This window comes from Microtus oregoni, unplaced genomic scaffold, assembly GCF_018167655.1.
Source record: "Microtus oregoni isolate MIOR12 unplaced genomic scaffold, Mior012 000060F_ref0000265, whole genome shotgun sequence".
NCBI classification, from domain to species: Eukaryota; Metazoa; Chordata; class Mammalia; order Rodentia; family Cricetidae; genus Microtus; species Microtus oregoni.
Genome location: NW_024543870.1, coordinates 9,597,374 through 9,741,552, shown reverse-complemented (window position 1 = coordinate 9,741,552; position 144,179 = coordinate 9,597,374). Strand labels below are relative to the sequence as shown.

The window sequence follows — 144,179 nt, the reverse complement described above, 5'->3', positions numbered from 1 at the left end:
AAGCCTCTTTCTTTCTGTCTCCTGCTCGTTCACAATCACAGCCCGTCTTTGCTGCAGGAGAGAACGTAAAGCAATGGAGAAATACCGCGAATATATTGATGGCTTGATTGTAAAGAAAATTTCAGTTTTTCTGAGCTGCTGGAACCTGCTGTAATTTAGCATAAAAGAAAATAGAAATATTCATTATTTGTTCTAGTACTCACCAGGTGGCTTATTCCCAGCCCATATTCAGTGAATTTTGAAAAAAAAAAAACTTGAATTCTATATAGAAAACCATCAGGTCATTTCTTTTAATTGCTGATAAGTAGGGGAGTGGATAGTAGTACGTGAAGAAAAAAAACTTTTCTTGACATTTCCTTTAATAAATGGAATATTTCAAAGGAAATAAGCAAAAATATGATTTACATTTAGCCCTTTCCATATAAATATTTTAGAATAAATTTGGTTGAAGTTGAACAAAATACTATCATATTAAAAAAAGAAAAGAAATAAATTGTAAGTATGTCTAGAAACAAGTTGTTAAACATTTACAAGTGATTTAGATGCAATCTTTTCAATGGTCTAGATAGAAATATTAATTAAAAGGGTATAAAAATATGGAGGAGACTGACCATAGAAACTCAAGAGGGGACGATCATTGCTTTAGGAGACATTGGGGGCAATGGGGTATATGAACTAATAAACTGATGGAGGAATGTCATTGGTAATAAACTGCCTTGGCCCATTTTGATAGGCCATCCCTTAGGTGGGTGGAGTAGGCAGAACAGAATGCTTGGAGGAAGAGGAAGTGAGCTCAGACTCGACAGCTCTGCCTCTGGAGCAGAGGCCATGGTCCCCTCTCCTGGGCACACACGATGAAGCTCCGACCCAGGATGGACGTAGGCTAGAATCTTCCTGGAAAGCGCACCTTGGGGTGCTACACACATTATTAGAAATGGGCTAGTCCAGGTGCGAGAGTTAGCCGAGAAGAGGCTAGATATAATGGGCCAAGCAGTGTTTAAAAGAATACAATTTGTGTGTTGTTATTTCTGGTGTAAAGCTAGCCTTGAGGGAGCCGGGCGGGATGAAAAGCAAGCCCGAAGCTCCTTCAACAATAAACGTCACCAAGCACCCTAACCATGCTGTCACAACCCAAGGCTGACTGAAGTTGTTCTACTATCTCTTGAGAAACACAGGTTAAAAAGTCAGATGTTAGTTTACCAAATAATATTTAAAAAGTCACACAATGAAGGCAGTTTCAGCCATCACAGAGAAAGAGAACCTGCCATAAAATAAACGAAAGAAATGTGATATTGAGATCAAAATATAAAACTCAAATTGAGCTTAAGCTGGTAAATTTTATGTCTGTGAATTAGAGAATATTGAATAGTAGTTATAATGACCAACTGAGAACTAGGTAATTAAATATTTAAAATTATTGTTATTTTTTATGTTACAAAAATTTGTGGTCATAAAATATCAATTCATCTGAAGTAGAATTTTTTCCTTTATTATATATTCAGTTGTCTAGAAATCACATAAAATTATAAGAATTAAATGGCTGTAACATTGACGTCATGGTTGTACATATATGATCTATTTATTTTCTATCTTTTCCATGACAATTGTTAAATACTAGCTAATACAATTAAATAAAAAGATTAGTGACTACTGGTAAAGGAAGTGACATTTTTATCCATAGATTAGTGGAAGATTAGGCTGGAAAACAGATTTCTTCACACTAAAGCATTTCAGGCATCCCAAATCCACTGTTCCTGGACAAGCAGGGATGGATTGTCTTGTCCCACTCTGTCCCCTGCATCACCCTTACTCTTCCACTCTTGTCTGCACTGTCTCCATGGTCATCTAGGGACTGCATCTAAGGCTTCTGTCTCAGTAGAGTGCTGACAGCACTGTAGTCTGACGTCTACGTTAGCTTCCATACAAAGCTGGCCGAAAGGGACTTCTTGGACAGAAAGAATAAGCAGAATTATGTGGGCAACTTTCTATCATGGATAAATCCTGAAAATGCCTCCCATCCTTCCACTAAAAGTTTTGTTAGAACTTAATTCCACATATCCTCCTAGCATGTGTGGGTGTGAATGTGCACGTGCAGTGCATGGGATGTGACCAGTAGGATTTTCTGTGTATTCAGGAGAAAAACACAAGCTGTCACCATGGTAAACTGAGTCACCTCTTATGGAAAAGGTTTCCAAGATAGACAAATTGATGATTCTATGGGTGACACCTGTTCTGTAATTAGACAATGCCATAGATCACATTTGATAAGCAATTCTACAAAATAGGCATAAAACTAAAGGTACAAGTTAAACTTACGTGTAAATACTAAAATTTGCATAGAATTTAAGGAATTTTAAGGCATCCTGTAAAATTACACTCATGTTATGATTTTGAAATGATTCAATATCACAAAGCTCTATGTATGCCAAGTTTTATTTATTAGTTTTGACAGATTTCTCATGATATGGCAATATAAATGATAACCAGAAAACAAATTCTAATTTAATGTTAGCATAGGCAAATGAAATTATATAAAATGCAATGAGGAATTACTATTTTTACTAAGCATTAAAACTCATTTAAAGTTTCTGTGGTTAAGAATAGATTTAACCGGCATTTCACTCTTAGAAATTTATCATATAGATAACTAGAGAACATAAAAACGTTTGTAGCAAGTACTGTAATGGAACTGATCTATCAAAGTGAGTGGCCAGTCTTTTAAATAGATGAGCCCTGGAGCCAGCCATGGTGGATGGGCTGTGATAAGCTCCTACCAATATCAGTTGGATAAACTACATTAATGTTTATTATACCGAAAATTAGATATAAAACCAGAATAACACAGTGCTAAGCTAAATAAATTTAGTGTAATATACAACCAAGAAACGAATTAGGTCTTCTTAGTCTCATACCAGAACAAATATCAATTAAAAATGGACTAGAGACTCAAATATAGAGCTTCAAACTAAAAAAGTGTCACAGAAAAGTAAAGGGACAAACCAACAAGGCACTGATGTAGTTAGGAAGTTTTACCGAGTCCAACTGGCTGTCTCTTGTCATCAAATAAAGCTTCCAGTACTAGGTCTGGGTTACATCAAGCTGAATTTATTGGCAAAAGGGATCCCAAAGGAATCCCCAGAAGACAATTGGGGCTGTTTTTGAGACTAGGTTGTTCCCCACAAACTGACAGCAAAGTCCCATTGCTGTAGACAATACCTATACAGCTCATTGAACATGGAGTTGTCAAGCTGGTACCTACATAGAACCTTCAGCTCTATGGTCCAGTGTCTTTGGTCGTGAAGGTACTATGCATGTTCTCAAAAGAGAAATGTAAACACCAAGCTAGTCACCCTTCAGCTACAATAGTGTACTTTCTGCAGGCATACTATGGTAATGGTGGCACGAAGCTGTGGAGGCCCCAAAATGATGGGGGAGTGTCATATATCAATCTGTTGATTTCATTGGTTAAGCAATAAAGAAACTGCTAGGTCCATTTGACAGGCCCACCCTTATGTGGGTGGAGTAAATAGAACGGAAGGCTGGGAGAAAGAAACTGAGTCAGGGAGTCGCCATGATTCTCCCAGTCCAGGCAGACGCAGGCTAAGATCATTCCTGGTAAGCCAGCTCTTGGGCTACATAGGTTATTAGAAATGGGCTAGTCCAGGTGCGAGAGCTAGCCTAGAAGAGGCTAGATAGAAATGGGCCAAGCGGTGTTTAAAAGAATACAGTTTCCGTGTAATTATTTCGGGTAAAGCTAGCCGGGTGGCGGGACACAGCCCAGCCCGCCGCTCTTATTTCAACACAAAAATGAGAAACTATTTCTACCTCTTCTGAAGGTCATTTTACCTTGCTCAAATATGTTGACAGCAAGTGTGGTTACGTGTCCTAACCTAGGGTATGGTTCCGTGGTCTTTTTGACATTAAGGTGGCCCATACAGGTAGATCCACTTCACCCTGGCCAATGGTAAGGATATCAAAGCCTACTTTTGCTTCTTCTTTTGACCTAGGGAGTGGCTGCTTTCAGGTTGCTTAGTTTAGGGTGGACTCATTGCCTAAACAACAGAATGCTTTTCTCATGGACTAATGGCTTGACGGCTCAAAGTATTGAAGCAAATAACTGTTCTAGTTGTCCTTTGTATCATGTTAAAGCAGTTTTTTGATTTCTTCCCCCTGTTGTATCACAGTATAAAAATGTATGGAAAAGTAAATGTAGGAGAATTTATGTATTCACTGAAACTCCCTCCCGGTACTATCCTATGTTTTCTGTTTTACTATTTTTACTTGTGTCTTCATGCCCTTTACTAACTCTTCTGATCCCAATGCCCCTACCCTGGTTAGTGGTATCTTTGTCGAGGCTGGTCTTGACACAAAGCAGTTGAGGTAAATAGCCATCAGCTGATTCAACTTAAGGCCCAGTTAAATAATGACACTGGATGAAGACAGAAAGAATATAAGAGCCAGAGGGGATGGAGGGGATGGTGGACCCCCCAAAAAACAAGGTGCTCTAAATCAGTATGATCAAAGCTCGTATGAACTCACAGAGCTTGAAGCAACATGCACAGGGCCTGCACATGTTCACACAAGGTCCTCTGAATTTATATTATGGTTTCCAGTTTAGTGTTTTTACGGTATTCCTGAGAGTACGAATGAGTGGGTCATGTGCCTTCTATTGACTCTTTTTATTCATTCTGTTTTAAAATGAATGAATGAATGAATGAGCTAATGAGGACCTAGACACTAAGGTGAGGGGTAAGTGTCAAGCTGTATAATTTATATTTGCTGTAAGATGGAGGATTGCTTTTTTATTCCAATAAAATGACACTAGGTATGTCAATCACCCCAGGGCTTGTCTTGTGCTGAGGAGTGGTTGACCAACATGTGATGAACTCCACAATATTTTTGTGTGCTTTTGTTTGGTTATACTTTTTTTTCCTTTTGGGGTGTGGTTGTGTTTTATTTACTGGGTTTAGAGATTTTTTTTTTTTGCAGTATTTGATTTTTGGCTTGATTTTTGAGAAAGAACTTAAAGTAGTTGAGTGGGTGGAGAGGATTTAGAGAGACTTGGGAAATGGAAAGAATATGATCATAGTATATTTAAATTTGAGTATTGTTTTAAATAATAAAAAATTTAGTAATAAAAAGGTAGAAAGATTTTTTTGTTCACACTCCCAAAGCTCATGGAGGTAAAGTCAAAATAGAAAATAAGATGCATCAACATAAACACAAAAACTGGATGTGCTCAAGTGACCAACAGAACAAGATGCAAATTGTGAACAATGAGAAGTTATTCTAATCCATATCTAAAACCAAGTCCATAAATTTGAATATTGGATCACCAAGGGCAGAACTCTGTAGTTTAACTCTATCCTTCCTGAAATATGACCCTAATGTGTTAGCATTGTAAGAAGTTTTTGAGGTGTTTATGCCATAAGGAGTCTCTATATTGAAAGGGATTGAGTCACTTCTGATAAACGTATCACAGTTCACCTGCTGTCTGGCCTTTCACCATGTTAAGGTGTAGCAGAAAGGACCTCATAAGGAAACAAGTCTAAGGAGGCCCTTATTCTAGAACCTTCCTACTTCCTAAGTTGTAAGAAATAAACTGTGTCCTTTAAAAAGTCCCTAGACTATAAATTTTTGAGGTAGCAGCACAACTCATAGAAGATCGCCATATATTATACAATCCAGCTCACGAATTTGTCTATAAATATTGACCCCCTCCTCTACAGTCATACTCAATGCCAAATTCTGTTACCCATCAGAGTTTATTCAAAAGGTGGAGACAAGCAGGCTTAAGTAACACTTCCTGAGGCTGATGTAATTTTCCTACTCTCAACTCCAAATGCTACTACTAATTTTTTCCAACTGCAGCAAGAAATTTATGCTGTTTTGCCAGGATCAGGCCATAGTAGTACCCTTGATCAAGAAGAACCAGATCATCATGATAAATGTCCAGCACCTTGAACTTTTGCTTGAAGAGAATTGGATCCACACCACCATAAGACTTCTGGTGTTCTTATGCCAAGAGCAGTCCCATATGCCTTGGGACTTGTAGGTCTTGGTTCTTAAGTGTCTGTACTGCTAAGAAACCTTACCAATATCATCATACTTGATATAATAGTTTATTTTAGCTAATCTAGAGGCACATGAATCCTTTATGTCATTAGTGGCTGGATTAGGTAAAATCAAAACATAGAATCCAGATTGAAGGAGACTGTCTCAATATGGTATTCTGAAAAATCTATAGAATCTACTGAAGATTGAACTTGTTAATGCTTGGCAATTATTATTAACTGATAAAATTAGAGGGCTTATACATGTATGCATAATGCATACACACTTACAAATGTGTGTGTGTCTCTATTTCCTCAGAAAGATAATTCACACACTTCTCACATTTTCAAAGCAGCCTTGAGCTCCAACTTGATTAAAGGCAATGATTTACAGAAACCATCTTTGGTAAGGTATGTTCACTACAGTCATACAATATAAAGTTCTGGATGCCATAACATAGATTATATCAATACTGATCTGCCTGCAAGTAGTCCAACATGTTGGAGTATCAGAAGGCAGCTGAGAAACCAGTCTGGAGTTGTGAGGGCACATTCATAAAGAACACCTGAGAGACAGGAGTAAAATTCTTTGGTCTGGTGCATTCTCCTCTGGGAATTAAGCAAAAGGTTCCCAGTTCAGATTTGAATTTATTTCCTTCTGATTCCCTGAAATGTGAATATTATCTGAAACTCAGAAAAAAATACAAAAAGAAAGATGTAGGATGCAGGGGAATGATTGATGTATGAACAAGTTTTTATCACTAAATAAAAAGATAAGACGTAGTGTAGGAGTCTTTGAGGAGTTGGATATTATCTGCCTAAAAATTTTTATGTCACCCTGAGTGGAAAGACTTTAGGAAAAAGACGATGGATTGACTTGGGCTTCAATTTAGCTGTTAGTTACAGTTATGGGCAAATTTCAGTCTCCAGGGGTAGATGGGTAGATGCAGGTCATTGAGCTGCATGATTAGATCCTGATACATATGGCAGCCACGTGTCTGTCTAAAGAAGAATCTGAACTCATCAAGAAAATGCTGTGCACTGATATTTTATTTATTTATTTATTTATTTTTTGTTTTCATTTCTATGAGAAAGCCTTTTGTGGAAACTGAGTCTGGGCCTGTTCACACAATAGCTGCAGAACTTCTGAGAGCCTGGTTGGCTTGAACATTTCTGGGAAATCAAGGAAGTTTGGGGGGAGACTTATATTAAGAAATTCGCTAGGAATTTTTTGTTTCCATGATTCTTGAGATGCCCTCTTGGTATCTCTCTTACTTCCCTGGTGAAAACACTTGGCTTTGTTTTTTAATGAGCATGAATTACCCACACCTTCCTTGGCCATATTTTTATCCATGCTCTTTGTTCTATATGTGTTTTCCATTTTTAAACTTTCCCCTGCGCTGCTCTGTAATCTCTGGCTATTTGCAATGGTTGACACATGATGTACTGGATGCTGGGCCTCCCTAAAATTTCTTCGACTAAGTAAACTGTCATCTTTCATAAAGGCTCAAGGAAGGACAGAATGCAGTTCAGCATGACACAGGTAGCCCTAGCCCTGTTTCTGGCAGATCCCTCATTTCTGTCTTAAACTTCAACATGAGGGCATTTATGCCCATAATCCTACAGCATCCTGGCCTTCTGAGTCTCCTACTGAAGTGCTGGTTAAAGCCTGGTAGAGCATGCTAGGATTATGTTACCTCCTCCAAACAGTTCTAAATTTCTCTTATAAGCCAATAAATATCAAAGACTTGTCTGCATATTCACCAATATATCAAATTTGTTTATATTAATTCACTTCTTGTGCCAGTTTTCCATTTTTATTACATAAATACTGGGTATATTCAGAAAAGAAAAGGGATGTTTTGTCTCACAGTTTTAGTATTTTAGTCCATGCTCAGTTTGTCCTGTGGCTTTGAAGGAGACCTCTCATAGAGACGTCGATGGAGAGAGCTGCTCACGTCTTCTCCAAGGTGCAGAAGAAAGGTGTGAAAGGAACCAGACTAGCAAAATCTCCTTTGAGAGCACACCTCCAGCAACACCAAACTTTCCCACTAGGGCTCAGGCCTTAAAGGCTTCTTCTTCCATGACTACAGGTTGGAATCAAGGATTTAACACACAGGCCTTTGGGGGATACCTACCCAAGCAATGGCAGTAATGTAAGCATATACACTCTCTTAAAAAAAAAATAAACCAGGAATTTTCAACTTCCTAGAGGCTGCTTGTTGTTTACAATGAGAGTGTGAACTGAGAGTGTTAACTTACATCTATTAATAGTCTAAAACTGTAAGAATGTGAACTTACATCTAGTATTAGCCTAAAAATGTAATTTTTCTGGCATTAGGCCTCTTGTCTACCAGATGCCTTGCAATAAGTTTCTAATACTTTATATTAATAATTTTATACCTGAATAGTCTTCCTTGTGTGCTTGCGCATGTGTGTGCATGCACGCAAGTGATTCCTGAGGCAATGGATAGATTAAAGGATGCAGTACCTCTTAGCTTACGTGTGGACTCTTGCTTTTAGACAAGAAACATAGCCAATATTATCTCCTAACCCCTCAATGTAATTAACACATTTATTCTCTTCAATCTCTCCTTTTCTGCAGGGATGGGAACTTAAACTATCAAAGACTTACTCCATAGTTGCTGCTTTAACACATGTTGGACCCTATTACATTTTGGAAGCATTACCAGTTGCTTGTATCTAGTAGGTAAAACGACCAGGAGAAAGTGGCATCAATACCAACAAATTCTGTCCTTAATTTTCCTTTAATGTTTTTGAATCTTAAATTATGGAAACTAAATAATTGACACACATGTGATCTCCTTATTAACTCAAGCTGCTACCCATCTCAAACAATGCAGACTCCAGATTATTTTGGATAACACAGATATAAATTTATAAGTAAAAATAATAGTTTCCCGAGACTGTTTAATACATTATAATAATGTATCTCATCAGCCTGAACTAGTCATCATGATAAATTTATTTTCTGCTTATTATATCTTTTCCCACATGACTCTATTTTCGATTGTAATAGAATCTATGATTCCCATGGTCCATTTTTCATCACTATGGCAAATACCTAAGAGAAACTGTTTAAAGGGAGCAAAGATTTCTTTGAGCTCTTGAATTCAGAGGCTTTCACCATGGTCCACAGTGAGCTAGCTCTGTTGGTTCTCAGCCATGGTGAGGGAGAGTGTTTTGATGGTCAGAACTCAGGGTGTCTTTCCAGGAAAAATTCTTAGTGGTGTATTTCCTCTAGCAAAGCCCATGTCTTATTTTCTACCATTCACCATTGAAGCCACCAAATAAACAAACAAATAAACACAATGTTAAAAACAAAAATGTTAGAAAACAGAGAAAATAAGCTCAAGATACTACATTTTCCTTTAATGTTAAAAGAAGGTAAATATCAAGCATAGTGTGTCATTTCCTTCCTTGGCTTCAAGATTTTTTTTTCCTGCCAGACTTTCATAATATTTAATTTTTCAGTCATTTCTGATATATTTACTTAATAACATCAATTCTCCTTTTTTTCCCCTCTCACCAAATCCTCCTTTTCACCCCTCCCTGCTTCCCTTAATTTATGGTCTCCTTTTTTACCAATTATTGTGCGTGTATGCATATATTTGTATATACATATATATTTCTTAATGTAACCTGTTTAGTCTGTGTAATGTTACTTGTCTGTATGCGTTCGGGGCTGACCTTTCAACACTGGACAGCCAGTTGGTATACTCTGACTCTCAGAGATCTCAGTCCTTATTTGTAATTTTCAACCTGGAGGCACGGACCACAAAGATCAATGATTGATATTCCGCCCCTACTTCGGCTTCATGATGGATACTTAGAACTTACTATAGATTTAGAAAATCTTTGTCAGCTTGATGGATTCATGACATTTTCTAGTTGTATGCTTGCTACATCTATGGTATAGTACATTTCAGGGGTTTTATTACTTAAGTCTGAAGAGTTTTTCTGTAATGACTTGATTCTTACATGTTTATAAATTAAATGTGATCTTTACTCTCCCTTAAAAATAGGGTTTGTAACTATGTTTGTTAACATTTAGTCAATACGAATAGTTAATCTAAAGAGCTTCCAGATTGCTTTCTTTGTCTTATTGCCATCCCACCAAGATCACTGGCTTTTAATCAATTATTATTATGCCTATGTATGTTTACCAGAGATTTCAATAAAAAAATCACTATTAGGCTAACACAATAATTTAAACCTGTCAACTACTGTTAGCTTTTAATTTTACACTAATGCATCCTTTTAAAAGCTCTCTTGTATCTGCGCTCTCTGACACTTTGTCTTAAACCAAAGCTGCCTGAGAGTTCCATGAAAAAGAAAATGCCAGGTACTTAGAGGTTCCAGCTTCTCTTCTGGCATCGCAGAGACAAATTTGAAACTACACCAGTTCCCCTAGTCATAAATTCCAGAATTCTAGTAAAGAAGCAGATGGGCTTGTGAGGCAGCCAGATTCAAGACAACCAAACAAGAAGTGATTACTAAGCATGCAATGAGCTCATATGGATAGATGGTTTTTATTCTGAGTATGGCTGATGCTTGAATGTTCTATGCTATTGTAGCTTCAGGAAAACTTCTATTTATCTGTAACATAAAAGTTTGATAGACTGTCCTATGCAAGAAAAATCAAATGCTTGAAATTATCTCATTTCTTTGCCTGGTCCTTTAGAGGTTGAAAATTCCTTTCTGTGATTATGATTCATGTCTTCCAAGCTATGTGTTGAAAACTCCTCTCTCTCTCTCTCTCTCTCTCTCTCTCTCTCTCTCTCTCTCTCTCTCTCCCTGCCTGTAGATCAGTAAGTACTTTATTTTTAGCTACTGCTCTAGTGCTAAGAGAGCCACCAATCTCCTTCCTGCTATGCCCTTGTCATGATTATAATAAACTAACCTTCTGAAACTATAAGTAAGCCTCAGTTAAATGCTTTTATTAAGAGAAAGAAGAAGAAATAAGAAGGAGGAAGGAGAAAGAAGAAGAAGGAGGAGGAGGAGACAGAGGGGGAGACAGAGGAGGAGGAGATGGAGGAGGAGGAGGAGCCGGATCCTGTTTGGAAGTTTTGTTCTTTTGCAGTCTGCCCCTAAGGTAGACATAAGGAAGGAATGTTCAAGACACCCCTTAGCAGAGTGATGGATCTGTGAAGGGAACACATGGGAAGAATGAGTAAAAAAAAAGCATATTCAAGGAGGAGGATGAGATCATTGGTTACTTTTATGGATATTCTTTTAATTTCTTTAACTCATGAGCATTTATTTCCTCATGTAAATTTCAGAATCCTTTATAGAATTCCATATTGTGTTTATATAGATTTAAATTGATAAATTAACTTAAAGAAAATGGCATTGCATTTGCAACACTGGTGGTTTGTAGCATTGATTACAAACAGCTGCAATAAAATAGCTATTCTATTATGCTCTTTAGGGTAATATACCTTTTGTTCTCTTTTACAGCAGGGTTTTAAAGCTATGTGTGAAATCTCACATGTTTTGTTAGATAAATATATATATGATTTTGCTATTGTGTTATGATTGGTTGTTTTTCTAATAAAATACTATTAATTTATAAACACATTAAATCCAAAACATTGCCTTGTTCTATTGAAGTTACTTAAATTTGTTTCCATTTCCACAAAGGAATGTAAGTGTTTTGATCTAACCTGTGTGTAGCTTTAAGTCAGGTTATGCATGCATAGAGACTGCAATTTCCCTGCGACTTCTAACTGATGTGTTACATACAGCATTTCCTGAGAGCAAAAGTTTAATTATGAGCTTGCTGTTAATTTCTTCTATAAGAATATTATTGTTTTCTTTAGCATAGAAACCCTTTTATAAATAAAGATGTAGAAGTGGCTTAATGTTAAATGGTAGGTTAAATAATATTGCAGTTTAGATACATTGTGTAGCAGCAAAAACAAAACAGGGTGTTTTTGTCTTGGCAGTCACACCTGTCCCCAGCTTTGGCAGTTCTCTAGAGTCACCTTACACATTGCAGCACCCCGATGACTCACCAGGTGTCAGAGACACCCTTCACCTATATCAAATCAACTCTACTTTCTCTCACGGTATTTGTCAAGAAAATTGGTCATAAAATCCCAACAGTACTAATCATATCATCATTGTATAACTTACTTTGAAAGGTTTCAGTGGGGCTTGTAGGATACACCTCTGTGAATGTGTTAAACGATGGGGCTGTGATGTTATAGTCTCTCAGTTGTGTGAGTGGTGGAAGAACATGGGTGGAGCTTAGGAACAGAGCCCCGCACGTTAAGGAGAAAGTTATGATGAGAAAAGAGAAAACCTGGGTTCACATCTCATCGTTTGATACACATTATTCTCTCTATCAGAGGAGTTTGAGATGAGTGCTCTCCTTTACCCTCAGTAGTATCCTGTAACCTATTCTGATGCTTGGAATTAAGGTCTTACCTATCTGATATGCTCAACTGTAGTAGAAATCATTAGCTACTTGGAAATTCTGTTTGGTAATAAAGCAGTTGGTTACTTAATGACCTTGGCTGCGAAGGGAAGGCATTTGACGGCTATAGTATGAGACATTTCAAGAGCTAATTGCGACAGTAATGAATACCCAAGTTGTGTTGGATTATTTTTGTGGGTTTAAATATGAATTTAAAGAAACTTAAAAAAAGGACAGACAAAACAATGCCACAATTACATATAAAGGAAACAAGTTAGTGTCTAATAGAGGACATTTTAAAAGTAGGCACAATTTTATCAAGGATGACAGATTTTGGAGGGTCTTTGTGAGCTATGGGAAGAACTTTGGCTTATTGCAAAAGAAGCCTACAATGGTTTTTAGTTGAAAATGAATCACATAAATTTAAGAAGCTGGTTATAAATCTGCTGTGATGGTCTGGGAGTTGGTAAATGTCAGTTGCAGAGAATATTGTAGGAGTTTTGAATTTCCTACAGATGGACCAATTCAGACACATCACAAGCATGTGAGGTCACCAGCCAGTTGGCGAGGCTGGCCATCTAGATCAGTGGTTTTCAATCTTCCTCATGCTGTGATCCTTTAATCCAGTTCCTCATGCTGTGGTGACCTCCAACCATAAAGTTATTTCATTGCTACTTCATTACTTGTAATGCAAATATCTGTGCCTTCTGATGATATTAGGTGTTGTGAGGCAGAGTGCTAATTGTGTTTACGATGAGAGATTATATGTAAATAAAATGTGTTGGTGTCATATTAAAGGGTATTAAGAACTTTTAGAAGAGGCTATGATATACCTATTGCAGAAAATTATGTTAATTTGCACCAAACTTTTAATTCACTTATAATCTACTAAAGAAGGTATTTTTAAGTTATCAGCTTAAATAATTATAGAAAGTGAGCTGTGATGGAGGAAGGTCATTGGTTAAATAAAAAGAAACTGCTTGGCCCTCATTGGTTAGAAGATAGGTGGGAGGAGTAAACAGAAAAGAACGGTGGGAGGAAGAGGAAGTGAGCTCAGACTCCACAGCTCTCCTCTTGGGAGCAGATGCCTCAGAGAGACGCCATGCTCTCAGCTCCCAGGCAGATGCACGCGATGAAGCTCTGACCCAGGATGGACATAGGCTAGAATCTTCCCGGTAAGCGCACCTAGCTGTGCTACATAGAATATTAGAAATGGGCTAGTCCAGGTGCGAGAGTTAGCCTAGAAGAGGCTAGATAGAAATGGGCCAAGCAGTGATTAAAAGAATACAGTGTTCGTGTAATTATTTCGGGGCACAAGCTAGCCAGGTGGCTGGGGTGTTGGGAACGCAGCCCCGCCGCCCTTATTACTACAGAGCTGAAAAAGAATTAGAAAAATATTGTTATATTTGATAACAATTATTGCTTGATTTACATTTGAATGAATAGATTACTTTTAATGATTAATTTTATTATTAGTTATGAAAGTGTATGCATGCTTGTGAATATGTGTTCCACTTGTGTGCATGTGTCTATGGAGTTCAGAGGAGGATTTCAGACCCTCTAGAGTCATAAACACAGGTAGTTGTGGGATTCCTGATATGGGTGCTGGGAACTGAACTCTGAATCACTGAGCCATCTCTTCAACCACAAGAAAATTATAAGTTGATAAAAACAACTGGCTAAGATATTTTGTTTTATTTGGATGTGGTAAATTAGCTTTCCCTGGGGTGAACGATTTGAAGGAAATTATTTTCTTCTTGTTCCAATGACATTTTAGAAACAACAATGCACAAAAATAACAAACAATAGCTTATGATCAAGACTTCAAGTGTGAGTTTTCTTAAGATGAAAAAGTTGGTTTGAACATTGGGAATAAGATACAATAGACCCAGAATTATCAAAAACCATTTAAAACTGAAGAAAGTATACCATTTGATGTCAGGATATATCATCAAAACAATGTCATGTTACTTAAATTCAGACATGCAGATCGATGACAGAAAATGAAGAGCCAGATGCTGAGTTGTCATTACAGAACTGATGATGGCATCGAGGGAATTCAGGGTAAAATGACAGCATTTTTATGAAAATATTATGGGAAATTTAAACATACTAGATAAACATTGAATACTAAAGTCTTAATTTGTACTATTTATTATACATCATTTAAGATTGAACATTAATTCTAAAAATAAAGCTTTAGAGTTTGCAGAAGAAAATAATGAAAAATCTTTTATCTTTGGGTAAAGATATTTAAGATTTTTTTTCTAAAAGTTGTAAGCCATAAAGCATGAAAATGATATATGGGACTGTCATGATTCAATAATAGTGCTTTTCAACAGACAGTACAAGGTAATATAAAGGCAAGTTTCAGAGTAGAAGGAAAATATAAAAACTTTTGTTATAAGAAAACTTTTGTACTAATATAAAAAGCACAGTGATCCCTCTATTAGAATATTATTTAATAAAAAAAGTATAAACAAGTTTTGATCTTTTCTTTAGCCAATGTTAAGAGAACTCTAAACAGGTAAACACAATGATGTTAAATGTCATTGGTACCTAGTCAGTTAAAACATTGTAAGACATCACTTGGCATCGTTGAGAGTAATTAACACTTACAAAGAGTGTCTGCGTCAATAGCAGTGAGGATTTGGAGTAAGGGGAATTCATGTGGTATTGTTCAGTATGAATCCATTATTAAAGGCTGGAGAGGCTGTGGAGAGTGGGGAACAGTTAGGGAACTAGGTCAGTGATGTGTGTGCTTGAGGGGTGTGCCTTGTCTTGGGCTTTTTGACTAAAGGTGCTCTACTTTCTCTCCATCAGGTGATGAGGAGTCTTTGTCTGCACATTTCTCTTTCCACAATGTTCTGCTTCTCCAGAGATGGTGCTAGGAACTATAGAATAAAAATTTCTGGAACCAGGAGCCAAAATGAATCCTCCTCACATGATTTTGTCCATATGTGTTTTTACAGCAGTCATAAGTCATAATTTCATAACTTGCACAGTTAGAAATGTCAAAGTATTCAGACACTTTGGAAAATATTTTAAACATTTCCTATTAAAAATAAATGTAAACTTATGCTAGATAATAATTTTATCCATAGGTAATCTCAATGAGTTATTAAAATATATAGTCTCCAAGGTCATTTATATGAGTTTTCTTTTATTTTTTTTGCAATAGTAACATCCATTTCATGAGTAGATAGAATGGAATATTTGTGAAAGAAAAGCCACAGGTATGAAAAAAGTAATTTTCCATAATACATGTTAGGTAAAAAATGCACACAAAAACACAAGGCATGTTTTACAATGTCACAGGCAGAATATGAAGAAAGTAGAAATGTTTCCATAGCCAATGTTTGTTAGGGCCAGACAATAGAGGAGTAGTCCTGATGAATGTCTCAACAGGACAACCTGAGGATGATATTTTACATCAAGATTGGATCATGGATGTAGATCATATTTCATTGATAACTTATTTAAACATATTTTTATCAAAGAATTATTGCTTGTAGACAATAAACTTCAAAAACAGATAAGGCAAAAAACTTTTTTTGCATTGTATCAGAATTGCATTAATTTTCTTAGTTTATAAGTAACATAGTTGCCATATCGCATCTGTTTGTATAGATAGTATATTGCTTCATTTCTTTGTTAGATTGATTTATTAGATAGTATTATAATGCATGGGATACTTAAATTTTACTTGCTATTGGTAGCATACCATAATGCTATTTCAATTAATGTTTAGTAAGTTCATTACAGAGAGAAAAACTTAATTTTCATGACCTTTTAACTTTGCTAAACCACCTCATTTTAGAAAATATGTTATTGGTTTATTTGGTATAATTATTGTGAGTGCTTTATTTTTTCATCTTGTGACACAGTTTCCAGATATAGAAATAATAATTGATACAATTTTACATGGAAAGTACCAATTTACATAAATAAGTGTTTAGCTTGGCATACTACTTTATCAAATGATAGTCCCATCAGACAAAATTTAGCTATGGGAAAAATAAAAATAACATTCATTATGTAACATGCAAGATTCTAAGTACTTAGTTAAGTTGAATGAACAACATAGAAATGTATAATAATATGTATTTAATAACATTTTTATTTCAAATATAAGAAAAGTACATAGATTATATAGTCTTTTAACCCATTCTCAAATCAATAACAGCCACTGGACCATAATTCAAACCCAGAAAAAGAAGCTCGAGTCTATATTGCTCAATGTTTATTTTTCTTATCATTTTAAATGACAAAAACATAAAGTTTAAGCTATAACTTATATACAACAAGTAGAGTGAGATGGATTATAATAAAACATTCCACAATCAATGATTCCATCATTTAAATATCAGTATACAACAAGAAATAAAAGCTAAACTTTGTTCTGTTACCATAAGGGCTACAAAGAGAAACTGGTAACAAAAGGAAGAAAAACATTTCATAAAAATAAAATAAAAATAAATAAATTAATTAAAAGTCTCAAGGTTTATTAGCCCAACATCTAATGGTATAGAATAAACATTCCAGTTTTTGAATGAGAAGCACAAGTGCCTAGCTAGCAAAGACTAGTCAAAACGATACAGAACTCAACAAGGCAAACACCCAATGCCTCGGTTCCATGTACAGCATCTCTATCTCACAATGGACTCAGCGACTGCAAAGATTCCGAGTCCACTCACTGTACAGTGTTGCAGTACACAACAAGAGCCTCTGTCTTGGGTCAGTTCCACTTTAAGCCTGCAGTTTTCTCTGGGTTGGAGTCCCGTGGTTCTGGCCTATCCACATTCCTGGGTCTATATTAGAACTTCGGCCTCACCTTCATAGCTTCACGAAGTTTTCTCTTACAGCCTTTCCGCAGAGAATTTTACCTGTCATACATTGTCTCTTCCCCATGGTCCCCTGGGACTGTGGCAAGATGACTCCTCCAGTCTTCCATCTTTCCTGCCATCCGTACCAGTGCTACATAGACGCTGCTGCCCAGTTGTACTGCCGCATTTTCATAGAGCCTGATGCCTTTGGCCTCAGTTGCTCAGACTTTGCCTGTCTCCCCAAGGGACCCTGCAGAAGCACTTCTCTGAGAGCTTGTTTTCAAGCAGGGGACAGCTTCAGTACCTTTCTCAGCTTAGGATCTCTTCTTTCAAATCCTTGTGCTTTTTCGTGAGTTGAATTTTTTTATTTTAAAATTAATTTTTAATTTATTTTAATTAAAATAAAAATTTTTATTTATTTGTTTGTGTTTGCACATGTGTATTTGCCTGTTCAAGGAGGTCAGAAAAACATGTAGGATCCTCTGAAGCTGAAGGTACAGGTGGTAGTTAGCTGCCCAGTGTGGGTTCTAGTGATTAGTCTTTAGTCTTCTGCAAAACCAGCAAGAGTTATTAGCTGTAAAACTATCTCTAAGCCTGTGAGTTGAGTATTTTTCTTTCCAGGTTTACAAAAAAATTGTGTTGGGATTTTGATGTTCCGGAATTGCATTGAATCCATAGATTGTTTTTGGTAAGATAGCCATTTTTACTATGTTAATTCTACTGATCCATGAACATGGGAGATCTTTACATCTTCTGATATCATTTCCAATTTCTTTCTTCAAAGTCTTGAAATTCTGGCCATATAGTGTTGTAGGAGGGTACTTGTTTGTTCCCAGCCACTTAGACCTGAAACAATCACACAGAAACTATATTATTTAAATCACTGCTTGGCCTATTCTAGCTTCTTATTGGCTCACTCTTACATTTTAATTTAACCCATTTCTATTAACCTGTGTATTGCCATGTGGCTGTGGCTTACCAGCATGGTTCTGGCATATCTGTTCCCAGTGGCAGCTACATGGCATCTCCCTGATTCTGCCTTCTTTCTCCCAGAATTCAGTTTAGTTTTCCCTGCCTACTTCTATTCTGCCCTGCCAGACCTAAGACAGATTCTTTTTTCATTAACTAATAAAAGCAACACGTGTACAAAAGAGCATCCCATATCAGTATAGGGTTTTCACCAGATGGTTAGGGTTATCCTCAGTTATTTTATATTATGTGTTGCTATTGTGTAGAGTGTGTTTCCCTGATTTCTTTTTCAGTCATTTTATCATTTTTATATGAGGGCTACTGATTTTTGGAGTTAATCTTTTATCCAGCCACTTCACTAAAGGTGTTTATTAGTTGTAGGAGTTCTCTGGTAGAATTTTTTTGGTTTCTTATGTATACCATCATGTCATCTGTAAATACTGACACTTTAGCTTCTTTTAAAATTTGTATTTCCTTGATCTGCTTTTGTTGTCTTGTTGCTCTAGCTAGAGCTTCAAGTACAATACTTAATAGATATATAGAGAGTAAGACTCCTAGCAGTAGTAAGTACTTGGCCTGAACTGGCCACTTCTTGTGACCAGTCAAGACTTCCAGTAGAGGGATTAGGACACCAACTCAGCCCCTGACCCTTTGTAGTTGTTAGTGAACTTACCATATTAAAAATAGTTCAATATGTTTTGTAGGTGTTGACTCCTGAACCAAAAAGACTTTTTTTAAAAAAAAAAACATTGTAATTGCTTCATGATTGGCTTCTTATTTATTTGCCTGTATAAAAGTTTATATAAAATTTACCCCAAACTCTCATTCTTCCACGTTTTTACATTATTTCTTCACAAGTTTAAAATTTTTACACTTAAGGTTCTTGTGTATAAGAAATTAGACCCAGTTCAAAGAGAACATCTTTTATCAGTCAGAATCTTTTACAAATAATGGAAGATTTAATACAAGAACTTGTTTTCATAATGGAAGTGAAAAAGATGAGAGGAACAGTCTTGGGTGAGAGAATCGTAAATCCATAAATCTTTTACCTTCTGTGGGGAATTCAAGGGAAGAAGGACGCAACTTCAAGCCAGAGGAGAGCATATCTGACCATCCTGTATAGCCTTGTTAAACTATTTTTCAGTTGTGCTCAGCATTCAGAGGAGAAATCCAGACAACCTAGTACTTCTGAAATTCCAAACATGTCCAGGGTTTCATATTTCAGAGAGAATAACGTACAATTTCTATTCTAGACATGTGGGAAGGAACTAGATTTCAAATGATGCTCTCCTAACCGCAGAAAGGTCACAGACCACGTGATATGGAGGCTGCTGTACTCTATAGCCTATTTATCTTCCACAGTTACTGCAACTTGGAAAAATTAGTCCGCATTGACGGTAAATTGGCAAAGAGCTGGAAGGTGACCAAGCAGAATATTTTAATGCTTGTTAGTTATTAAAATTTGACCACCCAGAAAGTTCATGGGGCTCTTTAAACGTCACACATAATTATCGTAGGTTGATACTTAGTAGACTTTGAACAGGCACAGGCACAGCAAAGCCCTTGCACACTGGTTATCTCAGCAAGGGTGCTGAGGGCTAAGGCTGCCTAACAACTGCACCAATTTTCATCTATAATGGGAAGGCAGGGGGAGAAGCATCCACTGGAATAAATGGCGCTTCTCAAACTTCAGGGTATATCAGCATCAGAACGCACAGATTTCTGAATAGCTGATCTAATCATGACAAGTTTAAGAATTTATATATTTTAAAAGGTGTTAGTGGATATTGACATTGCTGGAATTTGATTTGTGTAGAGGAAGACTCAAAAGTGTAAAACTAGATCAATAAAAGCCTGGAATGGAGATTTTGGGTAACTACAGTCTGTGAGATGGTATTCTGGTATTCTGGTGGGCTATAGGGATCTGGTCGTCACTCCATTTCCATAATCCTGAGCTTTCTCAGTTGCCTAAGATGAACTAATTTGAGGAGTAGATGATACCTAAAGTTGTGCCAGCTTCTGAGGAATTTAAGATCTACAGTGCTCTTATCCATTGGTGTTCAGCAAGACCTTTCATGATGTGGGAAATCTGACTATATATTTCCACATCCACATAAAAGGCTAAAATAAAGTTTCTTAGCAATAGAGTTCTGTGAGAACTGGGTTTTATTTTTCATTCTTAAATTTCAATTAAATTAAAGTACTATACAATAGTCAAATGAATCTTGAAATATAGAATAACAGTTCCCTATTCGATCATAAAACAAAATGGAAAGAAAATGTACGTATGAAATGAATGTGATATCTCTACGTATTCATATTGTTCTGAAATAATTGTGCAATGAATCTACAAAACAAAGCATTTTATAAAAAGCAACACAGGATGCAATTAAGGATGTTGAAACTCTTATGCAAAATAAAGATATAAAGTCCAGGTATAATGGGTAAAATTTATGATTCAATTACATGAAATACTCACTTTTCAATGTTAACAGAAACTAAAACTGTAGTTGGCCTAATTATAAATTGTAATAGAAACAAAATACAATTTCACTAATAAATTATACCATATTTCACTGTTACTATTACCTGGCACTTAAATATGATAGTCTAATATTAATTCATGGAATACAATTGAACCTTAAAGCATTAAAATTTATGTTTACATGTTTTAGAACGACGAAAAATACATCTTATTCAAAAGGTAGTTAGCTGGAGGCTTTCTTTCTGAGAGATGTTTAGTTACTGCATAAAATCTCTCTTCTGTTTTAAAATTGAATTCTATGAATAGAAAAAGTTTGATTTTTGCTTAATTTTCAAAAGTCCATTATTGTTTCTTATGAGCTCAGGCTGCTTGACAATAATTACTCCCAACTGTATTTCCAAGGCTACAAAAGCAATCCATTTATTTAAAGGTTACAATTTAAGTGCTGACGCCCTTATTAAAAAATGCAAGCTTAAGAATATTATAGCGGCATATGAAGGTTGTTCCATTCTTGTGCACAGTTTGTGGACTGCTGTTCAATTTCTTCAAGATTTGATTTCTTGAAGTATTTTTAGAAAAATAAGAGTAGATATAGCTTTATTACTATATACATCACAAGAAGTTTATTTTTTTTCTAATTTTTTGAGATAGGGTTTCTCTTAGCTTTGGACCTTGTCTGGGAACTAGCTTGTGTAGACCAGGTGATCTCAAACTCACAGAGATCTGCCTGCTTCTGCCTCCCAAGTACTGGGATTAAAGAATTCTTAATGCGAATATTTTAAATTATAGAACTGAACAAAGCAGTTTGTCTGATACTGTTTTCTATGTGGTTTTACGTGTACTTATGAAAGATTTTCAATGTGCCATTTTATTCAAAATACCAAGCAGTGCTTTCTTAAAGTACATAAATTGTGTACATGTAATTTTTGTAACTGTTGTGCTTATCTGATTAAAAAAGAAGTTAAACTTTTTTAATTTTACCTAATAGATGTAAAGAGTTTTGTAAACACTGAGAAGCTGGCTACATTGGGAAGTAAATACCTCCAGTGTTGGGAAATAGTAAAAATAAATAAATAAGAAAGAAAGAAAGAAATAATATAGCTTTATTATTATATACATCACAAGAAGTTTATTTTTTTCTAATTTTTTGTATTCATAGTAGCAAAAGACAGATGAGACAAAGACTTGTTTCATAGAGACCATTCTCAGTACACCGAGAAGAAGAGAAACTCCTACACATGGGAAAGACATGCTGTTCCTAAGGGCTCTGCCCGCACGGCACAGACTCCCCTCACTAGGTGCCACATCTCAGCACAACAGGGACCAAGGCTCAACATGAATCTGAGTGACAATAAATCATATTTAATTTATTGGGCTCTCTGCCTCTCTGTGGAGTCCTCTCCTTGCTTGTTTCAGGTCTTGACTCCAGGTTATAGGTTGAATAGCTCTTGACAGATCTTCTATTTATAACAAATCTCTCCACTATCACTCTGCATGCCTTTCTTTGTCTTAATCCTCTTTATAGTGTTTACATTGCTCTACAGTGTGACTTCCATAAAACTGGGCACTTTCCAGTTAGTTTAGTATTTCACCACGAGTGCTTTAAATACTACCGTGTTTCTTGCACAAACAGCACATTTGTAGCAAACTTTGAAGAACCACTAACAATTCTAAGTGATAGACTTTATATTCAGTGCTTTAAATGTGTGGTACATAATCCTGAGAGGAACTCCATATTAGGGAGGGAAACTGCCAGGCTAGAAGCAATAGAGGAAGTACTTGATTTTAGAGACCGAATAGCTGCACAGCATGTCAGACTACAGCATGAGAAATGACTTAATATTTAAAACAAAACTCTGCTCTGGTGAGATGGCTCAGTGGGCAAAAGCATTCCGCATCAAGTCTGACTACCTGAATTTGGTTTCCAGGAGCCACATAGAAGAAGGAGAGAACCAACTCCCACAGACTGTCCTTGATCTACACACGTGTGTGTATGATGTGCACATACTGAGCCCCTACCCTCAACACACACAACAAATAAATATAAACAAATTTTAATTTGTTTTCTCTGAGGTTTCATATTCTTTATTACTTCAGATGAAGACAGCAAGGGTAATAGACTTGTAGTTTTACTTCCTTTCATTGTTTTCTTCACACATTACTTTTTATCAGTACTTTAGAGTGGATATCTTCTCTAACATGCTATTACAGTTTTATGGTTTTTTTGGTATTGAAAAATATAATGAATTAAAACTTTATTACCTGCTGTCTTGACCTCCAATCTACTTAACCTTTTATTACAGTTATTACAACCTCACACAGCCTCTGGACTATTCCAGACATTAAGAGTTCTCCTCAAATTTTACATCACATTTATGTTCTTGAATATAATTCAATGCTTTTAAAAACACTTCTTAGCAATATGATTTTAATTTTAATAATATACAACTTGTTTCTGTTCCTTTCTGCATATAATCTGTGGGAAAATATAAGCAATGTATATTACTCAATTTTTAACAGTAATTGTTGGCATAATTTGATCATTAAATTATGAACTGATTCTTATTATTTTATTGGAGAGAGACTGAGAGTAAAATCAGATGAAAGTCAGACCATTTCCAATGCATAACTAGCTCTCCCTCCAGCAACCCCAACAGCTACTGGGCACAGATAGCTAGAGCCTTGCCAAGGACTGGAAGGATTTAGGATCAATCAGCGTGAGTCAAGTATAGTTTCATAGCTTGTCTTTCAGAAGTCCCCGCTTCAGGTTAGCACCAGTGAAGACACAGGAAGCCTTTCTATTCTATACAGAATTACCCCGCTCATCATTCCCCTTCAAAACTCTGCCAAAACAACAAGTGTGGCTTTCTCTATAGCTACATGGCAAATGGAATAAATGCTTATTGCCTTTGTGTTCTCATTTCGATGAAATACATTTAGTCTCACAAACCCTTTATTAATGGGCTGATAATTTTGATGTAGCTAATGTTACAAAATACATATTAAATATGACATAGTTGCGTGATATTTATAAACATCCAATGGTTGTTGTCATCACTACTTCTAAGTAAGCAATTCTTTGACCGTTTCATTCATGTGTGTAATAAATTCTGGACAGACGTGTCTCCCCACCCTCTGTTATCCTTCTGCACCCCTTCCCAGCTCCCTTCTCCTCTCAAGTGTCTATATAACTGCTTGTCTTTTGTTTTGCTTTTGAGTTATTGTATTTAACCAGAGCCAACCCATGGACAAGGGTGTGGCGCTGTCAACTGGAGATGAGTAAATGTGGTTTCCTAAAGAAGACAACGTCTTCTCTCCCAGCAGACAATCCATCCATGTCAAAAACTCCCCTGGATGGTACATAGAGAGAAATGTCAAGAAAAGAGAGCCCCCATCATCGAATCCCCGGGAAAGCTATGTTAATTTGCCTACCAGGTCTAGGGGTCTCTATTCTGGGTCCTCATTTTGTGTTGCAGCCTTTAAAATGCTCTGCTAAAACTTCCTTATTGAGATTTTTTTTTTGATTTTTCGAGATGGGATTTCTCCGTAGCTTTTGGTTCCTGTCCTGGAACTAACTCTTGTAGACCAGGCTGGCCTCGAACTCACAGAGATAACTTCCTTATTAAGATCTTGATGAAGATATTTTTCTTCACACAGACACAGTGGGCACCTGGTTTTATAAAATAGAAAGACTTTTTTCAAGATATGCAGTTAAGGGACCATTACATCCTCTTGACTCACATGTCATGTGTTTTTCCCCTCGCCCAGTGCCAGCCATATTCTCTCTTTTGTTCTTGCTACCTCACCCACTCTTGCTCTAAAGAACAAACCAATAATCCAGTCTTCATTTCAAGAAACTAGAAAAATCTAAGTCAAGCAGAAGGAAGGAAATATGAATAATAAAGATAAATGAAATTGAAATTAACAAATGTAGAAAATCACTGAAGTTAAAGATGAACACAAGCTTTCTGAAACCAGGACTTAAAAAGTATCCCTCAGCACAAAACCTGAAGACCTTGTTCTGACAGCTATTTTATGATTTCTCCTTTTTACTGCTGGCAAGCAGACAAAAGCAAGCAACCAGATGCATCACTTTAGGCTATCAATTATTCTTCTAAAATTATTGATATCTCAAATTGCACAGTAGTTTATCTTATCTTGTACAATCATTAAAATGTACTGTCATAAAAATAATATGCATGAAAACATAAGCAACAATTATTGAAGAGAAACATGAAAATGATACTAAGTTTTAGAGATGAGAAAATGTATGTTGCAGGCATATTTATGGATCTATAGATAAGTGACTTAATTGGTAATATCCTAATTTTAGTTCATTAACACAATTTCAGGTTGGGATTTGATGTATGCCCGTTGGGTAATTGTGTGACTTTTCTACTATAGAAATAATTCTGTTTAGCTATAGACCCTAATAATGTTAGTGATTTCTAGAAAGAACAGTCTTCTAGCCATGTTTGGAAGTTTAAATATTCCCTAGAACTGCAGCTTGTGACAGCTGACAACAGAAGTGAGCGTATGAAAGTAGTGTATCACCATCAAGCTTTGTATTGGAATATACTCTGTTTCCGTGACTCTTAGAGACAGCATCCGCTAGAGATGCAAGATTATTCGACTCTCTGAGCCACTCATGGATTCACTACACTTCTTCCTATCTATTAAAGGCTGTGTTTGAATCTCTGACTACACAGGGAAGTAGACATTAACTACTTATAGCAGAAATGGACGCACTCTGTCACTCAACTGGTATCATTGACCTAAATGAAATGAGATTTTTTTCTTCTTAACTTTTAGTAGTGAATTAAAAGGGAAGGCTTTAGAATGCTTTCGCAGCAATCTGGGTGTTCTCAGAATACCGTTAATAGAGCGGCAGCCTAATATCTTTGCCAATATTCAGTCTAACCGTAACAGCTGCCAGGCTCTACCATTAGCTACAGTTTTATCTTAAAATTGAGATAACCATTTTGAGAAGCAAATAAATTGCTTTATATGATACTTGTGTTGCTTGCCTCCTTTATTGAAGTTTTTTTTTTTTGCCACATCTGGAAAATACAGCTGTTTTCTTGTTCCTTACACTGCAAATAAGATAAATTGTAGGAAAATATATTATAAAAAATAGTTTATTCAGTATTTAGATTTGGCTTTCTGCAAGTTAGAAACATATGAGTCTCAGAAAATTAATATAAAGTTTATACTAAGATATACTCATAATAATCAATTGTTCTAATCATGTTGTAATAAAATTTGAAATTTGTTTTTTCAGTAAAAGATGAACAAAATATATTTTTAAATATATTTTTATATTTTAAAATATAGTTTTAAAGAAATATGAACTTGTGAATTTTGCAGTCCCTTATGTAGTCATTTGTAATAAACAATAATATATGAGAATGAGACTTGTTTAGAATTATATCAGATCCTTAGGGTTCTTATTAGCCATGTGAATCCGGAAATTGTGAAACATTATTTCTGATGATGTAATAAACTGGTTAGGAGTGCAAAAGTGACTTATCTAAACTATTATTGTCATCAGCTGAAAACTAAACTTACATGCTTGTACTTGAAGTTCAGATTAAATAAATTATTGACAATATCCTTTTGTTTTTATGTAAAATATTTTGTTTAAATATTAATAATCTTACTTTCAGAGAAATGTAATGAAAGTTTAATTATCTTCATATAGAGAAGCTAACTATATTGACTATTGTACCATAATAAGCATCAAGGCAGGGCACTTATCACTTAATATACTTTATTAAAAATTAAACTTGGACTCCCAGGTTATTTGAAACATAACCTAGGAGTATTATGTTTAGAGGTATACAATCCAATCTGAAATGATTTGGTGAAGGCTTTATAGACTATATCATATGTATTAGTGATAGAATTATCTCTTAGTTACACAAATACAGAATAGAGATTATGAAAGGTTAATAAACACAGAATGCTGAACAATGGGATCATAATGAGTTGAAAACAACACGGCTGTACATTCAGAGTTAATGTCCACTTATAGTGAATAAGTACCATGCTTTTCTTTCTGGGCCTGAGCTGGAGAGATGACTCAGCCACTAAAGGCTAGTCTCACAAGCAAAACTAAGACAGTTTGGAAGTATTTATATTTTTAAATTTTAGAAACATTTTTCGATAATTGCTATTAATTATTCTTTGAATATTGTTACAATGCATCTATGAAGACATGGGCTACTAGGTTTTTCTATGGGATATTTTTTAATAAAATTCATTTAGTTGTTTATCTTTTCAACTTCATCTTGATTCATATTTTGCAAGGTTGCATGTCTTGAAGAATTTAACCCTTTCCTTCAATTATGCAATCTGTTGTATAGCATTGTTCATAATATATCATTGTAATTGTTTTGTGCTTCTGAGGTCTATGTTCTAATTTTCTTACTTCATTTAGATCTTCTTTCCTTTCATAGGTTAGGTAGCATTCTTTCATACTTTTTTCAAAGAAACTTTTCATTTGCTGGCTTTTCTTCTCTATATTATGTATTTCTGTTCTGATATCTATATTTCATATCTTATTTTTGGATTCATTTGTTCTTATTTTTATGAACCACTGGGAGAGAAATTGATCATTTTTTCAGCCTTTTCTTCATTTTTTAAAACAATCTTCTTTTATTTTACACACCAATCCCAGTTCCTTCTCTCGCCCCTCCTCCTGCTCTTTCTACCTTCCCTCCATCCCACTCCCAATCCATTTCTCAGAGAGGGTGAGACCTCCTTGGGGGAGTCAACAGTCTGTCACATCTCTTGAAACAGGACCAAGGTCTTTCTCTCTGTATGTAGTAGGTTGAGCAAGGTATTCCTCCACAGGGAATGGGTCACAAAAAGCCAATTCATGCACGAGGGATAAATAGTGGTTCTAGGGCCAGTGGCCCCACAAACTGCCCAAGCCACACAGCTCTCACCTACATCATAGGACCTAGTTTGTTCCCATGCAGCTTCCCCAACTGTCAGCCCAGAGTCAGGGAGCTCCCATTAGCTGACTGGAGAGAAGTCTTGTGTTTCCTTTAACATTAGTTGGGCATTTCTCTGTTTAACATTCCTCTCCAGTGCTTTTTCTTTGAATCCTCTCAGGTCTGCTTTATTACATTTTGATTTTCATTTTTCTCAAGGCATGTTAAAAATCCATTTTTGATTTCCTGTTTGGCTCAGCCATTGTTGAAGAGAATTTTGATTGGTTTCTATGGTTTTATGGATTTACTGGAGCACTTTTTGTTATTGGTTACTTTACATTTCATTATACTGTGTTCAGCAAAGATATTTCAGAACACCAGTCCTTGAATTTGATGAATACTGGTAAAAAAAAATCCTCAAAAAATGGTTAGAAGATTCCAGCAAAGTTCCTGATTTTCAGTCCATATTAGAAGCCTGAAGCTGAGCCCTAATGTCAAAAAACAAATGTAGCAGTGGTCAGGATGGGCCAGATGAGTCTGTCACCAGAGGAATTAATGACAAGCGTCAAAAGCAAAGCTTTTATCTGGGCTGCTCAGATTTTAGAGCGGTTCTTCCTCTTCAAATAATCTCACCATGAAAATCCCTCTCAGGAGTGCCCAGCAATTTGCCTTTAAATGGTTCCAGAATTCATACAGTTCTTACATATAGCTTCCTTATACTTTCTTTACCCCATCCCTTCTTTAACTTATTATTAAAATTAGTATCAATATTTTTAAAAATCCTAGTTAATACTTTCAATATCTGTGATAGTAAATCGTTGTCTACACAAATCCAGACATATCTGGGAAGAGAGAATGTTAATTGAAAAAGATGTAGCTGCAAGATTGATCTGTAGCCAAGTCTTGATTTGATTATTGATTGATATGGATGGGCACATATCACTGTAGACAGTGCCAGTGCTGGGCAGGTGGTTGTGGGTTGTGTGAGAACGTAGGTTAAGCAACTGAGAAGCAAACCAGTAAGAAGCATTCCTCCATGGATTCTACTGCAATTCCTGTTTCTATGCTCCTGCCCTTGACTTCTCTCTATGATTGGACTGCTAGGCTGAAAGTCATTGATATATATACATACATATATATATATATGTGTGTGTGTGTGTGTGTGTGTGTGTGTGTGTGTGTGTATCGGCGTAAATAAATGCAATGCAGATACTAAAGAATATTCACACTTTAATGATAAACTTACAGAACCGAAGTTCCCGCATGGCACAGGAGGTAGGAAGGAAAAAGGGCCAAGCCGCCTCTCCGCGCGCCCATTTATTGGCAGGCATTCGCCCGAGGCAAACCCCGCCCCCTAAAGGGGCTGTCTTAACCCTACATCTCCCCCTTTTGTCTAAATAAGACAGAACTAAACCAAATATAACTATAAACAATAATAACAAATGATAAAAATAACAAACAATATTGAGAACAAAAGTTTTGCTGGAGAGTAACTACAATTAAATCATCTTCAACTCCATCAAAGTTCTGAGAAGGGAGTAAATATTACTTAACAAATGAGAGATATCCAAAATGTGCAACAAATGACAGAGACAACTGACTACCTGGGCAATCACCCAAAATCTCGTTTGCAATGTTGAGTCAACCAACTTTGGCTAAGGCCTAACATAACTGACATACCATTATCAAATGTAAGGAACTTTCTTAGAATTATCCTACCCTGTCTTGGCAAGATAAGACAATCCTGTTTCATATCTTAGTTAGTAGTTGAGGTATGGGTTTTTCTTAACCCAAAGGCCAGTTCTGCCAAGAAGACAAGCTCCCAGTGGAGTGTCTTTGGTGCTCAATGTTCTCTCGGGAGTAGAGTGGTGTTGCCAGGAGTAATTGTGTCTCGACGGCACGGAATTCTAGGTTAGATTAAAGGCCATTTTCTACAGCTCTTCAAAGAGGCTGAAGATTATACTATCTATACTAAAAATAATCTCTATGTATCTAAAAGACCTGATTAACCTAAAAATAATATGACAAACATATAATTCTCAATACCTATCTAATTTGAAAACTAAGAGAATAAACAACTGTGCAATATATGAAGACAATGATCTTTACCTGTAAACAATGTCATTACATATCAAAATGTAAACAATGTTATTACATAAATAGTACCAGAGGTAGAAATGTACATTGTGATATGATAGATGTATCCATACAATATAAGCATACTCTTATACAAAAATAGAGGTAGGAACACTCACATTCAATATTCAATATATCAATATACAAGAAACAGTACCAATATAATTTTCTAAAAACACTAAGTCACAAATACCAATCATCCCATCAAACCAGTTAATCCCCCTCTTTTTTTTGAATATACCCCTAATTCCATACAATATCTCTCCATCCCCTCAACCCTAAACCAACCACTAAAAGATGTCCCTAACCCTGTGGGCAAACTCTGTTGGGAGGGGGGACATCGTCCTCTTAGATTGCTTCTAGCTGACATGGGGGCGATGTTTTTTTTTAGGGGCCCCTGTGAAAGCAAATGATGGTAAAATTCCCAAATTAACCTTTGACTTAAGAAAATTATAACTAGTTTCTGAGTGTTTTGAGAAGGTCCGGCCAGAGTGTTGTCAAAAATGTGCATCATTCGAAATTGTCTCTTGCAGTTGGTACCAAAAAACAGGTCTAATATTAGCGCTTAAAAAAAAGACAAATTCATGACGTCATAAAAGCCAGATTGAGTTGATGTTGTGGGGCCCCATCTTCATCCTGGAAATTTCAAAGATTACTGTAGGAAAATATGTTGCTTGTTATGGGAAATTTAAACATTAACAACAAGGACATATACTGACATATAAAGAAAGACACAGATATGAGGAAAGGCAAAGAAAGTTTATCAAATATAAAATTATTCTTATTCTGTCCCATTTCATGGCTCCTGACCTGAGACAGAAACTCTGAAATATCTGTTATCAACAGGCATGGAATTGAAGAGGGACTGAGCCATAGTCCAACTCCAAAACCAGCTCTACACATTTATAAAGAAGTGTTCAATAAAACATATAAATATATATAAAAAATCAATACTTACAATATGTATAGAATTTTATTGTTGATGTTTAGTGGGTCATAACTATTTTCCATCCATCAGTAATTAAATATTCTGGGTCCCTTAAATTTTTTTGAGATGAATATTTTCCTGTGGAGATAAGAAAAGAATCCTGCCCCCATCCTATCTGTAATCCTTACCATCTGAATGCCGGTCATCCTCGTGAATGAATTGTTATTTATCTTTTCCAAGTGACTTCTCTTCCTCAAACCGAACCTTTATTAATTTTGACGGTATCCATAATTTTTCCTCACCTGTGGAGATAAGAGCAAAACCCCTTCCCCAACACAGCACATGTCCTGGCTTCCATTGTAAGGTCAGCACATCCTTGAAATAAACTGGTTGATGTAGTTCAGTAGACTTTTCCATTATCCAATGTCTTTCTGCAGCCGTCGTTCCCTTCTCATTAGCGTTGAGAAAATTCAAGGTTAACAAAGCATTATGTAACCTATTTCTGGGGGTGTTTTCCACCCCTTTTTGTTTGTTCAACATATCCTTTATAGTTTGATTTGATCTTTCTATGACTGTTTGACCTGTAGGATTGTATGGTATACCTGTAACATGCTTGATATTGTAATAATCAAAAAACCGTTTCATTTTCCTAGAGACATAAGCAGGACCATTATCTGTCTTTATTTGTGTAGGTATACCCATGATAGCCATGACTTCTAATAAATGAGTGATTACTGAATCAGCTTTTTCTGAACTTAAAGCAGTTGCCCACTGAAAGCCTGAATAAGTGTCAATGGTGTGATGAACATACTTCAATTTGACAAATTCTGCAAAGTGGAACACATCCATCTGTCAGATTTCATTTCTATGGGTGCCCTTTGGATTAGCCCCTGCTGGCAGTGGCGTTTGGTTATAGAAAGAGCAGGTAGGGCATTTCTTCACAATGTCCTTAGCTTGTTGCCATGTAATAGAAAACTCTTTTTTCAAACTTCTGCTATTAACATGATGTTTTTTATGAAATTCAGAGGCTTGTAGCACACTACCAATCAATAATTGATCAATTTCTGCATTACCTTGTGCTAGAGGACCTGGCAGACCCGTATGGGATCAGATGTGTGTTATGTACATAGGACAAAGCCTGTTCCTGATCAAATCTTGAACCTGGATAAACAATGAGGTTAGTTCTGTATCATCAGGTATAAATTTAGCAGTTTCAATATGTAAAATAACTCTTTCTGTGTATTGTGAATCAGTAACTATATTAATAGGTTCTTTAAAATCTCTTAGTACCATAAGAATGGCATATAATTCTGCCTTCTGGACAGAATCATAAGGACTTTGTTCCACCTTACCCAAGTCTTCTGATTTGTAACCTGTCTTCCCTGATTTATTGGCATCAGTATAGAATGTACGGGCTCCAGTTATTGGAGCATCACGGACAATTCAAGGAAAGATCCAAGAAGTTCTCTTTATGAAATTAAGCCGCTTGCTTTTTGGATAGTTGTTATTAATTTCTCCCAAAAAATTAGCACAAGCTCTTTGCCATGGTTCATTATCTTCTCAAATTTCTTTAGTTCATCAGTAGTGAAAGGCACTATAATTTCTGCTGGGTCTATGCCTGCTAGTTGACAAAGTCTCAGCTTGCCTTTTATAATTAACTCAGAGACTTTTTCCACATAAGTTTTCAGTTTCTTACTTGGTTTATGTGGTAAAAAGATCCATTCGAAGATAATATCATCTCTCTGCATTAAAATTCCTGTAGGAGAAATTTTTGATGGTAATATGACAAGAATACAATCGAGCTCTGGATTCACTCTGTCCACATGTGCCTGTTGTAATTTCTCCTCAATCATTGACAGTTCCTTTTCTGCTTCAGCTGTTAATTCTCTAGGACTGTTTAAATCTTTATCACCATCCAAGGTTTTGTTGAAATGAATTATTAGATCAGGTGTTATTCCGATAGCTGGTCGTAGATTGGAAATATCTTAACAGTCTTTGAAAGTCATTAAGAGTCCGTAGGTGATCTCTCCGAATTTGTGCCTTTTGTGTCTTAATTTTTTGCAAACCTATTTTATAACCTAAATAATTAACAGAATCTCCCTTCTGAATCTTTTCAGGAGCAATTTGCAATCCCCATTCAGGTAACAGTATCTGTATTTCTTCAAACATTCTGTTCAATGTATCTATGTTTGAATCAGATAACAATATGCCGTCCATGTAATGGTATACTATAGATTTGGGAAAATTCTTGCGTATTATTTGCAATGGTTGGTTCACAAAATATTGGCACAGGGAGGGGCTATTTAACATACCCTGGGGGAGGACGGCCCAATGGTACCTCCTGGAAGGTTGAGAATTGTTATAAGTAGGCACTGTGAAGGCAAATTTTTCTCTATCTTCTTTTTGCAAAGGTATAGTGAAAAAAACAATCCTTTAAATCAATAACTATGAGAGGCCATCCTTTTGGTAATAAAGAGGGCAAAGGAATTCCAGATTGCAGAGGGCCCATAGGTTGAATAACCTTGTTGATGGCCCTGAGATCTGTCACCATTCTCCATTTACCTGATTTTTTCTTAACCACAAATACAGGAGAATTCCAAGGGCTGGTAGATTCTTCTATATGTCCAGCATCTAATTGTTATTGTACCAGCTGTTCTAAAGCCTGTAACTTTTCTCAGCTAAAGGCCATTGCTTTGTCCATATTGGTTTTTAGTCAACCATTTTAGAGGCAAGGCTGTTGGTATCTCTGAAGGGACATCAATTGCTTGTTCTTGCACAGCCCTAATGGCCGGTTTTCTCCGTTTGTAATAACTTTTAATATTGTTTTCAGAAATATAGCCTCTAGAAGTAGCAGGAATGTTAATTTGGGTATTCCATTGTTGTAAGAGGTCACGACCCCATAAATTCATTGCGATATTGGCTACATATGGCCTTAATTTTCCTATTTGTCCCTCAGGCCCTATACATTGAACCCATCTCGTGCTCTGCCTTACTCGAGATAGGGTTCCAATTCCCAGGAGCCGAACATTTACATTCTGAAGAGGTCAATATGGATGCCAAGATTCTGGGGTAATGATACTTACATCAGCACCTGTGTCCAGCAGGCCAGTAATAAAAATGCCATTTACACACACTTTCAGCTTAGGTCTTTGATCATTTATAGAAGTTTGCCAAAACACACGTAACTCATCTTTCTGATTACTATTGCTTGTAACAGTAGGCATGTGGCTTTCTAATTGTCCTGACGAGGCACGTTCTCTGCAGAAACTGGAAATGACTGAACCATGTTTGCCATGGGGGCCTGTGAAACCCCCCTCTCACGTTTCCTGTCTGTATCAGATTGCCTTGTCTATCTCTTGTAGACCTGCATTCATTCGTCCAATGCCTGCCTTTTCCACATCTTCTACATAAACCTGAAGGCTGAGTCCTTCTATTTCTGCATTATTATTATTTTTGAAAATCTGTTGTTTACAATTCCTTTTCATATGACACAAGTTTGCCACAATTAAAACATTTGGTTTTCTGGTGTCTCCTTTAACCATTGGAAATTGCTTTTTCTACCCATGCTTCAGTGCCATAGTTAAATGTATCAACATTGAGTGTATGCAAGTCCCATTCTTCCAAGGACGCTGATCTGAACTTTAAAGGCCCCAAGATCTTTTTGCATTCCACATTTGCATTTTCGTAAGCCAAAGACTCAATTATTATACATCTTGCTTTTTGGTCAGATATCCCTATTTGTACAGCCTTAGTTAACCTTTGTAAAAAGTCACTAAAGGGTTCTCTCTGACCCTGTTTAACTGTGACAAATGATTCCATTCTCTGTCCTGGGTCTTGTACTCTGTCCCAAGCCCTTAAGGCTGCTGTAGTACACATGGAGAGTATGTTTTCATCCAAATTAGCTTGAGAAGATTGTTGTCATTCTCAATAGTTTTTAAACGTTCAACCTCTGCGTTAAGAGATTTGATCATTTTCCTATTATCAAACCAAATAGTGCTAAGGAAAATTAAGAATCCCCAAAATATCCATAGATGTGGGGTGATAGACACCTCTTGTAAGATCTCCCAAATGGTGCACTCAAAAAATCTGTTGAAATCTGAAATTGTCACGTTCTCAGACATTATTTATAAAAGAAAAAAAAATTCTTTTACCTGTAATGACTGGTTCCTGCCAGTGGTGGCGAAAGAGTCCAGTTGAGTCCACGTGGCCTAAATCTGAAATAAATGACTCAAAAACAAAATTGAAACAGACACCAGACTGATAAGTAGCAATTGGGCCAGAAAGGGAATAAAGAAAAGCCAGAAAAGTAAACAAATCAAAGGGATGCCGGCGTTTTTGTGCTGGGGCTCGCAGGGCCGCTGTCACGTGACCCGAGCGCTGGCAGAGGTGGGAGGGGAACAGAGAGTGATCACGCTGTTACAGAGGTGCTGCAGATTTCAAACCCGGGGAGTGGTAGCTCTCCCATCCCGCTTGATTCTCTAGCAAGCAGCAGGGAAAATGGAGTCGCTCAGAATCTCAGCTGCTTCTGCGCGTGCCCAGAGAGACCGCCGCAGTGGCCCGGGGTGGGGGGGCCTCAAGAGACTCCGATTTGGGCCGGGTCTAGGCAAAGCCCCACGGGGAGGGCGCCAAATGTATCGGAATAAATAAATGCAATGCAGATACTAAAGAATATTCACACTTTAATGATAAACTTACAGAACCGAAGTTCCCGCGTGGCACAGGAGGTAGGAAGGAAAAAGGGCTTCTCCGCCTCTCCGCACGCCCATTTATTGGCAGGCATTCGCCCGAGGCAAACCCCACCCCCTAAAGGGGCTGTCTTAACCCTACATATATATATATATATATATATATATATATATATATATATATATGGAAAATGGCTATAAGGATAACTCAATTTAATTTTGAAGTTTAAAATAAAGAAATGATAGTTTTTTAAGAGACAAATAGTTTTATCCTAAATTAGACACTGTGCTATATATATATATATATATATGAATATCTATACCTGCAGGTGAATGTATTGACAATTATGGTACTGTATTATGTATATTTTTATATAAATTAATGTTTCTATTTATTAATTAAAATCAGTACCAAATCTAACAATGACAAAACAACTACTACCCCTAGGGTTCAAGGAACACTGTTGAAGAAGGGCAGAAAGATTGTAGGATCCAGGGAACAGAAAATGTGCTGTGACGCTGTGTCTTCTGGTAATTTCAGATGTTACACCTATTAAGTTTCATCAGCATGACTGACCATAAGCTGACAGGGACGACAACAGTAGACATGCCAGCATGGGAAGGAGAAAGAATTCAAGGTTTCCACCCTTCACAAAGAGCCACAGGCAGCTAAGGAAGGCTGAGAGCAGGAGAAATAAGCTTACCCAGGAAAGAGTACACCAACTGGTTATTCAACATCAAGGAGTCAGCTCTGAAATTATGCATTCAAGTAATATTATACAGAAAGGACAGGTTATATGCATGAATATATATGTATACTCATATACATATATTCTTGTAACAGTAATTAATAAAAGACGCATGAATTTGAAAGAGAGCAAGGAGTGTACGGGAGGACTTGGAGGGAGAAAAGGAATGGGGAAATGATGTGATTATAATCTAAAAAGTAAAATAATGAAAAAATAATTTTGTTAAAATACAAGCCTTTATCTAAAGTATATATTTTAAGTTGAAGTGTTATAATAATTGGACAGCATGTTCTACTTTAAATATCATTTTATTTTATAGGGAATCACAATTTCATCAAGTGGGGAAACTTTAGTGCTTATCCTGGTGAGGTGGTGAGGAGGATTTTGGAAAACCGCCGCTAGATCTGGAGAACACCTTTGACAGAGTTGAAGATACCTTGGCCAGCACTTTAGACCCTTGCCTGGAAATAGTGTTCTTGGATGTTTCTGTATAAAAAAAAAAAGATGGTACTAGTGAACTGAGAGATAATTTGAGTAGTTACTTTACAGCAATAACTTAGAATTAAGAAGCTGGCATTTGTAAATTTATCTGTGCAAGATCAAGCACGGCTACAGTGTTTTCACTTGTCTGGTTAGGCATTCCCCTGAGGAATCGTGCACAGGAATGCACACGGGTCCTCCTGTCTGTTCTTACGCCAGTACCAGGCTGTTTTCAGTACTGTAGCTCTGTAGTAGAGTTCATTCATGCATGATGAACTTGGGTGAGGTCGAAGATCTTGCTTAAGACAGTACAGGTAAAATGGGTCTAAGCTAAGAATATGGTTCAGTAATTTTTTCTCTCATGGTGTAGTATCTACTTGACCTTGAGGCATATCCATTAAGTGTGCAAAGCCCACTTCCTGTCCCTTCTGAGCACTAATTGAAAGTGCCTAATGAGTTGAAAATGGAGATACATTTCAGTGCTCTGTATATGGGTTCTATGACAGAGTATGCAAGTATGAGAAGATATACATTGTAAGAAGAAATATCTTCAAATGCTGTAATTTCCCTATGTTGTATAAATTTCCTTTTGAAAGTCCACAGATATAATTAATTGTCATGTACGATATGACTATATAGGTAATAAAAATGTCAGTATTTGCATTCAGTTTTCTGTATCAGTTTATATTAACCTGAGTCTTTTAGCAAATATCTCAATTTATGATAACTTGTAATAGAACTTGAAAACACATAGAATATCAAAACTCAACATCTTCCTAACTGCAATATATAACTTTCAAGAGTCAGCAATCTTTATTTACATATACATATTTGGTTTTTCTCTTTTTTTTTTTAAAGAAAGCTCTTAAGAGGTTGCTAAGCATCTATCATTCTAGTGACCAATGGGTCCCGCCAGTTCCACTGAGCCACAGTCCTTATTCCACTTTTATTACATCATCCATCTTGTTCATGAAGCCGTGCTTCTTGTGAACAAGGCTGCTTCTGAATGACCATAGGCCCTAAGAATCTGGAGCTCTGTGTAGCTCAGCAGCTGTGGAACCTTGGAGAGCTCATTTTGGTTTTCCTCAGTTATTCCCATTTAATTCTTTGGTACCATATGAATGGCTGTGGCCTAACAAATGTTAGTTAGATCGTCTGTTGGTCCTTGGTATCCAAATTTAAAGATAATTTATATAATGAACTGTAGACTTTTATACAAATAATATTAATATTATAACAATACCATATTAATAATGTCCAATACAAGGGCCACTCATCCTGGAAAGATCAATGATAAAAATGTCTGCATTCACAATAAAGTTAATAAGAGTTTAATTTCATTGGCAGTTAAAAGTTACTGTATGTAGTTTGTACCTGGAATGTTTTCCTTTGAGGGACGTCCACTGGTGGCCGTATTTTTTGATCCTTCAAAGATGGTGTGAAACTGCCAAGACAAATTGGTATACTTAACCAGAAACAGTAAAGATCACATTTGCCAACCAATACCCCAAAATACATATCAACCATTGTATAAATTCATGCAGGTGAAATCTGTATTCTGCTTCAAATAAGCTCTCTTTGAGGCTCAAGCAAGTAAACTTGCAAGCCATAGTTCTGAGGATTTGTTTTTGCGATGGGTGATGACCTTGCCTATAACCTCATGACACCCGAAGGCTGGGTTCTCTTGACTCTTGTAAAATGTCACTTGCCTACCTCTTCCTTTGCATTGATTGCAATGCATTGCAAAAGCATGTTTCTGAGACAAGGAAAAATGATACAGGAGAAGCTAAAATGCTTCATGTCACAACTCTCAACTTTCTCTGTGGAAAGTTTAGCAATTTACATGTTCTGAAACAATAGAGTCACTTGTTTTGGTATTTCTAGGAACATGCCAGGTACTTGTTTTATTCTAGAGAATTGTGCCATTTCTCTGAATAAAGAGGAGTAACTGTCCCTAAAGGCTAGATACAGCTACTGCCAAGACTTGAGTTCTCAAAATCTTTGTATACCTTCAAGTGCTCAAGAGAAACTTCAGACAGACATGTAGGTATTGCCTTTGCTAAGTCTCTCTATGGTTCGAGACAGGGTTTCTCTGTAGCTTTGGAGACAGTCTTGGAACTTGCTTTGTAGACCAGTCTGGCCTCGACTTTCACAAGAGTGCTGGGATTAAAGGTGTGTGTCTCCACTGCCAGGCTAGCTTTTGACTCTTAACAGTCCCTCCCACTTTAATCATCTGGTGAAAATGCCCTGGGGCTCCAGTCTGCTTGTATGTTATGTTTCATACTCTTCAGGTTTGTATCTACTTCCATTTTCAATTCCATAAACAAAGAACAGGAACAAAACAACAGGTCCACCCCATAGTTTTCATCAGCTTGGAAGCTTTATGTACTCTGGTAAATTTAGGGGGCATCTTACCTTCATGAATGACACTTGCTATGGTAGCAGAAAAAACAATCCATTCTCTATCCCCATGGATTAAGTACCAAGGCCTTTCTAAGCAAACTAATTCTACCTTTCCTTTCTATGAAGTTTCAATGTTGTGCCGGGAAATAGTTAAAGAAAATTTAAGAAATGATATTGACTTCTCTTTGAAATTTGATTTCTCAACCAAAATTTCTACTGCTTCTTTTCAGGTCCTCAGTATTGCCCACAGATTTCAGTTGTAATCAACTGGTGACTACATGAGTGTGAAGGTTACTTATTCAACTTTCCTTAGAAATGCCATTTTCACAAAAGTTTGGGCATTGAAAAGGTAACAAACAAGGAAGTACAAAAGTGGAAGGATGTAGACTTGCTAGGAATTTAGCATCAGCCAAAGAATATCAATGATTCCCAGACTATAACTCCAGAGCCTCTCTTTCATTGACCTACAATTTCCAGTTTCATTTTCTCCATGGTATAAATCAATTGAGATTGGAGATTGTTAAATAGATGCTCACATTCATAAAAAAGATGATATTGAATGTAGAAGTAACTTATTTCTTTGGAAAATTTACAAAAATATCTTTAAGCGTGATATAGGATTTTATGGACTGGGTCTGAAATTTGTACTATACTGTAAAGCTGGTGAGTTGCTGGTGACTTTGTAATTCTGTATTCATGTATGTGGGGGAAATTATGAAACTGGATTAAAATAAACCAAGAAGACACCATGAGAAAGAACAAAACAAATAAAAGATACAGCTGGAGCTAGTAAAAGGGTTGAGATAGAGGAGCATTCCTCAGTCCACACCATGTAGTAGTTAGCTGTATGTGAAGAGCCAGTCTGTAGGAACATGGGAACATGGGTGAAACCAGATGTTCATAGACCTTTTGACTCATCTTTGAAGTTACTGTGTGTGTCCTGTCTCCAGCTACCAAATCAGCACTGGACCCTTAGCCCTGGACAGAATCAAATAACTCACTCCTTTAGGGTTCTTTTCAGAATCAGAAGAAGCCATGAATGGAAATGTAATTAATGTTGAGAATCAGTTGCTTATTATGCTCACCCAAACAGCGGTTCTGACAAAAAACAGAGGGTCAATAGCTTTCATGAAGGGATGTTTTCAGATATTAAGGACAAATTTTATTCAGATGGGGAAATTTGATTGTGAAGTGATTTGAATAGTGCTATGTTTCCTGATGTTCCTAAATAATGCTACTCAGACATTGATAGAATTTGAAAATTGAGATATTTTACAACTGAACCCAAGTATAGAGAAATCCGAGGATATTGAAAGATATTTACCTGAACACTGCTTGAGTCCCCTACTTGTGTCTCCTGAATATGTTCTGTAAAAGGCAGGAAAATAATTTTTTTACATATACACATACATACATTTATAGACATATACACATTCATAGAAACATACACATTTATATACACATACACATTCATAGGCACATACATACATTCATAGACATACATTCATAAGCACATACACACATATATTTGTTGATACCAATCCAATATTTTTATTTCAAATAATATAGGCATACTGAGCAATTATTATTTTAATGACTAAACAGTTGGAACACATTTGAAACAAGTAAGAGCACTAGAATGTTGGAAGATGTATTTGCCTTTCATTTGGAAATCATGAAAAATGAGTGTGATGTGTCAGGACAAGCAAGCTCTGTGCTTCAGTAACTACACATCCATGGAGAGCCACTTAATTCCTGTTTGTTTTTTTTAACCTATAAAAGAGATATTGCCTTAATGATAGTTCCTAAGGGCCTTTAAACTTTAATATACTTTATGTTTATTAAATTAGAAAGAGGTAAGAGAGTCAGACATGATGATACACGCTTTCAATCTCAGCAGAGGCAGTCTGATATCTGTGAGTTCAAGGCCAGCCTGATCTCTAAAACAAGGTCCTGTTTAACCAGAACTACATGGTAAGACTCTGTATCAGCAGAAACAACAAAGTTATGATGTTTTAAAGCAGGGCGTCTTTGAGCTAATACTCAGACAAAATGGAATCCCTTTAGATTAAAAAGCTGCCTGAAGTTTCAAGAGAGTTGAGCGCATCACTGAAACACAAGGAGGCGGCAGTAAGTTTACCAGCAAAGTTTCTCAGAGACCCGTGATTATTAGGGCCACTAATCTGCCAGTGGAGGATCTCTGTTGTCTCAGCTGCACTGCTTAGACCTGGGTGACAAATTAAATACAACCATTCTGACTCAGTTTCTTTATACATAAAACGGAAATGAGACTATTTACTTTGGCTGTAACATAGAAGACATGATGCAGCAACAGGAATCACTGCACATTCAAGTATGAAGTATGCCATACGTATGAAGTCATTAAAAGCCATCACAAGTGAATGTTATAAATTATCTTTTGGGATCAGTATAGATTCTAGCAAGAGAGTAAAAAAAAAACATCAAGTAATTCTTTTAAGAATTGCTAACTAATTCCTAGAGGATCTGATTTTACTTTATATTTCAGATGACTGAGCTGACTTCTGACTTTTTCTTTGAAGTGATTGAGAATGTTTGGGTGCAATAAGAGGGCACAAACTGCAAACACAATTTTTTTTTAATGTTTCTACAGTGCACAGGTATTGTACTTCCAGGACAGTTAAGAACGCTGTTTTGATTAAGAGGTGTATAGAAGTTCCAGTTATAAGCGACTCAGTTATTCACAATTACTTGAAATTTTGTTTTATATTTTATGAAACTAGGAATAAGTACGTTCATAAACTCCATTGAAATATATACTGAAAACTCCAACGACTCACATGTCATTTCAGTTTAAATATCTAATGAAAACCTTAATCTCATAACTCAAACTGTTTTCACATGCTTCCTTCCCGCTCCTGTAGCTTCTTACAAAGCTTTATCACTCAGTCTTTTCAACATCTGTATGCCAAATGCTGTTTTCGGCTCCAGTGGACATCAATGCAGCAAGCTTGCATTTGATACAGAGCAGTCAAGATCAAATAATTAAAATACACAGCCTTTTAGCCAGCTGAAGGAGAGAAAAAGAAAGCAGAGCTGTGGCCTATGTAAGGTCACAGAAGGCAATTAATTTCAATTTCAGGGACGGTGATCTAAAGAGATCGCTCTGGGAAAGTGACGTGTAAGAATTCTACAGGTGAGGGGATAATAAGGCAGACTAAGGGGAAAGAAAATTCCAAAAATGTTGGCAAGTGAAAGGCTCTGTACGATTGAAGGACAACAAAGAGGTCAGGAATCAGAGTTTGATGGAGTAGAGGAAGGCCCAAGGAAAACAGAGGAAGAGTTATGAAACGTAACTGGGGTAGCATGAACTAAGGTCTTGTAAACATCGCAATGTCTTGAAATTATGTCATTAGTAAAATTGGAAGGGACTTAACAACCTCTGGATTTATCTTACATTCTGATGATTAGATTCGTCAACTCAAGTTAACGTGTAAATTCCATAAGGACAAACTTTGTCAAGATTATTTACACGTGGAATATTATAACAACAAAAAAAGAACTTTTTGATGAACCTAAAGATTAATAAATGAATAAATGACTTGGTCAGTGACAATATCACTGAAAAATATAAGAAATATGCATAATCCAAACATCAACATAAGGCAAAACAAAATAATACACAAAATTTAACCACAGGGAATGAGGCCCAGTGTGGATTCTTAGACAAAGAGTTGGAGATGTTGGATTTCACCTCCTGCTTGACTGTCTTCAATAATGAAGTCAAGGAAGTTGCAGTAGGTAGTTCCTGGCTGGATCATAAAACCCATGAGCTGTAACTCAGGAATCTCACTGGTGATTACTGTTATGCACACATTATGATATGATGCTGCTGTTCAGACAGAATCACTGCTGACAACAGTGAAAATTATTTTGACATCTACGTTGAGAGAAGGTGGTTTCTTGAGTAGGTTGCAGAGCAATAGTTAGGATAAACTTGTGGTTTGAAATTCAAGGTCGTGCTTTAGTGAAAACGGCTCTATACCTCTTCTATATATTGTTTACTTTTTACTTCCTGAGTTCTGAACAAATATTGTAGTAAAACTTCCTAAAAATGTAGTAATAAGTTCATATAAACTGATATTTAAAAACAGTTCATGCCAGCCAGATTTCAATGAGAACAACTCTATTTTGTCTTTAAAAGACCTTTTGCATCTTAGTAGGGGTAAATTCTAATACAAGGAAAGCATAACTTTTCATTGAGCTAATTCCAGTTCTAGTCCAGATATAAATTAGCATAGCAACACATGTTTCTTTATTCACAGGAGAATGGTCAATGTAAATTTACATACCAGACTAAATTCATGTAAGACAAAGCATTTGGATGAAATGATAATGGATCACTTCCTAAAAGTAGACATGCTTAATGGAAAAGTAAATTAGTATCACTTTCAAATCCAATGTCAATCATTTTCCAAGTAGGAAATAATTCAGTTATCAAAATATACAAAAAAGTTACATTTTCATCAATTTCTATAAGTTAAGAAAAACATCCAACCTTCTAAAGTATTAGTCTTCAGATCTGGTTTAAACTCTTCTGCTTCACTAAAATAAAATAAAAAGGAACAATTTTTAATTTGTTTGTTTAACAAATGAAGAAGCTACTAGTTAATAACGAACTGCCATTCTCCATTTGGAAGCTACTAGTTAACAACGACCTGCCATTCTCCATTTGGAAGCTACTAGTTAACAACGATCTGCCCTTCTCCTTTTGGAAGCTGCTAATTAACAACGATCTGCCATTCTCCGTTTGGAAGCACAGCTGGGATAACATAATGCTAAAACTCAAAGTGGAGAATGATTTATTAACTGATTTCCCCCACTTATAAATTTATTACTAAATATACACAGAATTTACAACATTAGATCGTTGCAAGGTACAGCTTTGTGTCATTGGGCACATTTACAGGGCTGTGCAAACATCACTCCCACCCCAGACATGTTTTGTGCTTAAACACTAGCACCCATTTCCTTTCTTTTCCTCCAGAAAAATCAGTCTGTTACTTGATATCTTTAGGATTTTGAATACTCCAGACAAGTAGAGTCAAAATTATATTTGGCATTTTGTGACTTATTCTAATTATTCCATTGTTGTCCATATTTTAGTATGTGATGATTTTCTTTAAATAGTAGATAATATTTAAAAGACTAAGACACTTTTTCTCTTGAACTCATCCACTGATAACGATGATTAAGGTTGCCTTTCTCTTTGATTTATTGTGAATCACGCTGGTACTGACGCATGCTCACTAACATCTGTGGCAGTCCCTGCTTTCGGTTCTTTGTAGAATATATTCAGAATTGCTGAATCACATGGTAATTCCATGTTAAGTTATTTAGGGAAGGTCCACATTGATTTTCACAGTGATTTCACAATTTTGTAATTTTAGTATCACTGAGCAAAGGCTTCAGTTTCTCTCTATCCTTGTCTTCTGTTCTCTTTCCCCACCTCTTTCCTTTCAGTGACTGTCATGGTTTCAAACTGGCATCTTCTGTGATTTGATTTACATTTCCTTAGTGATTAATGCTGTGGAGAGCATGTGTTGTCTGTATGTCCTTTCAGAGGAATTTTCTGTTCAAATATGTATTTTTAAAAATTGGTTTTGTTGTTTTATTTTGAAGTATGGGGAGTGGTTTAGATATTGACCTCATGCATATATAAATATAAGTTATACACACCACACACACATCAAACACATCCCATACACTTAACACACATATGTGTGAGTAAATATTGCAAGTACACCATACACACAAATGTATATATACATATATATATATGTACATGTATTTTTCATTCTTTGTATTGATTTTCATTCTGAATTGACATTAATCACACTGTCATAATACAGTATACTGCTAAATCTATTTAATAACTTATACTTTACATTTTGTGCTTTTATATTAATACAGCTAGTTTGTGCTCCTAAAATTAATCTCTGAGCACTCTGACTAAACCTTTCTCCATGTCTTCTTCAGATCCTTCTCATAAAGCAGTGCTATCTACCTTTAGCTTACTTCACAAAGCCGAGCAGCAATCTTTCTATGCTGACAGCACACTACCTGGTCATCCTTCAGGTAATAATAACAATACCCACAAGCACCACCATATCACATTAGCCACTGTCTGATCCGTGACATTTACCCCAGAGAGCAGGTGTCTGGAAACTATGTGGGGGCTTGGTGACTAGAAATGTAGCATGGCATGCTAAGAGAAAACTTGAGACAGAGTCAAGAGATTAGAATCAGAAGGATCTGATTCTGGACCCCTGATTAACGACAGATTTACTAACAGACCCAGTTTTCATCTCAGATTTCTAGGCTTGTTCTGCATTAAGTTTTATTTACCCAGAAAGGAGGTCTTCTTGGTTGTAGGATGAAGTGCTCATAATTCTATGTATTAAGTAATGTGTTGGCTCAGGAACAAGAATCTCTTCTTTCTGTAAAATCATAGATCAGGTATTACACACAGAGAACCTGATACGTATTTTCTCCTCCACTGCATATTTATACTCCAATCAAGACGTTAATGAAAATATTTTACAGATTATGTAAAATATTTTCTAAATAGGTAAAAATAGAGATGGTCCCTTTAATTCTAATTAAAATTCCTCTTCTAGTGTAAGTTGTTTTGAACTGGTTCTGTAAAGATAATATGTTCTAAATTTTGATATTAGATTTTGAACCCATTTTAAACATCAACCTAGTACTGATACTAAAAAAATGTGACATTTTAAACCTTATGTAATATTTTAAACATTAAAATATTTTAATTACTGTTTATTACATTATATTAGAAGAGCAGAGATACAACTCTGAGAATTTCATAAGTTTGTCTGATCAGACATTTTATCACATATCTATTTGTTGGGAAATCCTGTGGTTTTGATTAGACTGAAATTAGATGTGTTCATTTTCTGTGGTTTACTGCAGACTTGGTATTTGTCTAAACATAAAAGTACAAAAGCTATGCTGCGATGTTTAATTAAGGCAACTGTCTCAAAGGAAATATCCTATAATGTGATTTCTAAAAATATTAGTACTGACTTTTGAACAAGATTAAACCAGAAGGGTCATTGAGAAGTTTAAAGCATTAATATATGTGTGATATTCAAAATACCACATAAAACTTGCTACATTGAGGTTAGTTGTCAAAAACTATGTAAGAAAAACATGCACCATGTAATTTATGAAGGTAACATATCTATTAAGCAAAAGTCTGTTTTCAGACATGTTGCAAGATATTGGATCACACCAGGTGAACCCTCAGATTACATTAAAATTGGAAAACCCTATTTCTAGTTGTGATGTGGCTCAGATCAAGCACACACCTTTTATCCAGGAGCTTTCTTCTTGAATACTGTAAACAGGATTAAATAAAGTCAACCATAGATTAAGAGACAGGAGGATCTCTATAAATTAGTTGTTTTCTAAATTCTGGAGTTACAATGAACAATGTTGTGGACTAAAGCACATGACTTTAGTTCTACCACCCAGGGAAATAAAATTCGATAGCTCCTAACTACTCTGTTTGCACACTATAGAAATCACACATCATGTTCATAGAATATTACAAAAACCCTCTACAAGGTTACTAGAAAGGTAACTAATTTCCAGTGGGAGCAGGAACAAACAACAGTGCTTTCAACTACCAGGAACAAACAACAGTGCTTTCAACTACCAGGAACAAACAACAGTGCTTTCAACTACCAGGAACAAACAACAGCGCTTTCGACTACCAGGAAGCTCTTCCCCATTCACGCAATACTGACCAATATTGAGTCAGTGGAGCCGAAATATGGATATCATTTTTTTTTTTTTTGGTGAATTGACAACTGGGGATGTTTCATAAGGCAAGAAGAAGTCTGCCAACTTTTGTGTCCTTTTGGCTTCTATTAAAAACACTTTCCATATACTGAGAATAAATATGCTCTCTTTTGAGGAAAAAATCTGGACATTTTACAAGGTATGGGGTACCTGTGATTCAGTCATTGCCAACTGCTCTGTTGTCATAAGGGCACCCTTAGCGTGATGGATATGTTCAAGTGCAGAGACCTTCACAGGCTTAGCTATTGAAGGAAGCATATTACAGTGAAACTGGTGCCTATCTAAATTCCTTCATGACTAGGATATGGTAGCAAATGTGTCTGTCCCTTCCCACACGGAGGAAATAGCTCAGTTGCCATCCTTAAGCAGCTCATTCATCCCCCCAAAGAGGCACACATTTATCTGTCGGAACTAACAGAATGGATTTGGCTAACACAGTTTACTGATGGTTCATCAACCACTGATGGAACCAAAACTAATGGAAAATGGCAAGCTGATATAGCAGGGATGGAATGGCCAATACTGAGGAAGGAAACACAAAATCAGGGCAGTGCTATCGGCTATAAGACAAACAATTAGGAAAGCAAAATGAAAACCTCTGTCTTCTCCAATGCACAGTACATGTGCAATAGTATAGTTATAAGGTCATCAAACTAGAAAACCACTAAGTGGCAGATAAATGGCAGGAATATCTAATCATTGGGGCATGAATGGAGATGGTGTAACCTAGCAGAACTTAGTAAAGACAGCAAATTTTATGTAGCTCATACAGACAAGACAGAAAAATATCTAAAATAATGAAATAGTGGAGAAATTGGCATCGTGTTTAATTAAGACTAGAATATTAAAATTCACCAGGGAACAAATTCAGAATAATTCAGCAAGAAAGATAGATTACACATTAGAAAAACTTGAAAGTTTACGCCTAACATTAAACAATAAAAGGAAAATGGAGAACCAATATAAACCAGACAACCCTATGAGAATAACTATTATAAGGAACCCATAGCCAGGTAATGGTTCACACCTTTAATCTTAGCATTTGCAAAGGAGAGGCAGGCACATAAGAATTACAATGATTTAAATTTAAAACATACTTGCAAGATGCAGGCTGAAATTCAAAGTGCATGCCTTTGTGATCTAAAAATAAGTACACTCAAACATTGAATTTATATGTAAGGAAACTATATATATATATATATATATATATATATATTCCATATATACTAAGGTGTATTTAGTTTCAAAATTTCAAAAGATGTTTTTATTTAAAAGACAAAAAAAAATTGCCCTAAAGGTAAAATATGCAAAAAAGGAATCCCCAGAGTTTGGGTTCAGGTAGGGTTTTGATTTTTATCTTTCCAGGAGAATAAAAAATTCTGACTGTAGAATCCAGAATCCAGTGAACACTGGACAAGTGAAACATCTCAACTTCTCTCTCCCCCTCCCCCCGCCCGCAAAAGAGTAAATTGGCCAAGTGGTATTACCTACCTCCAACAGACAGGCCTGAAATCCCAACTTGGAGTCCCAGAGTAGTGACCCCAAAATTCAGCTTCAGATTACAGTCTGCTCAGGACATTTATATCCTGAGTGCAGATCAAACTGATACATTTTACAGAACCTTGAACTCAAAAATACTTAATCCTTGAACTACCAAATACAGCCTAGCTGGACATTGTGGAAAGCTCAGCCGAGTAGCTTCATTATTGTAAACAGCTTTGTTGTGTTAGGGCTGAAATCCGTTCCTTTTTATTTAGACAAAACTAGGGAAATTTTACAGGATATTCGATCACTCTGTGAACCCCAGGATTACATTTCTTACTGGAAATAAAATTGTGTCTAGTTCTGGTGTAACTCAGGCGTATCCCACACCTTTAATCCAAGAGCTTTCTGCTTGAGTACTGTAAACAGGATTACAAAGCCAACAATAGGCCAGGAGGCAGAGCATCAGCCAGCTGATAGGAAATGAAGCTAGGATTAAACCATAAGTAAGATGGAGTCAGGAGGATGGATAGAGAGATGAGCAGCAAGTGGAAATGAGTAGACTTGAGCTGAAACTTTTGTTGTTCAAGATGGCCTAGGACAAAGCCCTCTTTCTGGGATGTCAGCGGAGCAGGAAGGACAGCCAGGGGCTTTCTCTGCCTCCCTGAGCTAGCAGACTTCCACCCCAGCATGTGGCTCTTGAGTCTTTATTGGTAAAATTGAACATGCGAGATTTAGTTACAAACAACAAAGATCCAGACAATAATTTTCTTTCTGTTTTCATTTGTTGTTTTCAGTGCTACGGGTTGGACCTAGGTCTTAACACAAGCTGTGTCACAATCTGACTTTCCACAGATTTCGAACTTCCGTATAACTTAGACACATATTTGGATTCGTCCTGTTTACACTAAGCTCTCTATGAATGTCCAGCAAATATTTATAGCCTCAAACAGATATTTATTTAATAAATAAGGTTGAATGTTCCCAAGAAGTGTCTCTTTTTCATTTTCTATTCAGCTACCAGTTCTAGGTTTCTTTGTATTAAATACTTAATTGAGTTTCATGTTCAGTTAATTATTTTCCCTATGCTATGTATCTACAGGCTTATGCAGATAATGACTCCAGCATGCGTTGCTAGACAGTCAAGGTGCAACCCAGAACAGTGTATGAGGTTGTCTACCCTTCCAAGTTTCTGGGAGTCACCTTTTGTCACCTACCTTATATTGTAACTTCTCCCTAGATGACGGTTCTGCTAAGCTTTTGGAGGAGGCCATGTCAAGCTCAGCAACAGCTCTTTTAACATGTGTCCTGTTAGGTTCCACCATCTGGTTTTCAGTTGTTTCAATACTGTCAATATTGTCCCCGGATGTGGGGTGACAGCATTTACTTAGTGCTAAGAACTTTCTCAGGCTGCTGGTGCTCGTGGTTGTCTTGGGAGACACGACTTGGGTTTCTAAGTGTTTCACAACCTTTGCGGCACGACCTCCAGATGTTTCCCTTAAACACTGGTGTCCGACAACCTCTCCTAAGACAATTTCCTCTTCATCAGACACTGTGTCCTCTTTGAAGCTAGTTTCTGAAGCTTTTTGGCTAATGTCGTGAGCTACTAAGCGAATGATGAGATCTTTTTTGTTGTGGATGTCTTTCAAAAGCTCTACTCTGGTGACATCAGGCCTTCTTACGTTTTGAAATGAATTCCTGCCAACAGCCTGGAATTGAAAGTACAATTAAGTATTAAAAATAAATGTGTCAATCTCTTTTCTTATATTACTTTGTGTCATTGCTATGTTTCATGATTTCTAACTACAATCTAGCAAATATTTTCAAATTTCATATACTGGCATATTTTCATTATTTCAAAAGAAGGAAATAGATAAAAATCATATGCAATGCCAGTTTGTATCTAACATTTTTACATTAAGATGATATTACTCCATTGTAACTTATTCCAAATATCCAGTCGAAAAGAATAGTTTAAGCTCTATATTTTATTATAAAATAAATTTATTGTTTTCTATTTTTGTAATTCCCTCCAAAATTGTTTTAGAGCTACATAATGAACTTTTTGTTTCTAATAAGTAATCTTATAAAAATCTAGACATTCATTTTTAAAGAAGAGGCAGGATTTTAGTGGATTCTAATTATTAAGGCAATGACCCATTGGAATTGTGGTCTTTAGATTATTTATTTTCACTCCATAATCACATTGTTTTTTTTAAAAAAATAAGTAAATCTTTTTTTTATAATTCATTTAAATCCCAATTATTTTTTAATATAGAATAATTCAAGAAAAAGTAATTATAACTCAGTAACCAAATTATTCCTTTTTGGTGGTCTTTTCTATCTCACAGAAGCTATAAGTTAATTTATAATTAATCTTCAGCTCAACCTTCATTTTCAGCTTTCCAAACCACATTTTCAAATTACAATATTAAAATGATATCTTCTGTGGGAATAAACTATTTAGAAGAAACTCTTGAAAAATTCAAAATAATCAACTCTATTATTTGTAAAAAAATATTAGTAGGGTTAGAAAATCCAAATATATGCAATATAGTTTGGGGATTGTTATTGCAGGCAGTTTAAATGAAAAACATGGCGTTGCTAAGCAGAATACTGAGCCATGAGACAAAACCAAGTGCCTAGGACTATTTTCTGTTCCTTTGTTGACAGAAGACATGCTCACAATCAGATTGGCAGGTATGATTTCTGCCCGAGTTCCTTGAGGCTGCTGGTTGTTTATTGTTCCCGGTATTACTGCTGCCACTATTATCAAATGGATTTTTCTCTACTTACAAGGAAAATGGCATTCTTGTTTAAAAACTCACTGTGATTGAAAGTTGGTAGTAAGGAAAAAATGTTCTGGATGGTTTTATAGATAATTAAGATTTATTTTAGTAATATTTTATAGGATGATCATAGAAATTTTACAGTCAGGGAATGTCTTACGTATGATTAACTTATTATGGGCTGTAAGTAATTTTCAATATTATACTGGAAAAAATTGAAGTATTTTTTTTCTCCTGAGAAAACAGTTTTATATTGGTTCAGTGCCATGGCACAGAACACATTCATAAAGAAAAACCAAAAATGTACACATTCAATGTAAGGAATTTGAAAAGAACCTCCATGCCAGGAATGGGTTACATTTTATTGAATTGTTCACCCAAGGGGTCTTATAGGATCCTTCAAATATTGCAGGCTATTGATAAGCCTATTGGTTACCCCTTGTAACTTGACAGCAAAGTGCTATTGCTCTAGACATCACATACATACGCCTTCAAACATGGAGAGATAGGGCCGGCGCCTACCGATGGAGAAAAGTAGTTATTAATATCATCCAGCTACAAACCCTGGGCCCTACACCAGTGATCTGACTGTAAGATATTCAGTTGTTGTAATGGCACAAAAGTTATTGATGTGGGATTCTCCTCTGTATGCTGTGAATACCATTGGTGAATAAAGAAACTGCTTTAGCCTGTTGATAGGGCAGAACTTAGGTAGTAGGGGAAAACTAAACTGAATGCTAGGAAGAAGGTGGAGTCTGAGAGAAGCCATGGAGCCCCACCACAAACAGATGCCGGAACCAGTAAGCCACTGCCCCGTGGCAATACACAGATTAATGGAGATGGGTTAAATTAATGTGTAAGAGCTAGCTGATAAGAAGTTTGAGCTAATAGGCCAGGCAATGATTTAATTAATACAGTCTCTGGGTGGTTATTTTAGGGCTGAGCAGCTGGGAACCAACAAGTGGCCTTCCTCCAACAAGTTATAGCAATAAATAAACCATTTTTTGATTGGATGCAAATCCAATCAAATGAGATAAAACCCAGATCTGAAACTGTTCAAGTGATTAAAGACCTGACACTAGAGAGATCATTGGCCTAGGGAAAATCCAGTTACTATTATTCTGTAAAGGAAGACAATTAGATGGTTTCTCATGACATATTGCTACAGATGAGTGTGCCTCATTCATCCCTCATCAGAGAATAATCCTTTTGGCAATTAAAACAGTGACACACAACTAGAAAATACACAGAAACTAAGAGACTTTGTAGCACTGAGCCCTAAAAGTCATGTCTTTAGCAAACCCCTACCTGTAAGGCCCAGGTATCCATGGAGAGAGGAGAGGGAAAGACTGTTCAGAGTCACAGGTGTGGATGGTTGCAAGGAAATGGCATCTTGTAGATGAAACCCAGTAAGTCTGTTACACATATGAATTCCCAGAGTGTGGCAGCATGCACAAGTTCAAATACAATAAAACTCCAGTGTTGTATGAATTCCCAGAGTGTGGCAGCATGCACAAGTTCAAATACAACAAAACGCCAGTGTTGAGAAGAGGAACACATACTACCACTCCTCAGCAAGAAGCTCTTTGCAATTGGTAACATGCTGGGAAGGGGAAAATCAGTTTTCTCTAAAAGAAAGTCACTACATGTATCAACCATTCCCCAGGGCAAGCCTTATGACCAAGAGTCATTTTTGCATGTTGTTTGTTGTTGTTGTTTGTTTTGGTATGTTTTGTCTTATGGTTTTCTTTCTGTTTCTTTGTTTTTTAAGATAGAAGAGAGAGAAAGAAAGAATCTGAATTAGGGTGAATATGAAGGAATTGAGGACACAAGAGGAACTGGGACAAGGATGTGAATAAAATGTACTACATAAAAGAATTGAAATAAAAATAATAAAAGAAAAATAGTACTACAGTGCCCTAAATAAATGGCTTTTAATAAATGTTCTTAAAATATTCTAAATATAATTATATTCCAGTTGTTCTAGTTTTAATAAAGATCCATAGTTATGTTTCCTTGCTTCAAAGAAAATAGTTTTAGGGGATTATCTTATGAAAACTAGCCTTAGGCCTTTAATGTGAAATAGGGAAATGACAGGGCCAGTCCTTGAAAATCCTGACTGTAGAGATGAAGCGCTGTAACCCATTCCCTGTGTGGCTGACAGAAATAACAAGTTTATCTTTCTTTATATCTAGGGGAAAAATAGGAAATCATAGACCTGGCTCACTATTGGCCCATTTCCCCCATTGCTGCGATACTTACCTCTAAGGGTTTTACATCTAGCCGTCCTGTCCTGTCCAATGAGATGCGTCTTTCTTTCCGTCTTGTTCCTAATTCAGACACGTCTGTGGAAGAGTGACCTTTTCCACTTATGGAAGCTCTTCTCAGCTCTGCTATGCTATATCCAGTTCTCTTTATACAGTCCATCTTAAGTGTTTCCAGAGGCTGAGTCTTCATAGAAATAACTGCTAAGTGTTCTGAGATGATATTTGGATCTATTTTCAGTGGTTTATTTCCGACATGTGGGATTATTCTAACAGGAAGTTCATCTTCTAATACATCATCTGACTCTTTGTCAGAGTCAGAGTTCATTTGTGCAGCGTGCTTTTGTGCTTTCTCAATGATTCGATTTGTGTCTAGATCTCCAAAAGCAGCAACGTAAGAACTCTTGGTGCTAACCCTACATGAAGGAACGTTCGAAACTCCATCAACAATTAAGCTAGCAACTTTCTTAGGGAAGGACTTCTTTGTATCTTTCACATCGTACATCTCATTATGCGTTCCAGATTGTTTTATTATATTATTGTAAACAGACTCAATAACCTGAGAAATCATTTCAATGTTTTCTGGATCTAAAGATTGTTCTTCAGAATTAGAATCCACAAGACTGATGTTACTTCTGGAAATTTCAGCTGTTACAGATTTTGTCAACTGAGATGCAATTTTATTTAATTCAGGCTTCGTTAAATTGTCTCTGTCTTTGCTTGCAGCATCGGGACACTTTACTAGTTTAGCCAAAAACAAAGCCAAAGCTTCCTCCAAAACTCTGGAGTCTAACATTAAATCTTTTATAGATGAAGATTTTTCCTGAGACTTAAGGTCATCAATAATTTTCACTACCTTTTCCATAATTTTGACAGCTTCCAAAACTAATTCAGAACTTGAGAGTTCTTCATCTGCTTGAGCTTGAAATTCAGAATTGGAAATCTCCTTCACCATTAACGTACCTATTATGTCAGAAAGGACATTACTCTTCCCCTTTAAGTCTTCAAATACAGATGTAGGAGAGCCAGAGTGTTTTAAAAGATTGGTATAAACAGAATCAGCTACCTTTTCAATCGTTGCATCGTCCGCTAAAGGCACAGGTTCTGATTCCTTGGCAGGTTTTACAACTTTGATCTTACTTTTGGAGATGCATTCTTGGATGGACTTTAATATTTTTGTGCTTATTTTTTGCATTTCAGTTTCTTGAGATTTAGTTCTTTCTGTACACATTTTTGGAAACACAGATAAGAGCTTTGATAAGAATTTTACAGCAATTGCTTCTATTACGTTATAAGATAGTTTACAAGGACGCCGTGGCTGTGACGGAGTAGTTAAGGCAACATTGGTGAGGATATTTTCAACAACATTGTCCACTTCTGCACACTGATATGGAGTCAGCTCACCACCGAAATAGTTCTGTAACTGATTGCCGGCCACTTCTCGTAGGACTAAATCAACCACAGTTTTTGAAAGGAGTTTGCATCCACTAACTATACAGTCTTGGATAGTTTCTTGTGATCCAAACTGTGGCAAAAGATTATTATAAATTGTCTGAACCACCAGTTGAATAATTTCATCATCATTTGGATGCAGGGATTCTACATACTGTATAATCATATCTTCATTTTTGGCAATCTCTTCTGCAACCATACTTACTAACTTCATTTGAAGGAAGTCAAGTTGTGTCAAAAAATTTGGTTGAGATATTTTTGTTTTGACATTGGATAGCTTTGAAAACACTTTTGCTAAAAGAGCTGAAATCACATCATCCAAAAATTTAAAAGGCAACTTTATAGTGTATGGAGATGAGGTTTGACATTCCTTACTGACTGTTTGCACTACCTTCTGTAACTTTTCCTCAACATCTTTTGTTTCCAGAGGCACGCATGCTGAAGCTGGTACCTCATCAGAAAATATCAAGTTAAGCTGATGCTGAAAAATTTCACTTATCACTGTGCTAGTTAGCCTTTTTGCTAGATTTTCCCCATTGCTGTTGATGTTCTTGCAAATAGACTCTTGAGATGTACATTCCTTTAAAACATCACAAACACAAGAGTGCACAATTTTATTAACAATTGATTTTTCAATTGATGGCATTCTCTCTAAGGAAGGCATCTTGTCAGAAGAGGATTGTTCAGCTGTTTTATGCACACTTGGCACCTTATCCACAGTTTCATTATTCGTGCTGGATGATGGCACATCTGTACTTGCTTCTTTAGATCCGGCAGGAAGTGTATGAACTGATGATTCTTTAATTGCTTGTGAGGTAATCTCAGTTCCCTTCTCTGGCCTAAATACCTTGATTTCTGCGTCTGAAAACTGCTTCAGCATTGAGTCAATGAGTCTCATGGCTGTGTCATAAAGTTCATCTTGATTTGGCTTATCACTTTGATCTGGCACTCTATCATGTGTTTTTGTTTCTGCTGGTGATGTAAATACTAGCTTGTCCACCATTTCAGTGATGACATCTTCCAGAAACTTAGCAGGAATAATTGTAGGTTTATTTCCTGACGAGGATGGCGAATGGTCTGGTTTTTTAGGTTGACTTTTAATCTCTTTCTTTCTTTCTACCTCACTCTCGTCTTTTCGTTTAGCTTCAGTTTCTTCACTTGCTTTCTTTTTAGGAGCAATATCTTTGCTGACTGATGGGGTTCTATCCTTTGCTGTAACAGGCTGTGCAGAATCTTGAAGTATCAGCAAAGTTTTATCACCTAGGAGGCTTTTGCTGTATATTGGTCTGGAAATGTCCAATGGCTCTTGAGAAGATATTATTAAAACATTATCATAAATGTTCTCAATGACATTTTGAACGTGTTCAGTTTCTGAATACAGTTCTTTGTCGACATCCACTTCGTCTACAGACCTCATTCTTTCTTCCTTGAGTGGCTGCTGGGCTGTTTTTCCAATTTTTTCTGTCATTGTCTCTTTGCTCTCACTCTTGGGCTTGTCGTCTGTGTTCTCTACACTTTTACTGGTATTGTCCATTTTCCTTTCATTGTCTGTTACAAAATCTGATCCATGTACCTCTTTCTCAGAAATGTTATCAACAGTAGCAGTAGCAACCGAATAATGGGTGTATATTTCAATCATCTGCCCCTGCTCATTGATTAGAACTAAATTCTCTTTTTTAGTTTGACTACTTTTACATATGTCTGTCAAAGGTTCAACCTGAGTTTCCTTACTTTTCACACTGGTCGCTGGAGACATAGCTTTTGAGGCAGCCTCATGTTCTTGAGTGGCAGATTTTGGTTTGTTTTCAGCATCTTTCTTTGTATCTGTGACATCTGCAGTTGATCCTGACATCAGGTTGATGATATTGCTTTTCATAATGGTAGTTATACAGTTAAGCATTGCACTTTTGGTTTCATCTTTTCTCATTGATAAGTCTTTAGACAGAGCCAGCCGGGTCTGCTTTAAGGATCTACTAATCTGCATGGAGGCTTTCCGTGGTAGACGCTGAACCCTTTGACTGATACTTTCTGAATCTAGAAATGAAAAGAAAGTTGAACACCAGTCTCCTGAAAGTAGTGGCTGAATCTTGAATGCAGAGATTGCCTTTTGTGCTAAAGAAGACACCATTTCTATAACAATTTTACCAGTGTCACCTTTCTGAATCCCATCAGATCCCAATTTCCCTATGAACTGATCATAAACAAAATTAGATATCTCATCAACTGTCTCCTTCCCAACTGGTGGGAACGAAAATATTTCTTCAGCATGTGGTAAAACTTTGATTTCACTTTTCCTAAACTCCCGTATGAGAGACTTTGCGAAGTTGATTGCTAAGTTCACAATTTCTGGCTCTGGCATATTCTTTTTCCTAGAATCTTCAGTAAGACTTGCAAAAGAACAAAATTTGTGAGCAAGGTCAACAATTACATCTTCTAAAAATGCAGCTGAAAATAGTGAAGGCTGAGCCTTTTCTTTCCCAGACTTAGCAACAACAGAAGTTTTGTCATAATCAGGTAAGTTACCAGCAGGTGGGCCTTCACCATATAAAAATGGTCGCAAATGATGATCCATGATTTCTTTAATAATGAAACCAGCTATTTTACTGAGAAATGAACCTCCCTTTTTCTGTGACTCTTTCTGTATTTCGGCTTGGAATTCAGAGTTTTTCAAAATATTATTACATATTGAATCAATGAAGTTGTCAGCAGTTCCCACTGCAGTCTCCTCTTCAGTGGCAAATCTGATCTCATGTTCAGAAATTTCTTTTAAAATCTCATCAGTCAGTTTTGAAGCTGCAGCCATGAATTCATCAGCATCATCTGGTCCAACCTCGTTCTCCTTTAGTTTATCTGTAGTGTCATCTGAAGGGAAGATATTTACTAAAAGCTTATAAATCATATTTTCTATCAGAGAAGAAGGAAGCACTGTCATGCATGATGGCAAGGCACTGGTATCCTTCAAGATGACATTGAGCACATTTTTGATGATATTTTCAGCTCGAGGGAAAGAGTAGGAAGAAGGCATTAATTCCCCTGAAACTAATGACTGCACCTGATAGTCATAGATTTCTTCCAGTATAAAATGATATATTTTTCCTCCAAAACAAGTAGTGTCATTTTGTATAGCCCTATGTAGTTGAATCTGTGATTTATATTCATCTAATATATTTTCATAAACTGAGTTGACCGTTTTTTGAACCATTTCTTTATATGTCTCTGAAAACCATAGACTCTTATCCAAATTTTCTGCAAGTAAAATTTCGGATGTAGTGAACTCTAAAATAATTGATTTTACTAATGTTGTAACAAGGTCCATTATTTTGGTTATAGCTGTCTCTGGGGTTTCATCAGCCAAGGAGTTCTGTATGAATGACTGAAGAATATTGCATAAAAGCTCAGAAATTACCTCCTCCAAAAAGACAGCAGAGTTCACAATGAAAGACAATTCTCTTTGCTTAGGGTTTGTTGCTTTTTGCTTGCGGGGTTGAGCAACTGAAGCTGAAAGAAAGCTTTTATCTCCCGATAAGAAGGACTCTAGATGGTGATTGAAGATCTCTTTTATTATAAAACTTGCTATTTTTGAGACAGGTATGCTACTTATACCTTTTTTATCCTTTGTAAGGGACTGGTATAGATTTGAATGAGAAAGATCAGCGTAAATGGAGTCAACCATTGACTGGATGTCTTTTTCTGAAATCATACTTTGCTTTTCATTTCCATGTTTTACAATACATATTGCATGTTTTGAAATTATCGACATGATTTCATTTATCAGTTTCATGACTGTGTTACTTAATTTTGATGGAGGAGTATCAGAAGGCCCTGCACTGGAACGTGTTGGGCTTATCTGTGATATAAGTTGAGTGACTATTTTTTCTAAATGAATATGCGAGAGCATCGTAGTATATATTGTTGATGCTTGCCTTCGGAATCTTGACTTACTAATATCATAATGGACTCTATTTACCAAAACATTTTGACTAAGTTTGGAATGTAAACTTAAAGGCAGATTTGCTACAAGATCTGGTGGAATTTGGAAGTCAAAAATTTCAGTCAGAATAATTTTGGTTATCCGGCCAGCCAATGCCTTTGTGTCATTTAGAAAATCTTTATGAGGCATGATTTCCATTTCATATTCTTCTAAAACTTTGCTGTACACAGTGTCAATAATGTTCTTGAGCACATCGCTCCTTACTGGGGAAATACACAGCCGTTCCTCAGCATTCTCGATAGTTGTAACCTGGGCTTTTGAAAATTCCTCTGTTATCCAATATAGAAGAGCTTCAGCTTTATCAAACAAAACAGCTTCTGAATTTCTTGTTGACTCCACTTGTACAATGCCAACCACTCTGTGAAATATTTTACTTATGACTCCAGAGACCACATCTTCCAAAAATGTTGACGAATAAGCACTAGCGTAAGTTAGCTGCTGCTTGTTGGCAAACCATTTAGACGCTGGAGCGGATGATTGCCTCTTTTCCAGGAATGGCTGAAGATGCTGTTCACAGACATATTTAATAATCAAACCTGCAATTTTATCGATGAAAACATCATTACTTTTGGTGATATTTTGTTCCAATGATTCTTGAGAATCGGAGTTTTCTAAAATATTTGTGGAAACAGAATCAACAAGATGGCGAACATCATCTTCTGAGTAAAAGGACTTGGCTGCCTCTTCATCTTTCGAAAATCTAATTTCATGTTGGGAAATCTTTGTTCTAATATCACTGATCAGATTGGAAGCAATTTCATTAAAATTTACTCCTTTATCTTTTGGAGCTCCTATATGTGAAACCGTTTTAGAAAAAGGGAAAACTTTAGATAAGAGTATGCTGACCATATCGTCTAAAAATGTGTATGGTAGCAATGTATTATATGGAGGCAGACTCTGGTTTGACTTACTGGATTTATTGATGTTACCAAGAGCATTATAAAAAGTATCGTCAGCCATTGAATTAGAATAAGAAGCAGCTGACAAATCTCCAGAAAACAGTGGGTGAAGAAGGTAGTCTGAAATAGCTGCTGTGATTAATTTGGTAATATTTTCCACAAAAGCATCACTATTTTCAGACTCGTCAATGTCAGGATCTAAGCCATGCTGCTTCAGAACATTTCTATATACCGAGGTGACAAGTTCATCTACAATATCTGCATCACTAAATGGAAAGGATGATTGCTTATCGCATAGAATTGGAATCTTAGCTTGGTCTAAATGGTTATTTACTGAGTTTACTATTTTTTGTGTCATATTTTCCAGTTCAGCCTTATTATTAGGCTTAGGACTAAAAATCTTTGAGAAAACTCTGGCAACAATTTCCCTTATGAATTTATCAGGGTTAATGCCAAAAGAGGATGACTTCTGCAGTTTGTGAGACTCTACAACTTCATTGAGAACTTGTTTGACCATGTAAGATACGTCATCCAGCGGAGTTTTTGGGCGAGGTAAATTCTCTCCACATAAAAATGGTTGAAGATGGTTTTCAATAATCTCTTGGATAATAAAACTGGCTATTTGGTCAATCATAATTGGACTTCGGCTAATTATATTCTTTTGTATTAAATCAAGAGAACCAGACATTTTTAAAATATTTCTGTAAACAGAATCTACCATCTTTTGGAGGTTTTTATCTGTGTGGAGATTTTGATCATCACAGATGGTGAACCAGATTTTATGTTTTGAAATGGCTGACATAACCTTATTTGTTATACAGTTGGACATTTCATCAAAATCTGAACTCATTATACATTGTTTTTTCAAAGATGAAGGCTTAATAGGCAGGGGAAGAAGCCGAGCTAAAAGTCTTCTGATGACATATTCTAAAAATGAGTGCGGTAACATGGTGCTATAACCCTTTGAAGACACGGGTTCAGAAATAAATTTCCTTAGATTATTTTGAAGTTTATGTAGTATGATTCCAGCATTGAGCATATGATATGAATTTGATTTGAGCTTAGCTTCGAAGCAAGATGGAAGCTGGTAGTCTACAATCTCTAACAATATTCTATTAGACATTTGTTCAGCTACTGAAGGATTATCATACGGCAGATTATTACCACAGGTTACTTGAAATTCATATTGCTGTAAAACGTCATAATAAATAGAATCAACAATTTTAGTAACACATCCTTTATGTGCTGATGGGAAATAGAGCCTTTCTTCAGGATACCTTAGAACAGTAATTTGAGCATCATTTAGGTCATTCACTACATTGCTGATAAGCGATGTATTTATCTCATCGAGCCAGGTTTCAGTGATGTTCATATTTTTCCTCCACAATGAGGTAGACAGCTTAAAAAATAATTCTGAGATTATGTCCTCCAAAAATGTGGCTGAATATACACCACCATTTACACCTCTTTGGCATAGCTTATGAAAGTCTACTGCATTCATTCCCCTTGATTCTTGTCTTCCAGGAAGTGGTAAAGAGAAAGGTTTTACAGCATGTTGTTTGCCACACGGTGTCTGCATCTTAAAGCTAGTTGCACTGGGATTGTTCAAGGACCTGCTCAAAACATTATTGTCATAGCTCACAAATCCTACGTGGCCATTAGTTTGTCCCAATTCTATGAATTCACTCCTTTTTGCTTTGGGGGGGAAAGGCTGTATTTCTCCTGTTTTGTAGTTCATGCATTTGTTTTCAAAAGGAGCTTGTTGAAAACCATGCGACAGCTTATCCATCAAAGATTTAACCAAACTGTGGGATACAACATTCAGTATACGATCTGATGATAATACATCTTGATCCATGTCTGCCAGGTTTTCCAAAGCATCTGACATGTAATCTCCTTGAAATTGTTCATAGTCCATTGATGCCTTACAATAATCAAAATCTCTACCTTGAGCACTTCGAAGTAATTTTACATGTTGGCATTCTTCTGCTAGCTCACGAGAAAGAGAACTATCTTCAAGAAATGCAGTGCCCGTGAATTTTTCTAGAAGTGTTCTAATAAGTTTCTCGCACACAATATTGAGAAGAAAAATTGATTTGGGGGAAAGCCCTAGATTATTTGTAAGTATTCTATTACCTTGTTGATTACTTGAGGTAAGACATGTTCTAGCTAGCTTACCAGAACTCATACCCCCATCTGGAAATTCATCTGGTAAAAATAAATCTAAAACAATATTAAAGACTTCATTGACAACTTCTTTGGATTCATGAGATTTTAGGTTACCAACCAGACTGTTTAACCTACATGTGAGGTAATTTAATTTATTTCTTTGAGCAAGGTAGTCAGTTAGGTGAGGACATGATTCCCAGTCTCTGGCGTCTATCTGACTTTCCATGGTATTGGCTTTGCAGAAAAAGGGCACACTATTTTGAAATGTAGAATATTGTTTGCTTCTTACATTATTTTCAAAATGGCGATTTATTCCTAGTCCTTTGGACAATACAAAAATCACTCCTTTTAAGAGATCTTGAAAGATATCATCAAAGTCAGAAGAAGTCAAACCTGGAGAGAACCTGTATTTGGGTTTGATGGAAGCCTGAAATGCCTTGTCAACACTTATAATGTTACCATTAGAAAGAATGTCAATGATAACTTCAAAAATACTTAAAGCGAGTTCTCCAATGGAAATGGACCTGCTCTTATACACTTGAGAATGAATTGAGATATATTTGTTAGATATTACATCTTGGATTTCCCATGCTTTGTCTTTGATATCCTCTTTGGTGCCATCAGAAATGTTTGAAATCAAGTAGCAGATGACTGAGTCAGAGAGATGTTCACAAAACTGATACATTGAAGAGTTACTATATATGCTTTTTAGAGGCTCTTCTGAGTTATAATTTTTCTTTGGAAGTGAAGAAACGTGAGACAAGTTCTCCTCGGTTAAAACTAAAAAATAAATGTAACAAGGAAACATAAGCATTTTTTTAGAATGGATTAAAGAAAATTAAGGATATTCAATAGATTGTCAATTTATCTTGCTCCTATTAAAGTAAAAGGTAAAACTTAATAAATAAAGAAGTAAGATTTTCCTTTAATATTTCACAATTGTGAAATCTTAGTCTAAGCCAATACATTGAGAAAAACGGGTCTTCCATATTCAAATTTCTAAGTCATGGGTTGATGTCTGCCTTGACTGTGTATGGACACTAAGAGAACAGATGTTTCAGGTTTGCTGAAACATCCTGCCGTAGCTCCATGAAATGATTATTTAAAAGTATAACAAATCAAAATATTTGCTGCATTTTACTTGTAAGTCTAAAGATTTGTGTTACTCTATCATCTTGAATAAAATACAAGTGTACCAACTCCAGAAAGTGAATGATAGGTTGCAGCTGCAAAGGCATGTCTAAGTACTTGGCAAACTTTTCAATTCATAGTGCATGCTCCTCCTAAGTTCCCTACCCTAAATTTCTTTTCATTTTTTCTTTATCTGAAAGCCTAGAGGAGACAAAAACAAAACAAACCATACCTTTTATTTTTAATGCACTAACAGTTAAATTAGTGACATTTTTATACACCATGGAAATTTAAAAGTAACCAAATAGTTATTCTACAGTTCTAAAACTATTTTCAGAAAAACAAAAAGTAGACTCTCAGACAAGAGATCTTTTAAATATACCTTGTACTGTCTTCTTAAAATTATCTCAACTTAAAAATGAACTTATCTGTTGCTTACCTGCTGCTCTGGCGTTCTTTAGATGTGTGACCACAGACGTAGCGACATGTCTTGCCACCAAATGCATTTCATTTGGACCCAGTTCATGATCAACAAAAGCAATCTTGTCAGTGTCTTCCAAAGCTTCTGCTGTCATATTGGGGCTTTTATTTTTCCATTTGTGTAATAAAGAAAGATCCTTTTGGCAGGCTTCAAGACCTTCACTTTTTTCATCGTCTATACAGGGCATTCGTTGACACCACATTTGGAGCAAATTTTTCTCATTCTTTTGTCCTCCATATACTGCAGACAAAGGATTTTTTCCTGACATAAAAAATGGTGTCATGGTCTCCAGGCTTTCTTCAGGGTATGGCTGATGAGGAAAGCCATAGCTCGAGAGCACTGCGTTAACAATATTATCTGCTGCTACAGATATTTTGAGTGGGGAAGCATTTGTCTTAATTTCACTTGGCTCTATTGGTTTTGCAGTCTCATAATGAAAAACCCTTGGGTTTTCCCCTTTCCCCATTTCAATGAATGACATCACTTGTTTCAGTGATTCTTCTGTGGAATCATTTGCTTTCTTAAACAATTTTTGTAACACACTGCCTTCAGGGAGAGAATTGTTACCTTTTGTGACTTCCTCAAAAAGTCCAAAGCTGGATTGCCTTTGACTCTGGTCTTCTTCTTTGTTTCTAGAACATGATGGCCCAGCTTTCGAATTGGGCCTTCCCATTGACTCTGGGCTTTTATCTTTATTTTCCACACAGGAACTTGTGTGTGGGGGTGAATTAGGTTTCATCCCATACTTTTCTTTTGTATCATTCTCTGAACTAAGCCCCAAGCCAGATACACTCCTTTGTGGAACATGACTCCTCACACTGGTGTTTCTCACCTTTGATGTAGGCATTTTCACGTGAGATGAAAATTCAACCTGGTTAACAATGTAAACATTCTCAGTCCTTTTGAACCAGCTTTTGTTTGGAAGGTTTGTGATCAAAGACTCACTGAAATGAGTGCATTGGTCTATCAGTGTACCAATGATCTCACTTGCGGCAATGTTCTCTTTCAATATGCTGAGTGGATGTGGCTCCATTTGGCTTATTTCTTTGTCGAGCTTATTCTTGATTATACTAAGCATGTCACTGACAGTAGTGACTGAATACCGAAGTAACTCCGCATGGAATGAATGGACCTGGAGGAGTGTGTTCTGCACATTTTCCTTGGCTAGAGCAGTACTTGGCTTGAGTTCATCACTAAACTTTCTAAATGGTTGTAACTTTGGCAACATTTTTTTGCTTAATTGTCTCTGTTGCACTTGAAAAAGATTGTCTATAGGCATTTTCACTATTTCAGAAAACTCATATTTAGTGATATGCTTAAACTTCAAGTCCACAAACGACTCTAACATGTTTAAGACTCTTTCTACAATCTCTTGCACAATTTGGTGGCTCATAGACACTTGATCTTTCATCTTCGTGTTGAAAGTCTGCATGCCACTGAGAATGTGCTTGGTTGGAGCACTATGCTTACTTTTAGCAGCAACGCGTTCCTTCCTACTTGGTTGGATCCCCTTACTATCTTGAGTAGGTAGCTGAGACAAGAAGCACAGCTGTAATTTTTCAAATAGCATTTCAACAATTTCCCGTCCAAACATATTGATTTGTGATTTTGTATCCTCAGCTCTAGTAGATCCACCTTTAAAGTGATCATAGAATCTGTTTTCACAATCTTCAAGAGGCGGTAAATTTAAAAGCGAAAGTGAATACTCGAGATCTTTTGCTTTAATTGAAATTTCGGTCAAAATGTTTTCAGCTACGGTTAAAAGTTTAGACTTTTCATTTCCTGTATCACTCGTTTCTGTTTGCCATTTGTCAAACATGTTTTTAAAGATGCCTTCTTTAGGAAAAATCTGTTCTAGCTGCGAGGAGACATTTTCTAAGTAAAAACACGCCTGCTGCTCAGGTGGGAAGCCTGCACCCACATTTTGCTTTGGTTGGTGGAAATCACCTAGATTTGATACATTACTTGGAGAAGCCAAATTGTGGTTGTTTGTAGCATATAATTCTTGCAACACTTCATTAATAATTTTTCTTGCTTCAAAAATTTGATCAGTGGGAAGTGCTTTTGTATTTAACATGGCTCTTTTTTGTGCTACTCTTTCAAGTTCTTTCATAATTATTTCTAAAATATCAGTTATTATATTCTTGGCATAAATTCTTAATTCTGAAGCTGGTAGCTTGATTTTCAGTATGGTTTGGGCATCCGCTGTTGGTGGAGTTTGTGGCAGCCCAATGGCAGTTTTGGATCGGTTCTCTCTGGGAGACTTCTCTCCAGCACCTAATTTGGTCTTGCTTCTGGACTTAGTACTGCAAATGCCTAGATGCGGTTTTGTTTTTAATTTAGAGAGAGAGGTAATTTTTGACCTTGCTTTTAAACTTGTTTTGCACCCTGGCCTAGGGCTGTTCTTAGGGCTAAGTTTAGAATTATGCAGCCGAAGAAGGTACATGTCATCATAACTACCTTCAGGGGGAAATTTCTCTTCCAGATGCAGGGAAACAAAATTTGACAACTTATCAAGAACTATTTGAACTAAGTATTTTCCAATTTGCAGTGGTGAATATGGCAAAAAAGCATTTTCTAACACCAGAACATTTAAATTATCTGCATAAAGGTGCACTTGTGGTACCCCGATTCTAGGGGAATTATTTCTTTTCCTTATGGGCTTAGTTTCTCTAAAGCATGGTGGTTTGGCTGATGAGATGTCATTGTTGTCACCCATTTCTACCTCTCTCCAGCTTTTAGTTTTTTTGTACAATGATGTCACAACTACAGAGTGCATTTCTCCCAAAATATTTTCAAGTATATCATTTGATAGGCTGTTAATATGAGACTGAAAGAATCTCTTCTGTGTTATATTTGATGTTTTACTTTTAGGTTTAGACACAATGTAGGGCATTTCATTAAATGGCGGCAAGTGGCCTATGATTTCCATTATGTTTTGACTCAGCTTCTTCAAAACCTCTTCTACTGCACTGAATATTTCAGTTTTTTCTCTTGGTTTTGATTCTCCTTTTCTCATAAATACTTCTTCCAAGACAGCTCTTTGGAGTTCCTTTTCTGTTGTTATTGGGTTTTCTCCTAAGGGGTCATTTGTAAACGGTGGTAATGTGGTCGTTTTTTCCTTTCCTTCGTATCCCAGTAAGACTTCATTTGGTATGGTTAACTGGGAACACCCAGGCTTCTCTGGTGACGATAAAATACCACCCCTTAAAGATCCTTTGTTGTGCAAAATTTTTAGGATGCTATCAACAATTTCACTCACAATGACATTTTTTTGAAATAAAATGTTGTTTGAATATGTGTGCACACTTTGCATCTCTAAGTCTAAATCATTTTTAATGAGCTTCAAAATAGCACTGGCAATGAAATCAGCATAGTCCTTAAGGCCAGTTTGTGATAAGTGGGTTGCAGTTCCAAAATTTTCTCTACAACTGGCAAAAACAGGTTCTGCAAGCTCTTGGCTAGGGTCTGTTTTGGTGGTTGATAATTTTAGGACATTCGCATCAGATTCAAATTTATCTGATTCATGAAAAAAGCTGTCATCTTGTTTACCATTTTCAAATGCTGGGCTAACAAATACATTTTCTTTATTAGACTGAGAGGCAGGAGTCATTAATGAATTTATTCTTTCTGTGGCAAAAGACTGTAACCGATTAAAAATAGTCTCCGTAATGAAGTTCGCATTTTCCTCACATGGGTCAGGCGCAGGTTCCCTGGTGTCTTCATTTCTCTCCTCATGCACCTTATAAACATCAGCTTCAGCTAAATTCTTATGTTTTGGGTGTAAAGAATACCCTGGTTGTTCTTCATCTCTTTGTGTAAGAAAAAGAGATTGTTGGCCCTGTGATTTTGGAGACATATCATAGAAGGCCAATCTCGAGGAAGAAGAATCCTTTGCATTTATGACAAGCATGACCAAGGAACTAAGGTTATGAAGCACAATATCCACTATATCTTTGGATACCAAGATGACATCTGTCTTAGGAACTGACACTTTAGGGATAATATTTGTACCCATAACAACTGGTTCGTAATTTGCTTCTGAGTGTTTGCTAGGAATACTGTATTGCAGAGTGGGCGTGGCAAATGAGAGATTATTCTGATATATAATGTTTTTATAAATATCACATAAGATTCCTTCAATGGTGTCTTGAATTTGAAACTCAAGTATTTTTCGATATTCTGCCTTATTGACTAGCCTTTCAATAACTCCTTCGTGCCGATCTGAAGAGTCTTCTCTGTCGGAACTGGTGCTCTCGCACTTGCCTCTGCATGACACAATATCAAGCACCGTGTTAACAACCTGACTTGCAATATTCTCGGAAACCACAAGGTTATTTGTCAGGAGAGGACTTTCTTGTTCTTTATCCAATTCATGTTTGATACCTTGTAAAATTTTCCTAGCCACTTCTTTTGCGTAAATATTTAATTTGGAAAAAGACAGTTGGCACAATGACTCCATCTGTCCCGGGTTACTATGACTCACTGAACAACAGGGAAATTGCTTATCAGAATGAGAGTCTTCACCTGATAATGTTTGTCTTACCATTCCCTCTTCCTGCTGTACTGCCAAAGTCACTGGGACTCTGTAGTCGACTTGGGGATGAAAGAGAGATTCTACTTTGGAAGCAGCAAAAGTTTCTAAATTTTCTAATATTGCCTGTACAATATCTTCAACTACATTTATTTTGGTCTGTCTGTCAACATTCCAACTCGACTGGATATCACACGGATTTTCGTTTAAGACACGGACAGGTCCGTTTCCTGGATAGGAATGCTCACGAAAGGAAACGTTGGTTGAAAAGATGATGGTTTCACAACTATTTTCACTTACATGTTTTTCTGTCGTGGCAGCTGAATAAAGCTTGTGAAATACGGTCTTGACAACATCATTTACCACTACAGTCACATCTGCGTCAGACACTAAAGGGGCCATCAGCGGATCCATAAATTGAGATGTTTGAGTAGTTGATACAGGAACGTTATAAGGCATACCACTAAAATGAGGATGTGAGATGGAAATAGTATTTACTTGATTGATTAAAGCACTTTGAAAAATTTCATTCAAAATATTTCTTATAATAGGAACAATTGGGGATTTGTGTGGTTCTTTGAGTTTCACTTCAATTTTGCTTAAGGTTCTTTCTAGAACCCACTGGTCAGTACAAAAGGTCCGAGTTTCTTCCCTGGATGATGTTATATCTCTGATGAATTCTCTATTTTGTGTGTCATCGTCTAGAAATGACTCTGATTCAGCTCCTCCAGGAAGGAAATTTCCATAAACTGGTCGATATCTGTAGTTTTCAATGCCTTTGCTCTCAGATTCAGCTTCAGTAAACATATCTTTAGATACTACATCTAAAATTAAATCAACTATGTTTATAAGCATTTGTGTCTCCTGTGGTGAGCTTTTTATATTTTCCTTACAATCTGATGGGTTAATATTTAATTCTGTTTGAATGGCTTTCAGAATAGCGCTTGACACCCTCTTTGCTTGAGTGTATAAAGTGGACTGCAGTGATTTATCATGGGAATCTGTGGGACAAGTTTTGCTTTCAAGTTCCCAACCCGTCTCATTCTCTTTCTTATCTTCATCATTGAGACCACCAACATTTTCCATGTTTCCACTGGCAAACCCTTCCAATTTAGTAAAAACCATGTTCAGAATATCTAAGGCAACGGTCTTCAGTTTATTTGGGCACATTTCTTCTGAGTTCTCAGTTTTTGAAGACCCTGGGATATCGCCTTTTGCTTTGTTTTTGGTGGTGTCTTTATTACCCATCATCATTTTGGAAATTATGTTGGAGATGATGTTCGTGCATTTGGCCATTTCCTCCAAAGTTGAAGCAAATGATAGGCTATCAATGTCAAGGGATTCTGAGATAGTTTTCAATCCAGAATTTACAATGTTGCTCTCAATGTCGATATCACATAATTTTGCAAGGACGTATTCCAGAATTGCTTTGGAAATGAGTTGAACATTAGATAGTGTTGGAGGATCCTTAGTTGACTTCTCTGTGCTTTGCTTACTACAAGATGATTGAGAATCAGGCTGGGCACCTGTGACTTTGCTTAACATTTCATGCAGTGTTTCTCCAATTTCTTCTAACACCTGCAACTTGGGACTCTCTTTCAAATCCTTTTCATTAGTGACACTGTGGTAAAGGCAAGGTGTAGCCAAGTATCGTCGAAAAGAATTTTTATCCTGCTTACTTGACAAAATGTTTTGTTTATTAACATTGTCAGACCCACATAACATTGTAGATACTGCCTTGTCTGTAGAAGTTGAAGTACTTGATTGATCTTCATTTGTACTTGATATCATTTCACAAATGCATGCTAGTAATGGACTTTCTATAATGTCATTGACACTTTTGACTTGGGAGTCTATTGTTTCATTGGAATCAGCAAACATCCCTTTGCTTGTACGACACTTGGTATGGTCTGCCTCCCTAAGATTTGGGATTATCTTGCTGAGTTCTAGTTCATTCTGTATAGCATCTAAAACGATGTTGACTATTTTCATTGTATAAGTACTAAGTTGAGAATGTAATGATTTCTCTGCCAGTAAAGATTTTTTACCTAGCTGCAGTTTTGGACAAATAAATAACTTCAACCTTTTGAAAATTGTATTAATGATCTTATCAGTAATATCATTTACACGCTTAGGTTCACATCCTCCAGATCTTAACTGGGAAGACTTTTCCATCTCTACATTGAGTGAGGATAAATATTTCATTTTCTTTTCACTGTCAAACCATACTTTGAATGGCGTTTTATTTGGTATTTCTTTTGCTGTTTGGGGAGTATCAGAATGATCCGGACAAGTTTGATGAACAGATGAAATGGCATTTTTAATAGTTTTAGGAATGTACTTTGAAGCCTTATGAAGTATATTTATCACAGAATCTGTTATTTCATGTGCAAATGCACAGATTTCTGACCCCGAGAAGTGCTGTTCCATCCATTCTTGATCTGATAGTCCTTGAGACTTTTCTGAGACAAAAGCAGAGGTTTCTTCATCAATTTTGCTTCCTGGGTGATGAGATGAAACCGAAGACATGTCCTTGAGCATTTCTTTTAAAATGTGTTTGACTATGTTTTCTGAAGCCTTTTGTATTTGATTCTTTTGATCTTGGCTGAAAATTGAAGGATCATTAGTCAAGCAGTGTTTTGTCCTTACAATGTCTTCACTACTAAGAGATAACTCCAACTTTAATCCCAAATCATGAGATCCAACTTTACTCTGACACGTAGGTTTTGTTGGTAGTTTATGACTTCTTTTGGATTCAAAATAAGTATCCCTTTTTGTAGGCCAGTGATTAGGAACCTGCTCTAGTGATTTTATTTTTTCATCAGTGAAGGATGAATCAAGCACACTTTTCACAAGGTTATCTATTTCCTCGTCATCGTCTTCAGAATAAAGAACCATGCCTGGGACATTAATAGGGGGGAATGGTTTTTTAGTTCTAAGACCATTAAAGGTCCTTGCGGCAGTGAGTCTATACTTTTCTTCAGCATCAGGAAGATTTCTTACTCTGGGTTGCCTATGTTTTTTAACATCTGCTTTTGCTGGCACCCGGTGAAGCTGAGTTAAGACATCGTCCAGTAGCTGAAGAAGTACTACTGTTTCTTCAGATGCAATAAGTCTCTCATTATTAAGTTCAGTTTGTACATAGCCTAGTATAGTGCTTATTGCTTCTTCTACATAACCAACTAGAGAGGATTGTGAAAAAATATTTGATATTAAGTTTTGTATCTCATCTTTCACAATTTGATTAGCAGCATCAGATTCAGAACTCGTCTTTTGGTCGGTTTTTTGATAAAATTTATGTGGTGGCTCTGTCTTAATTTGTTGATGGAAATGTTTAGTTGTGTCTTCAGGAGGAAGTTCACTTTTCTTATAAGATGCAAGAGTCATCAACTTCTCTAAAATGCTATGCACCATGTCATCTGCCACATCACACATTGGTTCCAAGGTGTAAGCCAGCGTTTCTTCTGAAGTCTTTGTATCCAAGGATGAGTAATATTCACCACTAGCTGATAAAGTGGGTTTAGTATCGATGGTCAGATCTTCTTGTGAAATTATCTGCACACACTTTCTCTCAACGGCCGACTCCAGCTTCTCAAGCATGTTTTCCACAATCTCCGAAGCGACCGAGCATATGTCAACATTTGAGAGCATGTCCTCCCTTTCTGTGTCACATGGGTCCACAAAGACCTCAGCAGTCACAGAGGAAAGAGAAGGAATGGCCTGGGTTAAGTCAGACATGATTTCTTGAAAGATACTTTCTAAAATGAGCTGCGTTTCTCCTTTCAAGTGACATTTAAAGTTGACAAAAACGTTCTTTAGATTTTTCATCTGATCCATGGCCTTTGATTTTTTATCATACAGAAACGGGCTCTCTAAACTATCTGTTTCTGTGGTAGCATCTTTAGATTTCTTGGTGCTGGTTTCTAACGATGGCAAAAGTTGACTATCCGATTTGCTGCTTCCTATCTTAGGAAATGGATATTCCACGCTGGTTTTGTTGTAATTGACTTGTGAGGATATCGACTGTCCTCTCACTTGATATGTTTTGCCAATAACTGTTTTCTCCACGTGTGCTGAAGGGGGTTTCAAAGGCGTGGGTGGTTTCTTGACTGGCATGTCACCAGCAAACATGCATGGCTCTGCTTGAAATGGTTTAGCCGTGAAGCTTCTGTATGTAAAGCCCTCACTGCACGTACTACAGAAACTTGAGCTATCCGAAGAAAGGTCTGAGTCATCAGACACTGGATAAGTACTACTCTGCACTCTTTCTTCATATTTTGTGATGGCTGGATATAATATACTGGTCACTGTAGCTACAACCCACGTCATTATGTTTTGAATTATGCCATTTAGTTCATCAGAAGTTATCTAGAAAGAAGACATTCAGATAAAAGAAGTCATATAAACATTTATTCCATATTTGGAAGATACGGGGATAGGATTCAATTTTCATGTTAAACAATTATATAATAATAATATCATAAGTAGAATACCAGCACCATTTATAAAAAAAAGACAGAATCTACTCATAATTTCAGACTGTTTTAAACTGCTTTACTTCATACCAGAAAGAAATATTTTGAGCATAAAATTTCATTTTATTTATATACCTTAAGAAACTATAAAAATTATTTCCCAACATTCATAACTTGAGTAAATATCTTTAAATTTAAAGTTATCAAATTGCTATTTAGTCACAACTCACAAAATGTTTTAGAAAAAAAATGTGATATCAGAGCTGTGATATATTTTGAAAACAGATAAATTTGTTTCAAAGTATTTCTCCAAAAAGATACAGTAAAAGTATTTTTAATTCTTCAGAAGCATTTGTCTAACTTCTATATCAGGATGAAAAATAAACCATCTTAGTATCTATTCCATGCCATAATAATAAGTACACAGTCTGTTTTTATGGAATACAGAATTAGTACATTTTAAACTAGCTGTGTAGCTAACATGACTTATCAGTAAAAATGATCTAGGAAAGCAGAAGATAGATGACTGAAAATGCAAGACATGATAGAAAGGCTGGCAGGCTGTTCCCATCCAAAATAGATCTACAGTCAACATCACAAGAAAAGATCAAATCTTTGTAGCACCCTCTCTGCTGATCCATTTTGAAGCTCATAGAAGAGCCTAATGAAAGGCCACTCAGCTCTAATCCCCCAATTCCTTAAAATAGCTTTTCACTACTATTGTAGATGATGACTAACGTGTTGAGAAGCACAGATCAAGACAAGTATAAAAATCTAGGTTACATAAATATGCCCTTAATTGAAAGTTCCATTAATAAATTATAAATTTTAAGATAGGAGATACTTATTCTAAATGAACAATACTGAACATACGCATTAAAATATCTAAGGTATTTTCTTATACAAGATATAATGAGCAACAGAACCATACTGATGTTCTTAAACTAGGTGAAGCATAAAGCATTTCCAATTGTAATATAAAAAAGAAGGCAACATCTAAAGTTTTGCATGTAACAAAATGAGGATGAAGGAATCATAGTTCTTCCATTTCTTTCAATTATATTAAACAGAAGCTTTCCGTGTGCTCTATGACTTATTAACTGTGCAGGAATCAATGGGAAAAGACCAACTGCTGTGATCTTACTCAATATCCCTGACAACTCAGACTAGACAGAGTTAAATGTTATTAAAATATTCCTTCTTTTATTTTCCCTCCTCAAGTCTCAGCTCACAGGTGAGCAAGTACCTTTACCTGTGCTCTTTGGTAGCAGGTTCTTCCTATGAGAATTGCTAGAGATGGATTCAGGTATCTCAACTCATTCTCTCCGGAGTTCAACATCAATATCTGCAAAGCTACACTGATCAATAATATCTCATGAGAGATGAGATCCTGTTATCTCATTCTGCTTCTCAGGGCTAGGTCCCTGAATGCTTCTCCGTGTCATACCCAAGAGACTGTCCTAAAGCACCAAGAGTATTTTTTGATAACAACTTTACACTAAAAGGAAACTATTCAAATTATCTAAAAGTTAACTTCTAATACAAGACAACGGGTATGACCAACAAATAATAGCAGATGATTATTGGCATCTGAAATACATTTTTTTCTAGAATGGCATATGGCAATTAGTATACTGTCTTATCAGTAAATTTTTTTTCTTATCAGTAAATTTTATGATACATACTTTATCCTGCAAGCAATTTTGTAGATTTTGCTGCCTGTAAAGTTAAGAAATAGTTATGATTTGTTAAGTTAGAACACATAATTTATAAAAATGCTTTTAAAGTTCATATTACTTATTGTTTTTTTTTTTTTTTTTTTTTTTTGGTTTTTCGAGACAGGGTTTCTCTGTGGTTTTGGAGCCTGTCCTGGAACTAGCTCTGTAGACCAGGCTGGTCTCGAACTCACAGAGATCCGCCTGCCTGTGGCTCCCGAGTGCTGGGATTACAGGCTGGGATTAAAGGCTGGGATTAAAGGCTGGGATTAAAGGCTGGGATTAAAGGCTGGGATTAAAGGCTGGGATTAAAGGCTGGGATTACAGGCTGGGATTAAAGGCTGGGATTAAAGGCTGGGATTAAAGGCTGGGATTAAAGGCTGGGATTAAAGGCTGGGATTAAAGGCTGGGATTAAAGGCTGGGATTACAGGCTGGGATTACAGGCTGGGATTAAAGGCTGGGATTAAAGGCTGGGATTAAAGGCTGGGATTAAAGGCTGGGATTAAAGGCTGGGATTAAAGGCTGGGATTAAAGGCTGGGATTACAGGCTGGGATTAAAGGCTGGGATTAAAGGCTGGGATTAAAGGCGTGCTTATTGTTTCTTTTTTATGAGAGTTCTACATAAACACAAAATACCCTAAACTTTGCTTTGTTCTCTTGAATGTTCTTATGTAATGTTTTCCTAAGATATGTGCCTTTAGACTCAAAAATGTGCTTTATTTTCTCAGGGGAGTAGAACAACAACATATTACATAAACAGCCTGTGTCTGGTAGTTGGAACTCTGATAAACCTTTGATATGTATGTTTTCCGGTTCTCCAGAGATTAACACAGGATAAGAAAAAAAGGAAAAGAAGATCAGTCTATCCTATCTGCTAACAGAGACAATGGAGTAATGGCTTTTATGATCATAGCTCTCTTGTATCCCTTTATCTGCATTTTCAGATCCTAAAGTCCCATCCTCCTTTTGCTACATCTCACAGCAGAAAGAGAACGTGTGGACTACTGTTCTAGAATCATGGGTTTCTGGCTGCATTCAAAGCTAGCTTCAGTCATCATCATGCAATGATGTGATGAACACATCCTTTCAGGTGTTGTAATTAGATTTACTATTATATACTAAAGGGTAGATTTATAAAAATGTGTAAGAACGCAATAATTAAAAATTTTGTTAAATAAGTCTAGACATCTATTTCTAATCATTCCAAACATAAACTATTTGCCTAATCTCTTTCTAATACATTCCAAAATTATTTTTCTCAAAATCTAAAACAAAATGTGGAAAAAACATCTGTTTAAATATTGCAACGTACCTGTGTGGCAACAAAACAAAACAAAATACTTCAATAGTTTCAGCTCAGGAATGTTTTTGGGAGCATGGCATAGTAGCTGGATTTTCAGATAGATAGGGGACCGAGGTAGAAAGATTGAGTTCATGATGAGATAGGCCAGGACTAAGGCAGGAGAGAGGAGGAAAAAGAGAGAGAAGAAACAGGTGAGAAAGATGCTTGAAGAGAGGAAAGAAACAGGAGAGGGGAGGTGACAATAGTCCACAGACTAGAACTTTTCTCAGATTTAGTTTGTTAAATAAACTCCAAGTTCCAAACATTCCTTCTTTTATTTATTCAACTTTGGTTGTCTAAACTTAACTTTTAGTTTACTTTTTCTGTCTTAAGGCATAGACTAGAGTCCTATAGTTCTCTACACTGACAGTATACCATGTGTCCAAAAAGGGAGCAAAGACCTCTCAGAGACATAAAGAAATGACTGAAAAGACGGAATTAAATATTGATTCTATTCTCAAGCTCACTCTTCAAGTTTTCAAGCAATGAGGTTTCAGTAAATCTAAGTAGATTACAAAAAGGGGAAGATTTCATGTAGTCATGTACTTGAGCAGTTACCAAAATATGAATGCAAAGTTCTATGTTAATAATTTGGATACTTACATAGTTGAGTAAACAGGAGAAGAAAAAATACCCTGGGGTGGAGGACCACCCTGCGATCCTAAGCATCAAGAAAAGAAAACGATAATTTATATTCATCCTCAATAGCATTTAAAATGGCAACAACATCATCAAATAACCTGTTCTTACTAGTAACTGACTAGTGTACAAGCTTTTCAGGATATTACACAACAATTTCCAAAGTTCTTAGCACAGAGTTCAATGTATTATAAAATCTGAACTCCTTAACCACCTCTCAGTGCCTAGTCTTTTGTGTGTATCCTATAGCCTATAGACAGAGTCAAATTTAATATTCTACTGTAATATCCTTCCAAAGCCTCTGGACTGTTGTTGCCTTGGTCATTTCCTTTGGAGAACCTTGCATTTATACTTCTTATTTTTAAACGTTCTGCTGAGTCTGTGGTAAATCCTTTGAAATCTTTCCTTGCAACTCATCTAAATAAATAGACATCCTTCTTTAGCATTTTGAAATCACACTACCATGCTCACATTAAGTTCTTTATAGGGACTGGAAAGAGGGATCATCGTGTTAGAGCGCATACTGCTCTCACAGAGAACCCATGTTCTGTTGCCAGAAGCCATGCCAAACATCTTACAAATGCTTGAAACTCCCACAGTTTTCATCCTCTCATTTTTTCAGAACCCTGAACTTGCTCACGTGCACCCTAAGACATACACACAAAAAATTTTTACAAATGAAATGTATATTAAATGTAAAAAAAACAAAAATTCATGTTCCTATAATTACAAGCTAACTTGTGTATCTTGAAAATGTAATAGTTTTACCATAATATTTTCAGCAATAACTATTCATGGAATATACTATGGTTTATGCTTCCTTAGAAGTTGTTCACCAATTTGTCATTTGCCTTGTTCCACTGAAATGTCTGAGTTACTTTGTATGTAACATAATATGATTCTGTTTCTGTCTATGGCTAATAAAGATGTAGGCAAGGTCTTTCTTCAGAACATCTGCACTGCTTTACTGGATAAAATGTGTAGATTTGTGTATGCTAATTATGCAAATAAATAGGAAACAGAAGTCTTAGAATTAACTGTCAAGAGAAAATTTGTGTTTAGATTTAGAGATATTTCAAAATCAATTTAATTAGCAATTCTTAATTTTTTCAAATAGTGAATAGCATATATATAAACTATATTAAATTCTATACCTTTTTCAGTTTGTGTGGCTTTGTTTTTATGAATTTTATGGTTTTGGAGAAGATGCTGAGATTATGAATGCACAGAAAAAAGTCAAATGTAGTGGCGTGTACTTTTAAAACCTGTGCTGGGGAGATGGACTAAAGCAGATCCCGTGAACTCTGTAGAGAGCCTGCTTATCCTGGTATGCTCAAATACGAGGCCAGTGTGAATCCCTCATTAAAAGAAACCCCCCCTCTGTCTCTCCATCTCTTTCTCTCCTCTCTCTTTCTCTCTCTCTCTCTCTCTCTCTCTCTCTCTCTCTCTCCCTCCCTCTCTCTCTCTCTCTCTCTCTCTCTCTCTCTCTCTCTCTCTCTCACACACACACACACACACACACGTAACATGAAAGAGTTTTCATTAACAGTAATCACCACAGAAAATCACTTTACTGAATGGGCTCAAATAATGATTAAATGAGCCAATTTCTCAAGCCAAGAGAATTTTTTAAGACACTGGGTCCTGTTTCAGGTTAGGTATTTTGTTATAGGAACAAAAATGTAATAATACAAAGAATAGATAGATAGATGATAGATAGATGATAGATAGATAGATAGATTGATTGATTGATTGATGAGGAGTAGATAAAGAACATTGGTATGTAGAGTTATCCTTTGGTATCATTAAGATATTGGTTTGAGGACAAAGATCAAGTTCATGGATCTGCAGGTCCTTGGTACAAAGTAACATAGGATTTTCACATAACCTATCCTTATCTCCTGCACATTGTGCTCTATAATAGTACAAAACAAACAATGCACAGTGCATTTATAAATGGTTGTTATTCTGCATTGTTTACATAAGAACCACAGGATATAAGTACACATGCTGTGTATAGATGCAACAAGTATTGACATCAACAGTATATAACTCAGCTTTGTGTATTTGTTAATATGTTAGTATGTTAGTATGGACACTTTGCTGTACACTGAAAGATGGATCATCAGGAGAGAGCAGGAGGGTAAAAAGCTTAAGGGTGTCTTGGAAGGAAAAACAAAAGAAAAGGGAAACACACAAATCTGGAGAGCATTATGTTACATGAAGTCAGTCAAAGGTGCTGAAATGTAACTCTCACATGTTCTTTACATGTGGAACATAGACTATCAAACTCAGAAAAGCTGAATATGACAGACTTGAAGGAAAAGGACATGAAGTGATATTGGTCACAGTTTTGTCTTTTGTAAAACCAATAAATATTATGGATTCATTATGCAGTGTGATTTTTGTTAGCAGTATTTTATTGAAGGAATATCTTCTGTGTTCTAACCACGCACACATGCAAAACACATGCACAAGTGTGACTGAGGTGAAAGATATATTGACTGCCTTAGTACACAGCTTATATATGTATATATGTATATCAATAACTTTATATGTCTCCAATGATTAGGAAGGTTATTGTGAATTCATAAAATTTTATTTGTAAACTATGCCTCAAAGTCTGGAAGATAGGAAAAGACAAGCTACTAGACAAGTGAAAAAGACATTAAAATATAACCATAAAATGTTAGAAAATGTTGTCTCAATTTTGATGTGATCCTGAGAAATATCTCATTAAAACCCACATGAAATTAAAACACATGAAACCTTTGAAGGCTTTTGGAACATTGAGAAAAAGAGGACAGAAAACAGAGGATGCACCCAAACAGGGAGTGTGCTTTGCCACTGTGCTTCCTAGAAAACTCAGAAATGACACCTGTAAACATTCACCAAAATCACTTCCTGGACGTTAGCAAAACACAGACAAATTAATAGACATTCTACAGTAGAAGGTGGGACGTCCAGGTGGTTTCAACCCTACACAAAGAACTTGGGGTAACAAATGAATGTTGACAGCAGAAGAAAGAGTCTTCCTCTGGGACTCAGGGATGAGCATGTCAATTGCTCAGCCCTGAAAACAAACATACAAGTAACATCATTCAGAATAAGCATGTTGTACTTAAGCATTTAGGAATATATATGTATATAAATGTACATTAATTATATATATATATATATATTAATAAGAAGAAGTCAGGATATATGGCAGGGTTTGGAGGGAAGAAAGAAAAGGGGAAAAGATGTTATTGTAGCAAAACCTCAAAAATAAATAATCAGAATCAGAAAACTCTTTCCTCATGCCTCAAATAATATTCCTACCCATTCTCCTCATACATGATGTAGTTTTATGCACACTCTTTATTGTATTTATAAACTTGGTTTGTGTGTGTCTAGATGTTTCTTCCATTACAGGGTCAAAGCTCTCAGAAACAGTCCTGAAAACCTTTTCCATCTATGTTCAGTTCACTGTACAAGACCGAGCAGAAATCACTGCATTCAGACGTTAGCTAGCAGAGAATGTGGAACTGTATAGCAAGCGGCTGGTGGAAGACTGTTTTAACAGCTGCATGATTTCCAGCTGATGCTTACCTGGCTCAGCAATGTAACTTGATCTTTTGCTTGGTCTTCCATTCCAGTCCCCTTGCATCTCCTTCTACATAAACAGCAACAAGAGATTTCTCCAAATTTTTATCACCAACTTACATTTATATGTTTAAATTTAAATATAATATTGTTAAGTTTCTCACAAATTTCCATTTGTAAGAAATATTTATTTTGTGCTTATTTTATACCTATTATTTATAGAATTAAAATTAATATAATAAAAAATGTCCAAAATACTATAACTCACACAGCTGATGATTTCCTAACTTTGATACTCAGCATATACTTTATTCATGTCAAATACAGTATCATTAGAAAATTTAATGAAATTAGATATGGTTGGAATTGGCATTAGAAATGGAAACTGAAGACTTATATGGTCTTATATAAGAGGAAGGTTCTCTGTCCCTGCTATGGTACCTCTTTCCTACAATATAGCATTTTCTGGTAACCCTAAATTAACACATCAAGAAGGCAAAGTAGTTAATTTAATAAGAAGTAGTGTAGCAGTTCAGTGGTGCTGAAAAAGAGAGCATGTACCCTCCATGAATGATTGTGAGTTTCTGTACCTTTCTGGGCACTATACCTGCTTGCAGAAAAAAAAATGACAATAAGCATCTCCATTTTTCAATATTTGAAACGTGAAAGCAAGCAATAAAAAAATATCTGGTGGATTTTAAGTTTTGCCCTGAGTGCCATAGAACAGTTAAGTTTGGTATCTGTGAGCATCTGCTACCCATTAAGGAGTAACATGGAAAGTGAGCAGAGCATGCAATGCTCAGAAAGGTGGATAACACAGTTCAGACATACTGTGTCTGTGTAGTGAGGTGAACTGTTTCCTTGTATGTAACGAAGTGTTCTCATTGTGCAGCCTGGAGTATTGCAATAATCAATCAGCACTGTATATTATCATGCCGATTTTTACTTACAATCGCATGAACAAACTTGACACGTCCTTTTTGGCCTCTTTTTCCTTGTAATGTTGTGAAAATGGATGAAACAAAAGTGTGGCTACAATATGTTTTAAGATACTGTTTTAACAGGTCTTCTTGATTTATTAAAAGTTAGATGCTTTAAAGTATGATAAACAATATGGCTATTCCAACAGTTAAAATTTTTCCTGACAGTAATTTGACAAAGCTAGTGACACAACAGATTAGTGAACTAACTATGCAAATATTTCTTTATAATAAAATGTATCTCAGAGGCATACCATGGTGAACATGACACATTTTAGATATTCTGCATTTTTATTCTGCATTATTTGATGTCAACTCTTCTGCATTATGGGTCACATAAAATTATGTCTTTTTCTTCTTTAATATGAATAATTCATTAGGAGATAATTTATTAAATATCTTCTATCAAAATGTTTGAAAACCATGTAAACTCCTTAGCATAATAAATTAACACCATGATAATTTTGGGACTGCGGGTATTGATTTTATTCCTAAGATAATAGGTTGATAATTTATAAATAATATTCATTTCATATGTAATGGCTATACATTTGGGTCCCAGTGATAACTTTTTATGTGCAGATTATCTGATTACTGATGAAAAACGATCAATCAGTGTCATTAGAAACCGTCCAAGAAGCTCACCTGAGTCCTCTGAGGGTTATGTGTAGGTACCACCCTGATGATGGGTTATTACATTTTTACAATTGTATGATAAAGTTCATGGATTAAGTTATACTGTAAGGTTAAAGAGTGGCATTTTCATATATTAAAATGACCATAAGGTATCTCAATTATTTTGATTCAATCTAGAGTAAATTTAATGTTACATACCTCTTCTTTTTGAGGCCCCAAAGATGCGTGTGAAAGTCTAGTAGTCTTTGTGGGTGAATTTTGAGCTGAAATAACTGAATCTCTGGCTGATGTGTTTAAAGGGACTGGAGAGAAAAAAAATAGTTTTAAAAATGAAAGCACTGTAGTGCCAAAGGAGAATCATAATTTGCAGGCTTGCTCTAACATTCTTCCCACTAAACCGCTACCCTCACCAGAATAATCACAGTCAGAAATCTGTTTAAGTTAAGCTAACTTCTCCAAGGATAATATCTTTCTAGATGACACTTCTTCCCAAATGCTTCCAAAGAAAAAGTCTGAAATCCTTATCTTGTGATGAGCGAAAGAGCTTATTCTCAAGAAACAAACAAGGCCCATTGACAAAATGGACTGTTATAATTGTATTCAGTCTGCAAAATGATGGAGGAAGGTCATTGGCTAATAAAGGAACTGCTCTGGCCCATTTTATTGGTTAGAGGATAGGTGGGAGGAGTAAACAGAACAAAATGCTGGGAGGAAGAGGAAGTGAGGTCAGACTCCACAGCTCTGCTCTCCTGAGCAGATGCCTCAGCAGAGACGCCATGCTCCTGGCTCCTGGGCAGACGCATGCTAAGAAGCTCCGACCCAGGATGGACATAGGCTAGAATCTTCCCGGTAAGCGCACCTAGGGTCGCAACACAGATGATTAGAAATGGGCTAAATTAATATGTGAGAATTAGCCTAGAAGAGGTTAGATAGAAATGGGCCAAGCGGTGTTTAAAAGAATACAGTGTCCGTGTAATTATTTCGGGGCATAAGCTAGCCTGGCAGGCGGCTGGGGTGTTGGGGACGCAGCCCCGCCGCCGCCCTTATTACTTCAAATGACAACTTTGATTTTAGGCAAAAAGCAAAGTGACGAAAAGCTGTTTTTAGAAGATTTTTTCTTTTTTTTCTCATAGTTTGAGCATTGAGTTTATTTAGTGGATTGCTAAAGGGAAGGGAGTGAAGGAGAGGAGGAGGGAGAGAGGGAGGGAGGGAGGGAGGGAGGGAGGGGGGAGAGGAAGGAGGGAGAGAGAGAAAGAGAGAGAGAGAGAGAGAGAGAGAGAGAATAGGGAGAGAGAGAATAGGGAGAAGAGGCAGCAGCCAGCTGTTCAGAAGAGAAATGGGACAGAGAGAAAGATTTTTTTTTCACAGCAAGATGTGTAGTAAACTAAAGAGAGAAAGAAGTGATTGGAGGAAGGCTACTTCAAAAATAAAAAAGTCGTACTAATCATTCCTTTTAAAATTAGGTAAAACACTTTTAAAACCATACAATGGAGTATAATTATATACTTAATAACAGAATGAGGAGTACTGTTCAAAATCTTACCTCTTTCATCACTTGTTTTTTTCGTCATTCCATTTCTCTATATGATAAAACATTAAATGAAAAATATAAGTAACAGTACTCAGGAAGACCTTTTTATCTCCTATCAGAAAATCAAATTAATCCAGATGCTTTCTCCTCTTCCTGCTCTAAGTTTGCCGTCAGAAGTGTGCCAGACACAGTGCCTATCACTGACTTCCCAGGATACTTTCTGCTGTCTCAAATCTAGTTCAATATTGAGTTAAATTTCTAGCAATATAGACCTTACTCCTCTTCCAGTTTGTACTTTATTTAAAGGCACAGTGAGACGTTCAATGGATAATTCCAAAACTTAGTCATTCAACAGGATACAGGGAGCTATACTACCATTTCAAACATCCTGCAACACTATAAAATGCTTATTTAAAATACTCATTAGGACCAGAGTAAAAATTAGTCACTCCCGATGAAGGAAATACTTTCTTTATGACTCCCTGGATAATGTGTCCTCAAGAACGGTGCTGCCTCACTCACCTTTGCATATAATTGACTCAATTTGCATTCAATTCAATAAGAAAATTAAAACAATTTTCTTATTTTTCCATGTTTTAGCTTATCCCAGTGCTTGGTCTACATGAGCATACATTTCTTAGACTACCAACAAATAGCAGTATTATATATATAAATAAATAAATAAATAAATAAATAAATAAATATATAGTATATTATCATCACTGTTGATAACGGGTTGTGGATTTGCTTCTGATAAATTTCACAGTACATGAGTAATATAGCTAAGCTGACACTTCCTTGCCCAGGGAGTGGAACCCTTTTTCTTGCAAGAATTCATTTCCCCTAATAACGCCAGGTTAGTAAAAGAGGTCACATGCGTAAATGGAACTTAAGCAGAGGAAGTAACACTAACCACATCATTGAAACATTTTTAGCTTTTGTTCTAAATTGCTGTTCTGTACCTCTGGCTGGTAAGCAACTGAGGATCCTGACATTTTCGTGACATTCTTCGAACTACTCTGAGACTGATTAACAACAGTGGACGCTTGCCCTAGGAGTAAATGAGAAGAAATCCTTTGGTTTTGAACATGCTGTTAAGTGCAACAAACTATTTCCTTAAAGTAGTTATTTAAATTTTAAATATTCTTGAGCAACAATACTTCTAAAAGAGACACAGACAACTGAAAATATCATTCAATCAGTGATATAGTATATTGGGATTCCTCATATAAATGTTCCCCGCGATGGTTGTCATTAATCCATCATTCCATCTCCAAGAGTACTGATGTATAACTCAGTATTATTTTGTGTTTTCTGAAATTTTGCATGAATGAAATGATACAGTGTGTACACTTCTCCTTTGCTTTTGTTTTTGGGTAAGAACTGTGAATTTTTATACATATATATCTAACATATATCTATAAAACTATTGATTTGTCTCTGTATCCATTTCAGTTAAATTGAATAAATCTTTATCATAAAAACTACCTGGGCTATATGGTAATTATAACTTAAGTAACCTTAAAAACTTTATCAAAGTGATCACCCTATTATAATATCTGTCACCAGTGGGTCATAAGTACTTTTCTTTCACATATTTCTATCAATACTTAATAAGCAGAGAAAATAATTCATTTAAAGACATAGTAAAAAACGTAAAAAAGTAATGATCCAAACAGGCAGCTCTAAACTCAGTAAAAATGAAAACAAGACTGAGCAGGGAAAGGAGAAGACATCAATCAGCACAGCAGAGATTACAGATAATTGCCAAATGATAAAGAAAGAAGTACAATACAAGAGGGATGTTATGAAAACTTACTTAAAAGACAATGCTCTTGAAAACTTACATATCAACTCCTACTTATGAATAATTAAAATGTGAGTAAATTACTGTCAAACAAATAAATAAATTAATGACTCTAAAAACATTTTCTGCAAAAATCTACCAGACACAAATTATTTCTTGAGCTTAAGTGACTTCATAGATTGAAGCAAATTTCTAAGGGAAATTAAAATTTGCACAAACTTTCAAACACTCAAGTGCAAACATTGGCTCGCTCTCGTTGTTTTAAATTACCACATTTTTGATTAAACATAATTCTGCTGTGCAAACACACCATACTTTCTTTATTCTTTTGTTGAAGGACACCAATCTTCATCTTATGATTTATTTTGAACAGTACTGAAATAAACATTGATGTGCAGGTCTCTGTATCATTTGTTTGAGTTTTTAGTGGGAATACCCAAAAATGATTTAGCTAGATTACGTGGTAGATCTGTTTTTAAGTTTTTAGGAAAATTCATACAGATTTTCAAAGTGATTAGACTGATTTATGTTCCCACCAGCACGTAGAGACAGACTTCCTTCACTTTTTGAAATCTACACCCTCATTAGCATAATTTTTTATTTGTTTTTTAATGACTGCAATTTAGTGTGGAGTAGAAAATAATGTCAGTGTTTTGATTTCCATCTCGCCAGGTGTTTCGGCTTGCATTTTTCTAATGATGTTGATTTATTTTATCAGTTTGGTGGCCATTTATACCTCATCTTTTGAGGTGTCTATTCATTAGTTTACTTACAAGTTGGATTGGTTGATTTCCTGTTTTCTTTGTGTGTGTGTGTGTGTGTGTGTGTGTGTGTGTATGAATGTATTTATTCCAAATGCTAACCCAAGATTATACGTGTAGTTAGAAAAGATTTTACTCTGTTCAGTCCTCCATTTAATCATTCTATTGTCTAAAACATATGTCAAGTGAAGTCATTTAATTCTGTGCAATCACATTTGGTAATTCTTGCCTATGCCTAGGTCTTTAATATTTTAACTAACAGTTTTTTATCTAGCAGTTGTGTTTGTTTGATATACCGGGAACTGAATTTTGTATAAGGCAAGATTTAGGCATCTGGTTTATTTTTCCACTTGTAGATATCCGGCTTTCCCAGATCCATTTGCTGAACTCAGCATTGTATTCTCCAGTTCAGACTTTTAACAACTCTGTCAAAAATCAGTGGGTATTTGGTAGTGTCGGCTTATAAGATATTCTGTTTTATTCCATTATTCTACATGTTCTTTTTTTGTGGCAGTATTGTGTTATTTTTGTTATCTTAAGTTTCTTCTGCTATAATAAAAAACTTGACCAAAAGCAGCTTTGGGAATAAAGAAAGTATTTCATCTTACCACTATAGTCTATCAGGAAGGGAAGTCAAGGCAGGAATTGAAGCAGAAGCCATGGAGGAGTGCTGCTTATTGAGTATTTATTAAAATATTCAATTACCTGATGTTCCTTTATATGTCCTATCTTCACCATCAGGATAAATTACTTTTATATCATCAAAATGCTTCTTTTTCTTCTTCATAGAAGCTTAAAAACATAATAAGACATTATTAGTGGTGATAATAGAATTACCCAAGACCAAATATCCTCTTGTGATCAAGAGGAAGTAAGTCCTTGTTAATCTGTATGTGGTATTTGGGGGACAGAGAGGAGAAGATAGAGAAATGGAAAATGGAAAGAGGTAATTATTTCTGAGATATTAGGTCTTTAACTTAAAAGGCATACTTGGAGAGACTATTTTTATTTTGGAAAGAAGGAAACCTACACCTAACCCCTAGTTTCTGTAAAGAGTACAGGTCAGCATAATGACACTGCTGAAGATTTATCAGCCCACAATGACTCTGAGATTCTTGAATTTGACTTTGAGATGAGTAAAAGCAAAAATATGTGGCTGTGTATATAGGGACCAGAAGAGATGGTTCAGAAGTTATGAGCAACTTTTGCTCTTGTAGACGATCTGGGTTTGGTTCTGATTGCTCACAACCAACCAGTTCCAAGGGTCTGGTCTCCTGCCCTCTTCTGACCTTCAGAGATAACAGCTATGCATATGCTACACACGTGTATATACAGGATAAAACACACAGAAAAGGAAATTTTTTTAAATGCGTGAAAAAGTGGACAGTTCACACTATTTCCCAGTTGCATGAGGAAGAGATATCTGGATGTACAAAGCTGCTCAAGTGGTTTCTAATCTGAAGCATAGGGCTGCACCAATCCTTGAAAAAAGCAAATCGACTGAATTAATTCATCTAGCGAACTAATTAGTAGATATATTTTTCTCAAAATTTTATGACAAAAATAGAAGTTTAGTATTATAGTGATTGAAATTATTAGAAATCTGTAGATATCTAGAGTATTGCAAACTTCCAGTGACTTAAAGAAAAGGGTTCATACAATTTAAGGTTATCTAGAAATACTTGATTGGATGTAAATTGCGTGTGAAGGATTAGAGAGAAATGGCGACTAGTAATAGTAGGGCCGAGACAATGAACATAGAGAGGCAAAAATGGGGAATTTAATCTGCTTACAGTGGTCAGTACTCCGATTTGATAGAACTATAAATAAAACCTTACTCTGTCCTAGAATTTTTAGGTTTTCATAGTTGTTTAGTGTGCTATGTTACGTTTTAGATGGTGATAGTATTTGTGACATGTTAACGTGCCAAAACCATTTACAGGTCTTGAAAATTATAAAGGAGGAGTTAGAGGAGGTGTTGGTCAGTACAGTCTGGCTCCAGAGCCTGGTCATGGCACCAGGAGAGGACAGTGTCATCTTCAGAAAATAGTGCAAACTAAAACCTAGAACTTTAAATTAAGACTGGACTCCATGGAGTGATGGTTGCATACCCTTTAAAGTGAATTTATAGGAAAAAGCTCGGGATCAGCAGTTGAAATTATCATAATTAAACAGTTACAGAGTATGTGTGGAGGAAGGTAAGGCAGACTCCAGTTAAGAGCAGTTAATAAGGTAACAGAGTACAGGGAGGAGCTGAACTACAGGTGGGGCTGATGAGAAAAAAGGCTGACGGCCATGTTCTCTCAATAGTGTGCATTCCTAGAACGTTTAAAAAAACCTTCTGCTGTGCTAACCAATAACTGTTATGGATCATTTCATTGTGATCCCTTGGTGTCACACCCAAAATGCCCTGATGTGATTTGGGCACACTCAGTCACGCTCTGCTGCTTTTACACCTTCCTCCACTCTTGTCTATGTTTCCCTGCTTTTTTCTACAACCTTTCTCCTTCTTTATCTTCTTAGTTCACCAGGTGTTTTCTATTCTTACTAGTTGACAACATACCAAAACACAATGTTAATGTACATAAATAATTACTTTACACATTAGTTTTAATGTGTTAGTAGTAAAATATACATTATACTAAGAATAAGGAAATTGGTGTAAAAATTGAAGGGCAATCAAATTTGTCACTTGAACCAGTTGATAACATTATTTTAGTCTTGATGTGTGTGTGTGTGTGTGTGTGTGTGTGTGTGATCTTTTCAACTTGAATAGTAGTGTGGAAATCGTTAGTTTAGGACCCCGTATAAAGTGGGTAGGGAGCACAAGTATGTAAGATATTACATGTTACACTGATCGACTTGGTGGCACATTATTCTCACATTCATAAGGAGCTCCATTCTGTCCTTTATAATCAAACGCATTTCTTCCCATGTCATCTTTTTGCATTTTTTGTAAATGATAGGCCATTTTTTTCTCTAGCATTGCTTGTTTCTAAAATAGTAAAGAAAATATACTGGTGAGTATTAATTTGACATTTATAAGTTCCAAACAAATATTTAAACCATATAGTATAGTAGAAATAAACACTTAGATTTCTGTCTTGTGACTTGTAAATTTAGAGTATTTAGAGAGCAATAAGGAATCTATTTCTATTTCTGATTGCACGCTTATGTAGGTACAGTTTACCTCACTGAATTCTTCAGAAGAATGATTGCAGTTTTAGAAATGGAACTTTTCGTTGTGACTCTCTGGGATACTATTGAGCATGCACAAGTCAGAAGAGTGCTAGATACACAGAGAGAGCCCTAGACATCTTATTCCGCATTCTCTAAGAAAAAGGATCAGTGCATATAAAGAAGTACACAAGAGAACATAAAAGAACATCCTGAGGGCTAAGAGAGGAGAGAGCTTTGCATTTCCATAAAGATGAAAATTATATGCATTTTTACAAGCCTTATTATAAAGGCTTCATGAGTCATACTGGCTAGAATACTAAAATGGCGCTTGCTTCAATTATAGGCAATACCTAATTCCAATAACAGTAATACTAGCCTCAGCTGGCAAATCATAAAAAGTTTGATTAATCAAAATTATTTCCAAAGTTATAGAAAGAATGAACACAAGAAGTCAATATAACGCATCAAGTGGCAGAATGTTAGGCCTGTAAAGAGACAGGGCCACATGACCTATAAAAATATATTATTCAGTTATAATTAACTTAGAAAAGATGAACTTAGACTTCAAGTTGAAAATTTCAGTGCACCCAGTATAGGTGCATTTTATATGAATTCCATGATGTAAAGGATCTTAGAGGAAGCCCTGAAAGGGAGAACACTCAGATTTTCAGGAAGATAGACACCGTTTGAAGTAGTTAGGGTTCTGGCAAAAGAAAGCATGTAATTTGTGTGCAGTTGATCTTCACCGCAAACTTGTCGGGATTGAGGATCACCGTGAATATTTACCACACTGCGGGTCTGCATGGTTGTTTACTGAGAAGAGCGGATACACCCCAAATGTGGGTGGTACTATTCCAGGGGCTGGAACCTCAGAAGAAAAAGGAGAAAGCTGAGATGAGCACAGACATTCATTTTTTTTCTGAGCTTCCAAAGCAGATGCACAGTGACCAGCTGCCCTGATCCTGCATTTTTTCCCTAAGATACAGAGAGACTGTATCCTCTCAAACTGAAAGCCATAATAGACTCTCCCTTCCTTAAGTCACTGCTTGTTGGGTATTTGACCACAGAGAGAAAGGTAACTAATATGAGATAGAACAAATATTTTACAATAGATGCCTAAAAAAACTCTAAAATTGCTACAAATGGTGAACTCAGAGTTTCAGGAGAAACCCAGTCTGGGTTACAAGCTAGCTGAATGATATTGTGTTTCACCGATACCAGATCCAGAAAAAGAAACTACATGAGATCAAAAATAAACCTAAAATTTCTTCTGCAAAATTCTACACAAATTTCTGGCAATTTGTATCAAACTATACATCCTAAAAAATACAGTAAAATTTGGCCAAATGAATTGATTTAATGACAGTTTAACATTTTACTTATTTTATTTTATTTTATTTCCATTTTTTATTGAGAAAAGGAGAAAAAAAAAACAAGTTTCCATCTCCTCCCAGCCTCCCATTCCCCCCCCCTCCTCCCACCCTTCTCCCCCTCCTCCCACCCTTCTCCCCCTCCCCCCACTCCTCTCCCCCTCCCTCTCCAGTCCAGAACCTTCATCTGGTGATGGATGGAGACAGAGACAGAGACCCACACTGGAGCACTGGACTGAGCTCCCAAGGTCCCAATGAGGAGCAGAAGGAGGGAGAACATGAGCAAAGAAGTCGGGACCACGAGGGGTGCACCCACCCACTGAGACAGTGGAGCTGATCTATTGGGAGCTCACCAAGGCCAGCTGGACTGTGACTGAAAAAGCATGGGATAAAACTGGACTCTCTGAGCATGGCGGAAAATGAGGGCTGATGAGAAGCCAAGGACAATGGCACGGGGTTTTGAACCTATGTAATGTGCTGGCTTTGTGGGAGCCTAGCCAGTTTGGATGCTCACCTTCCTAGAAATGGACGGAGAGGGGAGGACCTAGGACTTACCACAGGGCAGGGAACCCTGACTGCTCTTTGGAATTTTACTTATTTTATACACACCAAAGAACCTAAACAACAATTCCACAAAATCATCAAAGAAAATATTTAACAAACCACCAACATTCCTTTATGATAAAACTTTTGGCGATCGAGTAATAGATTTTTTGTTTTGTTTTGTTTTTCAAGACAGGGTTTCTTTGTGTAACAGTTCTAGCTGTCCTGGAACTCACTTTGCAGACCAGACTGGCCTTGAACTCACAGAGATCTGCCTGCCTCTGCTTCCCAAGTGCTGGGATTAAAGGCGTGTGCCACAAAGCCTGGCTTAGTAATAAAAAATTTTAAGGCTTATGAAAAGTATAAGAGACACAGAGAACCTCAAAGATAATTCTAGTAAAAGTAATGTTTTACTTTTGAGATGCATGGCAAGGGAAGCTGCTGTGCCTCATACTATTCTATTATTAAAACCTACTGCAATTAACTATTTTGTGTGTGTGTGTGTGTGTGCTATCTTTAGGTGTGTACAGAGCTGTTGAAACATGGAATATAAGGTGTTAATATGCAGATTATATTAAGAAAGACAAGCCTACTAATTCACATCATTAGTGAATCTCGAACAAGGCTAAGATACACATGCGAGAAGCAGAATGGAAAATTAAGTAAAAACTTCAATTTATGATATTTTTATAGAAAAATAAAACTAAAAGTTTTAAGTATAATGATATATTGCAACACAAATCAAACTTTGTAAAATTTACACCTAAATTTGTCAAGAATAGTTTACCCCAAATTTAGAATTTTAGATGTACATTTATTAACATGAAAGATCATTTCGTGTGCTTTATTAAATAAAGAAGCCACCTACAAACTAATCTATAGGATATAAAATCAAAAGCAGGAGGGGACTTGGATGTTAGGAGCACTTGCAGAGAATCTGTGCTCAGTTTCCAGCACCCACACAACCATATGGAATTCAAGTTCCTGGGTACTGGACTCCCTCTTCTGGCCCCTGTACAGGCAAGCATGTAGTGCGCATACATATATGCTGTTAAACATATACATAAACTAAAAATAAATAAATCTTTTTAAAAAAGATATAATTTAGGATTAAATGCATATTCACAAGAGCATTGTGTGTGTGTGTGTGTGTGTGTGTGTGTGTGTGTGTGTGTGTACTTAACAGGAATCTGGTAAAGGGTTCTACTTGCTTCTGTTTTTTCAGTAATACAGTGGCTGCTGCAGTGGGCACAAGGCCAGCCTCGCAGTGGACTCAAGTCGGCAGCATTCCTGGAGTTCATAAATAGGCTTCGCCGCACAGCAACACCCGGGTTTTTGGTTCCTAAGTTTTTAACATTTAGTTTTGCAGAATATATAGTTTTTGAATAATTTGTCATGCGAATATTTACTCTGAAATCCAAGCTCCTTTTCAAACATCCCAAGAAAGCCCCCAAAGCTCACATTACCTTTCTGTCGCTCTCTTCTCGGCTCCTGCGCCTTTGTTCCTCTACCCGCTGCTCTCTCTTGACATCTTCTCCAATCTTCGTGAGCAGCAGCATCTCCTTTGTCTTCCATTCCTAGGGGCCACAGAATTACCGTGGAGGGGAGAGGGCGTTTTGTTTTCAAGGCAGGTGCGCTTTGTCCACCACCAAGAAAATAAACTGGCAAGTCAAGGGCCCAACACTTCTGGGGACAGATGTATGCAAGCCATTCAGCGCTTTTCGAATGGGCTAAGACAGCCAGCTGTCAGCTGCCAATCCTGTTCACCTGAGTGCGATTCCCAGGGCCCTCGTAGCAGAGGAAAGGACTGACTCCCACTCCCGTAAGCTGTCTGGACTTCTTCACTGCATTATGCGGTGTGCACACACAAATGAATAATTTTAAATTTCAAATGAAAATTAGCCATGGTTCATTTTTACCAAAGGCAATTTAAAAATTATTTCCTATGCACACTGAAGTGAATGTAAAGGGAAACAATGCGTAGTAACTTTTTTACATTGATCTTTAAAAATAATCGTTCATTATGCCGTTTGTGGTATCTGCCTCTACCGTTAAGTTTATTTGCAAATGGAAAAACTGTGTATTTTCCCCTCGCAACACTTACAGTCACGTCTTACCTCTTCGATTTTTCTCCGGAGATTGAGTTTTTTTCTTGTATACTCCCGCTGCCGTCTCTCTTCCCTGTCCATGCGGAGCAGGCGCTGCTCTTCCGCTGTGCGCTCTAGTTGTTCCAGTTCCTTACTGATCATATCCAAATACCTGAGTGAGGTGAACATAGGATTGCAGGTGAATTGGAAGCTTTATCACCATACTCCAAGCCAGGTCCTACCTTGCTTGCTATGGTTTGAATGACAGAATTTTCATAGGGCTTTTATATTTTGTTTTGTTGGTTCCATTTATCATTTTTCAGATCAGATGTATTTGTAATATTTGACTTATTCTTAATTCATTTTTAATACATATTTGTTACTTAGGTTAAAGAAATAGGGCGGGAGAGATGGCTCAGCGGTTAAGAGCATTGCCTGCTCTTCCAAAGGTCGTGAGTTCAATTCCCAGCAACCACATGGTGGCTCACAACCATCTGTAATGAGATCTGGTGCCCTCTTCTGGCAGGCATATACATAGAAAAAATATTGTATACACAATAAATAAATAAATAAATAAATATTTTAAAAAAAAGAAATAATGGGGTGGGGAAAAAGCTGATTCTGTGTTTTACACAGTGAAACGTAACTCAGTGGGTATGGAACCGGGACTTCCACACACAACAGAAAACAAGGCTTGCACCACATCCACTGAAAGAATCCTCTCAGAACAACATGAGTACTCGGCTCCTGGTAGCAACACAAAACTCCCACTGAAGGTCTGGGACAACAGTGCTGTAGCACGAATTCTAAATGTTCATAATCACAAAAACCCAAGCTCAGATATTAGGGGGTGAAAGCTGAGAGATCAGAGAAGCAGTCCTAATCCACTACAGAGACATTTACCGCTACCAAATCCTCAGACTACAAGGGGTGATTCTGTCTTTATGAATTCTCTGACTGCTGGGCTCCTGTCTCCTCCCACCTTATATTCCTCTCTCTGCCCAGCCATATCACTCCTTTCTCCTCCTAAGTGCTAGAATTAAAGGCATATTATCCTAAGGTACTGATATCACCTTTGTGTGAGCTGTTTCTCTTTTAGACAGATTCAATCTCATGTAGCCCACGGTGGCCTTGGACTCATGGAGATCTGTCTGCCTCCGTCTCCTGAATGCTGGGATTAAAAGTGTGTCCACCACTGCCTGGCCTCTGTGACTAACTGGTAATTTACCTCTGCACTCTGATCCTCAGACAAGCTTTATTTGTTAGATTACAAACAAAATATCACTCTACAGTGTGTCTTATGGCACTGTTGGGAAACCAAACTACACAATATAAAATTCTCACTCTTAGGAAAGGAAAAAGACTGGAAAATAGGTTTTCATTCAGAGAAATGAATTTGGTAATGCAATGCTAATTAATGACTATGAATGGGAAATATTTGAATACGTTTCAGTTATTTTAGAATGTTCGTGTTTTCTTAGATACACTAAAACTCCTGTTTTCATTTGAACTGATTTAGTGCTGTCAGTCCCTAAAGGGGGATTTTTAAAAGTTGCTTTTCTTTTTTGCTGCTGCTAAAATACGTTCTATAGAGATCTGGTGCTTCTTTCAGCTCTCATTTCATTATCTCTTGGGTTCCCAGAAATCTCAGCTCCCCTGGAAGAAGTACCTCCTTGCACCTCTCTGATTTCCCTCCCTTTCCTTACCAAGGAACAAAGGTCAATTGAACAATATTTACTACTTAAGAAAATAAAAGTCCTGATTACAATGCTTCTGAGTATAATTTATTGCAAACATGTGCGCGCGCGCGCACACACACACACACACAGCGCTAGGGCTTCAGGCTCACCTGTGTCTTAACAAACGTTCTTGGTCCTTAATAGACTGTGTGTTATCCTGTAACAACCAGTTTTGGAACCGTGTGACGTCAGAACAGTGAGGATATTGGCTGGTTTCTTGCAGTTTGTGCAGCTGTTTTGTAATCAATTGCTATTTTTTTTAAATAAAAGAATGCCAGAAACATATAATATTTTTACATTTCCCAGAAATATAATTATTAAAATTCCTATATTTTATAAATGGTAAATTGTTTAACTGCATTTAATTCTGTTTTGAATCCATTACAAAAGCCGACAGCTGAACTAAAGTAAGGATTTATCGCTCTAAACACAGAAGACAACTACTTTATTTCATCATCAATACTACATTTTCTGTCTCTGTCTATTTTTCCATTTATTTTTGATTTTTATGACACAGTGTCTCAAAATATATAACCCAGGTTGGCCTGGAACTCACAGTTCTCTGGTTCCAGTTTGCAGAGTGCTGGGATTTCAGGTGGGCACTGAACTGATCTGAGTCATCTTGTTTTTCTCTAACATTCTTACTTTTTAATATAAAATTGTGAGCACATGCTTTCCTAATTTTTAGCTCTCTTGACTTTAAATAAACATCTGACTACACATGCTGGGGAGGGAGGGAGAGGGAGAAGAGAGGGAGAGAGAGAGAGAGGGAGAGAGAGAGAGAGAGAGAGAGAGAGAGAGAGAGAGAGAGAGAGAGAAATACACAACTTTGATTCAGGACTAAAAGAAACAAGCATAACCTAAGAATTCTGTTTCACTTTTATGAGTTTTTGTGAATAAATACAGTATTCATACATAGATACAAACTCACGGTCTACGGTTCTTCCATGTTATGTAGGACATCACATATGTAACAAGAAAAACAGCTGTTCCTAAGACTATTTCGGATTTAGCTTCGAAATTTTTCTAGTACAAGAGACAGCTTCTACTGCCAGCTAAGGTCTAACTAGCTTATCTGACCTGCTGACTTTTTTGGTTTACTGAATTACTTACTACATTAACACTAAATATAAAAAATAATACTAAACTCCCACAAAGCCAGTACGTGCAGTAGGATCAAAAACCCACTGCAATTGTTCTTGAGTTCTCAGTATTCCTCATTGTCCGCTATGTTCAGCTAGTCTGGATTTATCCCATGCTTTTTCAGACCTAGGCCAGCTGGCCTTGGTGAGATCCCAATAGAACATCCCCATTGTCTTAGTGTGTGGGTGCACCCCTCGTGGTCCTGAGTTCCTTGCTCGTGCTCCGTCTCCTTCTGCTCCTGATTTGGACCTTGAGATTTCTGTCCAGTGCTCCCGTGTGGGTCTCTGTCTCAGTTTGAATGCTCACCTTAGGAGACCTGGATAGAGGTGGGCAGTCCTTGGGCTTCCCACAGGTCAGGGAACCCTGATTGCTCTTCGAGCAGATGAGGGGGGGGGGGACTTGATCGGGGGAGGGGGAGGGAAATGGGAAGCGGTTGTGGGGACGAGGCAGAAATTCTTAATAAATAAATAAATTAAAATAAAAAATAAAAAAAATAAAAAAAAAAAATAAAAAAAAAAAAAATAAAAAAAAAAAAATAATACTAAATATTAGTATATTGATTTTATGATCTAATCTTTTTCCCTTACTGGGCAAAAGTTGCAACTTCTAAATATTGTTTATTTCTTCTCCGAATTTTGCACAGATTATTATTTAATTAGCAATTAAACTTCAAAATATAAGATGATATTTTACACACTCAGGTACACACAAAACCTTTTTTCGTCTATTTAAACCACTGATTTTAATTGCATAACTTACCTGTTCTCGTAAGTAGTTCCTTTCAAAGTCTAATTTTAAACTCGTAAGATACTGCCGGTATTTATTCAGTTCCCTCAAACTACATACAATCTAAAAATAAAACCAATAATGCATCAATATCTTAATTGTACGAAGACTGAAAGTCATAACAGTTGCTTATTAGAGTGAAAAAAAGCAATGAAAATTTTTATGACACCAAACGTGGGGCTCGAATCCACAACCCTGATTTTAAGAATCTCATGCTCTACCAACTGAGCTAGGTGGGCTGCTATAAATCAAAGAAAAGCAGCATACAAATCACAACTCCAGAGAATCTAGACAACAATGAGGACCCTAAGAGAGATAGATATACATAGGTCTAATCTACATGAGAAGTAGAAAAGGACAAGATCTCCTGAGTAAATTGGGAGCATGGGGACCTTAGGGGAGGATTGAAGGGGAGGGGAGAAGCATGGAGGGGAGCAGAGAAAAATGTAGAGCTCAATAAAAAGCAATAAAAAAAGAAAATATTAGTGATACATTGGTGTGAAGAGTAAGAAATTATTAACGGTTTGATAGGTGGTGACTCTACATTTGTAAGCAAGAAATTTCTATTTAGAAATAAAAACTTTATTATAAAAAGGATGTTATTAGTCACACATAACTTTAGTTATTAATTCATTATAATTGGATTATGATTGTAAATATAATGTTCAAGTGCAATAAGAGTAATCTCTCAGGATGCTAACAAACTACCTTTCCTACATTTCTATCTCAATATTTAAAAAAAAACACATATAACAAAACAGTACCATTACAGACATATAACAAAACAGTACCATTACAGACATATAACAAAACAGTACCATTACAGACATATAACAAAACAGTACCATTACAGACATATAACAAAACAGTACCATTACAGACATATAACAAAACAGTACCATTACAGACATATAACAAAACAGTACCATTACAGACAGAAAAAAGAGAACTATGAATCAGCTGGGAACATTAATATTCCTTTGTCTCTTCAAAACACTCGACAACAATAATTTGATATTAAACAGAAAAGAGTGAAAGAAATAACCACGTGTGAAATCCTGATATTTGAGTATTCTATAAAGCTCATCAAGAAGTATCCTATTACAAGAAAGCTAATGGTGAAAACTTCTGAAAGACAATTCCCAGAAAGACGCTGTACCTGACAAACTGGCCTACAGACTAGGACTTCAGTGATGTGGGGGGATGGAAGGCTGCAGATACTCAGTCTAAGAATAACTGATCTGAAAGAGTCTTTCGACATTCTTTGCCCACCTGTATTGGGACTAACATATAAAAGCCCCCTTTGACCTCTTAACAAAACCCTATTTTCCAGTCCTCAAAGGGCGAAGAATGTTATCCACAAAGCACCCAAGGCCTACAGCTGAGACTTCTTTGACTGACTATAATCACTTCTCTGCTATTTCCACCATCATATCTTAAAAGTCTCTTGATTTATGATTTTCTTTGTTTGGTTATTATAAAACTTTATGAGGCTACTTCCACATTAGATCATGGAATTTGGGGTAACTGAAATCTGTGTTCCTGATCATTCCTGAGTAATGGTCAATTATTTTCAACTCCAAAAGAAATCATTTCTTATTCCATTAGAGGTGAAAGCTGTGTTTTGTTGCACCAACAGACTATTTTTCCTAAGTGTAGGGGAACAAAGACAAAATGATATAAGTTCTCTCCGATTAAGGAAAACAAGCAGCCGAGCACCTACTTTGTTATTGCTGGTGATGTAGCCTCCTTTTTTTAGTCTTCTCAGAATATCCTTGCGCTTATAGTACGTTCTTAAATGGGGGTCATGGAGACTTTTATATTGGGTTTCCAAGAGTCGGCAGTAAGGATCACTCAGGTTAAAACCATAGGAAGGTCGAAAAAGCTGCATATACAGATATTAAAATATTGCAAATATAAATTAATATATTTTCACTTTTAATTAACCTGCTGACATGACTAAAAAATCAGACAGTTTAAATGCATTTTAAATTTGGACTGGGAATAAGCAAGCAACAAGAGGACTTACTCAGACAACTTTCTCTTTTTCCCCTCACCCACATGAAGTGATTTAAACAGTTGGCCCCACTAAGCCAGTTTGTTCCCTGATGCCATGGCCATGAGACAAAAACCAGGATGAGGAAAAGAATAGGAATAGTGCATGGTTTGTTTTAAGAAATAAAACCAATACTAGAAGTCTGTCTTTTCTTTCTCCCCCTAGATTAAGACTCTATACATGAAAGGAAAAAAAAAAGGATAATGTTAACTACTATGTTTCAATCATCTTAAAGTGAAGAAAAATAATGCAAAACTCTTTTATAAGATAAATGGAAATAACACATATTAGCAGTGTAGAACTTAGATGCCAAATGCTAAGGATAAAGAATCATAGTGTCTTGGGACCTTTACCAAACCCAAAGCACTTTGAGTGTTAGAAAAAAAAAAAACAGGGTCTATACTCTACAATTCCACTAATTACTAATTTTAAGGCATATTTAGAAAAAATAGGTTTGTATCCTCTGTGAACAGTGAACACAACCTCATACAACAAATACTAATGTATAAGAATGATTTTACAGTACAATTATAAATATGAATATTTTCATATAAACAGCATAATAAGCATAACCCATAAAGGAATGAAATGACAGTCAACTAATGTTCGTGATCCCTATGATTTTCCTTTGAAGGAAACACTTAAATTATTCAGTCTCATTTATCAACTTAAACATTATCAGAGTAAGGTTCAAGTGTGAGTTCTCAGTTAATTTTTCAAGGGGAGAAGGATGGTAAGAACTTGCACATTCACTTCTGAAGACAAAAAGGTACCGGATAGAAGAATGTGTGAAAATGTGCTAATGCTGTCTTTGCATTTTGTCAGCTCCAATGCTTACTAATACATTGCCAAGTCAGACAACAGGTGATGACGTTGACGTTGAAGCATGTGGGGGGAAGCTGGAGAATCTGAAGAGCATTGCTGTTTATGGGCATCTAATTCAGCTCACACTGCCGATAATATCGTGCACCAACTTAGAGGACCCTGAAGGTGCAAGTTTGTGACCTGTAAACACAGGTCTATGCATTCAGTCTACTTCTTGAATTCTGGAGAATCAGGCAGAGTAGGGCTCTAGAAAGAACTAGAAGGCAGAAGCAATGCTTTGTGCTGGGCAAACAGGAAAGTCTAAGGCAAGATTGCACAGTAGCTCTTCATTTGCATTTATACTGCTTTGTTAAGTCACGGAGGTCGTAATTCCACAAGCTCAACATTTTTCAAAGGGCCTAATCGGTAAAGTAGGTAGAAGGACTACAAAAGCGTCCCAGAAAGCATCCGTCCTCCAGTAGCTTAAAGTCTAACTTTCCTTAAAGGAAATAATATGTCAAGGAAGGAATTTGTTGTCTCTCTCAGAGGGTAACATTTGGCTGTCAACTCTTTTTAAATATTGACTTTTAACAACGACAAACATGTTTCTCAATAATAATTAAAGTAACACTTGACATTATAAGCCTTCTTCAGAATTATTTAATCAAGAACTGGAGGAGGACAAAACTAGTAAGGGAAGTAGGCAGTATATGAATGAAGTTTATGGCCTGACAATGCTGAAGCATGCATGGGCTCCCGTATATGGCGGTTCTGTGGAACTTGTCCATATTGGCAGTCTAAGTTGATGAGGACGACTGACCAGGTCTCTCCCTCAATAGTGCACCAGATCTCATTACAAATGGTTGTGAGTCACCATGTAGTTACTGGGAACTGAAATCAGGACCTTTGGAAGTGCAGGCAGTGCTCTTAACCGCTGAGAATTTGATATAAGTGATGAGTACAATTATCAGCCTAAAGAAATGTGGGTTCTGGGAAAAAATAAATTAGTGACTGTGATGTAGTTAACAAGTGATCATCTAGAATGACTCAGATTAAGAAATTAGAAAGAAGAAAGAAGAGAAAAAGGAGTAAACCAAGTTTGACAACAAATTGGACAGTAAAAATGAGTGGTGGTTGTTTGTTTAAATGGGTATAAACCATCTCAACTGGAAGAAATCATTCTGAAGCTGTGCATGGAGGAAGAGGGCTAAGATGATCATGGGGTTTCATCCTCACAGAGGCAGTGTCTTTCTCCGTTTATGAGAATTATAATACTAAACAAGAAAAATAATTTTAAATCTATTTTTTAACTTACTGCATGAGCTAGCATTTGACTCAAAAGAAAAACACAAAACAAAAATGTCTTTCATTGAGAGTTTAATCCCGGTATTGATTAAAATACTAGTCTTAATTAATAGAAACTATTAATAGCCTTTTAATCAAAAAATTCTGAGAAAAAAGTTAATACATAGACATATAAATGGCTTATAACTAAACGTTAATATGTTGCATGTAATACAAATTAAAGTAGGGCTGATGAATTAAATCCTTTCGAGCATATTCCTATAAAGCCATACTGGATGAAGTTGCTTTATGCACACCCTAAACAATACCTGTGGCCAGGATGTCTGCCTGTTAGTATATAGTCTCCTAATCGACTCTGCTGTGTTCGCTAGTACAGTCTCCTAATAGACTCTGCTGTGTTCTCTAACAGCAAGGAGACTACAGCATTGGGACGCAAGATAACTAATGTAATTAGAAAAAGCTGCCTTACCTTTTCACTGATGTTCGTAGTAAAATATACAGTGTCAGTTCCTGGGATCATAGGCAGCTTGACCCCAAGAGGAAGATCCAGCAGCTGAGCGGCTCCCACCCCTGGAATGGGCGTCTTGTGTACCCTCTGTGAAACATAATCAGATAACTTGTCGTTTCTTTCCGTAGTAGTCTTATGCTTTGGCCCATTTCCTCCCCCAATAGAGATAGAAATCCAAGAATCAGAAGCAAAGGCCTGCAGGACACACCCTTACAGGGTCCCTCTCTTCAGCCAGCCTAAGGCACCCTGCCCTAGCCAGACAGGGGCTGGTAAGGCGGTTGCTGCTCCCAGCCCGAGCCCCACAGTGACCACTCCGAGGCCGGACTGAGGACCCAGGACATCCACACTGGCCGGAGGCCACCCCACTCACTTCTCCGCATTGCTGACTGTCCTCAGCCACGCTGCTGGAGGCTGCTTTGTTGGCAGCAACATTGGCGGTCTTGGAGCAGGCGCTGAGGTACAGCTCCATGGCGGCCTGAGCCTCCCGTCCTCCCTTGACGCTTCCTGGCTTCCTTCACCGTGGTCCCACAGTTTCGAATGACCGGTGCCAGCCCCCTGCGGCCCCACGAGCGTACGTTCCACATAGAACAGTAGCGGCCACGCAGCAGATCGAGTGGCTCAGATTGGGAGATTCGGCCCCAGAGAACCAGACTGTGACGACTCGAAAGAAAGTCTGGTTCTCTTGGAAACCGCCGCCCCTTAGATAATCCAAACAAACAGAAAATGTAAAATCGGGCTGGGTAGGAGGCTGAGAAAACAGAGCCACGAACTAGCTAAATTTCTTCACCAAAAAAACTACAAGTGTTCCCAAGCATACCTAGAGCCAGAGGTCCACCTGGCTATATGTTCATCTTCTGCAGTAAAACTTCATACCATCCCACACCCCAGTTCTCCCAACTTTGCGTATCAGGCTCACTTGCCACAAATGATCCTGTTTCATGTTCCTTCCTCTGTTCTTCCCTTTCCCTTTATCATCCTTCTGTGTCCTCTACTTTATCTTCTTTCCTCCTGTCCCCAGCCATCCAACCCAGTTTTGTAAAGCTCTCAGCCCTCTGAGACAGTCATGACTGGACAGGGTAGAACACAACTGTTTAAAATGTGGTGCTTGTCTCTGAGCAGTTGCATGGACATAGTAGTTTCTAGGCAGTCATTTGATTGGTCAAGAACTAGGACTTTGTTCCGGAGGTTCCTTGACCCATTAGCCCATTCTGGGTCATTTAAAGCTGTTAACTCTGTGTACTAAAAGCCTCCTTAAATTTGTAACTATCTTATCAATAACTTACATTTTATTTTCAAATATTAAGGGTGTGATAATCTGAAAAGTGACATCCCTCCAAATGAGAGAGTAGAAATTACTATTAGATAGGGATGCCAAGACTGAGTGAAAGGGTATTGCTTTCGAAATTAGGAATTACAGTAGCTAATGGGAAAGACGGTGCCCTAGCTAGATATTTTCTGTCAACAAGTAAAATTTCCAGCACCTGGAACAGATTACATTTTGTGGAGCTGCTGGACAAAATGCTCCCACGGAAATGCCCAAGTATCACAGTCTGTAGGCAAGGCTATGGGTTGCTTTCTACAAACTGGTTGTAAGGCCCTACTGCTGATGACGATATTTATGTTGCTGAATGTGAAGAAATAAATCTGGCGTCTAACTAGAAGCTTCATTCCCGCTGTCCAGATCCTATGGTGCTGGAAGGCACTCTGCACACCACCAGAGGGGAAAGATAATCACAAATATTAATTAGCTACAACCGTTGCTACCACAACAGCAACCTGTCTACAAGATATCCTGGTGGAATAGTGGCCTGAAAGGTAAAGGGAATCCAACCGCTAATTTCCTATTGATTGAAGGCCTACTCTGTGTGATGGAACCCATACCTGACACTGCTAAAAAGGCCACAAACCTGGCGTTAGATAGGTCAAGAGCATTTGGTGGACAGCCAACTACTGTTATTCTGCTAAAAGAGCCTAGCAAGAAAAGGACTCCTAATGATATTGCTAATCCACAGATCAGTATCTTACTCAACCCTCATCAGAGAAGTTTCTCTTTGCAGCAGATGATAATACAGAAATCTGGTGTCTCTCAGACCCAAGGACTGATAGACATATGAAATAAATACAACTGAGCCAAGCATGCACAAGGTCTGAATAATTATGAGTCAGATGGAGTCTCAGCACTGAGAGGAGTATATATCAACCACACCCAGGGAGGTGTCATGTCCAGGAGTAGTTAACCAACTCAAAATGTAGTCCACAGTTTTTTTTAAGACTGTTTATTTATTTCATTTTGACTTATTAATTTGTTGAATGTTTTGATTTTTGTTTTTGTATATTTTGTATTAGTTTTAGAGATAGAGAGAACATAAAGTTGGGTTGAATAGGAAGATGGGGAGGACCTGGGAGAAGCTTGATCATATTATATTACATGAAAAAAATTAAAGACAAAAATTATAATTGTGTTTAAAGTTGTACTCCAAATCAAAACTTCATAGAGCTCACTATAGTGCTGTCTAATTTAGTTTATTTTTATTAGACTTTAACGGATATTGAGTTCACAGGTTTTTTTTTTCTTGTCTTTTCAAAACCACATCAAGTTATGTACAACCACTACAGAAATAAGGTGGTGCTTTTCAACATTTTCAAAGAATAAACACTCGTTTTAACACATTTTAAATAAAATGCCTCTAATTGTGGTTTTGTAATTTTCTTACTTTTTAATCTTCATAATGCTAAATTAAAGGAAATTTGTTTTTTGCTAACATGGAATAATTGTCAGTGACTCATGTCATTGGTATTGTAACCATTCTAATGCATGTGCGCAGAACAAGTGCCAATTAAAATATCACTACGTCCTTATCATTCCCCGCCAGCTGGCTGCTTGTATTAACATTGCAGTGATCACAGTGCTATTTAAGGTAGCTGCTTATCACTTGTGGCTTGATTTTATGTTGCTGCTAATATTTTCACGTAATTAGTGAACAGTCAGAGAAAAGCTTTATCTTTAGTGCGGCTTCACAAACAAGGAAGTTGAGAATAACGTGAGTCTTTGGAGACATTATGTAAGAAACTAAACAACAGAAATCCTCTCTATCATCTTCTCCACACTGAGGCTGCTCTGTGCAAAAGTACCTGGCCTGCTCAGCTGCTCACTCTATTGGGCTAACACTTGTGTACAGTTGTCATACTCTTTCCAATCTCTTTTTTGACAATTCTTCTCAATCGTAGTGTTTTAGATATATTCCCTATGTAATGGCTAGATTTTTGCCAACTTGGCACAAGCTAGAGTTATTTGTGAAGAAGGAACCTTCAAATGAGAAAATGTCCCACTATTTCGGCCTGTGGGCAAGCCTGTATCTATATGAATTACATTGATGTGGGAGGATCCACGTCACTGTGGGCAGTGCCATCCTTTCACAGGGGGGCCTGGGTATATAAAAAATTAGTCTGAACAAGCCTTGGATAGCATGTTGGTAAACAGCATTTGCCATGATCTTTTATCAGCTTCTGTCTCCAGGTTCCCATCCTGTTGGCCTTCCTGTTTTGGCTTTCCTCACCAAACTGTGGCTCAGTATATGTAAACCAAATAATCCCTTTCCTCCTTAAACAGCTATAGGGCATGATGAGTTATCGTGGCTATGGAAACCCTAACTAAGATCTCCTACAAGCAAAAATGGCTGGGTTTTGCTTCATAGTTCTCTTTCAAAGAATCTTTGTAAGTGATAAAAATTCACTCATTTAAGAAGATATCTTCTGTTTAGTGATTAAATCAAAAGTGACTGAAAGATGAGAGTAGCAATCTTTTATTTTCCCACATTAAATATGACTGGGTTTCACCTCTATTATGGCTGGTCATTTGTAAACTTTAAATGAAAATATGAAGGTTGATAACAGTTGCTTTGATTGCTACCTGTTGGCTTTATGTTGAGGTAGCACCTTACTAATTCCCACCTAAACAAGCCCTGTAGTTTTAATTCTTATACCTCAGCTTCCCAAGTGGTGGGATTTCAGTCTGCATCACAGCAATACGGTTGCAATTTTAACTCTGTTTTTAAATTTGATGAGCACTGGGTTGAATTCTTTTCATGGATTATCTCATTAGGCAGGTACCTTTATATCCATTCCTCTTCCATTTAGAAGGAAAGATGGTAAGTGTTTCTGAGAGAAAAGAAGATAAGTGATTCATAAAATCTTACCAGGAAAAATGAATGTAAATAATTGCCCTCCCATAGATAAACTGACAGCATTTCCTTTGCATGGGTTCTTGGGTTTGGGCAAGGTATGTCTGATTTAGGATTGTACTTTAACAAGAGGTCTTATTTTTAGGTTCAGAGGATAAGTCCATTATCGTCACGGTGGCAGGGATTGTGACGTGCAGGCAGGTACTGGAGCAATAGCTCAGAGCTATATCTTGATCTGTATATAGAGAGATAGAGAGACCCTGACCCTGGTATGGCCCACCCCCAGTGACACATCTCATCCAACAAAGCCACACCTCTTAATCCCTTACAAATGGTGCCTTTCACTGTTGCCTAAGCATTCCAGTCTGTGAGCCTGTGGGGGCATTCCTATTAAAACCACCCCACTTACTAAATCATGTACAGACAACAGATCAAACATGCTTCCACACTCTCTGGGGTATAGTCCTCACACGTATACACAGACAAATGGTCCATTGTATCCTTTTTTTTTTTTATTTTTACTTGTTTTATGTACTCCCAAGCACGTATAATCCAATTCAAATTATCTTCAGAAGATAATCTTGTATATTTTAAAATAGCCAATTGTTCAACAGTATATTTCCTATTTAATGTAGGAAAGTGCACAGGGGTAAATCGTCTCTCCTCAAATTCTGGTTTTAAATAAATCTCATAATCCTTTGTTAGCAATGAACTTCAGTTGAGACCCACAGACACTCGTTATGTTCCTACAATATTCATTATTTGACTATAGAGACTAATGAGTAATTAATATAAATGAAAATTCGGTTAAAATATCTAAATACGCATAATGAATCTAAATATTAATCCTAGCTGATTTACCAGGAAAGCAATTTACAATCACACCTATTTTTAATATAATGATATTTTTGGCTCAAAAAATTGCTTCGAGAAAAAAAAAACATTCATGAAAAAATTTAAAACAATGTTTCTTATAAAAATTTTATTCAGAGAAGAGGAAGGGAGCCTGATAAAGCCAAAGTTCAGGGAGGAGTGTAGGCTATGAAATAGGACTTCTCGACATGGCTTGGGCCATATGTCCAAGACCCGTACAAAGCCAACCCAGCCAACATTCCAGCACGGATGCAGGGGGCGGGCTCATGAGGTGCCTCCTGATTAAACACCTGGCACTTGATGGTTCCTAGGGCGGGGGAGTCATTCACTCCCTGGCCCCTAGTGGATTTGCTCTGCACTCAGATTTTCAGGCAAGCTTTGTTTATTAAAACACAAATAAGACAGCACTATATTGTTCAAATCAGACTCAATGGGTGGTTTTTAAGAAAGCACATGAAGACTGAAGAGGAACATAGTATAGGAGGACATCTGGAAAGATTTGAGGAACGGTGGTAGATATAATGAAAGTTTATGACATAAAACAATAAAAACTGCATTGTTTAGCATCACAGTTTTGCTATGGTCTACAGATGTAACAACAAATCTCTTATTATGAAATCTATTTTACTTCAATTATTAATCTGTAGAAACCACGTTCTGTGTTTAAAACCTTACCCTGCCTTAGCCATTATCCACAAAAAAGTAAAATAGTTGTCAAATACTGTGATTAGAACATACTAACTGTTCACAAGGGAGTAAACTATTTTTTCTCACCATAATTACAATACCTTTAAATAACCATGTCCTATTTCTGTTCTTTCTCAGTCTCTGATGACCACCATTCTCTTAACTTCTGTGAATTTAAATTAGATATTTAGATTACATGGGCATGAGATCATGTAATATTGCTTTTTTCTGGTTTTCTGAAGTGTGTAGAGATGGTTAACAGTAATGTATCGTTCACTTCAAAACATGAATGAAAGTACTTGGGATGTTTTCAGTGTGAATCAATGACAAAATTTCAAAGTCGTAGATATACTAATCACCAACTGAATCATTACACAGCTTATACATACATGTGTTGGATCCCATAATTTGTGAACTTGTTAAGTATAAAAACCAAATAAAAGAATAAAAGTTTTGCTTTTAGATAGGCAGAAGATATTATACAAAGTAATTTCAGAATTAAATATTAAATTCCTGAGTGATGGTGAATCAAGTAGAACCATTTCCGTTTAGAGTCAGGTTAGGTAATCTCTCTGCAGTAAAATCATTTTTAGTTCTTTTCAGGACAAGTTAGTGTTACTTTAATGTGGCTGACATTCATTTGCAATTATTGTTTGCTATACCACTCTCATAGATTCATCTGGATCTATAAAGTTATTGTTGATTCATTGAGCTATTAGCTTCTCAGGATGGGGGAATTGTATCACTCTAGAAATCCCTCCTTTAGTATAATTTATTGATAAGGATAAAAAAATATAGTCTTCTTTAAGATTATCTTTCAAAATACACAAGAACTTTCCATTTTCCGATGTCATTTTTGTATGAAATTCATATTAAATGTTAATTAAATGCTCAAAATCTAAACATAAAGAAAATATAAACCAGAGTAATATTATAGAGTCATGTAACCAAATTAATACAAGAGTAAATAAAACAGAGAAAACAGCTTTTAAAATTGTCAGGAGAGAAGTTTTTTTCTTTTCCCACTTCTTTCTGTTTTATTCATTTAGTATCTGCAGTCTTGAGAGTCAAAGACATAGCCCAGCATGCTATCAGTTTTTCTTGAATTCATGTTAGATGGAGGACTGATAAACCCTGCACACTTAGACGTCCTTAGGAGGAGATGTCAGGTCTAATTAGATCTAAAATGCAACCCAACAGAAATGAAAGAAATAAAACATTCTTATGGCAATCCCCTTAAAGCTTCATGGAAAACATTTTCAAATAAATATTATATACCAGAATGGCACAGACACATTTGTTCATGTATCATTTCTTCCATTAATTAGATTGGGCAAAATTCTTTTTTTTTTTTTTTTTTGAGACAGGGTTTCTCCGTGGCTTTTGGTTCCTGTCCTGGAACTAGCACTTGTAGACCAGGCTGCTGGCCTCGAACTCACAGAGATCCACCTGCCTCTGCCCCCCGAGTGCTGGGATTAAAGGCGTGCACCACCACCGCCTGGCGCAAAATTCCTAATTTAGTAAAAGAATATAACAGAAGCTACCTCCCTGGCATTATTGAATAACAAAGTGAGAAAATTCTAACAAAGTATTGTGCTTCTGTAAGGTGCATTTTATGCAAATTCCTTGTGAGTATCCATAACATGGCGACTAGTATTTATCTTTTAAACATTCAATTAGTGTCTATGATGTCCTAGGTACAGAGTTATTAAAAATGGAAAAAGATTTCCAATACCCTGAGACATCTGAACCCAGATATCCTCCATTCCTTAGTAGGCATTACAATGCTTTATCTATGGAAAACCAGTCACTAGCATTGTAATTACTTGGGATAACTTTTTCTGTTCTTTTACCTGAGATTATGTATATCCTTGGTGTTAAGGTATATTTCTTTGGTGCACAAAGGGTGAATCCTATTTTCATATTCATTCTGTTGGTTGTATTTTGTAATTGGGAAACTGAGGCCATTGATGTTTGTTGTAAGGAGGATGCTTGTCCGTAGGTTGAGAGTTATCAATGAGCAGTGTTTCTGGTTCCTGTTATTTTATTGTTAATTTGTGGGTTCTCCTCATCTCTTTTGATTTGCTGGTCTGAGATTACTTATTTTTTCTGCTTTTCTGAGTGTAGCTCATCTATACTTGTTGGAATTTTTTTTTCTTGCACCTTCTGAATTTGTAGGTAGATACTGCTTCAATTTGGTTTTATCATGGAATGTTTTTTATTAATCATCTTTTGTCATTGAAAATTCTCCTGGATATAGTTATGATCTGGGATCTGTAGTTTTCCCCAGGGTTGGGTTTTCTTTGTTGATGCATTTCCACTTTCATGTCTTGAACAGTTTTATAAATTTCATTCCACTGATGTTTGTATTTTCATTAATGGATTTATTTATATCCCTTTTAATGTACTTTATCATATTCATTGTGAGGGCCCATTGAAGTGGGTCCTCTCCACATTAACTGAATGTCAAAGGGATTAAGCTTACTCTTGTTCTTTCACAGTTTTTAATTGGGGGTCTGACTTAAGGTGTGACTTAGTGTGTAGTTACTTGGTGTTTGGGGTATTGAGATGGCCCACAGAGGTGGATCCATACCACCCTGACTGAAGGTGAGAGAATTAAAGTCTATCCCTGCTCCTTCAAGGATACAGCAGGAGGTTTGGCCCAGGGAGTTACTGCCTATAGAAAGCTTGATCTAAGGTGTAGTTGCTGCATGTCCTGCTTAAACAGCAGAATGGTTAACTCAGGAAACAGTGGATTAATATTTCAAATATTGAAGCAAGTAATTGGAGAGACTAATTGTTTATTCACAGATGCCCAGACCTGAAATAATCACACAGAAACTATATTAATTGCAAAACTGTTTGGCTAATAGCTTAAGTGTACTTTTAGTTAGCGCTTACATCTTAAATTAACCCATTTCTATTATTTTATATTTTACCACAAGGCTTGTGGTTTACCAGTAAGGTTCTGGCAGCCTCTGTCTCCATGAGCAGTTACATGGTATCTCTTTGACTGCATCTACTCTTTCTCTAGATCTCTGTTTGGATTTTCTGTCTGACTTTAGTCTGTTAAGCCATTGGCTGAAAGCAGCTTCTTTATAAACCAATGGCAATAAAACATATTCACAGCATACTGAGGTGAATACCATATCAATATATTGTATAATTTTCCATGGGAAATATAAAGGGTTTTATATTTCACAAAGTCAAATCTATAGAGCATGAGATTAAGCATCAATGCAATAACATTCTTCTTGTTAAATGAATTTCATAGTATATTTTATTATTTAATTAAAAAATTTTTAGTATGACACATGAATTGATCTTAACTATAGGGTAGAACAGTATTGGTAGTTATAGTTGAATCCTTTGGCAACAGATTAGCTAATGTGTGGCACTATATGATATATCAGGTATAATGCTTGTTTATGAGATTTACAATACATTCTATAGTTTTTTTAAAAATGAACAAGAAATGGTATGAAAAGACTCTGGTGTTGGGGGACATTTGATCACACTGCGAACCCTGAGTTTGTATTTGCATTAATTAAACATAATGAGTCTTGGGTCAGGAGACTGATTTAGCAAGTAGTTGACAGAATATAGCCACAGAGTATCACAGAGCACACAGAAAAATTACAGGAAGTATCCAGGAATGATTGGAAGTGGTGTTGCTTTTATGCTTTGGTGGAACAGAAGGACATGCTCTTTTGGAGACTCTGGCAAGGAGAGAGGGCAAGCTGATGGCAACTCAGCCTCTGTGACCTCTCAGGTTTTCGCCCCAGCCATAGAATCCTGAGTCTTATTTGTAAATAGAACAATAGAGATTTAGTTAAAACAACCTTTAGTGATAGAAACAGGGCTAGAGACTGTGGGAACAGAATTCCTACCAGGCTATGGCCTCAAGAGCCAGGGCCCTGCCGGAGAAGCAGTAACTGCAGAAACACAATTTCTGACTGAAAGAGCAGTACACTGAGGCCCAGCCTCTGTGCGGAGGTACTAGAATATTGTTTGGGATACACAACGGTGTGATGCAGTGGGTCAGCTGACACTCCACTCATGAGGTGAAGATCGGGTACTTAGGTAGTAGGGGAGCCTATTGTCAAACCTTCAGTTTCTACTATGACTCAGTAGAAGGCCAAGAATTATCTCCTGACATCCTGAAGGACTAAACTTAAATGTACTTTTAAGGGCTTTTTCAACGACTCCAAGCAACATTCCAGTCCGCTGCTATTAGATGCACTACATTCTATGTGCTTGATTATATATGCCAGATCATATGACGTGTCCTGGATCATTTGTGCTTAGCTGTATGGAGAACAGCCATGCATACTTTGTAGTGCCTTCTCTTGTTCTGGGTTCCACATAAAACTAGTGGCATTTTCAATAACCCTGCAAATGATCCAGAACAATAACCACCTGCCCCCGAATGTCTCACCAGCTACCAGGGTATCTCTCAACCCAGTCAAGTTGACACATAAAATTAGCCATAAACCATCATAATCTGTCTTTCAAGGCAGTATAGTATAGATCATAGGTAAAAAAGGAGTTGAACCAAATCTGTCAGTGTCTATATACAATCCACGTATCTCAGCAATATACGGTTTTCATTTCTTGGTGTTAGCCTTTCATAAAAGTTTCCCATGTGACTTATTCATCCATATGACTATTAAGGGTGGCACCATATCCATTCAACTTGTTCTATATTGCACACGCTTGAGCTACCACCAAAGGGTGAGGCTATCTCAGCTGATTGTTAATCTGCATTATTTATCCAGACCAACTTTCAGAGTCCCAACCTCAATTTGCTGAACAAATCCTACAAGTTAATAAAGTCAACTTAGTAAACACATAAATATCGTTTAAAAGCATTTTTTGACCTTCCACCTGACTCAAGGCACTAATCCAGATATAACCGGATGTATTGGTCACTGTCCATGCTTCATTTCAATTCACAAAGAAGGCTGGAGAAGCAGTGCAATGTGTAGTTACTCTATCTAGGGAGTTGAAACTGACCCATTTTCATGTTCTGACTCACCTGGCATTGATGACTTCAACTAAAATTAGGGGCAAATTAGGTACAAACTTTCTTAATGGAAGCTACTATTACTAGGAAATTTGCTGGGTGCATGAACATAAAACCAAATTTCTCATTTTACACAAACTACATAATCAAATGAGAGGTTGCATAAGCCATTTTCAAACTACTTATGCATATTCCAGAGGCAAAAAAAATATCACTGAGTTTGTAGAAAACAAGTCCATTTATGGTTAGCTTTAACACAAGATATACAGCTCTGGGAATATGAACCTAAAAGAAAGCAGTGTCACTAATCATATCCCTCTTCCCAATAGGATCAGTATTGGACTCAGGTAGAAAGTGCTTCTAATGTCAAGCTATAAGGTCATAAGTTTAATCTAAATAATTGAGTCAAATGCTTGATTTTGATTGACTATATGAGGACAGTTAACCTAATGTTTCCTTCCTTTCTAGGCTTTCTTCACACCCTCATAAAATGACTGCGAATAAAGGTATGGATGATATATGGGCTTCTTTGTCGGGTAAATATAGAAATGAGACATCCTTGCATTTTAGATAGGTCTCTGAGAAAGGTCAAAAATAATGGCAAACAATTCATGGCTAGAGCTATTCACAGAGGAATTTCAGAGCCAACAGACAGTGAAATTTATGATACTCATCAGTTTTAGAGAGACAGCATACTAGAGAATTTCCATTCTGGAGGAATGTGGTAGCCATAATTCTAGAATATAAGGGATCATTACTGTTTCTCCTTTCATGGTTCTCTGAAGAGTCTGAAACCTCACTTCCTCAGCAATAGATTAGTTTGGTCTTTTTACATACAGAATCTGTATGCTTGATTGCAATAATTAAATCTTTACCTTTAATCCGCTTATCTCCTTCGGACAGACCAACTTTATATTCAGTAGTTAAGTGTAGCAGAATGAGGCACTTATTAAAAACTTAAGCAAGTTTTATGAGTTTGAAGGGGACATAAACGAATCCCTTTTGGGAGTGCTTAATGGTTCGTCAATCCTGGAAGATGAGCACCTCTGCTCTAATCCTAGCTGTTGTGCTTATGGGCATAAATATCCTGCCCATCAACTAGCACACATAGTTCAATTCAGGGCATGAATAACAATGTTTATTAAAATGTTATCTATAGGGACAAGGAGATGAAGACAATCTTAATTGCTATATTTTAGCAAAAGGATGGGCTAACATGTTCTACGTACAAAATTGCATTCTGTGAACAAGATAGAAACTACAAAGTACATAGACACAAAGAATGGGGATGACACTTTAAAGTAAAGTATCAAAAGTGGCAAAATAAGCTATATTCATGTTTAAAGTATGTTAATTTGTAATGATCTTAGGATGGGATATACTGAGGGATATTATTTTACCCAGAGACTTAATTTAAAGGAAATTATTTTCACCCTTTTACTAATTCATATTTCAACTAATTGCTAATAAACTCAAGGACTGTACAACTGATGACTTCTATGACTTGATCAGATGTGCCATAAACAAAGACATTGAAATCTTTTCTGTCTTTTGCGGTTTCTATGTGATTTGTCATTATAATCAATAATATTTTCATAGTATTCATTTCATTTATGGACAAGACAGGCAATGTGAATGACGACAGCAGACACTGAAGAAAATGCTTGCTAGATATCATGTATCAAGGCCATAAGTCCATACGTGAATTTTTTTTGCTTGTTTGTTTTTGTTTTTGTTTTGCAATACAGGATTCTCTGTGAAACAGGCCTGGCTGGGCTAAAACTCACTCTATAGACAGGCTGGCCTCCAACTCACAGAGGTTCGCCTGCCTCTACCTCCCGAGTGCTGGGATTAAAGGTGTGTGCCACCACTGCCCAGTCCACACATGAAGTTTTAACTGCCCATGTTGTTCAAATTTACCTATGACTATTTTGCAATCACTAATAACCACAGAAAGGAATATATTTTAATGAGATGGGACACTGGACTAAGAATTTGGACCCAAAGGATAATGAAGATGCTTAGATAATCTCAGAATGTCATTGAAACAGCCCTTTAATAAGGTAGAGAAAATGGAGAGAATATAATTTACCTGAAGTTTTGTTTATCATACTCAGTTTAATATTCCAAACCTAGAGTAATATCCTGGTAATTAAAGTCTGAAGAGATCAAGAGTTGAATTAGAGATTTTGATTTGTAATGAGGATACACATTCCTTAAATTAATCCATAAACCTAAGCATGGGACTTCTAACCTGTAAATTAGTTTTTAATCAACACACAGTAATTGCATATATTCATGGGGTAAAATGGCATAATTTAATATTTATAGAAAGTATGAAGAAAAAATCAGGGTAACCTCTACCATCATCTAGTTATTTCTTTATGTTTGGTTCTTAAGCTGTCTCTCATCTAATTCTTTCTATAGAATTCTAGAACATGCTACGCCTATTTGACTATATAAAAAGATTACCCTTTCAGATGTTGGAGATAAAAATTATATCAAGCAAATATTTATACCAAAATATTAATGTTCTCATACTTCAATTGGGTATTGAATAAGAGACATTTTATTATTAATTGCTGATGTGACATAGACTGTAAATATAAGCATAAATATATTTGTATGTATGATGCAAATGTATAGTATATACAGTAAAGATAGGCAATTTCAGGAATGTACCATAGGGAATAGAAGTCTACACATTTCATATAAAGTGGAAAAAGAGCCTAGCTTTGCTCCTCTGAGAAGGACTCTCAGCTTTTATCACTTACTCTGATGGGGTGGGGCCTAGTGAATCTAGTCAGTTTTAGGGAATTTCTGTATCTTTTTTGAGTTGTTTGCCTTTCTGCTTAAGGAACTTCCCTGTAGAGTCCCTCTCAGAGGAGCAAAGAAAAGCTAAAGAAAGACCCTCAGAGAAGCCAACCTGCGAAGACGTCTCTAAGACCAGCTGAGCTCCCTGGAAGCAGTTTAGACCAGCTAAGGCCCCTGGAAACACTCTCCAGCCAGTTGCAGTGTGCTCCAGGTGTCCTAGCTTTTCTGAGCTGTCACCCATGCCAGGGTGAGCCTTGGTGTTGGAGTTGTCTGTGAGTCATTTTGTAGGTTTTTTTTTTGTTTTTTTGTTTGTTTTTTTTTTTTTCTTGGCAGTTGGGAGCCAAGAAATACCAGAAAGTCACACCATGCAATAAACCTCACACAAGGTGTTTACTAGAGAAAGAACAGAATGGCAGCTGCCTCTGGATAGGAAGAGAGACAGTAGAGGGCTGGATGGAAGGGCAGGCTTTATAGGGTTTTTGGAGCGTGCTTGATGAGCTAGTGGGAAAGCACAGTATGGTTGGAGGTATTGATTAACCATTAATGCTCAGTCATGGGGATGGGGTTTTCCAAGTCTGAGGACTAGGGATCAGGCCAGGGGCAGGGTGTTTTTCCTTTGGTCTGTTACCCTACACATTACTCCTATGGTAAGTAACTACCCCTCACCCATACTACTGTGAATAACCCAAATAAAATTCATTGGTTCATAAAAAAAGTAGAAAAATAAATCTATATTAATTTTCAGTAATAGTAATTGAAGATTTAGAAATTAAAAGGAAGATGCCATAATTTAGGCTGAAAATAATGGCAGGTATATCTAAAACGATTAACAAATTTAAAATAATTTTAAGCTTAACATTCAAAGATTCTCTAGATATTCTCATGACTTTTGAAAAATGATGAAACAGTGGGCATCAGATTGTCCCACAAAGACAGTGAATTTGTTTACAATACTTTTTTTCTCATAACTTTTCTTTGTAATGACAACAATTTGCTGTCTTAGTTTCCTAACACTGCTGAGAGAAGGTACTACAAACCATGGGACTTAAAGTAGAAATTAATTTTTTTGCTGTTCGAATGTCTTGAAGTCAGAAATCTGAGTGTCGGCAAGGTCATCTGTCTGAGGTCTGTAAGAGCCACTCTTGTCTCTTCCTGACTTTTTGTGATTTACTCGAGGTCCCTGGGGTTCTCTGCTTACAGCTGCAGCACTCTCTGCCTTCATCATCACTTAACGGTTGCCTGTATCTATTTCTTCATGTAATGTGCTCCTCTGTCGATGTGCTGATGCTCCAACTTGCCTTTTATAAATACACCAGGGTTATTCAATTAAATTTAACCCTAATTGGCTACGATACTGCCACTGCCAGACCCAAAAAGAGGAACATGGGGTGTACTCACTCATATTTGGTTTCTAGCCATAAATAAAGGACATTGAGCCTATAATTCATGTTCCTAGAGAAGCTAAATAAGGTGAATCCAAAGACAAACACATAGGCATCCTCAGGAATATTAACCTTCATCAGGCGATGAAAGGAGACAGAGACAGAGACCCACACGGGAGCACCGGACAGAAATCTCAAGGTCCAAATCAGGAGCAGAAGGAGACGGAGCACGAGCAAGGAACTCAGGACCACGAGGGGTGCACCCACACACTAAGACAATGGGGATGTTCTATTGGGATCTCACCAAGGCCAGCTGGCCTAGGTCTGAAAAAGCATGGGTGTAGCGGCGTAAATGAATGCAGACAGAGTGTAAAAAAATATATATAGCTTTAATGTAGAAATAGACTTACAGAACCACCGTTCCCGCGGAGACCAGGAAAGCAGAAGCGAGAAGCTCGGAGCTTGCTCGCCAAATTTATAGGCAGACATTAGCCCGAGGCGAACACGCCTCTTAAGGGGCGGGACTTATCCCTACATCTCCCCTTTTTGTCTAAATAAGACAGAACTAAACCAAATACAACTACATACAATAACAACAAATAATAAATACAACAAACAATATTGAGAACAAAAGCTTTGCTAAACATTCTATCTCAAGAAGTCCAAATAATGTAAAGAGTAACTACAATTATATAATCTTCAACTCAGTCAAAGATCTGAGAAGGGAATAAACACTACTCAACAAACGAGATATATCCAAAATGTGCAACAATTGACAGAGACAACTGACTACCTGGGCAATCACCCAAAGTCTCGTTTGCAACGTTGAGTCAACCAATTTTGGCTAAGGCCTAACATAACTGACATACCATTATTAAAGGCAAGGAACTTTTCAAAACTATCTTACCCTGTCTTGGCAGGATATGACAGTCCTGTTTTACCCATTGATGCACGCTCTGTATCTGTGTCAGTGGTTGAGGTATGGGCATTTCTTTGCCCAAAGGCCAGTTCTGCCAAATAGAAAGGCTCCAGGTGGAGTGTTTTTGGTGCTCAACATTCTCTCGGGAATAGAGCGGTGTTGCCAGGAGCAATTGTGTCTCACTATCACGAAACTCTGAGTTAGATTAAAGGCCATTTTCTACAGCTCTTTGAAGAGGTTGAAGATTATCTATCTATACTGAGTATAATCTCTATATATCTAAAGAACCTGATTAGTCTAATTATAAATGACAAACTTAGATGACAATTAGTCTATATAATTCTCAATATCTATCTAACTTAAAGACTAAGACAATAAACGACTGTGAAACAAATGAGGACAATGACCTCCAAATATAAACAATGTACAAATATACATTGCAGTAGGTAAATATATATCAATACACAAATATTATATAAGTATCTTAATCAGAGGTAGAAATGTACACTGCAATATGGTAAATATATACAATATATATATATATATATATCAATACAATATATGTCAATACATAAAAATGTTTTAAACAGAGGTAGAAACATGCATGCGTACAATAGTCAATATAATTTAACTTTGTTTCATTATACAAGAATTGATACCAATATATTTGTCTAAAAGCAGTAACTCACAATTATAAATCTATTATCCCATCATTCCCTCTTTTTTTTTTTTCAAAATGATCCTTGAGCTTATAAAATTCCTCTCCCAACCCTCAATCATATACTAATTATAATCAACCCCTAAATGATGTCCCTAAACCCAAGGGCAAACTTTACTGGGAGAGGGGACGTCGTTCTCTAGAATTACTTCCAGCTGTCATAGGGGCGACGTTCTTTCTGGGGGATCCTGTGAAAGTAAAATGATGGTTAAATTTCAAGATAATGTCTTTTAAAATTGCAAATAGTCTCTGAGTATTTTCGTGCAGGTCTGGCCAAAATGTTGTATAAGATGTGCACCATTTCAGCTAACCAAGTTGGAACTGTCTTGTGCAGCTGGTACCAAAAGCAGGTCTTGTAGTAGCGCTATCAGTATCATGACGTCATATCAACCAGGTGGAGTTGTTGTTATGGGGCCCCATCTTCTTCCTGGAAACTTCAAATGTCACTTCAGGAAAAACTCATTGTTCATTATGAAAAACTTAAACATTAATCATATAGACATATATATATATATATATTCAATGAAAGACATGATAGATATATTCAATGAAAAGTATGATAGATATGAAGAGAAGCAAAGATGTTTTCTAAACTCATATTTCTTTCTGTCCCATATCATGGCTCTTGACATGAGACAGAAACTCCAGAAACTCTGGGTTTTTCTCTTACTAACAGGCTTGGAATTGGAGAGGGACTGAGCCAGAGTCCAACTTCAAAACCAGCTTTATAAATTTAGAAATATGGTTTAATATTACTTACACAACCCATTCAGTTGTCTTGATATTTCCTATTGGGCAGGTATTTTTCCATCTGTCAGTATCCAAACATCCAGGGTCCCTTGAATTTCTCAAAGATGAGTGTTTTCCTGTGGAGATAAGAACAGAACCCTGCCCCCATTCTATATGTTTTTCTTACCACCTGTATGAATATCATCGTTGTGGATGAGTTGTCATTTCTCCTTTCCAAGAGGTTTCTCCTCTTCAAATCGAAACTTTATTAATTTTGATGGTATCCACAATTTTTCTTCTCCTGTGGAAACAAGAGCAAAACCCCTTCCCCAACGTAGCACATCTCCTGGCTTCCACTGAGAGGTCAGCACATCTTTGAAATAAATCGGTTGGTTTAGTTCAGCAGACTTTTCCATTATCCAATGTCTTTCTGCTGCTGTCGTTCCTTTCTCATTAGCGTTAAGAAAATTCAAGGTTAATAAAGCATTATGTAATCTATTTCTGGGGGTATTTTCAGTCCCTTTCTGTTTGTTCAGCATATCCTTTATAGTACGATTTGATCTTTCTATAACTGCCTGACCTGTAGGATTATTTGGTATACCTGTAATGTGTTTTATATTATAATATTCAAAAAAGCATTTCATTTTCTTAGATACATATGCTGGACCATTATCTGTCTTTATTTGCGCAGGTATACCCATGATGGCCATAACTTCCAATAAATGTGTGATTACTGAATCAGCCTTTTCTGAGCTCAGGGCAGTAGCCCATTGAAAACCTGAATACGTGTCTATGGTGTGGTGTACATATTTTAATTTGCCAAATTCTGCAAAGTGGAACACATCCATCTGCCAGATTTCATTCCTTTGGGTGCCCTTTGGATTAGCCCCTGCAGGCAGTGGCGTTTGGTTATAGAAAGAGCAAGTAGGGCATTTCTTTACAATCTCCTTAACTTGTTGCCATGTAATTGAAAACTCTTTCTTCAAACCTTTGCTATTAACATGATGTTTTTTATGAAATTCAGAGGCTTGTAGCACACTACCAATCAATAATTGATCAATTTCTGCATTACCTTGTGCTAGAGGACCTGGCAGACCCGTATGGGATCGGATGTGTGTTATGTACATAGGGCAAAGCCTGTTCCTGATCAAATCTTGAACCTGGAGGAACAATGAGGTTAGTTCAGTATCATCAGGTATAAATTCAGCAGTTTCAATATGTAAAATAACTCTTTCTGCATATTGTGAATCTGTAACTATATTAATAGGTTCTTTAAAATCCCTTAGCACCATAAGAATGGCATATAATTCCGCCTTCTGGACAGAAGTATACGGACTTTGTTCCACCTTATCCAAGTCTTCTGATTTGTAACCTGCCTTCCCTGATTTATTGGCATCAGTATAGAATGTACGGGCTCCAGTTATTGGAGCATCACGGACGATTCGAGGAAGAATCCAAGAAGTTCTCTTTATGAAGTTAAGCCGCTTGCTTTTTGGATAGTTGTTATTAATGTCTCCCAAAAAATTAGCACAAGCTCTTTGCCATGGTTCATTATCTTCCCATAATTTCTTTAGTTCATCAGCAGTGAAAGGCACTATAATTTCTGCTGGGTCTATGCCTGCTAGTTGACGAAGTCTCAGCTTGCCTTTTATAATTAACTCAGAGACTTTTTCCACATAAGTTTTCAGTTTCTTACTTGGTTTATGTGGTAAAAAGATCCATTCCAAAATAATATCATCTCTCTGCATTAAAATTCCTGTAGGAGAAATTTTTGATGGTAGTATGACGAGAATACAATCGAGCTCTGGATTCACCCTGTCCACATGTGCCTGTTGTAATTTTTCCTCAATCATTGTCAGTTCCTTTTCTGCTTCAGCTGTTAATTCTCTGGGACTGTTTAAATCTTTATCACCATCCAAGGTTTTGTTCAAATGAATTATTAAATCAGGTGTTATTCCAATAGCTGGTCGTAGACTGGAAATATCTCCTAACAGCCTTTGAAAGTCATTAAGAGTCCGTAGGCGATCTCTCCTAATTTGTGCTTTTTGTGTCTTAATTTTTTGCAAACCTATTTTATAACCTAAATAATTAACAGAATCTCCCTTCTGAATCTTTTCAGGAGCTAATTGCAATCCCCATTTAGGTAAAAGTATCTTTATTTCTTCAAACAGTCTGTTCAAGGTATCCATGTTTGAATCGGATAACAAGATGTCGTCCATGTAATGGTATACTATAGATTTGGGAAATTTCTTGCGTATTATTTGCAATGGTTGGTTCACAAAATATTGGCACAGGGAGGGGCTATTTAACATACCCTGGGGGAGAACGGTCCAGTGGTACCTCCTCGAAGGTTGAGAATTGTTATAAGTAGGCACTGTGAAGGCAAATTTTTCTCTATCTTCTTTTTGCAAAGGTATAGTGAAAAAACAATCCTTTAAATCAATAACTATGAGAGGCCATCCTTTTGGTAATAAAGAGGGCAAAGGAATTCCAGATTGCAGAGGGCCCATAGGTTGAATAACCTTGTTGATGGCCCTGAGATCTGTCACCATTCTCCATTTACCTGATTTTTTCTTAACCACAAATACAGGAGAATTCCAAGGGCTGGTAGATTCTTCTATATGTCCAGCATCTAATTGTTCTTGTACCAGCTGTTCTAAAGCCTGTAACTTTTCTTCAGCTAAAGGCCATTGCTTTGTCCATATTGGTTTCTCAGTCAACCATTTTAAAGGCAAGGCTGTTGGTATCTCTGAAGGGACATCAATTGCTTGTTCTTTTACAGCCCGAATGGCCGGTTTTCTCAGTTTGTAATATCTTTTAATATTATTCTCAGAAATATAGGCTCTAGATTTAGCAGGAATGTTAATTTCAGTATTCCATTGTTGTAATAGGTCACGACCCCATAAATTCATTGCAATATTGGCTACATATGGCTTTAATTTTCCTATTTGTCCCTCTGGCCCTATACATTCAACCCATCTCGTGCTCTGCCTTACTCGAGATAGGGTTCCAATTCCCAGGAGCTGAACATTTACATTCTGAAGAGGCCAATACGGATGCCAAGATTCTGGGGTAATGATACTTACATCAGCACCTGTGTCCAGCAGGCCAGTAATAAAAATGCCATTTACACACACTCTCAGTTTAGGTCTTTGATCATTTATAGAAGTTTGCCAAAACACACGTAACTTATCTTTCTGATCATTATTGCTTGTAACAGTAGGCATGGGGCTTCCTAATTGTCCTGATGAGGCACGTTCTCTGCAGAAACTGGATATGACTGAACCATGTTTGCCATGGGGGCCTGTGAGGCCCCCCCTCTCACGTTTCCCGGCTGTATCAGGTTGCCTTGTCTATCTCTTGTAGACCTGCATTCATTCGTCCAATGTCTGCCCTTTCCACATCTTCTACATAAACCTGAAGGCTGAGTCCTCCTATTTCTGTTATTTCTAGAAGATGCATTATTATTATTATTTCTGAAAGATGCATTATTATTATTATTATTATTATTTCTGAAAATCCGTTGTTTACAATTCCTTTTAATATGACCCATTTTTCCACAATTAAAACATTTGGTATTCTGGTGTCTCCTTTTACCATTGGAAATTGCTTCTTCTACCCATGCTTCAGTGCCATAATCAAATGTATCAACATTGAGTGTATGCAAGACCCATTCTTCCAACGGTGCTGATCTGAGCTTTAAAGGACCCAAAATCCTTTTGCATTCCACATTTGCATTTTCATAAGCCAAAGACTCAATCATTATACGCCTTGCTTCTGGGTCAGATATTCCTATTTGTACAGCCTTAGTTAATCTTTGTAAAAAGTCACTAAAGGGTTCTCTCTGACCCTGTTTAACTCTGACAAATGATTCCATTCTCTGTCCTGGGTCTTGTACCCTGTCCCAAGCCCTTAAGGCTGCTGTAGTACACATGGAGAGTGTGTTTTCATCCAAATTAGCTTGTTCCTGAGGATCAGAAAAGAGCCCTTCACCTAGAATTTGATCTAGGGAAATGTCAATTCCCTTCGCTTTTTCCTGCTGTTCTAAGAGTCTAGCCTCTTGCCTGAATAAGCATTTCCATTTCAATTGCGGTCCACTCTCCAGTACCGCAGAGCTCAGCTGGAGCCAGTCTGAGGGGGTTGCTCTGCTTGTCGTGGCCCAAGATCTTAGCATCTCTTTAACAAAAGAGGCTTGCATCCCAAAAGTCATGACAGCCTGTTTTATTTCCTTGAGATCATTCATACGCACAGGTTCCCATGTATCCTCCTTGATGACCCTAGGGTTTTTGGAACCAATCACCTTCTCTGTTGTTATTACTGGAAAGGCAGGTAGAGCTGTAGGTAGAGCTTTGTGGAAATTGTCCCGGAGAGACTTACCCACAGATGTAGTTAAAATTTTCCTTTCTACCCTTTGCTCTTCCTCATCAGAATTTAGAAATTCCTCAATCTTTTCAATTCTATTCACCATTGCTTTCTGCAATGTCTGAATCTCCTGTCCAGAATTATGTTCCAAAGCCTTCATTGAGGATTCTAAAATATGAAGTTTGTCCGTTAGAGATAACATCTCATCTTTGGACATAATTTTTATGGCATAAACCGTGCCTTCTTGTATTGACAATCTTTCCGTCAATCTGTCATAAGCTTTAGACAAAATCCGATTGTCACATTCAGCAGTTTTGATTCTCTCAGTTAATGTTTCATTTCCTACAGAAAGGGACTGAATCTTATGGTCCAGATCAGCTGTTCCCTCTTCCATAGTAATGAATTTCTCCTTAACATCAGCCTGAAGAACTTCAACCTGATTCTTGAGAAGATTGTTATCAGCCTGGAGAACTTCAAACTGATTCTCGAAAAGATTGTTATCAGTCTGGAGAACTTCAACCTGATTCTTGAGAAGATTGTTATCAGCCTGGAGAACTTCAAACTGATTCTTGAGAAGATTGTTATCAGCCTGGAGAACTTCAAACTGATTCTTGAGAAGATTGTTGTCATTCTCAATTGTTTTTAAGCGTTCAATCTCTACCTTAAGAATCCTGGATTCGTCTCGTAAAGACTTTATCATATTTCTATTATCAAACCATTTGGTGCCAATGAAAACTACGAATCCCAGAAGGATCCATATATGTGGGGTGATAGACACCTCTTGTAAAATCTCCCACATGGTACAATTAAAAAAATCATTAAATTCTTGAACAGTAATGTGTTCAGACATTTTATTTATAAAAGAAAATTTTTTACCTGCAAAGATCGGTTCCTGCCAGTGGTGGTCTCTGTGTTTTTGGAGCCTGTCCTAGAACTAGCTCTTGTAGACCAGGCTGGTCTCGAACTCACAGAGATCCGCCTGCCTCTGCCTCCCAAGTGCTGGGATTAAAGGCGTGCGCCACCATCGCCCGGCCAAGTCACTTTGTAACAGACCAAATCTGACGCTGTGGCAGCTTTTGTTGCAAAACCGCAAGTACTTGAGCTTCTGCTAATTCAGGCAGTGGGGTTCCACTGTAAAACTTAGCCAAGGCAGGCAGAATGGGCCTGTGTCGCAGAGTGTGTCTCGGACTCGGCACTGGGGCCGGAGTCACGAACTGAAAAACAGCACCGGGGAGGGTGCTGTGTTAGCTAGCGGGCTACCCGCTTGAGTCGGGGGCAAAATAGCCCGACGTTGGACGCCAAAATGTAGCGGCGTAAATGAATGCAGACAGAGTGTAAAAAAATATATATAGCTTTAATGTAGAAATAGACTTACAGAACCACCGTTCCCGCGGAGACCAGGAAAGCAGAAGCGAGAAGCTCGGAGCTTGCTCGCCAAATTTATAGGCAGACATTAGCCCGAGGCGAACACGCCTCTTAAGGGGCGGGACTTATCCCTACACATGGGATAAATCCGGACTAGCTGAACATAGCGGACAATGAGGAATACTGAGAATTCAAGAACAATTGCACTGGGTTTTTGACCCTACTGCACGTACTGGCTTTGTGAGAGCCTAGGCAGTTTGAATGCTCACCTTACGAGACCTGGATAGAGGTGGGCAGTCCTTGGGCTTCCCACAGGTCAGGGAACCCTGATTGCTCTTCGAGCAGATGAGGGGGGGGGGGACTTGATCGGGGGAGGGGGAGGGAAATGGGAAGCGGTTGTGGGGACGAGGCAGAAATCCTTAATAAATAAATAAATTTATAAAATAAATTTAAAAAAAGGAAAAAAAAATTTAACCCTAATATTCTTACCTTAATTTGCTTTTGTTTGCAATTACCCTGTTTCCAATAAGATTACATTCCCAGGAATCAAACACCAGAGATGGGAAATTCAATGTGACCTTTATTTTGGTGGCAATATACAGCCACACATTTCTTAATTATTAAGGCGAGTATTTATTTAACACATACTATGAGTCAGAGACTGTGTTAATTCATTGTGGTACACTAGTTAATGAATGAAACAAAAGTATTGTCTTCATGGTGCTGATCATTTAAAAAACAAAACAAACAGTTGTCAATGCAAAACACAACTCTCACCTTAAATGAGATAAGAAATACTTTATTGTGGTTATTAGTATAATGGACCACAGCCCTGGAATACAGATTTAGGTTACGCCAAATTCCATGTTCCAAGGTAGTAACAGTTTAAGGAGGTATTTATAGTAACAGAAAGAAGCAAGTAATAAATTAATACACTTTTGTAATGTATTAATGGAAACTAATTCATGGATTAAAGCAAAATTAAGGAAATCTTTGCTGTAGGGTTCAGATGTTTTCTGATGACACTCGAACTTTCAATACATAGATGCTCATGGTCTGCTCAGTCATTACATTCTAAATGCTTTTACCTGTTAGTCACAGAGATGTTAGGTTAGGCAGAGGTGGGAAAAGAACAGCTTCCAAGAGGGTTGAAAACAACCTTAGTTAAATTATAGTTGGGCTCTGGGCCTGTAAGATTCCAACCCCTATAGTCACTGAAGTTCTAATCAATTTATCACCTTTGCTAAGGTTCTTTTCCGGATGTCCCTTCCCAAAGACACAAAGCAGGCAGGAAGATAATAAATAATAAAGTGTATAGACGCATATGTGTGCGTTAGAAGAAAATAATGCAACAGAGAAGAGAGTTCATTAGTGTGTGGGGTACGGCATGGGAAGCAGTGTTGACCATCGTGGTAGCGACAGCACATTCTGAAAATGTGTGAGTGGTAGGGGACTCGCATGCAGATATCTGATTTTGGCATGTAGCAGGTCCAGAGAAACATGTAAATCTAGGGCATACATGCTGCAGTAAACCTGGTATGACCAGAACAGAGAATTCGGTATGATACAAGGGACCTGTGACGGTGATATCACCAAGAGGAGGCAAATGATTGTCTTTATTTTGGTAAGCTAGAGATTAAAAATGGTATGTTGTAAAATGAGCTTCTCTAAGAAAGAATGGGTGGATGTAAGCACTGCACAGGAAGAAGGGTTGCTGTGCTCTAATTGAGAAGGGGTGGCAGTGGAGGTGGCGATAGTTCTAATTGAGGAAAGTGGGAGGAGTCTGGATGCATGTTTACCTCGCTGATGCGTTGCCTGACTAATCTGCTAGAACGGATAGAAAAGTTGCAGAGTTTAAGAAAAAATTTAAGGTTACAGACTAAAACTATAGGAGAAATGCAACCTGCTGTTACTGAAATGGCAAGTCCCAGAGGCTTCACTGTGGGAGGAAACTGGCTGAGTTGGATGAGACTAACAAGCATTCAGAGGCTGGTGGAGAGGGGCAAGTTCCCAATAAGAAGTAGGGATTTGAGCCAAGGATCTGAGTTAAAGTATGTGGTTGATATTTTAAAGCCACTGGGCCTCTTACTTTTCCAACAGTCATTTGCAGAAAGGACCATAATAACATTGCTCCTATTTGGAGCAGTTTGCAAACTTTGGTAACATTGGAAACAATCTTACCAAGTTTGGCTTATGTGTGTGAACACAGGATTCCCATGCCATGACACTGCTCTGGGAAGTTGTAGGACCATGAGGAGGTGGGACCTTGCAGTAGAAATTAGGGCACTGGAGGTTACCCGCTCTCAGGATTCTAGCCCTGCTCTGCTACAGGTTCTTGCTACAGGTCTGTGGCTCGCAGTCCGTTTCCCTGTTGTAAACAAGTTCTTTTCCGCAGCCATTGCCATCACTGGTGTCACCAGCCGTCATGCTTTACTACCATGACAGGCTGTGCCCTCCAACAGTTGAGCCAGAGCTGATCGTTACTTCCCTTTTACCCCAGGTATTGAGTTACTGTGATCAGAAGAGTCGCTAGGTTTCTCTTGACAGAAGGAACTCAGCACTGCCACTATTAAGTGCTTAGCACAGCTGAAACTTAGATTGTCTCTCAAACAGCCAGTTGTGGTGGAACTTGGATTATAGTTGTTGTTTTTTAATTTTTTTCACCCTGAAAAAAAGTCCTTTAGCTGATCTGTATTACAAGGGACAGTTTTTTTTTTTTTTACCAACTTGCCTTGAGTACATCTTCATTATGACTTCTTAAAATTTGTATATAACGAGATGAACAAGGAAAGTGTTCCTCAACAGGATATCAAGGAGGATAAGACTATAGCCATAGTGCTAATAAATCACTGTTGATTCATTCTGGATTGGCTAACCTAATAGTAAAATAGTAAGCATCGTTTCCAAGAATGGTATCATCTATAAGCTCTTGTGTGCAGTACTGAAACATAGAATTGCTATGTATGGTGCTGTGCATGCTATACCTGGAATGCGCAGTTCTGTGGTCAAGGTTAGGAATAAGTTTCAGGTATTAGTTACTTTTCTGCTGCTGTGGTAAGGTGGCATGGCACAGCAGCTTGTAGAAGAGTTAACTGGGGCTTATGGTTCCAAGTGGATAAGAGTCCATCACCATCACAGCAGGGGGGCAAGGCTAGGAACTGCAGGTAGCAGGCAGCAAGTAGAGTGGCAGGAACTGGAAGCTGTGAGCTCACACCTTGAATCACAATGTGAAGTAGAGAGAGTGAACCAGAAATGGCACGGAGTCTTGAAACTCTCAAATCATGTCTTCTGTAACACAACAGTCCTACCAATGCCTGGCCTCCTAAAGCTCTGCAAACATTACCACCTACTGTGGGATAAAGTGTTCAAATGCCAGTGACTTCCTGGAGCCTTTCTCATTCATAAGCCACGGTTATACCCTTCACCAGCTCAATGCCCGTTTACTCGTTATCTGCACATTTACACTATGCTGAATTAGACTTTCCAGTTCTTTAAAGAGAAATCCGCTTCTGTTCAGAGAAACTGTGGAGACTGCCCACAACATCACAGAAATTAACTGAACCGAGACTCTCCTTTCCCTAACCTATCAAGAGTTTCCTAGCACAAAGCACATCCCATAATAAGACCAGCTTCACATTCTACACAACGCAGCTGTAAGGTTAAAGATCTTTTTTTCTTGAAACAAGATAAGTCTAACTTTGATTTCATATGGGTCGCTAAAGGTCATCATCTCTGGAGATGACTAATACGTTTAAGGTTTTCAGCCAAACTAAAAAGCAGATAAGAAGTAGGGTGAAAATGTCTCTCTGGTCTTTTGAAAATCATAACATCTGTGCAAATTACATTTTGTCTATAATAAGCCCTATTATATCAGAGGGCAGTTTAAATCTGGAAACTGTGCCCTGGATTGAGTGTTCATGCTTATTTCTATTACTGTACAACTCGTGAAGGTAATGCCTTTGGAAGTAAAGAGCTTCCTTTTTAGACATGTGCTAAGCATACATACTAATGCGTTTCAGTCTGGCATTTTCATTCCTGTACATAAGGCACTTTGATCATATCCAAGCCTCCTCCTCAGTCCCATGCCTGTTGATCTCCTCTTCCAAACCAGTCTGCCTTCTTATGATCCCTTTCATGTATCTTTACTAAATATGATTTTTTAAAACAACCCACAGTACATTTAAAGGGAATAATTTTTGTGTCTTCATTGGAAGCAGTTTTTCTGCCCCCTGCCTTACTTGTGAGTGTCTATATAATTGATACACTGCCATCTGAGTAGTTCATGCAACAGAAACCAGAAAAGGGCAATGGCAGCAGTGGAGACACGAGGATAAAAATACCCTCTGTTTTTAATATTTATTTCACATCTTCCTCTATGGTCTAAACAACTGAAAAGCTGTGTTTTCAAAAATTTCTGACAGTCCCACTAATAATTCAGAGAGATTTAATCAATTACCTCTATAACGTCTCGAATGTGTTCCATGATACCATGTCAAAGGAACTCCTTTATGATGATGGGTAAAAATAATCCATATTTTAGGCAGATTTATAATAAAGCAAGCTTAAAGCATTTTGTTTGAAAAGTGTCAAAATTTGTAATAAAGGAGTTCTGAGAATATAAGTCAAGGGTTCACTTTCTGATTTTACACGGGATTATGGAAATCAAGCTGCACACAACAGTTTCTCTTAAAAAGCTACATACACTATCTGCACATGGTGGCACACTCTTATATTCTTAGAAGGCCCATGTCACTCCGTACAGCTAGATTTGGCTTGAGGCCAGTCTTGAGACTATAAAACAATTACTCATATTGCCCTATGGACATGTGATTCATAAGTTCACATTGATTGATGCAGAACTAACATCAAAATATAAACACACGTTTTCCTATTTGACAGTACTAGTATTGGCAGTTAGAAAGTCCAATCAGTTCTGTAAGATAAATACCATATTAAAAGATGTTGATATTTGAATTGAATATGTATTGTCTCTTTCCATACCATTGCTATAAGGTATTTCAAATATTGTAACAGATGATATTAAATTTTATTGAAAATTTCCAAAGGCTCATTTAGAATCTTCCTTTGTCTCTGTAACATATATTATAATCAAAATGAAATTGAGTTCATTTCTGTAGTCTCTCTTGTTAGAAAATTACTTTTGTATATCTTAACATGTCAGTTAAAAATCCCCATGGAGACTTTAATTTTGATCTTTTATAGCAACAGTAAAAACAATATATTCTGAAAAAGTTAAATTGACTGTGACTGCTCAGACAACACATTGATTTCATACCAAATGTCATCTCGCCAGGAGTCAAATGTCACGATACAGACCTGGCGCATGAACAATAGAGTCAATGAAATATGCAGTAGCAAATATTGGCTTTAATTTTTTTTGTATATATCCTTATTTTCGCAGTATTACGATATCACTCACAAATTGAGTGCTGAATTATTCTTGGCAACTACATCATAAATACACAAGCCATGTTAAAACATATTCTGATTATATAAGTCATTTTGCAAATGACGGGGACCTATTTTACATTTTTGAATAATGAGTATATGCGTTTCAAATAAAAAGAGATATTATACCAAGAAATGAATTCGGTTCTTCTTATAAAAGATTGTCAGGCAACTTGGTTGTATTAAATGATCCTGAGAATGGCATCAAACTGCAGCTAATAAGAATGGGAATTTCATGTAGCCTTATTTTCGCAGATTCATATACATATGTGTACTTAAATATATTTTCATTATGATTCATAATCAATATGCATGAATTTGAATTACAAGAATAAAAAGATCAGTGCTCTAAGATTTTATTTATTCTGTGCTAGATAAATAATATTATAATTAGATTAACTATTCTGGAAATATTGACATGCTATATTAAAAGTTCTGCAAGCAATAAAAAACACAAGCACATATATAAATATGATGCATATATGCATGGATATAATGTTAAAATCTATTGGATACTGAGTTTCTGAAATTTACTTGCATTTATATAGCAGGATATTACATTGTTTTGAATTTTGAGTCACATTATTAATTTAAGCAAAGATCAGCTTCCTTTTTAAGTCAAGAGGATTAAAATGTGTCTGAAGGAGTATGTGTGCCTATGTATGAAGATAACAGAGAAAGCTAGAAATTCCACCTCCATCATTCTCTGATTTTTTCTTCCAGGCAGGCTCTCTCTCTCAGACCCTAAGTTTGTGATGCCAGCCCACAGCTGGCAAATTCCAGCTGTTCCTCCCTCTGTGATCTGCTCAGAGTTAGGAGAGAAGCAGGCAGGAGACCAAGTCAGAGGAGTTACATGGATGCGGAAATCTGAGCTCAAGTCCTCACGCTTGAACATCAGAGTGCGTGTCTGAGGAGTCATCTCTCCATCCAGTACATCTCTTCCAGGCTGTTAATATAGTGTTGTTCAACTGGGCATGGTGGCTCACTCCTGTCAGCTCAGGGCTCATGAGGCTGAGGCAGAAGGATGACCATAGTTTAAAGTCACACTGGGGTACACAGCAAGACTATGTCACAAAACAAAACAAAGCAAAAATGTCCTATTTGCAAAGTCCAAGGTATTAATTACCTTTCTGTTGTTGCGATAAAGTATCATAACCAGAAAGAACTCATAGAAGAAAGTTGAATTTGGTTTGCATATTCACAGGGAGAGTCTATAACGGCATGATAAGAATGACAGCGTGCGGCCAGAAGAGGAAACGGAGATCACATCTGCCATCACAAACACAGAACCCAGAGCAAACTGGTACTTGGGGAGGGCCATAAACTCTCGAAGTCCTTCGCCAGTGACACCCTCCCTCCTGCAGCTCCCAACAGTGCTGGGATGAAATATTCACATACTGAACCTATGTGGACATTTGTCATTCAAACAACCACATGCAATAGCATATTTTCCTCAAATTCCTTGACTCTCAATAGGTGTTTTTGTTTGTGCCTATTTTAAGTGATTCAATAATTTAGGCTTAAAATTACTGCTCTGTAAATTATATATGTATATGTACGTGCAAGTGAATATGTATACATCACATCACTTTAGGGGCATCTTTGCAGTGATACTCTCAGTTCAGAGACATTTTACTGAGCTGTCATTCACATGATAGAAGCTGGAAAACTAGAACCCGGAATGCAACTAAGTGATTTTGTCAGAAATTCACCAGTTCATACACACTTTAGTGTGATTATCTGGACAGTGAAATTCCTCAGAGTTAATTTATTTCATATGGTCCTCAACAAAACTTAATGTTCATTTATTCATGTTACATTTCTACCCAACCCAAGGGCTCCCAAAATTTCCAGAATAATATTGCAGTTGGAAAACTTCTTAGTTTAGTCTGAGTTCTTAGGTTCTATGTGTATCTTTGAGTTATAGTAACATATTGCTGTGGTCACCCCAATAAATACAACACTGTCTCTAGAATAAACTATTCTAATCCAATCAATATTTTTATCATAATTTTTATTCTTTGCCATTTAGACAGGTCTATAGCCTGGCTTTCGCTCCCATTGCCAGTTGTCATCCTCCCCTGCTGCTCAACTTCTTCTTCCAAATAAGTGATAAGTATTTTTGAGTCTTTTGACAACTCATGGGAATTAATTATGACTGTCTACCTAGGCATAAGTCAGGGAGGATATTTACGAGAACATAGTCAACGAAGAAGTGGCTCTACCACTGAAGAAAACAGTCACTCTCTCTCTCACCATCCATTAACTGCCCACAGTTCTCCTCGTGCACGCAGAATAGTTGTGCAGGCAATCACAACTGCAGTCAGGACATGTTGAGATGGCCTTTTCATGTTCAAAATATGCTGTTTTGAAGCATTTCTCTTGACGCTCTTCTCTTACATTCCCGTTCCTCATTTGTTCCATTCCTGAACCCCATCAGGTTCCTGCACCCTGAGTTTTTGGAGGATAAGATATAAATGCCAATTAATGGCCTATTACTTAAAATCTCACCAGTTATGACTCTCTGAATTAACTTCTGCTGTTGCCAAAAGTGCCTTCTCTGATAAAGGGAGAGATCAACACTCATCTAAGTACATTAGTGTTTAGGAGGCAATTTAACGCGATGACCATCTAAGCATAGCAGTAACAGTTTCTGTGTTACGGCCTATGATCCCCCAAGCCACACGTTGCTGGCCAAGTTTTATAGCACTGGGCATGAGTTCCTTCCAGTGGAGTGGGCCTCAAATTCAAGAAGAAAACAACTGACCTCCCTCCTAATAGTCAGGCCACCATTGTACCAATGCTCACAGCTCATGGTGTCTATAGTTAGGTAAGACCATGGCTGAGTTTTCTTCCCAGAGAGCTCTTGTAGAATCTTCCAATCCTTTGAATGTTTTTTTTTAAATTTATTTATTTATTAAAGATTTCTGTCTCTTCCCAGCCACCGCCTCCCATTTCCCTCCCCCTCCCCCAATTAAGTCCCCCTCACCTCAGCCCGAAAGGCAATCAGGGTTCCCTGACCTGTGGGAAGTCCAAGGACCGTACACCTCCATCCAGGTCTAGTAAGTTGAGCATCCAAACTGCCTAGGCTCCCCCAAAGCCAGTGCGTGCAGTAGGATCAGAAACCCATTGCCATTGTTCTTGAGTTCTCAGTAGTCCTCATTGTCCGCTATGTTCAGAGAGTCCGGTTTTATCCCAGGCTTTTCCAGACCCAGGCCAGCTGGTCTTGGTGAGTTCCTATCCTGAGTGAGGTAAGCCAGACACAAAAAGAAGAACATGGGATGTACTCACTCATATTTGGTTTCTAGCCATAAACCAAGGACATTGAGCCTATAATTAGTGATCCTAGAGAAGCTAAATAAGGAGAACCCAAAGAAAAACATATAGGCATCCTCCTGAATATTAACCTTCAGCAAGCGATGAAAGGAGACAGAGACAGAGACCCACATTGGAGCACAGGACTGAATTCTCAAGGTCCAAATCAGGAGCAGAAGGAGAGAGAGCACGAGCAAGGAACTCAGGACCGTGAGGGGTGCACCCACACAATCCTTTGAATGTTAATCAACATGGAGGAAACTTCTAGCTTGGGTTGCAGACAAAGGATGTTGTATCATCAGCAATAGACTTTTATGTTCAAATTCTGATTGGTAACCAAGGACATCACCATATTCTTTAGAAACCTATAGGAACCTCGTATACCTACTGCTGGGATTTTTATTTAATAGCTTTTGGCTTATGGTATTCACATAGGATGCATGTGTTCAAACTTAGAGAATTATGTAGTCTTAAAAAGTAGATTAACAAAATAGTTGGTTCCCATATGGTATTTTCATACACTCCTTTCTCTCTACATTTTCTTTGTCTTCATACAATGGCTGGCATTCCATTCTTTTCACTTCTTACAAGTTGATGTACCCATAAATTAATTTTTGACAAAAATCTGTCTCTCCTATGGATGGGGATTATTTTCCCTTTAGGTCTGTCTCACAGCACTGTGCACTACACCTCCTCATCAATAGAAACAGCATCATTTCTCTCACCACGGGCTCATATTCTTCATACTTCTCTATTTTATAAAAAATGTTTTGGAAGTTTATTTGTGTTTTTCTCTTTTTTGCCTTTTATGGGTGTTGACTGCTTGCTTTCTTCTTTCTCTGCTCACTCCTGTTGCTAAGTAGCTTCGGAAATCATTTAATGGTAAATTTCTTCCCTGTAAGATTTTGTTGGACAGAAAAGTATAGACTTCCTGTAGTGGCCTACCTGTTGATTATTTCATCCATAGTATTTATTTAACTTCCCACATTTTCTATAGGACATACGTCTCTTACTTCATTTTCTCCCTCCTATTAATGTAGTAATTTATTAGATTTATAAACTTAACATACCTTGAAATTCAAAATTTTTCTATATAAACCTGAGCTTCTGCATGTGTTCACCTATATCCTTTGCTTTGTTTTATTTGTTATTTAGTTTATATCGTATCATGTAGTACCTTAAACAAGTTCATGCATCATCCTTAGTATTCTAAGTCACTTGTACTTTATCTTCATCTGCTTTGTAACAGCACCACACCAATAATTTTTAAGGTCAGCTGCAATTAATGACACATATTTGTGCATATTTTAAAGGTAGTTTATGATAATTTCATACATATTTATACTTTTCACATAAACATACAAATAATCAAAAAATATGAAAAAGTACTCAAAACTGAGCTGAAAAGGTCGATCAGCATCTAAGACCTACTACAGCTCTTGTGGAGGACCAAGTTGCAATCCCAGCACTCATGTTGGCCAGCTCACAGCTGCCTGTAAATCTAAATCAAGAGAAATCAGATGACTCTAATCTTTGTGATCACCAACGTTCAAGTGCACATGTCTACACAAAAACACTCACACACATCCACACACACGCACTCACACATTTATACCATTTTAAACAATCTATGTATTTAAATGTTCAATGTAATTTAATGTATTAATGATTCATTAAAATATTGATCATATTGTCTTTGCTTTTGAATATAAATACTTTTATTATCTATAAAAAAGGAAAAATATAGATTCAACATTTTTCTTTTATGGAATGGTACTATTTCCACAACATATTTGAGTCATTCTGAGAACTAATTTTTTTCGACAGCATCCTATATTATTTCATTTAAAAATAAAAGTTTTGGTAGTGATAAAATAAAAATATGAACTGGAGAAGATGTTTGTTACTAAGGCTTTGATAGCTTTCCATGCATAAGGAGAATTCTCTAATGAAAGCAATAGTAATATTAGTGATTGTAATTTTAATTAATGAATTAATTAGTGAATGTCTCCCAAGTGTTAGGACTAAAGACAACCTGGTATAGGTTGGATTTTTTTCAAGTGAAATTATTTTATTTAGAATTGAATGCAGAGCAGATAGGAAATCTGTCTTTCATGAATCAAGAAAGCTTTTAAAAATTCCAAAACTACAACGATTTCTGCTTTCTTTTCGTATTTCTTATTTTCATGTAGTTGTTATTTTTATAAAAATTTTAATTCTATGGACATGCAAATGGTCAATACTAATAATTTTTAATGAATTAGTACATATTTTAAGGATTTTCAATACACTGAATATTAATGTATATTGTAATCAACATTTTCATGGTTCTCATTATTATGAAAATAAAGGTATAAAACAAATAAAATAAAATATGGCCAATCATGAATATGAATATGTTCCAGATATAAAAAGTAATTTTGAAATTATTAAAGTACAAACATTACCAAAACATGAAATATATGTGTATAATTGTAAAAAAAATTGACTGGTAAATTACCATTTTATTATTTTTACATATGTATTTATATATAATGAAAATTGTTTATAATACAAACCACACACAAATTGTATACTGAATATTCACGCATATCTCTGAGACCAGAATTTTCACATTCTTTGAAGTGTTAATAGAAATTTTCAAAGTTCTTCTGACTTGTGAAATTTCACACTGTAGGTAAGTGATATATTCCATCTTTGCTTCATTATTCTTTTACAAAGGCCTCTTAATTAGCCAATCACTTTAACACTGCACAGTAGGAAATGTGCGAGAAACTGTCTGTTCAGAAGCCACTTTCTCATTATTTCTACACTGATCCTAACTGTACAGCAGTTCATTGAGACACTTAGAGGTTGGGTCTGTCTAATTTCACCGTGCGATATTTTGAAATTGTAAGCTTTTACAATAAAGTCTATTTTAAAACTTTTTTATAAACGTGTTTGATAATCAAGAAAGGCATAGTATTTTTTTTTTTTTAATGTCACAGTAAGGGTGGGATAAGGGGGTTTGGAGAAGAATCTTTTAAAAAATCTTACAAAAGAGTATATGAAGAAAGGGAAGATTAGAGACACAGAAGCAAATGAGACCATAAATTTAAGATAATAGAGAAGCTACAAATGCTGTAGCCTGCTGGTGAATAAAAATCACCTATTATATTTTACAAGATCAGTATTTTACTGATTCAGTGCTTCTAAAACACAGCCTAAACATATTCTACTTTTATTATATTTTTCATTGTTTACTTTTAATATTTTAATGTAATTACATGATTTTCTCCTTCCCTTTCCATCCTCCTTCCTTATACTCCCTGTCTCTTTTTCATTAATTGCTGAGGTATAATTTTCAGACTTCCTATGATTATTTTCCACTATAAAATGTAATTTAAAATGTTATTATTGGGTGATGGCCCACCATCTAAGAATACCTACTGTTCTTCCAGAGACCCAAGTTCAGTTCCCAGGACCCACACTATTGGCTTTTACTGCCTACAACACCAGCTACCTGGGATCGGATGTTCTCTTCCTACCTCCATAGGCTTCTGGACTCATATGCACATGCATTCAAGTGAGTGAGTATTTGTGTACATACAGAGAGTGAGACAGAAAGACTGACAGAAAGAGATAGACAGACAAACAGAAATAGAGAGAGAGTGGATGAATTAAAAGTAAGTGTTGAAAAAGTGTTTCTAGTGGAAGCTGGAGAGATGGCTCAGTGGTTAAGAACATTTGTTGCTGCTGCAGAAGGCATGGGTTTGATTTCTAGCACCCACATATATAACTTCCTGTAAATCCAGTTTCAGGAGACATGATGAGCTCCACTTGCCTCTCTAGGCACCAAGTACACATGTGGTGTGCATCTGTACATGTAGGAAAACACTCACACATGTAGAGTATATGTATATGTGTGTGTGGTGTGTGTGTGTGTATGTACATATGTATATAGAATGTTATTGATCATTGTTTTTCATTTTTGTAAGAGAAAAATTTCATGATTTTGTTTTTGGAAAACAATATATACCTTTATAAATATAGTACAAAGTGCATTTTAGGACATCCACAACTTCCACATTCTTTTTCATGTAGATATTTCCATTGCTGTTGTTTCCCTATAGAAAATGTAGCTCCTGTATGACTTCCTAGAGATCTTCACGTGATGTCGTTGAGCTGTTTGAAGTCAGTGTTCAGATTCCAGTAAGCAGGACACTGCTGCACAAGCTAGAGCATTGCTGATTCACTATTATAAAGAATTATTATGGAATGTAATACATATATAAAAATGCATTTGAAGGCAACACTCTTTTCTCCTGCTTTGGTTTTTAAAACAGGGTTTCTCTAAATAATAGACCTGGCCATCCTGGGACTTGCTCTGTAGACCACGGTGATTCAGCGTCACAGAGATCCACCTGGCTAGGCATGCACCATCACTGCATGGCTAAGACAACACCCTTGGTGATCTTAACATCTGTAGTCACGGCATTGTAGTATGTGCAGGTAATGGCACACATCAGACTTAATATTTACAGTGAGTTTTACCTATGTCACTCTTTTCTGAGAGTCACCATTTAGTTTATTTCTCAAAATTGTACCCATTAGTCAAACAAGATAAACAGTGTTTCTGAGAAAAGTCTGTTTAGTTGATAATATAAAAGAGTTGTGCCTATTTTACTTAAAGATATCTGTGGGGTCTAGAATTCAGCAAATTAATATAAAACAAGTATACTTTAAAATAAAAAAGTTACAATATTTTAAAAACTAGACATTTTAATCTGAGATTTGTTTTACTCGAGGATTAATGAAATGCATTTATTTTGATGATATAAATTGAACAAAATACAGATTAGTCAAGTGATTTCAGAAACATGGATGCCAGATAACCTGACATTAAGTCCTACCCCTTGTAAGTTGTGTGACATTAGGCAATTTAAAAAGATGTTTCTGAGCTTCCAGTTCTACATCAGTTATTTTTGTGTACCTCATAAATTTTCAGAATCATTTTTAGAATATAATTACAGAGTGACAAAAATCTAGAGTGTTTAGACAAATCCCTAACTTGTGCAAGGCTTTGTATCTGAGGAAAAAATAAAGAAGAGATTTTCTTGTAGCTTGTGCCAGCATGTCACAGCACATCACCTCGTGCCTGTCAGTGCACAGTGACACAGAGTAATAGGTCTATCTGCTTTATGTGCGAGCAACTACAGATTGTCTATATGTTAGTGCTCCATTAAATAGAAAGAAAATATACCTTGGCTGTATCTGTGAATCTTCCTTAATGACAATTTTCGAAGATAGGCAAGTAAAAATACATGAAAGGTAACAATAAATGGAGCAAAATGATTTATTTCTAGTCACTGATGTTTGAACCCTTTGTTATCCTGATATCCCGTTAGGGTAAATTGTAATATCTTCATGATACCCAGATATCATGTAATTTTAACAGCTTTGTAGATATATTACTGACATGTAAAGGAATATACACATTACATATACAACTTGTCAAGTGTATAAAATATAAACATTTATGATACAGCTTAACTGAGGTGTTACTCTCTTCTAAGTCCTCCCAATGATGTTTGCAACTGCTTGCTTGTTTGTTTGTTTTTTCAAGACAGGGTTTCTCTGTAGCTTTGGAGCCTGTCCTGGAACTAGCTCTTGTAGAACAAGCTGGCCTTGAACTCAGAGAGATCCCCCTGCCTCTGCCTCCCTAGTGCTGGGATTAAAGGCGTGCACCACCTCTGCCCAGTATGCCACTTTTTAAAGGTTTTTGGAGTGAAAAAACAGTATTACATTGCAGGAAAAAAAGATATACTAATTTTCAGTGTGACTGATTTGAAAAAAAAAATCCAGTAAAAATTCAGTATTACTAGGGAAAAATGATCTTTCCTCCAGCCAAATATTTTAATAGAACTACTGGTCTTCTCACACTTATGACATCACTACTGGAAATGTTAAATTAAAATTGATCTGGAGTTGTTTCCATACTTTAAGAGCGCGTTTATGAAATGCGACATAGTTCATTCTCTAAACAAACTGTAGCCCCAGGAAGGGCACAGTCGTGCAATAAGTAATCGAGCTTGTCATTCTCAGTGACTTGACCTGTGGCCAGCTGGTCAGACCATATTGATAGGAGGTTTGTGAGTTAAATGAGCTGCTGAGTTCAAACAGATCAAGGTGTTCCTGTTCTGTAAGTGCCCAGCTCTACCAACATTAAGGAGTGGAGTTCTCTAAATTTTTACTTCTGCTTAAAAAGTAAATTCTGCTTAAATTTACTCTTGCTCACACCTCCCATCCCCCGTGTGGGGTGTGTGTGTGTATTGGGGTGTGTGTGTGTGTGCATGTATGTGGATGTCAGAAGACAATGCCTGTTGTAGGTTCTCACTTTCTGCCTTGTTTGGGATACTATCTTTCTCATTTTTTATGATTGTATACCCCAGCCTAGCAGGACTATGAGGGTTTTTCTGTCTCTGTCCCCTATCTTCTGGTTAGAAGGCACTGATATTACAGTCTCTGCCTGGCGTTTCTGTGGATTCTAAACTCAGGTCTTCATGATTAGATAGCCATCACCTGACTCACTAAGCCTTCTCCTCAGCCCTGAAAGTTCTTTTGTTTATTGATTGGTCAGTTTTCATTTTGTTCTATGTGAGAACTATATAAAGGTAAAATCCTTTTCATTAAGATTGTCTTGAAGGGTCCAGAAATTACTGAACACTTCAGAAACACTGTAGATAAAATTAAGCAATTATTATTATTACTTAATAAAATAATTTGATAGTTTATTAGCATAACTTTAATGTTTTGCATTGGAGAAATTTGATATTCACATTATTCATATGTATCTTTCTGAAATTTCTGAATTTAATATAAAATTTACTAATTTTGTTTTTATTTTTCTGTTTTACTTTTATATTTACATATTTTGAATTCAAATTTTTGCTTCAGTGACTTTCTTAAAATTTATGTGACTAGAATTTTTAAAGAGATATCACTTCTATTTTAGCATGGCATTTTACATTTCAAAAGTTTAAGACTTGCTCTTAAGTCTGACAGTAGTTTTAATTTTTATTTGGTTTTGGCCTTCCTTTTTTGCCTTTATACTTGATTAATACCCTCCCATGGTAAAGTTAGTTGTGTAGTTTGTGATGGTCAGTTTGTATTTTAGAATGAAGGGGTGAGCTGAAAGTTCAAGTCTAACCAACTGGTCACAGATACTGCAGCAAGTTCAAGTGATGTACATCATTTTATGGAGGACTGCAATAGACGTAAGAAGTGACCTTCCCATTGGTCCAGGGTCCACTGAGTGTTCATCCTTGAGTTCTCTCATCTGCTGAGAATACATCCTTGCGGGATGCATACGCTGTAGCTGTAGTGGTTGAACAAATGGAGAAACAGAAGTGGATGCGGAGACATGGTGGCTCTACATTGACCTATGATCACCTTTGTCAGTTCAGCACTGCGTCCCCGAAAACGGCTGTGCTCCAGGCATTTAAGTTAGAATATATCTGGTTCAGCTGCTCTCAAGAAAATTCACTGTGTGAGTACAAGGTCTTCTTGGGTAGTTGGCAACATATACTTACAGATGCTCTTGTTCTTCAGGTAAACTTGCAACCCATACAACGTTCTTTCTGTTCTCAATTCAGTTGCTATCCTGTAGGACAGGACTGTTGTTACAATGATACAAATGAAGCATGAGACTTTATACATTGTGGCCAATCACTCTGCTCTGAGATCAATTGGAAAGACGTCATAAATAGTGTGTGGACTAATTAAGTCCTGGCCTTCAACTGCTCTTCCCTGCTAGAGCCTTCTAATTGAAGTTACTAAAAGCTGTGCCTTGCCTAGAGGATCAGAGGATGGGATTTTCACCTGTTGGCCATTGACTGCAGGGTATTTAAGCCTCCATGGTGCTATTCAAGAAGGGCTTTTGTACCAGCGATTGGAGTTCCATGTGTTGGTCTGTCTCTGCGTGTGTTTCCACAACCTCCAGCCCCTTGCCCGAAGCTCGCTAACTGGATTCTAGCGCATAGAGTGCAGACGGGAGGCACGTTGCGCGGCAAAATAGCTAAAGAAAAGCATGTAGGAAAGTTTACAAAGATGTAATTTTTGCCAAGAATAAAATTTAAATTGTGTGCTTTATTTTTCCAATCTTAATTTTGGTAACATTTCATATCTAAGTTCCAAAATTATGGACAAACTCTACTATCTTATACTTGTCAAACTTTTGCATTAAAATGATTTTAAGCATTCTTTTCATTAAACCTTGTGCTAAGAGTGTCAGTTTTTTTTGTAAAATGAAATGCTGTTGCATTTTAATAAAAGCAGATATAGAGACAAATGAAAAGGTATCAAAATGACAGGCACTCTCTTGTTATAGCACTTACTTTTGCATTCAGTTTGGACATCAAAGTATAACTATGTTTGGAGTTGCCTTCAGGACTAATTTCTCTTACCTCACAGGGCCGGAATAATAAGCAATTAGCTGTTCCTGTGGATAAGGGTTCCTGGGAAGAAGATGTAGTTGCAGAAGCCAATTGACTGATTAGAACATTAATGATGTGAAGAGGAAGTCCAGAACTAAACTATCTGGGACCATCATTCTTCCCCTTAATAGCCACTCATTATCTACCTCTGGATGTGGTCCAAATCCTTGACTTCAGAATGCACAAGGAAACTCCCAAGTCTTCTCCAACCTGATGGTTAAGAATGCCCTTGGGCAGCATCTGAGGCCTATAGCTGAGATGTTTCTGCATTGCTGTCACCATGACCTAATGTTTCCACCTACATATTCGGAGGGTGACTTGATTTATGACTTTCTTTTTCATACTATCAGACTTCATGAAACTTTTGTCATGTTGAACCATTAAACTTGGTGTAACTCATCTGGGATGAGCTCACTCATATTTGGCCCAGAATAAAGTATCTCTAATCCCCTTTGAATGTTTCTTGCATAGTTACTTGTGAAATAAGGTATTTTGTTTCTTTTCTGATCTTCTTATGTTCATTGCCTTTAATTTGACTTTTATACGAGCAGATACTTCAAGTGCCACGTTAGCCGTTCATGATGACAGCAGCCTCGTCTTCTTTCCACTGTTAAAAGGGAAGCTTCAATACTTTAATGATATGATATGACACCTGTCAAAAGATTTCAAATGTAAATTTCCTAGAAAAATTATTCTCTTCTATTCCTAGTTTGCAAAATGTTTTACTTTAAGCAAATATTCAATTTTACCAAGTACTTCTAAGTCTATTGATATGGTTATATAATTTTTCCTTTACTCTATTTATTATCAATATCCCAATTTGAATTCATTGATAGGCCTAAATATATAAGGATAACATATTCATTCTTTTGAAAAATGGGTAGTTTTTGATTTTTTAAAATTGTGTTTGATATTTTTAAATTTAATATCATGAATAAGATTTCAGTATATAATAATTCCTGCGATGTCACCATCTTACTAATCTCAGTTACCTTACATGTTTCACTTTTAATGAAATGGCCACTGTAGTGATTAGTGACTAACACTATGTCTTATTTTATAACATGCGTTTGGCATAGCAAAGGCTGTGTATGTCTCTTCTGGTGCCATGGTCAGTAGGAGGGAGTCAAGGGATCAGCTCCACAATGTCATCCTCACCAGCGTGGGGAGTTAGTTCTTTTAAGCTTTCAGTGACACTGAGTCAATCAAATCTGGAATTCCTGACTTCGTTTCTGAAAAGAATTTAGGTCTAGCAAGTTGAGTGAAGCAATTTTATTAAAGATATGCTAATACAGGTTTAGGCATGAGGATGAAGAGAACAAGATGTACTCAGATAAACACAAGACACACCCAAAAGAAGGTATGATTTCCAAGGGAGCGTGAGGAAAGAAAGACACTTGAGGGGCTCCAGGGTTCTCCAGGGAGATCAAGCAACTGTCTTAGCTTTGGCCGTGTATATCTTGCTGGAGGTAAAAAAGACTCTCTATTTGTGTCATGAAGCATCCTTCACTGTGGATATGCCCTTGGGGTTTTTATGCTTTAGGTCAAGTCTCTTGACCTTCTGGTCTGTGTTTATTTTGTCCTTGACTTTGCCATCATCAGCGTGACTAACACACAAGGATCCCTTTCAAGGTCTTGACCATTATTCTTTCCATCACTCAGTCTACTCTAGCCTTTGCCTACCTGGTCTGTATTCACTGATTCTCCCAAGGACATCTCCATCTGGGGATCTTCACTTTCTGTTTCCTTTCTTTGACTACCTTTTCAAGGATATCGCTTTTCTTAACCAACCTGAGTAACATCTTTCTGTTGCCTCGGTGCCACCAACCATGATATCTCTGTCTTTTAAGTACTTTTCCACATTTTGCTTTCATAGTACGTTATAAGCCGCCACCACCACTTTTTGCTTGTTTTCTTTTTCTCCGTAATGTAGTAGAAGTGTCTTTGGAATCACTAGGTCACTTTTCTCTCTATTCTTGAGTCCCCAGTGGCTGGAGCCTTCTCACCACACAGTGAATACTTAGTAACATCTACTGCAGTGAATAAATGAACGATTAATTGAGTTTCAGTAGTTCCATGACAAAAAGAATTACTTAGGAGTTGGGAGGCCGCTTTTCTAACATGACTGAGGAAAAATGCCATAACTAAGATGAGGGAAGCTCTAGGAAGAAGCGAAGAAATGAGAAGTACTTAGAACTTTAAAAGCAGTGAGGCCTTCTGAGAGAAGTAATTCTTAAAAGTGAGAGTATTTATTTAAACATATCACAGAATAAAGTTACTGTAATGTGTGGCAAATAAAATACATGAGACTCCACACTCAATGCCTCCTCTTCATCTGGCTGGTGACTATGTCTCTGCCTTTCCTCTTCTGAGAATTCTCCTAGTCTGGTTCCCCCACCTATACTTCCTGCCTGGCTACTAGCTAATCAGCATTTTATTAAATCAATACAAATGACAAATCTTTACAGGATACAAGAGCCTTCTCCCAGAGCATTTCCCCCCTTTTTTCCCTTTCAAAACAAAAACCCTGAATCTAATCTCCTTTGCTTACCTTTCTTCATGACCATTATTCATAACAACTTGTAACCAATATGCTAAACAAAGACAAGCATCTATAATCCATTTTTTGGGAATGTAGACATAGTTTTCTAGGCTACTTCCTGCTGGTTGGGTGTTGGTAATCTTATGGAGACCCAAAGAAAATCTAGAATACCGTCAAA

At 36.8% G+C, this 144,179-nt stretch overlaps 1 protein-coding gene across 1 annotated transcript; it reads right to left on the bottom strand.

The window, feature by feature from the left end:
• Nucleotides 1-36,560: 36,560 nt before the first annotated feature.
• Fsip2 (fibrous sheath interacting protein 2) lies at nucleotides 36,561-101,614 on the bottom strand. The gene is made up of 23 exons (XM_041639891.1): nucleotides 101,516-101,614; nucleotides 101,107-101,232; nucleotides 98,196-98,357; nucleotides 96,446-96,535; nucleotides 94,654-94,793; nucleotides 92,835-92,976; nucleotides 92,184-92,294; nucleotides 88,508-88,619; nucleotides 86,330-86,416; nucleotides 83,984-84,107; nucleotides 83,069-83,103; nucleotides 81,724-81,827; nucleotides 79,916-79,979; nucleotides 76,289-76,346; nucleotides 74,313-74,346; nucleotides 63,577-72,520; nucleotides 53,494-62,786; nucleotides 49,660-50,151; nucleotides 45,482-45,573; nucleotides 43,632-43,678; nucleotides 40,419-40,462; nucleotides 38,066-38,135; nucleotides 36,561-36,697 (listed from the first exon to the last, which is right to left on the bottom strand). Exons 1-23 carry the CDS (start codon nucleotides 101,612-101,614, stop codon nucleotides 36,561-36,563), a joined length of 20,607 nt encoding a protein of 6,868 aa, XP_041495825.1.
• Between the last annotated feature and the right edge of the window lie 42,565 nt (nucleotides 101,615-144,179).

Excerpts from the sequence above, each read along its gene's own strand:
- Fsip2 (XM_041639891.1), bottom strand. The coding sequence starts at position 101,614 with ATGGAGCTGTACCTCAGCGCCTGCTCCAAGACCGCCAATGTTGCTGCC. Across the intron at positions 86,417-88,507 it reads GAATGGAGCTCCTTATGAAT|CTTCTATGAAGAAGAAAAAG; the intron begins GTGAGAATAATG and ends TATGTTTTTAAG. Across the intron at positions 40,463-43,631 it reads GAAGACTAATACTTTAGAAG|AACATATTCAGGAGACACAA; the intron begins GTTGGATGTTTT and ends TGCCTTTTACAG.